This window comes from Pituophis catenifer, unplaced genomic scaffold (genome assembly GCF_029215685.1).
Source record: "Pituophis catenifer annectens isolate HBS135680 unplaced genomic scaffold, rPitCat1.0.hap2 SCAF_1, whole genome shotgun sequence".
In the NCBI taxonomy this organism is placed as follows: Eukaryota; Metazoa; Chordata; class Lepidosauria; order Squamata; family Colubridae; genus Pituophis; species Pituophis catenifer.
Window position 1 is genome coordinate 228,373,501 of NW_027256881.1, and position 144,179 is coordinate 228,517,679.

Genomic DNA, 144,179 nt, shown 5'->3' on the forward strand with positions numbered 1-144,179 from the left:
ATCATTAGAGCCATTTTGATTTAGTCGCAGGAGTGTCAAACTGGCAGTCCGCGGGCCAGATATGTCACATGCACGCCACGCCCACACCAGCTCCACAAATGGGAAAAACATCGCAAAAAGTCACTTGATGGCAACGTGATGCAGCAAGTTTGACACCCATGGTCTAGTGGTTAAGCCTACAAACCAGGAGGCCATGAGTCTTGATTTCCCGCTTTAGCCTTGAAAGCCAACTGGGTGACCTTGAGCCAGTCATCTATTTCAGCCGAACTCACCTCACATGGTTGCTGTTGTGGGAAAATAGGAGGAGAAAACAGTATTAGATATGTTCACAGCTCTGAGTTGTTTATTAAAAAAATAATAAAGATAGGATATAAAATAAATTAATAAATAAATAAACTAGTAGTTGTCTAAACCACTTCGGCCCAAGTGCAGTAGCTCTAATTTGGCCTCCTGGTCTTCCAACAGATCTTCTCTAGCTGGGAAGGATTTGTCAAGCTACCCAGAGATGTTTTAGAAGGCAGAGAAATTGGAAGGCAGGAAAATATTTCCTACTCTCTTCTTTCTTCATTTAGTCTACCCACAAAATAGGAAGCTTTATTTCTTTGACTTCTGGAACTTTTCTGTGCCTGGAGGAAAGTCTTTTGAAAGCAAAAATATTTTGTTTCATAGAAGCCAACGTGACGGCCCCATTTGCAATAACCTTTAAATGTGATTCTCCAAGACAGAATAACTAAGAGCACTAAAAGTTTGTCATTAAAGAAAGAAAATATGTCAGCCTGCTCATTGAAACTTCAACAGCCAATTCAGCGCTTTGCAAAGCTGGTGATATCTTTGCTGGTTCAAAGGGAAACCATTTCTATTATTTATTTAATGTTTAGTATCTTTTCATTTTCACAGCAATACAAAAGAGATTCACAGTAAAACTTTCAACCCATTTGAAGAATTCAATTCCCAAGATATAGAAATAGAGAAAATGGGAGAAGGGAAAGGAGCAAAGATGAGGTAAGCCATGAAAAGAACACAGAAATGTGAAGATTTATGAATGACGGTGCTGCAAAGTTCAAACTAGGTAGATACCATTTAGTGCTAGCATCACGCCCATTAAATGTTATTCATTCCAAAAAATGACTGCTTTTGAAGGGGAAAAAAAAGTTAAAATGGCTCATTCCTCTTATTATTTAAATACTCGTGTGGTTTATTGCTAGTGTAAATAGGTTTATAACCTTCCAAAATGAAGCATAGACATCTGCTCAAAGCAGTACTAAACATCTGGTTATTCCAGCAAAGCATATAATTATATTTAATGGCACAGAAATGTTTGATGGATTGCATCCAACTTTCCCAGTGAGACAGTTACACTGGGAAACTATTTATTGAATTAAGCCAATAAAATATCAGGATTGGGCATAGTATCCCTTCCCCCCTCTCGCCCAATAAGAAAGGAGTAGTTTGATATTTAGACAGATTAATTAATGTTTTTGATGAGATCTTTAAGTTTACATTTAAACCATTTTTAATTAGGAGTTTTTCAACAACAATCCTGGCTGATAAAATGTGTATCTTCTACCTTGTCATAAAATTTGAGACTTAGATTTAGACTGTGTCATTCAGTTTCATTCAAATTCCCAAAACTTGGGAGACTGGAAACTAAGACTAAAAACCTAACTACAAATGGTATTCCAGGACCCAGTTGTGGGGGCAATAAGCTGACTTTGTATAAATATACAAAAGGATGAAGGCTATTGCTGAGCACATTGTAAGCCGCCCTGAGTCTCCGGAGAAGGGCGGCATATAAATTAAAAAAAAAAAAAAAATTATCAGTGCTAATATTGAATTTCCTTATAAATTACTCCCAGTGTCCACAAATTTCCTGAATCTTTTAGCCCTCAATCTAAATAGGGAGGTTGAGCATCTAGGAACCAACTAAGAACTCATCCACAAGTCTCTCTAAATCAGTGGCGAAATCCAAATTCTTTTACTAACGGTTTTGTGGGTGTGGTGTGGCTTGATGGGCATGGCTTGGTGGGTATGGCAGGGGAAGGATACTGCAAAATCTCCATTCCCATCCCGCTCCAGGGGAAGGATATTGCAAAATCTCCCGTTTCCAGACTTCCTGAACTTCTGGGAGGCCCATTTTTCAACCTCCCCAGGCTCCAGAGGCTTTCCTCGAGTGCCTGGGAGGGCAAAAACGGCCTCCCCTGGGCTCCCTCAGGAGGCCAGAAACAAATCCATTTCCAGACTTCTGGAACTTCCGAGAGGCACATTTTTCACTCTCCCAGAGCCTCCGCACGGGCCCTGCACTTACCTGGCATCCAAAATGGGCCGCATGGACACTTCTGGGAGGGGAGGGGCGGGGTGGGAGGAGATGGGTTGGATGGGTGGAGCCAGCCAGTCCTTGCAACTACTGATTCAGCGAACCAGATGTAAAATTAGCATCCGGTTTGTCAAAACCGGTCCGAATAGGCTGAATCCCACCCCTGGTCTTGACATAATTATTCTATCCTCTTTCCTTTCATTTTAAGACAGAGACAATGCTTGATGAGATAACTGAAATATTCTTGTTTTCCAGTGTTTGTATATTCTGTACATACTCTTTTCTTTCTCATCGGCATGTGGTTATCTCCAATAAAGGAGAATATTTGTAGCTCAGATTTGTACTATGGAATCCTTGTGCTCTCTGAGCTTGGTTGTTTTCTTGCAGTTGTTTCATTACCCAAGCTAGGTAACCCCATCATTGCTACCTGATAATGATGATAGCACCTGATGATGTTACCTAATTAGGGTAATGAAAGGTCTGTAAGAAAACACCAAGCTCAGAAAGCACCAAGGATGCCTCATGTGTTTATCTCTCTGCATGAAATGGTATATGAGAATGACCTTGGGAGGCAAGAGGAACAGCTACAGCTTAGAAAAAGGTCTGCTAAATGAAATTTGTATCCAAAAGAGGAGACGTGGTAAAGGCATTTCATAAGGGTCCTTTCCTAGTTTTGGACAAAATAAAAGTAAGGGACAAAGAGGTACTTTGATACTCACAAGAGTGATATTAGCCTTATGAGCAGGGGTGAAATCCAGCAGGTTCTGACAGGTTCTGGAGAACCGGTAGCGGAAATTTTGAGTAGTTCGGAGAACCGGCAAATACCACCTCTGGCTGGCCCCAGAGTGGGATGGGAATGGAGATTTTGCAATATCTTTCCCCTGGAGTGGGGTGGGAATGGAGATTTTGCAGTATCCTTCCCCTGCCACGCTCACCATGCCATACCATGCCTACCAAGCCACGCCCACAGAACCGGTAGTAAAAAAATTTGGATTTCACCACTGCCTTATGAGGTAGTCCAGACAAGAAGCACAAGCAGGAGTACTAGTTCTTTATGGTTCTTATCTTTATGGTAAGATTACATTAAAAGGATCTTTCAAGTCTCCATGTGCCATTCCATTCCTCACTCTTTCTGTCCTGAAAATGAAGCGGGGGTCTCTTCTGAGACTCTTTCACATCCTTCGGGCTTTATTTTTATCAGACCATTGTCTGTGTTGGGGCTTTTTTCCTGCCTTGCAAGATCATTCCCACAAACCATTCCATTGCATAACTTTTACCAGAATTGAACCTGCCTATTCCACCTGTGGTACAACTCACCTTGTGAAATACACTCCTTAGGAAGTATGTGCAGTTTCCATTTACTGCAGTTCTTAATTTCAGCATGACTCTGGCCTCAGTTGATTGATTGTGGTCACCTATCTTGGGTTTTGATTTTTGATATTGATTAGGCTTTCATCACTAAGGATAATTGTTGTTTTGATGTTGTCCAGCAACTCAGATTCCTTTGTGATTAGAGGTAGGAGTGGGATTTATCTTGAGGTAAAGTTTTTTTCATTTTTAAAACATACATCAATATCACCAATATCCTTGCATGGACAGTGTAGCATCTGAGTGCCATTCATTTTGATACAAAACCAATATTAATACAAGTAAAAATTACTACATTGGTCAAACTTACATGGTCTAATGTTATTATACATATTTATATCAGCACATATTCCTTCATTTTTCAATTCTTCAATATTAGCTACATCCTTCTAATAGTCATAATATTATTCTTGAACATATATGATATCATTTTTCAAAATCTAATCTTAACCTCTAACATTCACTTTAAATGTGTTATGCAAAAATATGTATAACAATATTCCCTGTTTCTAATTTCTTAATCTATTCTAATTCTCAGTACAGCCAATCTTGTTTTTTTTTTAAAGGAGTGGGATTTATAACAACTTCAAGATAATAACAGAAAGTCTTATTTCTTGGCGACTCATCCATTGGGAGGTCACCATGCAATATTATGACTTGGGAATGAAAAAACTCAATTTCTATTGCATATTCAGTATTTTATTTTAATAATGACTTGTTCTGTTTTTTCCATTTATTCATAAATATTACATCCTTCCTTGACTATTTATGGTCCATCGACTTAAAATCAATAAGCCTGTATAATGTAAATAAAAATTAGCTGCAGGAAATGTAACAGTTACCTAAAATAAATTACATTTTAATTAACATAATAGCAACCAGGGAGCAAATAATTTTGGATGGCCTTGCTGATTTCATTGCGCTAACAATAGCTGGAACTTGTTCAGTGATTAAAATATTGGATCCTTTGAGAACAATGGCCAGTAAGACATTGACAAACAACCCAGAATAAAAGTCTTAAGAGGGATATATTAACATTTTCCTTATTAAAAAGTACAAGAAAAAGTAACACATCACTTTTCCAAACATTTTTTTTGTTTGTTTCTATCTTCTCATTAATATTTTATTCATTTTGTTATTTCATGTTATTTAACTACTTTTTTTCCCCTGTAGAGTAAATGATGGTAGGGTTAGGAGGATGTGTTGGGATTTGGATTGTGAGTTTCTCTCTCTCATATTACAGAGATGTAATCATCCATCTACCCACCCATGGATGAGTATGAAAATGTACTCATTTATATTCATTTGTTCCCTATGATTTTAATTTCAGAATAAAGAACAATTGAACCCATATTTAATTTGAAGGCAGCACATATCTCTGATTATATTGCATATTAACATCTTCTGTGGCAAACAATACCTGTTCAGAATGATAGCAATTCTGGATAGGTGGACATATTGCTCATATAGGGAGGAAAAACACAATTGGAATTTTTATTATTTTTGTAATTTCTGTTAAAAAAAGTAAGATAACACCTCAGTCTTAGCAAGGATATCCAATGAATAAGGATTAAGGATTAAGCATGCTTCTTAGGAGCATCCATTCTCTGTGGACAGCAGATCTATAAGTAACATCTTCTCAATGACATACCCTCACTCCTATTCCTTTCCACAGATGTTGGGTGATTATTGGTTCCTAGTGGCCAGTAAAACATACTTGTTTATTTTTTATTCTTTCCATTTGTATTCTGCCTCTGCACTCCTATGATGTTGCAGGATGTATAATAGGATTTTGTTTTAAAAATAGACAAGATTTTCCTCAATTCTAGCATGTTTATATATCCCTGTTGGTTGATCTTCAGAGCTGACCTACTGCATGGATTTTACTTCGATTTGCCATTCAACATTATTTCTGCTTTGTCTTTCAGTTCTTTATTTCCAGCTCTTAGTTTACCTCAGAACCTCAGAGAAAGTGACATTACGTTCTAGTTTTGCCAATGACACATTTTGCAGATAAATTGATTCAAATGTTTTTAATAGAATCAGAATCTTCTCGACTTAAATGTCTCACACATTTAGGTTCATAAACACTAGCATTCCCCATAGTCTAAGTAAATCATTTGTAGTTTCCTCACATTCTGTACACCTATCTTCTTTCTCACTGGCCTCAGTGAGAAAGAATCTATGAGATTGTAGATTTTTTTTTTTTTTTTTTTTTTGCTGTCCAAAGCAGTGGTGGGTTTCAAAATTTTTTTACTACTGGTTCTGTGGGCGTGGCTTGGTGGGTGTGGCTTGGTAGGCGTGGCAGGGGAAGGATACTGTAAAATCTCCATTCCCACCTGATTCCATGGGAAGGATACTGTAAAATCTCAATTCCGTCCCCAATCCAGGGGAAGGCTACTGCAAATTCCCCATTTCCTCCCAATCAGCTGGGACTTGAGAGGCAGAGAATAGATGGGAGCGGGGCCAGTCAGAATTTTTACTACCAGTTCTCCGAACTACTCAAAATTTCTGCTACTGGTTCTCCAGAACTGGTCAGAACCTGCTGAAACCCACCTCTGGTCCAAAGCCATAGGCAGCTGGCAATGCCAACTGGTGGTTGTTTGATTTTCATTTCAGCACTGAAACAAATATTAAGGCTCCAAAATCTTATAGGTTTTATAGTCTTTTATAAGTATTGTGAGAATCATCAGTACTACATTTGGAATATATCCGCTTCTAACTATAGAGGGAAAAAATGTCTAGAAAAGCATAAAAAACAGAATAGCATGTTGCTAGATGGAGACAGGGCTGTTTTCCAACTCTCAAGATTTCTAGATTCATCTGTGAAGCCTTCAGAGTCCATCTCTTAATGATTCCCAACCATCTGAGGATATTGCAGTAAGGTAAACTGGAGCTTATTAAGTTCATGGAAGTGAAATGCCACTTTTGTGAATTCTATGCATCTAATTAACCACAGCCCTCTGGCTCACAATAGTTACAAACTGGCCTATAATGTGGAACAGCCTGTCCACTCCCTGATCTATTCATTCACACCTTTGGCAAGTACCTACCCATCAGGGAACAAACAGGCAATTAAGCCAACATTTTCATTTTCTTGCCGCCAGGAATTTTCAGCAAAGGCAGATGGCAGTCAGGAATAAATGTTGATGTTGATGTTGGCCTCCTGTATGGGTATAGTATGGAAACAATGTGCCAAATAATTTGAGCACCTTCTGGCCATATACCTGCTCTATTCCAACAACTGTGCTACCCACAATGTTAATATTAGCAATGGCCCAATGCAAAATAGGGAAAAGTATGGCGCTCTTAAAAGTTGTCTATATTTTCAGGGATACTGATCTTGTCACATACTGTGGAAAGGCCAGACAGATGTCCGTGTTTGTTCTCTGCCTCATATTTTAGCAAATCTTTAAGGTTTTCAGAAGCTTAGATTTTAATGCAACCTGGAAAAGACATAAACCATTGAATGCTAAGTGATACATTTATCTGCCGTGTTTATCTTATACTAAGAATCATTCAAAGTGATCAAAGAAACAGGATTTTGTAGTTCTTTATCTAGAAATACTGTATGTGTTACAGAGCAGACGGGGAAAGTATCCTATGTGAAAAAATATCCTTGAATAAAGAAAATATACAGAAATATATCATGCATGCAATGATGGGTATTTGCAATATGACTATTAAATTAAAACCATTTGCTCAATCTCATCAAATTGTTGTGTGTAAGTAGATTTCCTCCCACATAGATATTTCTTCACATTTTCAGAGATGGGAGAAACTTGGATATATAATGGTGGGCAGACAGGTGGGTGAGCAAGCTAGCGAGCGAAGTTTCGTGTGAAACCATGCCCCTCCCCCAGTCCATGAAAGACAATTTTTCTTCCAAAACCAGTCCCTGGTGCCAGAAAAGTTGGGGAATACTGGTTTACAGAATTGGTATTCATCAGTTGCAGATGAGAATTAGGTCCTACAAGATGAAATTTTGTGCCTTTATATATGTCACCGTGGCCTACAATGAATCATTCTGCATGTTCACATATGAAGAGGTATCTCACATTGTTTATGGATTACCAAAATAAAAACTGTTCCCAAATATTTTATGCTTAATAAATAGCACAGAGAAAAATGTTAAATGGGGCTACCACTATTCATTCATGTCTCCTAAATCTTCCTCATACTATCTAGTAAAATAAGATTTCTGATTCAGTATCAATCATTCAGTATTTCTTTTCTTCTTTGTTGGCTGCCACTAGTAAAGGGACAGAAAATGGGGAATGCAATTATATCACAATCCCCTAAACACAAGACTCAGATTACTCGGATAATACATGAAGAAGGGAAGTCAAGCATAACCATAAGCTTATGCCTGAAACAAAACCTGGCACTGAATCAGTCACAACAGAAGATATTTTCATAGATTTAAGAATATTTAGAATCAAAATATTACCTACAGAAATTTGTATGCTGTAGCCTTGGGTCAATAAAACATCTGGGACTTTAAAATACTCTGGGAAAAAGAGAAGAGAGGTATTATCACTGCTGAATCTACCTCCACAACATAATAAAGATGTTTTAGGCTTAAAAGGTCCTCTAATGTTTTTGGAAAATGAATTATTGGAGATACTCAGTGTTCCAGGAAAATGAGTCACACTTCCATTTGCTCTTTCACTGTCTAGCACGCTCATTTACATTAAGGATCACAAGAGGAATGAGAGAACATTCTCAAGCACTGAGTTTTAAGAAAGATAATGTCGCAGTGTGGAAGTTCTTTATTCTCAGTGGAATTTGCTAACCTGAAATTGTATTTATGTTTGCATATCTTTTTAAGGATGCCTATATCTAGACTCTATATATCTTTTGCTGCTTTTGCTGCATACAAATCCTTTGGGGAACTGTTCTTTGCTTCATTCTTTATGAGAAGTGGTAAAGAAGCATTACATTTCCTCATGCAATATATCAGCTTTCTCCAGGGTAGAAGTAGGATATAACACATGATCCAAGATAACCATAGATATAGTTACAGCCTCCTTTGGTGTAATCTAATCTCATCACAATTGCAGGAATGTATTTCCCAGCAACTTTGGTCATTAAATGAATGCTGTTTCTGAGGGCAAAAGGAATGGCTGATAAAAAGGAAATCTTGTTGAGTTTAGTTTGATTTCTGGTGATTCAGCTCCAAGGAGAGCCGATTAAAGCCAATATGAGAAGCTAGTTTGTTAGATTGGAGCAGTCTTGTTGGTTCAACTTTGACTGCTTCTTTTTAACAATTCCTCTGCCTTTTCAACGGTCTTTTGTGCATACACAGCACATGTGCAGAAGCCCCTGCAATAAAGCAATCAGTAAAGCAGATATGGCTCATCTCAACACTTCATGAGACAAAAGATGTCACTTCTATGACAACTGCACAGAAAAGATTAGAGATATCTCTGCAATCTATGCCATCATCATCCGGCAAAATCCTCTTAATTTTAAGTAGCACAAATGCCAGTTTTTGTGCAAAAGACTTAATGGCTAGAAAATTAGCCTCAGGACTCATGAACAAAATAATATCAGAGTATTTCAGTGTCCGACAACACTGTGTTACAGGTCTCAAAGCAGCCATTTTGGATGGGGGGAAAAAAACCTCTTTAACAATGAAATTGAGTGAAAGGTTGCTGACCTACAGTACATCAAAGGATTTCACACTATCACAAAAGATTTCAAGAAATACAATGGGCTTTTATCTTATTACAACTATAAACTGACATAGTACTTGCAATCTGTCTCACATCTAACCCGCATCTGTGTAACCAATCTGGCCTTTTCCTCCCCTCCCTCATCCCAAATAAATCCTAAATCAGTTTAGCCACTCCACATGCATCTGACAAAGGGAACTGTAATTCATAAAAGCTTATGCTTATCTGAGGATCCCGGATCTGCGTACCTTCCGTCGTGCGCTCAAGACTTTCCTATTTCATCAAGCCGGCCTGACCTAAGTCTTTCCCCTTTTTAAATGGAAATTTTAAATCTGGTTTTAAATTATTGGGGTTTTAAATTTGTTCAGCCAAATTATTTAATTCGTTTTAATCTATTTTAAATTTTGTATTTATATGTTTTATTCTATGGCTGTTCACCGCCCTGAGTCCTTCGGGAGTAGGGCAGTATACAAATTCAATAAAAAAAATAAATAAATAAAATAAAATAAAATAAAATAAAATAAAATAAATAAACAAATAAATAAATAATTGTTAGTCTGAAACCATACAATCAGATTGCTTTTGATATTTAGGCAGAGAAGTGAATTCCATTCCTTCTATGTTCATATCAGAAGCACTAAGGTAATTCATTCTTGTTTTGTACATTTTCAGATGCCACATATTCACCCTCTTACTCCATAATGGGAATTATTCACTTTCAGCATGATGTGAGGAAGAGTTTGCATATCTGAACTGACCTTTTCCCATCTCTATAAATATTGTTGGACCTCATTGGAACTGCCTTAACAACCCAAACTCACTTTTGCATTTGAAATACTGATCATATTTGCAATATGCACAGAAGTTCAACCATGTGCAGGCGCTAATTAATGATGTTTAAATGCAAAGTATGATTCCAGCCTTTGCTGAGGGGATAACAGGTTGTTGAAGCTAGTAGTTTAAAGCATCTTAGGCAGGTCACATCACCGGATCCAAGGAAACCGTACCAGACATGCTGCATCTTATGCTTGCTCATTTAACAAAAAAAAAAAAAAAAAAAATCAATGTTGCTCTTTTTCATTATCACACACTAGAAAGCATGCTTCATTAACCGTATGGATTTTCATGCATTTATCCACAATTTGAGGAGTGATGTACATAACCAGAAGAACTGGCACATCATCTCCACCTTTTGCTTGAAAAGACAGCTCTGGAATTACTTTGCTTGGGTCAAAATGAAATCAGGGTTGGCTTCACTTTGTCTGAAATACACACCTTTGTAGAGGGCAAAAAGAAAAAGCTCCTGTGGCCAAAGGCTGGTGCTGCACCTGCAGGAGAACCATCAATTAATTGCATGCCAAACATATCCACCCCTTCAGGGAGCAACAAACATTCACAGGCACAGAAGTTTCCAAAATGTGAGCAATAGCTTTGGTGAGCAATAGCAATTCTCTTCTGTGATGTTGCCTCTTTCACTACTAGTTTCGTTGTGGTGATATGCAGCCGGGAATCCCGATGTATAAAAGAAGAGAGCCACAAGCAAAGAACAAGATAACAATACAGCATTAACCTTTATTTCTTTGGAAGTTTTCTGGCAGGGAGCAGCTAAACTCCACTAGGTTTTTAAGAGATCTCCTCACCGTGTTTCACTTACAAAAACAGTGCTCTTCTTGGTATGAACAGCTGTGTGCTCTCTCGCTCTCTCCTCAGTGGGTTTTAATTCTGTTCCAAACATTCAGAAACTAGAACAAAAGGTGTAGAATATCAAAGTTATGATGGCCACAAACTGGCTAAACAGATTCCATGGTCATTGTAAATGATAATGCCACTCCTCCCTTCCAGTCATGTATCGGGCAAGTTGGCTTTATGACCTGTCACGGTGTTTATATAACCACAACTTGCAATGTTTTTTGTCAATTTCCAACAAAGTCACCCATTCAAATGAATGGGTTTGCTTAACAACCGTGGAATTTGCTTAGCAACCATCCCATTCACTTAACAACTGTGGTGTTCATTTAATGACCACCACGAAAAAGGCCAGAAAATTATTTCCAATTTCATTGGTGCCCTGACTAACGACTCTAATAACTTATAACCATAATTCAGGACTCAATTCAGGGGTGGAATCCAGCAGGTTCTGACAGGTTCTGGAGAACCGGTAGCGGAAATTTTGAGTAGTTCAGAGTACCTGCAAATGCCACCTCTGGCTAGCACCAGAGTGGGTGGGAATGGAGATTCTGCAATATCCTTCTCCCAGGAGTGGGGAGGGAATGGGGATTTTGCAGTATCCTTCCCCTGGAGAGGGGTGGGAATGGAGATTTTGCAGTATCCTTTCCCCTGCCATGCCCACCAAGCCACACCCACCAAGCCACACCACGCCCACCAAGCCACACCCACAGAACCGGTAGTAAAAAAATTTGGATTTCACCACTGGCTCAATTACATTTGTAAGTCGAGGACCACAATGGAGCCCAAAATTTTGGCTGCAAAGTGAGACAGTTGTTAATTTTGCCCCATTTTATGACCTTTCTTGCCACACTTATTAAGTGAATCGCTGCAGTTCTTCAGTTAGTAATATAGTTATTAAGTGAATCTGGTTTCCCCCTTGACTTTACTTGTCAGAAGGTCACAAAAGGTGATCACATGACCCCTGCAATCATCATAAATACGAGCCAGTTGTCAAGCATCTGAATGTTGATCATGCAACCACGGGGATGCTGCAATAGTTGTAAGTGTGAAAAACATTCAAGTCACTTTTTTCAGTGCCGCTGTAACTTTGAATGGTCCCTAAATGAACTGTTGTAAGTCAAGGACTACCTGTACCTGTATCATAGCCCACTTTGTTGCAGAGGTCACATCAGGACTGTGCACTGTTAGAGACTCAAAGACAACAAAAGAATACAGAATGCAAATAGAGCCCCTGTCTACAAGACATTAAAGTAGTTACATCTTTGTTTGGAATCACATGGTTGCCTTTAATTTTATTTTATTTGTTAAATTTATTTGCTACCCATCTCGCTATGGGGCTACTCTAGGCACCTTACAACAATAAAAAGGAAGAAATGAAAAGAGTGTGAACAGAAGTAAGATAGTAGAACAATAAAATATATAATGAAAAAGAACACACGTACATGATTATCAAAACAAGAAAGACAGATGGGTGGAGAACAGAAAACGAGGGAAGCAGAATCTGCCATCAATTCAGCAGTGCAATGATGCATCATCCCATATATGAAAAGAGAAAAAATTGTTGTTGTTTTTTTAATAGGATAAGCACTCATTTTCATTCATTTGCCATTTGGGGGAACTCCTATACCTCAGCCTCACACCACATCAGTTTGACTTATCAGTTTTACTTCAGTTGCCAAATATGGAGAGCATTTAGACAGGGAGTTTGTCATTTCTAGAAATTGTGGTGCTTTGATGAACAGCGCTATGACACGCATAACGATCTTTCACCCCAATCTATCTGCCCTTTCAAATCATAACATTGCAAGGACAATTCATCTTAACCTTCAAAGGGCAGATCTGAGCGCTCTCTCTCTCTCTCTCTCTCTCTCTCTCTCTCTCTCTCTCTCTCTCTCTCTCTCTCTCTCTCTCTCTGTGTGTGTGTGTGTGTGTGAGAGAGAGAGAGAGAGAGAAACATGTTCACAACATTGAAACCTCCAAGTACAGTATAATTCAACTGCAATTCAAGATTTTCTTCATCGTGCTTGTATACAGTTACAAGATAAAATGAATATCCTTTTTGCTAAACATTTTTCATATTAACCTAGAAATGCAAATATTTATATATTTATTTTATAGAAAATAAAATAATAATATTTATCAAAGTCTTCCCTTGTCCTTCCCCATTCCCAAGTATTGTTGCTAAATGCTTGCTGCGGTACTGAAAAAAAAAAAGTGACCAATGGCTGTTTTTTACACTTATGACTATTCCCTCAGCATCCCCTATGGTCATGTGATCCAAATTCAGATGTTTGGCAACTGGCTCATATTTATGACATATGCAGTGTCTCGAGGTCATATTGTGACCTTTTGTAGCTTTCTGACAAACAAAGTCAATGAGGAAACCAGGTTCACTTCAAAACCATGTTACTAACTTAACAATTACAGGGATTCTCGTAACAACTGTGTCAAGAAAAGTCATAAAATGGGACAAAATTCACTTAACCAGTGTCTTGCTTAACAACAGAAATTTTGGGCTCAATTGTCATCGAGAAATCTATCCATCCATCCATCTATCTATCTACCCATCCATCCATCCATCTATCCATCCATTCATCCATCCATCCATCCATCTATCTATCCACCTATCCATCCATCTATCTATCCACCTATCCATCCATCCATCCATCCATCCATCCATCCATCTATCTAAATTCAATGTTCCATAATAAGGCCTATTTTCACATAATTATTTCCATCTACTGTTCCTTTCACTCCCTCTTTCTTTTATACTCATGTCCATACAACAGCATTCCAAAATTATTCCACTATATATTATTGTCACCTATTCCATTTAGAATTTTCCTAAATATACATAAAATAGACACTGATTTGGTTCACACATTGCACTAATCTATGAAATACTGTAAATTAGTCAAATAAGGTCTATTTACAAAACAGACCATAAATCATGATTTACAAGCTGCATTGATGGATTCTTAGTATACACTAGTCCAAATCCACCAAATCATATTCTGGCTCTAGAATGATGGGTCAAAATGATATGTTATGCTCCAAACAATTAATTATTCTATCTTAACCTTAAATTATCATTGATTTATTTCTCTTCTACAACTAGAATATCTTTATTTGTGCTTATCACCAAAGCAAACAAATTATTTGACAAAATATTGTAGTATTAATTAATGCAATGTTTAATGTTTCAAAAAAGGCTGAAAGCCTGAAGTGCACATTTCCTTTTAAATCATAGAATTATATTAAAACCTGGTCCCCATTTCTCAACCTTTCCCACCACACAGCTTTTTTTGCAGGATAAAAATGGGAAAAGGAGAATTATGCACTCCTTAGAACATTAAATTCCCAGCCAGTAGCTTAGTTAGGAATTAGAAGGAGTCCAATAATCTGAACAATACCAAACTGGAAATATTATTTTAGAGGAAAAATAAGATATAACAATAAGAGGTGCATATGAAAGCCAGCTGAATGACTTTGGGCCAGTCACTACCTCTCAGTTCAACCTTCCTCACAGGGTTGTTGTTCTGGAGAAAATAGGAGGAGGAAGGACTATTGTGTGTGTTCACTACCTTGAGTTATAAAAAAAATTAAGGTGGGATATAAATAAATAAGAAAAAATATCTGGCCCAACTTTATTTTGAGGAATTTTAACCTTTCTTCATAAAGTCTTATATATTTGAAGTACATCTCCTTCTTTAAAGAAGTTTTATCAAGCTTATTATTATGCAAATGTTTTCCTTTATATCAGATATAATTATCATGGCCAGGTCAGCTAATTAAATCATTTCACAGGATATGTACCCTCTCTCTTTAAATCAGTGCACTTCTGAGTGGCCTGATACGATGATTAGTGCTGCAATATGCATATTTGTAGATAATCTGTTAATCTGTACTATAAGGCCTTTGTGATTGCTGGGGTTACTGAGTCTGGGCTGCATCTCTGTGCTGTCATCTTAATTATATTAACTCTAGTAATGATACTGCAGTCCTATGATTTAAAAAGTTTCCTTGTTAACTAAGTGTATTTTCAGTCAAGGCATCCAGCTGGGCAGTTGACATACCTAATCAATTTTGGCTGATCTAAAACTTCTAAAAGTTCCTATTTTGTGAAAAGAAGAGCCTCTCTTAGAATTTCAAACAAAAACATGGGAGGTTCTGGGGATAAGGTCATGAGACTTGATTATTTGGTGGATTTTAATCAAAGAAATTCATGGGAGATGATTATCAACATCACACAAGATCATGCAGTTGTGCCTAATATCAGAAGACACTTTAGTTTTCTGTGGTGCCCCAAAATTAAACTCAGGGAAGCGGTGGCTCAGTGGCTAAGATGCTGAGCTTGTCAATCAGAAGGTTGGCAGTTCAGCGGTTTGAATCCCTAGCGCCGCGTAACAGAGTGAGCTCCCTTACTTGTCCCAGCTTCTGCCAACCTAGCAGTTCGAAAGCACATAAAAAATGCATGTAGAAAAAGAGGGACCACTTTGGTGGGCAGCGCTCAGTGTGCCTTCGGTGTTGAGTTATGCCGGCCACATGACCACGGAGATGTCTTCGGACAGAGCTGGCTCTTCGGCGTAGAAACGGAGATGAGCATCGCCCCTAGAGCCAGAAATGACTAGCACGCATGTGTGGGGGAACCTTTACCTTTACTTTTAAAACTAAACTTCTGTGGGATTGCACTGTAACTCCATAAGGATAAGGTTGTCACCAGGATTCATTCCAGGTGGAGCAGATTTATTACCTCATTGTTTGACCAAGGATAATAAAGTGGCCTACTTTGAACAATTTCTATGAACCAAGTCTTATAGGATAAAAGGCTACATACAAAAAGAATTAATAGATAATCCACCAGAGGTATTACTAGCAAAAGCAGGTAGCACTGAAAAGGATTGCTAGAAGAATTAACAGCTTTTTGCATGTTTTTGGCAAGGCAGATGAAGGAGAATGATAAACCTTCTCCAGTCATCCTTATTAGTGTAATATTACCTCATTATCACTAATATATAAGCTATTAGGGTAATTTAATTTAATTGTTGTCCTTGTCCAGTCCCTTTAATGAGATGTTCACTTCTACATAGGCTGCAGGATGTGAAAATTGAAATTCCAAAAGGCCAGTTACTGTGTAACAGCCGCAAATCTAAAAAGAAAAGAACAATATATATAACAGTAGTAGCAGCAGACATTCTCATTAATGTTAAAAACGATCTATTGAATGTGTAAGTATTTTCCCCATCTCTCTGAAGTTTCAGAAATGGTAAGAAGTGTACAATGTAAGAATATAAGAGAGTCCTGCTATATCGCATCAAAATCAACTGAACTCAGCATCTGGTTTCCAATAGAGGCCAGCTCAATGCCCGATGCCTCTCATGTGACCCCAAAGCAGGGGAAGACAACATTTTTCTGTTATATTTCATCCCATGTAAGGCTCACCATAATGAGTCTTGTATGTACCTTCCTTTCAGAAACTCTTGCACAATCTAATGGGTATTCTTCAAAATGCCAGAGGGAGTTTAATGTTACGATATGCCAACTTGAATTCTCACCCACCCACAAGGAGTACTTGCCAGTAAGATTCCTCTCAAGGAACCTCAGGGTGCTTTTTAGATAGCAAGCGGGAGACAAATGAAGAGATAATTGTTTCAGATCCTGGAAAGGAGCTGAACCTGTGAGTCATTCCAATGTTTCAAGTTAACTGGGTTGTTGACTTCAGTGGACAAAAGCAATTGAGGGAAAAAATGCCTTGCCAATGAATACAGTGAGAAGGTGCCCATAGGAGATGGACAGTTCAAATGGATATTTTGCCTGTGGAGCTTTTAGTCTTAAAAAGGCTCTTACAAACATGCAGTTCTGATCTTTGATTTCTCCTTTGTATGCTGCACTTAATATTTCCCCCTGATCTCTGACCTACATGGAGAGAGACATCTTTTCCAAGTTTTCTGTTGTTTTTCAATTTATTTTCCATTTAACTCACGTTGGGCAGAGGGGAAAAAAGGATAGGGTGGCTCTTTTCTGAAGGAGGCCAAAGGAAAGATTGCATGAGAGGGCCAGTGTGTGTCATACATTCCAGACAACTTGTCCAAGAGAGTCAGATTAAAAAAACATCTGCAACAACAATATATCCTTCCTCCATTTGTTTACTTCAATCTGCATGATTTCAGAGGGAGGGCAGCCCAGATTCCCTCAGGAAACAATCTTTACAATCTCTTATTTACAAGTCCTACTAAAGAGCGTAACAGATGGAGCAATGAAAAGGCCACATCTCTTCTTGCTTCCCAGTTACCTTTAGTGATAATCTAAGGAACACATTTCTGGCAGAAACTCCCCAAATTCTGAGAAGAGCTGAAACTCATCACATAAAGCAGGGGTGTCAAACTGGCGACCCGCAGGGCGGATGCGTCACCCAGAGACCACGCCCACCCCAGCTCCACAAATGGGAAAAACATCACAAAATGTCACGTGATAGCAATGTGACACTGCAAGTTTGACACCCGTGACATAAAGCAATTGGGTGGCAGACCTGCTGAAAACAAGGCAGTGTTTTGTCCTTATCTTTTTTTCCTCTCTCTTCCTAAATGCAGAAAACTCAGCTGCACCTATGAAATCCAATAACTGCTTTGAAAAAGCAGGGGAGACCTAATCTAAGCATATTGTGGAGGGATATGTTATAAACAGAGAGGATTTGTGAGAAGTGTATTCTTGCTTGTTTTCAGAGCAGCATTTTGCATTGAACATTCCTATGCTATGCATGATACAGAATTGCTAAACTTTAAATAACCATAGGAATTTCGCTTTATGGGCCAATTTCGCTCCCCCCCCCTTTACTTAGGACTATTTCACCTTCAGGATCCAAGGACAGTCCTTAAACTATGGCAAGAATGTTAAACATGCTTTGGAAGAGATTTTCTCTTCTTGCTAACCTCAAAAATGTGGCACAATTCACTCTAGCAAATGAGCCAAGTTAATATGCGAAGTCTTGTAGTCACATTGGTATCTCCTCTTCTGGGGCTCATGCTAGACAATGAACACACAGTCTTTCCCTGCAGGCTAAAAGCTACCCCCACATCTCTTTCCAATGCTGCTGATTCACAAAGTAAAAAAGAGTCACAGCAGGTTGCAGCATCCCGCCCGTCTCATTGATTTCTTGAAAGAAAATGAAATAGATTAGACCTGGTTAATGTTTGGTTGGGAGATCCATAGGAAGTCCCAGGGCTGCGAACTAAACTGGTAAAAAGTAACAGGAAACCACTTCTGAATTATCCCCCAAAATGACTGGTAGATGAATTCGTGTAGTTAACAAAGCATCAAGCTTTGGAGCCTCTGATAGCTCTGCAGACTAAGCACTGTAATTTAACACCAGCTGTCTGCAATTAAAGTAAGTTCAAATCTTGCCAGGCTCAAGGTTGACTCAGCCTTCCATCCTTTCTGAGGTAGGTAAATTGAGGACCCAGTTTGTGGGGGCAATAAACTGACTTTGTATAAAATATACAAAAGTATGAAGGCTATTGCTTAACACACTGTAAGCCACCCTGAGTCTCCGGAGAAGGGCGGCATATAAATCAAATTAAAAAAAAAAAAAAGCTTTGTTATGAAGGCTATTGCTTAACGCATTGTAAGCCGCCCTGAGTCTCCGGAGAAGGGCGGCATAAAAATCAAATTAAAAAAAAAAAAAGCTCAACTCAAGGGAATCTTCCTGTAATTCAGGGCAGTGATGGGATTCAAAAAATTTTACTACCGGTTCTGTGGGCATGGCTTGGTGGACATGGCAGGGGAAGGATACTGTAAAATCTCCATTCCCACCCCACTCCAGGGGAAAGTTACTGCAAAATCCCCATTTCCTCCAGATCAGCTGGGACTTGGGAGGCAGAGAATAGATGGGGGTGGGGCCAGTCAGAGGTGGTATTTACCGGTTCTCCGAACTACTCAAAATTTCCGCTACCAGTTCTCCAGAACTGGTCACAACCTGCTGAATACCACCTCTGATTCAGGGGTTCCTAAATGTTTTGCCATCACACACTCCTTTAATACTCTTAATTCCCCCCTCCCCAACAATTCAAACACCACAATGAACACAAATGGATAATTAAATCAATATGACGACTTTGGAAAAAGTGGATTTATTGTAACAAATAAAAGTTTCCTCACGCCTACGCTGGACTTTATCTGCTCCTCCCCAAGGGACGTACACTGACAGGTTGGGAAATGGGATAGAAGGGGGGAATGTTGAAGCATGTGGCAGGAATCCTACTGAATATATGTAATTTATTTATTTTACTGACATTTCCATTCCATTATGTTTTTGTCCTGGCCCCATTGACATTTTGGAATTGTAGCTCTTGGCATGCCTCCCCTGGACCAAAAAGGTTGCACAACCCTGTACTAAAATCATAAACAATATGCTCAATGTTTTAACAGGGTTTTCATTGACAACTGGAGTCAGCAACTCTTCATCCTATACCGGATGAAAAACAGGAAGTTCTCAGAATGAATGTCCTCCAAACATCCACGTCAAGAAAGGGGTTGACTAGTAAATATTATCTTGATGCCTCTAGGAGGCTGGTTTGTTTTAGGCAGTGGTTATAAACACTCTGGGCATAGTGCAAAATTTTTGTTCTTGGGCTCTTCCAAAGTTACCACGTCTTGAATGGAAGCCAATCTGATACAACTTGAATGCCTCTGAACAAAGAATGATCAGTATGCAATTTATTATTAGAAACAGCCCTGCTAACCCTTTACTCAAACCGCAATCAAAAGATGTTTGAGTGGGGTGGGGAGACTTCTGAACAGACTGAAAAATGATACCAACGTTGCTCATGTTAAAACTGCAGTACAGGTCATCCTCAACTTACAACAGTTCATTTAGTGACCATTCAGTTACAACAGCACTGAAAAAAGTGACTTATGACCATTTTTCACAGTTACAACTTTTGCAGCATCCCCATGGTCACAATTCAGATGCTTGGCAACTAGTTCATATTTATGACAGTTGCCGTGTTCTGGGGGTCATGTGATCACCTTTTACGATTTTCTGACAAGCAAAGTCAATGGGGAAACCAGATTCACTTAACAAGCAGGTTACTAACTTGACAACTGCAGAGATTCACTTAACTGTGGCAAGAAATGTCATAAAATGAGGCAAAACTCACTTAATAAAAGTCTCATTTAACAAGAGAAATGTTGGCTCAGTTGTGGTTGTAGGTTGAGGACTACCTATATAAAAAGTCACAAAAATTGTCAGACCTTAGCAAGCCGAAGCAGTTCCATTTTATGTTAGCTGTCATCCTTCTTCCTATAGATCTCAAAACAGTGCAATTTCTCTAGATGTCTATTAAAAATCAGTCATGCTAAGTTCTGTGGCAGGTAGATGATAGCAGTCAGTTAAGATGTTTCAAGGTGTCACAAGGTATCCTGCTATAGTTTCAAAATTACATATCATGAATGAAAAATAGACAAGACACAGTTGTTCATTCTCCTTCAATTAGTTCAACCTTGGTTTATCCATCTGAATATCTAAAAGCCCTTAATAGTTGGAATAGTTTCAAGAATTCTCATGCCTAGACCTTGATTTCCATAAACCTATCCTCAGACTGACTAGAATACACTGTATATAAGCAGTTCCACCAAATTATGGAAACACCCTCACCCCAGAGAAAGATATCTATTCGCATTATCATCCCTTTTTCTCTATCCCAATATGGATACTTATTTATTGGGAAATGTGATTAATATTCTAGCTAATGGTCATTTACAAATTCCCTCCCCATAAATAATATTTGCTATTTTATAGATTCTCCTGGGAAAGGGCAGTGCTCTTCAGGCAGAAGTTATTTGATAACCCTCTTAGTCATCTCTATTTTACTGCCCATAGCTTCTAACCGGAAAAATTCACACAAGGAGGAATTTAATAATTAAAGGGCATGACACAGTCCTTTTCTTGTTTCCTCATTGTCCATTTCTTGCCTACCCTCGGGGCAGTTGCAAAAAAGAAAAGAAGAGAATTAGGCTTTGCTTTGTTCCCAGTTCTCAACCCTCCTCCTGGCCTATTCTAGGTGAAGTGACACTGTGAATATGCCTCTTCTAACCTTCTCTGTAACAATTAAAGAAGATATTTGAATACTAGGAAGACTCTTGCTGAATGTTTTTAATTATAAATAAAAATTGTTTCCTGATTGCTTATTTGTAACCTATGACTATCATTAAGTGTTGTACCTTATGATTTTTGATGAACGTATCTTTTATTTTATGTACACTGAGAGCATATACACCAAGACAAATTCCTTGTGTGTCCAATCACACTTGGCCAATAAAAATTCTATTCTATAAAGGAGAGCCTTGATAACTTTAGAATGAGCAGAGGGACAATTGTAGCTGTACGTAATAAGGGAGTGTTTATGGCTTGTCATCTTTGGACAAAGTTGTGGATAGAGACATTCTACTCATTTTGTCCCACCATGCAATTTTTCTTCTCTACGGGTGAATGAAATATCCTATCTTCATTCATTTGCACAGGAAGTGGAATTGCACTCTCAATACCAACAACAAAGGCACAATTACATCATAGCTTTATGGCAGGAAGTACGCTTCACTCCCACCTGCCTGTTATTTCCCTTAAAGAAAATGAGTAGAATACAGTATGGCTTGCTTCTTTCATTTGCATTAGGAAAAGAAGGATTCACCGTCTATTGTGCTCACATGGCTTACCTTCTTTGTATCTCCATCTGAAAATCTGTACTGTTGCCTTGGCCATCTATGGCCCCAAATGTATGTCATCCTGCAGGATTAGTGGCTGATGAATTAAGACAAGACCCTACTTTTTCCCATGTACACTCTGCTCCCTTTCTCCCCATTTTTTAAATTGTAAATTAATATATTTATGAGTTTTTATTGTTCAATGTTTTAATGTTTGTAAGCTGCCCAGAGTTGCTTCTAGGTGAGACGGGCAGCAAACAAATTAAATAAATAAACAAATAGTAAATAAACAAATTAGTCCTGATATCCAGGCTGGGTTTCTGAATTTAACCTGGAATCCAGTAAGCTGGGCTTTGTAACACATCATGATCCCTGTTCACAGCGAAGATAATTTTCAACCATATCCCAAGGACTACAAAGTCCACTCTTCAGTTATAAGCAAAATGGAATAAAATTGTGTGTCCAATTTACATTTCTCTGAATATTATGACAGTAATATGAAGGAGAATAGTGTTTCAGGGTCTTAGTTAAATGTTTTGCTATGTTCAACATCATGACTATTATGGAGCTCATTTTGGAATATTTCAGTTCAAATGGTTACCCAAGCAGTTCAATTATATTCTTCCCATCTATGATATGTACTAAAGACTATAGACCTATTGGCCTCTTACCGCTTTGCATTTTTTCCTTCCATTTATAATCATGGGTGAGATGGACACATTTATGTCCTAGGCTAGTGGCCTCAAACAATTCTATTCATTCTCTCCCTTATAAGGAAGGTTCTCTGACAAATACCTCTTTGGTATGTTACGTTGTCTGAGCCCATGGCTTCTTCAAATGTTACAGAAATTAAAGGAGAATATTTGTAGCTCAGGGTTGAAATAAGGGGTGCCTGGTGCTCTCCGAACTTGATTGTGTTCTTGCAAATGTTTCATTACCCTAACTAGGTAAACACCAGTACTAGGACTAGCACTGATAATGTTACCTAGTTTGGGTAATGAAATATCTGCAAGAAAACAATGAAACTTACGAGATCACCAAGATCCCCTCATTATGGAAACTAGATTTGGGTTAAACGTTATAGGAACATTTCAGAAACAAAAAGTATCTGCAATGTGGAAGGAGTCAATGTTCTTCCTTTTGCTAGATGCATTTCAACAGAGGCCAGGCAGCCTTCTGTCACCGAGGTTGTAGCAGCTCCCTGCATTACAGACCCTGCATGGAAAGGCCAATTGGCACTAGATGACTCTAGAATCTCTTTCAATGTTATCTTTCTGGGTACTATTTATGCAGTGAATTGTGCTTGCCCTCCAACAATGCCTACTCTCAGAGACTTTGTGCTATCAGGCTGCACTGCATCCAAGCATTGTTGTGAGATTAGCATTTATTTGTTTGTTTTGCAACCTTTTAAAGCTGTTCCACTTTACCCAGATTCTGGTTGGCAAACAAGAAAATAATAACCACCCAATCAAAACAATGAATACAGTAAAGCTCCTACCGGGTGGAGGGCAGGGTGAGGTGAAGGAAGAAACGCATAATGGCAACTCTATTCAAAACCCAATGAAATAAAATAATCTTAACTGTTTTTATGAAAATTGTAGTGTGGGAGGCAGGGAAAAATATAATACTGAGGCCTAACAGATCCATCTCATAGCCCATGGGCCTCTGTAGGTAGAAGGACTCTCAGTAGGTGTTCTCACAATGATATGGTAAAACCACATTTGGAACACTTCAACCAGTTTTGGTCTCCATGATACAAAAAGGATACTGAGATTCTAGAAAGGGTTTCAGACAAAAGCAACAAAGATGATTAGGGGGCTGGAGGCTAAAACATACAATGAATGGTTGCAGGAACTGGGTGTGTCCAATCTAACAAAGAGAAAGAGTAGGGCTGACATGATAGCAGTGTTCCATTATCTCAGGGGCTGCCACAAAGAACAGGGAGTCGAGCTATTCTCCAAAGCACCTGAGGGCAGGATAAGAAGCAGTGGATGGGAACTAATCAAGGAGAGAAGCAACCTAAAACTAAGGAAAAATTTCCTGACAATGAGACAATTAATCAGTGGAATGGTTTGCCTCCAGAAGTTGTGAATTTACCTTGCTTTACCCACCTACCAGCAGGAAGACTGAACCAATCAGCATGCAGGGTGCACACCTCTCCACAATGCACAGTTGGAATTCAGGAGGTGTGAGCATGCAGCCTTCTGCAACCTCAACTTACCCATCAAGCTTTGCAGTGTAGGTATGTAGACGGCTAAAGGCAAGTGCAGGAGACTCTAAATCAGCTTTAAGACTGAAAGACTTAAATCTCCCATTAGGTTTTTGTGCAACATGTCTCAGTAACTATCTAGCAGCCTAATATAGAGGTTTGTAAACTATGAGTTGGGACACCAGGAAGAAGGGGGGCTTGCAAGCAACTTGGAGGGTGTTTGCAATTAGCTTTTAAACCTATTCAGGTTTGCATAAGTAAAGCGATTATGAAAACTCTCTCTTGGATTTGCTCTTCACTTGATCTGTACAGGCTGAGACTCCCTAAGTCTCAGCCTATACAGTAAATGTAAATGATGTCTGTCTGTCTCTTTCTCTTTCTTTCTTTCTTTCTTTCTTTCTTTCTTTCTTTCTTTCTTTCTTTCTTTCTTTCTTTCTTTCTTTCTCTTTCTTTCTTTCTTTCTTTCCTTCCTTTCCTTCCTTCCTTCCTTTCCTTCCTTCTTTCCTTCCTTTCCTTCCTTCCTTCCTTCCTTCCTTCCTTCCTTCCTTCCTTCCTTCCTTCCTTCCTTCCTTCCTTCCTTTCTCCTAATTCCAGAGAAATTTTTAATTTTATTTATGGTGTAAAAAGGGGAATTGCCCACATTCTTTTATTATTTTAGGAGGTGGTTGTACTGCAGCCTCTGACCTATCCAATCTCACAAGCCATTTATATAAATAAAATGGACGAGAGAAGATTTGTGTACCCTTTTTTGAAATCCTGGATTGTGTGAGAAGGAAGGATGCATTAAGCATGGAATGGATAAATGAATGACTAGAATAATATTCCTAACAGGAAATTACATCTTCCTAAATGCTAGAGGACATGACTCAGCATTATTAGCCACCTGAATTACTGACTGAGAACCAAGAACAAACAGAAATAAACAAAAGAATCTCTGATAGTGTTTACAGTATCAGAGCAAAGTAATGTATTCAAAATAAGTTCCTAAAAACATGAACACAAATATTTACTCTTGATAATAAACAATTTTAAAACTATCTTTATGGGAACTTGATCTTCTTTACGGTCATTGCTCATCATAATCATCTATTTATTATTTATTTATTTATTCAATTTATATACCGCCCTTCTCCTAGTGGACTCAGGGCGGTGCACAGCCAAAACTAAAATACATAACAATACAAAATTTAAAATTAATTAAAAGAATTATATACTTTGGCCCGAATTAAAACAGTGCGAATTAAAACCCATTAACAAATTAAAACTAAACAATTAATAACCATTAAAAACTAAAAAAGGGGGGCAGGGTTCACGCCAGCCCTGCTTGCTGGAAAAGAAGAGTTTTCAGGGCTCGGCGAAAGACCCGAAGATCCGATATCCTTCTTATCTCCGGGGGCAAATCGTTCCAGAGGGCGGGGGCTGCCACAGAGAAGGCCCTCCCCCTGGGGGTCGCCAGCCGACATTGCCTGGCCGACGGCACCCTGAGGAGTCCCTCTCTGTGGGAGCGTACTGGACGGTGGGAGGCTATCGGCGGCAGAAGGCGGTCCCGCAAGTACCCAGGTCCTATGCCATGGAGCGCTTTAAAGGTGGTAACCAACACCTTGAAGCGCACCCAGAAGACCACCGGGAGCCAGTGCAGCTCACGCAGGAGTGGTGTTACATGGGAGCGACCCCTCGCTCCCATAATCCCCCACGCGGCCGCATTCTGCACCAGTTGGAGCCTCCGGGTACTCCTCAAGGGGAGCCCCATGTAGAGAGCATTGCAGTAGTCCAGGCGGGAAATGACGAGTGCCTGAGTGACTGTGCGTAAGGAATCCCGATCCAGAAAGGGACGCAACTGGCGAATCAGGCGGACCTGATAAAAAGCCCCCCTGGCCACAGCCGTCATATGCTCTTCTAAAGACAGCCGTGCATCCAGGAGGACGCCCAAGTTGCGAGCCCTATCCGTGGGGGCCAATAACTCGCCCCCAATAGCCAGCGATGGTACCAGCTGGCTATATCGGGACGCCGGAAGCCACAGCCACTCAGTCTTGGAAGGGTTGAGTCGGAGCCTACACGATTTATTAGATTTTTCACCCTTTAACACCTTATTACACTCCAGGCAGCAAATGTACCTAATACTCCTTCCTGCTCTGATTTTTTCCAGAACAACAACCTTGCGAGGTGGGTTGCACTGAGAGAGAGAGACTGGCCCAAAGTCACCAGTCTGGCTTTCAGACTTAAGGTGGGGCTAGAGTTCATGCTTTGAAGTTGTCAAGATTTTAGACAATCACTATTACATCCCATAGTATTGTTGGAAGAAACATCCTTCTAGGTTCTGCTCCAAGTGGGGAAAAAGACACTGGAAACATGGAGACTGCTTGGAAAGATGGTTTAATGGTGGACAGGATCACATGGCTTGAGTTCCTGAACAGGAAAAGGGAGGAATACAGCGAGTCCACGGGTTTTTATGCTCTCTCTGGCTTTGAACTTCCAGGGGCCCAGAAAGAGTACTCTGATTGGTTGTCAGACTCCCAGGGGGTGGGGGTCTTAGCTAGCCTTGCTGGCTGATGGTCACATGTGCTTCCCAGGTCACATGTGGTGAGTTTCTGCTGCTATTGTGTAGAGGGCTAATCCTATCTTTGTTGGATCTTTGGCAACTCCTACTATGGCTCTGCCTGAAGGAGGTAGATCTTTGTTATGTAGAATAGACTGGCCCAAGCCTTAATGGCCCATTGACAAAGGGTGGGGGGCAGGAAGGTGGGAGCTGCTTTGTCTGTAAAATATGCTTCTCCAGTTCTTATCCAGGGAAATATAATATTCTGCCTTTTTCATATTTCCTAAAATATTTCACTCTTCCAGGAAAGGGGTGGGTGCTAACTTCCTACAGTATATAGTACGGGTTTACATAGTATATATAGCGTACATAGAATATTTCCCTTAAAATCTTGTAAGGGAAGTATTCTATGTATTATTATTGATTTATTATGGAGAACACGTAACATTTTAGCTGGCTTCAAGGCTATCTCAAGATTTTACAACAAGCTAGAAATTAAAAGAAGGGACTTCCCATTTTGTGCTTCATTTTTTAAGTTTTTCTACTGCTTCTCTAGTAAGTTTTTTTTTAAAGTTTTAGAAAGATTACAAAACTCTGCAAAACCTATTGATGTACAGGCAAAAAAACAATGAAAACCGTATCCCTTGCTAAAGATGGAAATGCCCCATAGTAAATACTGAAGAGGCAGAAGAGGAAGACGGCATGTAAAAAAAAAAAGAAGAAGAAGCTGTTGCTTATCTAAAAAAGCAAGGCCCCTCCCCTTTTCATGCGAGCTGAATGTGCTGTTTCCTTTTCCAGTGGTAAATGGTCAAGAACCATGCTGGAAGCATCTGAACAAGCGAAGCTTTCTCCCGTTTGCTTCCCCGGTCTTTGCTGCGGCTTTGCTTCATTCGTCTTTGGACGTGGATAGGAAAGCACACAGACAGTGCAAAAAAAAAAAAAAAAGCAAGAGGGGAGCATTTCTGAATGTTTACAGGATGAATTTCCCTAACCGTACAACAGTCTCTCCTCCGCGTGAGTACTCAAAACCCCTCCTTGTGCAAAATGACAAACCTACAACTCTTACGCTTGGTGTGTTTAAAAAAAGAAGGGGGGTGGGAGTCGCTGCCTTACTCTTTCTTTTCTCTTTCAAAAAACTTTCTAAAGTTAAGTTCTGGAAACTTTACTCCTCTCTTGCCTTGCATTTACGAGTGTTGGTGGGTGTGAAAAGCAAGCAGAAAAAAACAAAAACAAAAGTTGTGCATGCGTTCCTGGGACAAGGCAGGACTCCAACTACAACGCTCGTTTGCAAAGATCAACCTTTAATTATTTTTTTTCCCCCAACGGCGTCGTTGAAAGTGTCATTGAAAGGGGAGCTGAAAAGGAGCGGTTAAAGGGTTGATTTCCCTTTTCACCAAAAGGTGGGGGAAATGCAGTTGTTTAACTGCGTTCTGCTTCTTTCTCTGTGCCCTCTTTGAGGTGTTAGCACCTTGCTCAAATACAGACAGGGAACTGTCTCTCGGTAACATGAGAGCCAAGCCCCAAACTGACGGTCTATATTTAGCCACAATGCATTTTTGTTTCTCAGAACTGGTGTTAACAGCCACTGAATGACAGCCGATTGAGAGGGGGAAAGTGGGTGGGCGTGTTTCCTGTTTCCAGAATGTTATGTACTTCGGTGAAAAGTTATAGCAGGAACCGAGTTAGCCCAGGGAGATTCATGTGGGCAATGAACCAACACTTGATCCACAACCCGACCCTGAGAACTGAGAAGTTAGGCCGAGATCATATTGCAAGCTAGAGAGGGATGGGAACTTACCGGGAACTGGTTTCATCACGTTCAACGCCGTTGGTATTTTTACCCATAATATCAAGGGATGTGGCCCTGCCTCTCACTTTAAAACCAACAGAAAAAAAAAAAGATGTAGGGGAAAAGCAAATCCAGTACAGTGGAGACTGTCTGTATCTCTCGTTCGTGTCACGTGTTCAGACCACAGACGGTTATCAAAGGGTGTGAAGGTCTATGAGAGCAGACATATTAACATAAACTAATTGTTGTTGGTTTTTTTTTATTGAAAAAGTTTTCAAATACAAATTTTACCCCCTTTTTTTTTCTCCCCCCCCCCCCCGCTCCCTAACCCCCCTCACCACCCCTCCCCCCCTGTGACTTCTTCACAACAAAAACCTAATTCATAACAGATTGCATAATATTTTACCATCCCCTTACTCCCTCCTCTAAATACTGACCCTTACTTATTAAAAATATTATTAATATTGTTACTTCCCCCTTTTACCATACATTTCAAAAAAAAGCATTCTACTATAACATTGTATGATAGCTTCTAATTTAGCATAATATTATTATAACTCCCAATTTAGCAATAATCTGCCCTTTTTCTCCTCCCCCAAACTTATATCTGTATATTATTACAACATTTCAAAACAACCTTCCACTTTAAGACTATATAGTAATTGTTGTTGACTAAGTTTAGTTTGACTAAGTTTAGACCATCCAAAGTTGTCCGATTGCCAAATGATGGGATGGCATTGAGACCCATATCCTGCTTTAATGGAAATGTGTAAACATGTTTTCGGGTTGTTAGGTGGAGTTTCAAGGGAAAGAGGCAAGGTATTTTGCTGTCTTTCCTCCTCTTGTGATAAATATTTGCAAATGCACCACTTTTGCAGTTATGCCTTTGAGTTTTGGGATTTTTCACTCAACGGCTTTTATTTTGACTTACTAAAGTAAAATGCAAATAGTTGCAACTTTGTGATCCTATGGGCACATCCTAAATCATTTTGCCTATAAGTAATGGCATCAACTTGTCCTATTTCTAGAACTGTGTTGGATGAAAAAAAAAGGAGTAAAAGATACAGATAGGCAAAAAAGAAACGGGAAATGGGGGATTTAAGAGGTGTCAGACAAGGTGCACCAATAGCCTCCCCTTTGGCTTTAAGTGAGCTTCCCCACTGCTCACTTAAAGCCCCACCTAAGGTTTCCCCAAGAAATTCTTTCCAAAGGAATGTAGCCCACGAGAGAAAGCAATTGGTTCAGCTGTCTGCTGAAAATAGAGATTTTACTTGTTTTGGGGGAAAGAAGTTTTCTTTGTAAGGTGGGACTTTAATGGTAGCAGAGCTAATACAAAGTTACAGAGTCACCAGTGCTTAGGAGAGACCAGTGACCCAGTGACTTCTATTGGATTTTCTCTTATTTTGCAGTGTTTCATTATAGCTGATTGGAATCCAAAATAAATTGGATTGCACATTTATTGGAATCCAAAATAAATTGGATTGCACCTTTTCAATAATTGTCAATGTAGCTATCAAAAGGTTATAGTATGTGTGCAAAATAATTCCCTGGGGTTTGAATTGATTGAGAAAAAAGTACACAGTACACAGGCTTCCTTTTAATGTAAGAAGGCAGACAGCATCCCCCTTAACACTTGAATTTCAGAGCTTGCAGCTCTGCCTGACAGGATATCAGCTGATACCACCCTTCAGGCATAGCTTTTCTTGAAGCAGCTGTGTCAGCTCCAGGTTTGAAGAGAGCCAAGCCAAGCTGCCTTGCTTCCCCTTCTCCATGTTTTCCTGATTTATGTGGATTTCCTGAACTTTGAGTACAGAATAGGCCTAGCAGTGGAGATTTATGGAGGAGTGTTATGCAGCTACCACAAAGGAACTGCCATTTGCCTTCCCCAATTCCTAAATAACAAATTGCTCCAGCAGAGAATTGGAACTGCAGGTAGTCCTTGATTTAAGGCCAGTTACTTAGTGACCGAAGTTCTGCTGGATTCTGAAAAAGTTATGAAGATCCAACATCTGCCCCCTCTGCCTGCAGTCAAATGGCCACATTTTGGGCCCTCTGCCGTTTGCAGTGCCCCATGATCACATGAGATTTTTGCCAGAAACCGGTGTTTACTTGCAATGTTCGGCAAAAACCACCTCATAGCAAACAATGGATTCGCTTAATGGCCACCACATTCACTTTACAGCCAATGTGCTCGCTTAACAACTGCCCCCATTAGTTGTAAAATTGATTCTGGTCATGTGACCCACTTCATGGTCTTAACTGGGGCCTCAATTATGGTCCTAACTCGAGGACTGCCTGTCAGAAGATTTCTTCTTCAAGCTTTCTGATGGTTTGGGCAATTCTTGACAGGAAGTGGGGAGGATCCTTGGAGTTATAATAATTCTTTGACCCCCAAAAAACTCATTTCACTAGGACATATGGGCCCTTTCAAAATACTGTTTTCTCCCTACCCCCAACCCCTTCTGATACAAGCTTCAGTATCTATAGAAAATCAAGATGCATCCCTTTAATACAGTGCCTTCTCTGCCTGCATGGCATTAACATTCTTCTGCTGTTGTGCTAAATACGGAATATTGGGAGGGTCAGGCTCCTGGCTTCCTTGCAAAAATGTGCCACTGATAGTAGAAAATATGTCAAGGGTCCCTCCCATAGATTATTAGGTAAATCTGTCTGTGCCAATATATCAAATAAAAAGACGTTTCCCAGCATTTGTCAGGCCATGCCATGTTCTGATGCTGTTCATCTTTGGAGTAATTATTCCAGCATCCATATAATTAGGTGCATCATAAAACTGCAAGTACAGAAAAGAACAGCAGGTCATCTAATCCAACATTATCTAAAATCCAGCCCATTTTTTTTTTTTTAATTTGATTTATATGCCGCCCTTCTCCGAAGACTCAGGGCGGCTTACAATGTGCTCAGCAATTTCCATTTGAAGGTAACATTCACCCCAGAATACAGGTAGTCCTCGACTTACAACAGTTCATTTAGTGACTGTTTGAAGTTACAAAGGCACTGAAGTGCCTTGAAAGTGACTTGAATGTTTTTCACACAACTATTGAGCATTCCTGTGGTTGCATGATCAACATTCATACACTGGCTCATATTTATGACGGTTGCAGTGTTCTAGGGTCATGCGATCATTTGCGACCTTCTGACAATCAAAGTCAATGGGGAAGCCAGTTTCAGTTATCAGCTGTGTTACTTGGGCTCAGTTATGGTTGTAAGTCAAGGACTATCTGTAGTCTTTATAATCAAAGAGGGCCATGTACGTTCATTTTGTTTAGTGTCAGAAATCTCACCATAACCGAAGGACTGCATCTAGAAAACAAACACAGAATTGATGCTCTGCTGTTGTGAAAAGCATATTAGAAAAAACTTTTCTCTGCTGGTGTCCATTTCTTAATGTCCTTGAGAGATTTTATGTCTTATCTTGCATTAAGGGGAAAAAATAAAGAACAAACAAAAACATTGACCTGGAGGCAATAAAGCTATATTTTTATGAAGTTTTTCATATGTTGGCTATCCCCAAAAGCAATTCTTTAGGACATTTTTGTTCCAGTGGGTTTTAATATGCGTTTAGCTATTGGTTAGTTCTTTTTTAAAGCTCAAATATACAAAATTACTGCTGATAAAATTCTTTGGAAGGACCTCTTGCCTCACAATTTGGTCCCTAGCAGGGTGATAGCCTCCACCTCCCAACAGGGTACAAACAAAAGTTCAAATCAGCAATATGTTTTGTTGTGAATTGCTTTTTTTTTTTATTAAAAAAAAAATATTGTTGCAAGTTGCCTTGGAACTTTTATTTTGAAGCCAAAGACAATATAGACTTCTTTGAGAAATATATGAGAAATCATTAAGAATTGCCTTCTTGGATGGGACTACAGGCAGTGGTGAAATCCATTTTTTTTTTACTACCGGTTCTGTGGGCATGGCTTGGTGGGTGTGGTTTGGTGGGCGTGGTTTGGTGAGCGTGGCAGGGGAAGGATACTGCAAAATCCCATTCCTTCCCCACTCCTAGAGGAAGGATATTGCAAAACCTCCATTTCCACCCCACTCTGGGGCCAACGAGAGTGGCATTTGCTGGTTCTTCAAACTACTCAAATTTCCGCTACCGGTTCTCCAGAACCTGTAAGAACCTGCTGGATTTCACCCCTAACTACAGGCCTATCCAAAAGGCCACAGAGAGATGCACACATAGGAAACCATGCCTGTTGCTGCCCCTCATCTGGTAAAAATGAGGGGTGTTATGAGCCCCACTTAGTGGTAACGCTATGTTGGAGGCAGTCATTATGAAAAGATCACTGAATGATATCCTGCTGTCTCCTCTCACTTCCCATTACTTAAAGGGAGAAAAAAAAATCACTTCCTATCTCATGATAAAACAGGAGAAGTTTAGATTCCTTTTGCTTCCTTTCACAAAAAGAAGGAAGGGAAGATACATTTTCTCCCTGCCTGCCTGCTTATTTTCCTCCTTTTTATGAATGATTTGCTTGATCTTGTAGAAACAATGCCTGCCTTCTTGCCTGCCACCATTTCTTCAAATTTTCTGCAGGCACTACAGAGAAATGGAGCCTCCAATGGAGAAAACAAGCTGTTTCATAGGTTGTTTTTATAAGGAGGGAGGAAAAAAACAAGAGAGAGGAAGGGAGGGAGGGAGGAAGGAAGGAGAGAGAGAAAGAAAAAGAAAGAAAGAAAAAGAGAGAAGGAAAGAAAGAAAAGAGAAAGAAAGAAAAAGAAAAGAAAGCAATCTGATGCTGTACTGTTGTTTGGAAGCCTTCTGGCTGTGAGGACCTAATCCTGCAGTTTGTTATCTTGCCTCTGCAGTGCTATATTCTCATTCTCAGAAGAGCAGAGAAATACAAACCATTGTTAATAACAATGGAATATGAATGTGGGTGTTTTATAACAAACAAAACATTTGCAGTGTTATTGCAATGATGTTTCATTGTGATTAGGCAATGTCATATGTATGAAAATATCATGAATGTTTCATTTTAACTATGTTTACATTAAAAGATGAGTCTTCTCAGCTAGACTTTTGATTAGGCCATTTACTGAATGCGTAGAGTTCAAATGTATAAAGGTTACCTTAAAACAGCAAATCATTTCAAATCATTTTGTCATTCAACACAGATAAAATGTTGGATAATGTGATCTAGTACATGTGAGCCATAACTTCATTTTTTGAATAAATACAACATATCAACAGATAGAAGAATCTCTCTGCAGGCTTTCTAAAAGAAAGGTTTCTGTATCCGAGTAGTCTTTGTTTAGCAACCACAATTGGGAGTGGCAACTGATTTATTAAATGAGACAGTTGCTAAATGAGACCATGACTTACTTTAGCTTTCCTTTGACTTTACAGACCTGAGATGGTTGTACGTGAAAGGATTGGCCATAAAGTTACTTTCTCATCATGACTTATAACTGTGTATGGTCGTTAAACGAGTGTTCCAAGTAACACCCCCAACAGAATCAAAACTCAAAACTCTGAGGCAGGCATCTTCCTCAATGCATGAATTTACTAGAGATGTCATATTGACACATCTGGGGAAACCCAAATCTGAAAGCCCTGGATTTTCCCCACCCAAAGTAAAGTCAAAGATCCTTCCCCTCCATCCACATATGCATCACATGGTCCAATCAGGTCACTGTCCCAACTTTGGTTGACTTCCAGTCACGCCTTCTCAGGTGCAGGCTGAACATCCTTGAGTTCCAAGGGAAAAATGTTGTTGCGATTACATACCCCACACTATCTTCACCTCTCCCCTCCCATTCCCACAGATTGCCCATCCACCGCTATGGCAACCCTGAAGACTCCCATTAAAGACGGCCCCAGGGCTGACAACTACCTGTATAGATATCTTCAGTGAAATGTCCTAGTTCTCATCTCTGCAAATCAAATAAAGATCAACTCAAATGCATTCATTATTTACCAATGGCAGTTTTAATAAGCTAATTGGGATATTTCAAGTCTGTGATATGTACCAAGTAGCCTTTTAAGCTTCTGACTTTTCAAACACAATGGGAAAGAGAATTGGTGAATTGGTTGTTGGTGCACAGCACTTGTAGCTTCGTTGAGAGAGGTTTTCCGAAAAATCTGTATTTATTTATTTATTTATTTATTTATTTATTTATTTATTTATTTATTTAATCTAATTTTTATACCGCCCTTCTTGGCACAGCCAAAGATAAAACAAGTACCCATATAAAATTTAAAAACAATTTAAAAACACATTAAATAATTTGGCCCCGACGTCATTAAAACAAAAACAACCCATTAAAATTAATGTTTAGGCCAACCCAACTTGTTGGAACAATAACGTCTTGAGGGCACGGTGAAAAGTGCGCAAGTCAGGGATCATCCATATCTCCGGGGGCAATTCATTCAAGAGGGTAAGTGCCCCCACAGAGAAGGCTCTCCCCCTGGGTGTCGCCAGTCGACATTGTTTCACCGACGGTACCCTGAGGAGTCCCTCTCTGTGGGAGCGCACTGGCCGGTGGGAGGCTATCGGTAGCAAAAGGCGATATCGTAAGTACCCAGGTCCTAAGCCGTGGAGCGCTCTAAAGATGGTAACCAACACCTTGAATCGTACCCGGAAGACCACCGGGAGCCAGTGCAGCTCACGCAGGAGTGGTGTTACATGGGAGCGCCGTGTCGCTCCCATAATCACCCGTGCGGCCGCATTCCGGACCAGTTGGAGCCTCTGGGTGCTCTTCAAGGGGAGCCCCATTTGGAGTGTGCTACAGTAGTCCAGACGGGAAGTGACAAGGGCATGAGTGACCGTGCGCAAGGAGTCCCAATCCAGAAAGGGACACAACTGGTGAATCAGGCGAACCTAATAAAAAGCCCCCCTGGCCACAGCCGTCACATGATCTTCTAGAGACAGCCGCTCATCCAGGAGGACACCCAAGTTACAAGCCCTCTCTGAGGGGGCTAAGATCTCACCCCCAATAGTCAGCGATGGAACCAGCTGGCTATAACGGGACGCCGGAAACCACAGCCACTCAGTCTTGGAGGGGTTGAGTCTGAGCCTGTTTCTCCCCATCCAGATCCACACGGTCTCCAGGCACCGGGACATCACGTCAAGGGCATCATTGGGGTGGTCCGGGGTAGAGATGTACAGCTGAGTATCATCAGCGTACTGATGGAATTTCACCCCAAAACCACAGATGATCTCACCCAGCAGCTTCACATAAATGTTGAACAGGAGGGGCGAGAGGACCGACCCTTGCGGCACCCCACAAACAAGGCGCCTCGAAGTCATGCCCCCCTGCCAACACAGACGGTCAGAGAGGAAGAAAGCTACATCCCTCTATATCCCTAAGTCAAAGTGTTCCAAATCTAGTCTACTGCTTTTATTTAATTCTGTTTTCTGAAGATATAGAGCCAATCAGGAAGAGTACATAATACATTTTCACTTGCATAATTAGAATGCAATTATTTATGATTAACATAGAACAGATATGAGTGGTTGGACACCAATTGGCTATGATTTGATGAATGGGTCTTTTCCCCAGAGAAGAACAAAAACACATCATCTAATTTAGATGACCATCAGCATAATTTTTAAAATCCAGGGAAATGTACAGTATTGTCTGGTGAAGGAATAACAAAGGCTTTCTTGTAGATTAGGACTCCGTGAGGGTGATAAGAGCTACAGAAGCATCTTTTGAGAATGATTTATTTCCACCCCCAACCCAGATCATCTCTAGTGCCAACCACCTGGCGTATAAAACCAGCAGAAAACAGTATGAGGAATCCATATTAATAAGCTATCCCAAGACATTGCCATAATTACTGTCATTAAATCCATTTCTGAAACAATGACTGCTTGTTTGCTGAATGAAGGTACATGGACAGCCAGATAAGCCAGTTGACTTTGCAAAATCTCTAAAGCGGGGCAGCCTCTCATATAATTTGTTCTGCAACATATGTTTCGCCACAGGGATCTCTCCAAATTAAAATGACAAATTCTGCTGAAAATTACTGTCTGTAAAACTTTTCTGAAAAAAATACACCATTATTGCTGAAAAGTGGATTTCCACCATAAACATCATTTCCCATTTCTTTTTCGTGTTAAGCTTACTTAGAGAGAGACTCATTCCTTGTCCTCCATCCCTTGAGCCCTAAACATGTTTTTAAGTGTCCTTTATTTTTTATGTATTATTTAATTTTGTTTTTAGTTACATTTTAATTAATTTTTCTTTATCTTCAACTGACCACCTTGAATGTCCCTTTTGGATAAAAAGGTAGAATGTTAAGTATTTAAAGGGGGAATATATACTTAATCATTAGGGACGTGGTGGCTCAGTGGCTAAGACGCTGAGCTTGTCAATCGAAAGGTCAGCAGTTCAAATCCCTAGTGCCGTGTAATAGGGTGAGCTCCCGTTACTTGTCCCAGCTTCTGCCAACCTAGCAGTTCGAAAGCACATAAAAAATGCAAGTAGAAAAATAGGGACCACCTTTGGTGGAAAGGTAACAGTGTTCCATGAGCCTTTGGTGTTTAGTCATGCTGACCACATGACCACGGAGATGTCGTTGGACAGCGCTGGCTCTTCGGCTTTGAAATGGAGATGAGCACCACCCCTAGAGTCAGGAACAAGTAGTGCATATGTGCAAGGGGAACCTTTATCTTTACCTATATACTTAGTGTGTCGTAGTAACTTAATCTGGGAAACCTTTTTCTAATTGCTAATGTTTATTTACTCTTTCTACATTACTATTTCTTGCATTTCTACACATGCAATTGCAAGTACACACACTTTTAATAGATGCTTATACTGAATCCTCTAGAGATTATCTTGAAACAGAAATAGGTGAAATTATATTACGCACTAAAGTTCTGTTGGGATATCGCAACATGAGCGAGTAATATTTGTTTTTGCTAGAGTATACACTTCCTTTGGAAAGAAGGCTGGGTTAATGATGTGAAGTAGTTGGGGGCATGTCTTACTGAGCAGTATACGAGAAATAATAAAAATGCAAGGCAGGGAATTTCTCTTTTTTTCCTTTTTCCTCTGTTTGGGCGAACTGGGGATTTTCGGTTTTATTGCATTTATTTTGTATTGGCTTAATTTGTTTAAATTTCAACTCCAGTGTTCATGAGCTTCTCACTCCACAATGGGAGAAAACTGAAATTTGGCAGGTTAGTCTTTCCAAAGCTACTTTCACCAAAGGGCTGCAAGTTGCCCATCTTGGTTGAAGACAAACAGTACATATTGGTAAAATGAATGGCATTCAGTTCAGTGCTCTTGTATGAAATAGCACATGTCGCACATCCAAGACCCTAATTTCCTATCTAATTGACTTATTCTCGCCTGGCTTCAAATGTAGAGAGTTTTTCCAACTTGTGTATATGGCTGATCAGAATCATTGAGGAAACTGAAATAGAATATTAAGAGTCTATTCTTAATTTTTTGCTGAGAATAATCGATTGCCTGTTTCTGATATACAGTTAATGCCAGTAGATAAACAAAATCCTTTTCAAACCATGCTATCTCCAGTTTATGAAAGTACTTAAACCATATGCTGAACCACAGTTCTGAAAAATGACAATATTGGCCAGGAATAACAGGGCCTTGAAATAGCTAAGCAGGATTTGACCTGCTAGTAATTTAATGGAAGGTTCCTAGGAAATCCCAGGGCTTTGCTTTACACTGGATTTTTTTTTTTTTTTAAAATTCAGGAGAAAGTAAAAGTCACCACCACTTCCCACACTGTAATTCTGCATGGATGTAAATTATGTTACATCCATGCTGTCTCAAGACTTAAGGGAGATTTATTTTATTTTATTCCTACAAAATCTGAGGAACCAACACTGAGAACAGCTGAAATCTAATGCTGCAGGATCCAAACTGGCTCAGTCACTGGGACCAGAGGTTTTGTCTTCTGAACTTTCAGAGTCTCGTGCTGGAGCCCATCTTCAGGGAACTTTTTTTTGCTGGTGATCTACCCAGATTGGATCCTGCAACATTATCTTGGGACATTATCTGCAACATTATCTTGGAACAGGTATGTCTTCATTCATGAAATCTAATATTTCAACCATCTTCACAGCTTGAAGCAGACTTTTTCCCATTGCTTACTGATTATTTGGTTGGGATTTTTTAACGATCACAGCTCTTGAAACTGTTAAAGTCTGCAGCCACTCTTGTGGCTTCCCAGTCTCAAAGGCTCACATTTAACAAAGTTGGCATAAAGGTTGTGGTTCTCCTAACTTCCAAATAATGCCAAGGAGTTTTTCTCTTCCACTCACTTAACATTTTCAAAGATTGTCCAGACACACATCTTCAACATTGAGAGTCTGGGATTCTGTAAGGTTTTGAAATAGGAATATGCAACTTTTTATAGGCTGAGGTTTACTTTTGGCCTTTGAATGATATGCTGCAGGCTGGTTTCAGGGAACCAAATCCCTCACTTTTCAGCAGCTGTTGAAATTGCCCCTTCTTCCTTCAACTGAATTTGGGGGGAAAGAAGTGCTTCCAGGAAAGTATAGACAGTGTAGAAATATAAACAGTGTATTTTAATTCTGTCACATAATTGAAAGTAACATTTGAACTCCAAAATAGAACAATAAAAAATATGGAACTGCACTGAATTTTATTTAAGATTTTAATATGTTATAGAAAAACCAGAAAATAAGATTTTATGAACAGGTCATAATCATACATAGGTCATAATCTGTACAGGTAAAAGTACAACTTGATCCCTGAAGAGTGAATTACCAGTTCAGAACTCCTCATGAGGAAATTCATCTTGGACAGTTCAGATATCTTCCCTTAAGACCACCGAGTAAAGACTCTGTATGAAGCTGATCTTTGGCTTACTGAAAATATTGCGTGATTGAATGATTGTAGGCTGCCTAGAGTCGCCTTTGGTGAGATGGATGGCATATAACCTAATCAACTGTATTTAAAAATCCAACCCAAATGACTCCATATATGTGTAGGCAAAGGTATATTCATAAGACTACAAATGTTAACATCTCTAGCAGGGGTGGGTTCTACTTACCTTTACTACCGGTTCGCAATGGGAGCGCGCTTCTGCGCATGCGCAATTCGTCAATTATGACGTCCGGGTGGGTGGGCAGAGGCTCCCGCTACTTTTACTACCGGTTCTAAAAAACCGGACAGAACCAGGAGCAACCCACCACTGATCTCTAGCATGTTAACATCAGGGTAGAACTGGCTCTATTAAACATACATATATTTGCATATTTATTAAGCACTAGAAAAAACAGTAGAAAGCAGTAGGCAAACCTAAATCAAGAACCAAATGTTTAGATACTTCCCCAAATCACTAGGGTCTGCACTGCATAGAAGAATCTCAAAAAGCAATCTCCCCAGACATAATTATCAACAAAATAAATTAAATGACCATAAAATCCAAAGCATAAAATCAGATGAATATCTTCCATCCACATTAGATACTAAAACTGTCCAACATTTGGCTAAAAAGAAAAGTCAGTTTTCTGAAAGCCAGGAGCAAAGGGGTAAAGCACTAATGGTAAAGTTGTAAAACTGTGCAGAAAAGGAAGGAATATTGATTTTGCATGCTGCTTTGAGTTATTCATAAAAGTAATAAAAGTGGGATAAATATATAAAAAAGCATACTTTTGAGGGTAAAATATCCCATAATATAAGGTCTACTTCTGAGAAGGTCTGATTTCTAGTTCATATCCACATCGCTTCATGGGGAGGTAGGATCTGTCTACTTCATTTATTTCTGCCTGTGATAGGATAGGCAGAATCAGGACTTTTTTCTCCTTTGCTAAAACGGGTGTGGCCAGCACATGACGCATCCGGCCTCCGGGCCGGAAGTTGACAGCCCTGATCAAAGGCATCTTCAAAAATCTTCTCAGGTAGAATTTATTGCAGTAGGCCAACTGCATGATTTCATTTTGCTTATGTTAGCCTTATTCATTTCACTTGTACACCACTATAAGTCAACAATTCCCAGTGGCTGATGCTAATAAAATAAAAGCCAGAGTTAAAAATCCCTGTAGTCTTAAACTTAAAATCATCAGCATGTCAAACTTGGTTTAAAATGTGTATTTTTAGTTTTCTTTTGAAAGCCAGTTAAGAGATCTGGTTCATCAACTTAGCAAGTACATTCCTATAATTAAAATTGCTTATAGTTAATGGGGTTGTGCTTCAGAACCAGTTGGGAAAGATGCCTCAAGGCACCTGGAAGTGTGAACCTAACACCTGTCTGTATTCTTTTCCCAGAATTGCACAGCTGGCCTATGCTGCTGCCAAGTGATCCCAAGAGCAGACACGACTGCTCTAAAGAGTTGCAGGCAGTTTCTACATTCATGTCCTACATGTTCTGAAGCCCTTTTCAGACCCAAATCCAAAGCACTACACAACACTTAAAGCTAATGTAATTACTTTCTAGTTATATATCTGATTTCTTCGAATTCACATTTTTGAAAATGTATCACTTAGCAACAATATCTAGAAGTTTCTGGTTTGCATTTGAACCTTTTAAGAGATACAAAGGTCCCTAGACTTGTGCCATTTCCTTTTTAAAGATAACTTGTGGTTAAGCCATCCATCGTAAGTCAGGGTCATTACTGTTGTACAGCATTGTGATCTGTCTGGAGGAAAAAATAGAGTAGAACCCATTAAACATTCAAACTTTAGCCTGAGCTTTGTGGAGCTTTCTTTCCATATCTCTGGTTTTATTCCATCAAATCCCCATAGGATTTACTTTGAACATTGTATGCACTTTTTAAAACTGCTGCCTTTTCCTCCAAGGTACTCTAGAAGTAAACAGTAAACAATAAGAAAATTAAGGAAGGTATTGCCACTGAAGAGGAAGGCATAAATCTTCCCTTTTCAATTTAAGGCCTGAAGTGAGGGTTTGTTTGTTTGTTAGTTTGGATTTTTCTCAATCTGTTCAAAAGTTACTTGCTTTATCCAAGCATCTTTGCTGTAGATATTTATGATCTCTGACTTCTACTTTGTGCAAGTGCTAGATATGACATTTTTCCCTTTACATATCCTTGATTTACGACCACTTAGCAAAATTTCTGTTGCTAAGTGAGTTAGTAAATTTTACCCCATTTTTTTTTATAGAAACTTTATTGAGATTTTTTACAAACAAAGAAAAAGAAAGAAAAAAAAAGACAAACATTCAAACAAAAACATAAAACACATAAGTGTAATAACATTTTCAATTAGTATGGGATGTGCAGTGTTTTAACTATTTACATAAATAATACTTGGTGCTATTTCAAATCACTTTTAACTGATATTTAACACACCTTTAGGTCTTTCTTTAATTTTATCATGCATCCACTTGTACCACCTTTCCCACACAATATAATAAACTGACTTCTCATCATCATTTAATTCATGAGTTAATTTAGTCATCTCTGCACACTCGAATATTTTCTTAATTGTGAGCTCTTCTGGTGGTTGAGTTTTCTCTTTCCAGTACTGTGCGTATGCCAATCTGGCGGCTGTAATTATATAGATCATTAAATGTGTCATTTCCTTTCCATATGGCTTCTTTATTATTCCCAGGAGGAATATCTCTGGTGTTAGTTCAATATCTTCGCCAATTATTTCATATAACCACCTCCTGATTTTATTCCAGTATCCTTTCGCTTCCGGGCATGTCCACCACATGTGAAAGAAGGTGCCTTGACCATAGCCACATTTCCAACAATTGGGATGTATATTGGGATATATCTTTGCTAGTCTGGCCGGGGCTAAATACCATCTATGAAACATTTTATAATGGTTTTCCTTATATGTCACCGCTCTCGTCAATTTAAGATTCCTGTTCCATGCCTCCTTCCATTCCCCAAAATTTATATCACGCCCTATATTTTTCTCCCATGCATTTATTTGGTTCTTTGTGACATCTTCGAACTTATAGTCACCTAGTAAATAATTGTATAGTTTGGCCAGAATCTTTTTATTTGTTCCCATCAGGACTTTATCCAATCCATTTGATCCAAGTTCTAAACCGTATTGTTCTTTGTCTTTCTGATATCTGGATTTTATTTGTGAATAGGTCCACCAATCTAAGATTATTCCTTGCTCTCGTAAGGTGTCATTTGGTTTAAGCTTCCCTCCTTCGTCTAAAATATCTTTATATCTTCCCATTTTCTCCATCCCCCATCTATTGGGGTGGATCAGGGCCTCCATCGTTGAGAGCCAATTTGGGATTTTTTTGTAATATTTTTGCCTAATCTGGATCCATGTTTATATCAAAGAGTCTCTGATTTTATGTCTATGGAAATATGTCTTCTTTTTCTTCTCCGTGTCCCAAATGTGGGCGTGCCACCCTTTTTGCAAGTCATGGCCTTCTAGGGTAAGAATCCTCTCATTTTCCAGGGTGATCCAATCTCTTATCCAGACTAGCTTAGCTGCCCTGTAGTATGTTTCCCAATCAGGGAGTCCAAATCCACCTATATCTCTTTTGCCCCTTAAAGTTTTAATAGAAAATCTCAGTTTTTTCCCCTCCCATATAAATTCTCTGATGATTTTGTCTAGTTCTAGAAAGAACTTTTTATCTAAATTTATCGGTATATTTTGGAATAAGAATAATATTCTGGGGAGAATGTTCATCTTAATTGTGGCTATCTTGCCCAAAAGTGATAGTCTTATTTTTTTCCATCTGTCTAGGTCTTGTTTCATCTTTCTAATTAGGGGAGTATAATTGTCGTCTTTCAGGGTTGAGCATCTTGATGTAATCCAAATTCCTAGGTATTTAATTTTTTTGGCAACCTGTAATCCTAATACTTCTTCTATCTCGTTTTTCTGGCTCTCAGTTGTGTTCTTAATCAATACTTTGGTTTTAGTTTTATTCAATATAAAGCCTGCCACCTCTCCATATTTACTTAATTCCTCTAGCACTTTTGGTCCCAATTCTATGGGGTCTTCAAGGATTAGAGCTACGTCGTCAACAAATGCTTGCGTCTTGTAAGTCTCCTTCCTGATCTTCAATCCTTTTATTTCCTCATTAGTTCTAATTTTCCGCAGAAGAACTTCTAAGGCCAAAATAAACAATAATGGGGATAGGGGACAACCTTGCCTTACTCCCTTACTAATTTGGAATGTTTTGGTCCTACCCCCATTCACCAGAATACTCGCCTTTTGATTATTATAGATAGATTTAATCATCATTTCAAAATTTGTTCCGAATTTCATAATCTCAATTTGTTTAGTCATAAATTTCCAATTTAGATTGTCAAATGCCTTTTGAGCGTCGACAAAGATTAAGGCCATCTGTTTTCCGGGGTGTTCTTCATAGTACTCTAGGGTGTCTAGCACAATTCTCAAATTGTCCCTAATTTGCCTCCCCGGAAGGAATCCGTTCTGGTCTTTGTATATCCAATTATTTAGAATCTTTTTCATTCTTTCTGCCATTATGCCCATGAATAATTTATAGTCAGTATTTAGGAGCGAAATTGGTCTGTAATTTTGAATTTGTTTTGGGTCAGCACCTTCTTTCGGCACAAGTGTAACATGCGCCTCTTTCCATGACTCTGGAATTTTATAGTCTGTCAGTGCATCATTAAAGATTTCTACCAATTTCGGTTGGAGTGTTTCTTCTAATTTTTTGTATATTTCCCGTGGGAATCCATCGGGTCCTGGTGCTTTGTTATTTTTCAATTTGGAAAGGGCTATTTTTAGTTCTTCAATTGTAATCTTTCTGTTAAGCATTTCTTTCTCTTCATCAGTTATTTGTGGGAGCTCTGCTTTTGTCAAATATTGTTCTATTTTGTCATCCGGTACCTTCTCTTCTTTATATAGGGATTCGTAGTATTCTCTCACCCTATCCAGTTTTTCTTCCTCTTTAGTCAATAGCTTGCCCTTAAGAGTCTTCTAAAGTATGAATTATTCCCTTTTCATTTTCCTTTTTTAATTTATAGGCCAGCCACCTGCCCGATTTATTAGTATTCTCAAAAAGATATTGTTTCATTCTTTTCATTCTTTGTGCCAGCTCTTCTTGCTCCATGATATTTACTTTGTGCTTCCACATCATCCAATTTTCTTTGGCTGCTTCCAGTGCTGTGGAGTCGGAGTCGGAGTCGAGGAGTCGGAGTCGGAGGAAATTTTGGGTACCTGGAGTCGGAGTCGGAGTCGGCAAACAATGCACCGACTCCGACTCCGACTCCTACTAAATTTAGATTGGAATTTTAAAAAAAGCAAGTTTAAATGTCCCAATTCACAAAAAGTTATAATTAATGACTTCTCTACTGTAAGAATAAAGACCAATGCATGCAGTGCCTCACGTAACCGCAAAATGAACACGTTAAGTGACCGTGAAGAAGCATGCTTTTCATGTGCTTCACTATAAGGCACGCAACGCACAATTAGGAGTGGCAATACTTATACTTTCCATAGTGTTGTGTTCTGCTGTTACAGGGAACGCAGCGCCCATGGGTAACCTAGCCTCTCACTGATAAGGGATTAAGTAAATATGTTTTTTGCAGGACTAGAGACACTTGCATAAGTGAAGGGAATGGAGGGTCAATAGTTCAAGACTGAAGCTGTAAACCATTGGAAAAACTGCTGTCATTCAGCTAAGGCTATAAAAACTTGTAACTCTGATTGTTAGCTTAAACTTTAAACATGACTAAACACTGTTTAAATTTATGAACCGGCCAAATACTCTGTTCAAAGAAAATACATTGTATGTTTGTATGTGTGTTTCTAATTATTGTTATTTATTCATATTTGTTCTCTTTTATTCTTTAAAGTTTAACAATTCATTCTTTATCTTAATATCTTTATATTTGTTTGGGGTTGGCTTTCTTCCCTTTCATCTTTTTTATTGTACAGCAATCTTTCTCCTCAAACCTACCACCTCTCTCTTTTCTTTCCTTCTTACTTTCTCTTCCTCACCCTCTTCTTCTCCTCCCTACTTCCTCTTCCTTTCTCCTTCTCCTCCTCTCTTCCTCCCTCTCTTACCCTCACTCCTACTCTAATTTCCCTTCCCTTCCTTCATCCCTCTCTATTGCTGTATCCTTTTATGTATATGGACTACTCAGAGGGCTGAAAAAGTTATTTCTGACTGGTCCTCTCCCTTTTGACCAGTCCTCGAACTTACGACTGTCCTCACATTTTACGTTTTTGCCCTATCTTGTCACCATGGTGAAGAGAAGCAGTTGTGAAATGAGTGACATGGTTGTTAAAAATGCTGCACGGGCATAAATGTGAGGATGGTCATAAGTGTGAGGACCAGTCAAAAGTGCGAGGACCTGTCAGAAATGACTTTTTTCAGCCCTCTATACATATAGCCATGGCCACCCGGTCACATGACCAGCTAGCCACACCCACCCAGTCACATAACCTCCAAGCCATGCCCACAAAATAAGCCACGCCCACAGAACCGGTAGTAAAAAAATTTAGAACCCACCCCTGGTTGGGGGTCACCACAACATGAGGAACTGTATTAAAGGGTCGCGGCATTAGGAAGGTTGAGAACCACTGGCTTAGAAGAACTTGGTGGAACAGCTTCTTGGATTCAACTGTAAGTGTTTATATTGTATAGGACAAATCATGTCTAGGTTTAGTGCTGGGATATATAGCTTATTTGTTTGTATAAAGCCATGTACGTACAACTTACAAGACTGTGTATGTTGATATTAAAAATCTAATTATATGCCAGTTAGTATAACATATTTTATATTTTAGGGAAAGAGGCATCCTAAACAATGGCAAAAAGACTGCTAACAACAAACACAACAAAGTCTACTGTTTATGAGCACTTTGCATTATCAAGTGATGGAAAACATTACGTGTGCCAATGTATTAGAAAAGATGATGATGGTGAAAAACAATGTGATGCAAAAATTAGCAGTTTCAGTGGGCCTGATAAAAATGCACCTACAAGAGCATCAAATTTGAAAAGACACTTACAGCGTTTTCATCCCAAAGTGTTAGAAGCCGTGAATGAGAAAGATAGCAATGAAAACATTGCATCTACTTCTGTGACAAAAAACGTTCAGAAATCTACTGGAGAACAATCACAAATAAGAAAATTCTTTATATCTGACAAAGTTACCATAAGGATGACACCAGAAAAATTCAAACACCACATTATTGAAATGGTAGTAAAGAATAGTGTACCACTATCCTTCTTTTCACAGACAGCCTTTTTAGGCCTAAATGGAGAAATGGCAAAAAAACTTGGTGTTTCTCTGGAAAGAGAAAGTATAAGGAAACTTATAATTGAGGAGGCCAAATGTAAAAAGGAAGAACTACAGAAAGTTATGAAAGGACGTTTTGTCTTCCTTAAAATGGATGCATGCACACGTCACAGAGTCAATTATTTCGCTATTAATGTTAGATTTGTGGATGAAAATAACAAAACAATAACACGGACCCTCGGAGTAAAGGACACTCAGGCACATCACACCAGTGATTACCTTCAGAAGTTAGTGGAGGGTGTTCTAGAAGATTTTGAAATTAAAAAGGAACAGATTTTATGTGTTGTGACAGATAACGCTTCTAACATGTTGAGCACAATTGAGAAGATGAAGGCAGATGAAGAAGGTATCAAACAGATATTAGACTTAGAGGAAGACAGCTCTGCAAGTATTAGAGAAAGTTTAGAAACTGAAGAGAATGCTGACATTTTTTTAGACAACTTTGTTGAAGAAGCATTGAAGCTTGCTACTATTCATCATATGCGATGTGCTGTTCATACACTGCAACTTGCCATAAGAGATGGATTAAAAGATCGCCATGCAGCTACATTAATTGGCAAATTACGGCAAGTAACTGTTGCAGCCAGGGCCCCAAAAACAGATGCAATTTTGAAAAGACGTGCAGGAAAAGGAGCCATTTTGGATCAAACAACTCGCTGGGGAAGCACTTATTTAATGGTGAAGCGTTTGCTTGAACTTAAAGACTTCATAGAAGAAATGGACAATGAAAATCTTGCATTAACTGCAAGCCAGTGGACACAAACAAAAGAGCTGGAGAACCTTCTTTCTCACCCCTTCACTGTCACCAAGAGGTTGCAATGTGATGATCTAACCCCGGGTAAATTCCTCTTGGAATGGAAGAGCCTGTTATATCGCCTGAACAAAAATGGAGGGTTAATAGCTGAGGGCATTGCATCTTCAATGATGAAAAGAGAGAGTCTTTTGCTGGAAAATGAAATCTTGTTAGCGGCTATTTATGTCGACCCAATGAGCCGACTTTTATTGAACAGTAAACAGATTGCTACTGGGAAAAAGGCCCTCTATGATGTAGCAGTTCGCATGAAGGGATTACGACCTGAAATACCTCCACAGGAGGATGGAGTTCTTTTAAGCAATAGTGGTAACTCAGAATCATCTTCTTCAAACGAAGAATTAGACTTTGATTCCTTCTTAGACAAAATGGAAGTTGCTAAAGGAAAGCGACGTCGCATAAGCGTTACAGAACCAGTAAATGTCCAAATAAAAAAATTCCAACAGGAGTTTTATAAAGCACTAAAAGAAGTTGAAAAGTATGATCGCTCATCAAAACTTACTGTTGAAGAAGCCATCCTTGTTTATCCAGAGATCATTAGTGATGTGGCCAGAATAGTTACTGCAATGCCACCCACCCAAGTCAGTGTCGAAAGATTATTTTCAGCCCTAAAAATAATAAAGTCTGACTTAAGAGCCTCTATGAAAGAGGATCTGGCAGAGGCAATTCTCTTCCTTAGAACTCTACATTGAATTGATTTGCATTTGCTAAGCCTATAACTACATTTCAAGATTAATATAAACCATTTCTAGGTTTTACAGATTTTGTTTTTGGTTCATATAGATAAGCTTTGTTTTTGTTCTAAAACAACCAAATAATGTGGTTTGTATTTTTGAACTGGTAAAGTTCCTGTTCCTGATGTTTATGCCTGCTGCTACTATCCAGCAACTTGATTAATTAAATTAATAAAAAAAAATTAATAAAACTTTGTTGTTTTCATTGTGTTTGTCTTTTGCTTAAACTGTTCAATACAGTAGACTGTTGGCTTCCCAGCCAGTAGTCCTGTGGTAATGACATGTATGTTGCCTTTCTTTCCTTCAAGGAATGTATAAAATACATTCGCATATTAATACAGAGGAGTCGGAGTCGGGGAGTCGGAGTCGGAGTCGGAGTCGGAAGTACAAAAAACTGAGGAGTCGGAGTCGGAGTCGGAGTCGGAACATTTATCTCCCGACTCCACAGCTCTGGCTGCTTCATCTTCTGGGTTATCTTGGAGTTTTCTTTCTGATACTCCTATATGATTTAGATAATCTTCCAGGGTCTTCCTTTCTTCTTCATTTTTATGTACGGTGTATGAAATCACAACTCCTCTCAGATAAGCCTTCATTGTATCCCATACTATTGCGCGGGATGTGCCCTTGTTTTCATTTTCCTTGAAAAAGAAGTTTACTTCTTCTTTGAGTTTTTGTATACAATCTCTATCGCCCAGTAGTTTAGCATTAAACCTCCACCTCCGTTGGTATTTTCTCTGAACAGACTTCCATCTAATTTCTAGTGGATTATGGTCTGCCCAATCGTTTGGGTTAATTACAGCTGTTCCAATTTCTAATCCCAAATTCCTACTGACCCATGCCATGTCAATTCTAGACCACGACTTTTGTGCATTTGAAAAGAAGGTATATTGCCTATCGTTTGGGTGCAGGGTACGCCAAATATCAATTAGGTCTAATTCATCGACTAAATCGAAAAAAGCTCTCGGTAAATTTGTCCTTTTATTTTTTTTTACTTTATTGCTCTTGTGGTCCTTCTCCGAATCCACAATGCCATTAAAATCCCCTATCATACAGATTTCATTATATGCCATTTTTACTAATTGTTCATGAAGTTTCTTGAAAAATTCTCCCTGTTTTTTATTTGGGGCATAAATGCCCACTAATAATACCTTGGAATTCCCTCTCTTAATTTCAATCATGAGGATTCTACCCTTTGTATCTTTGAATTTTAGCTCTGCTTCAGTTCCTTTTTTTACATAGATTACCACCCCCCTCTTCTTTTTCTCTGCCAGCGAAACAAATGTTTAACCAAATTTTTTATATTCTAGACATTTACTCTCTTCTTTTTTTATGTGCACCTCTTGTAGACACATTATATCAACATTTTGTTTACCTAATTTTGTTAATATTCTTTTCCTCTTTTTGTAATCATTTAGTCCATTGACATTTACAGATATTAGTTTCAAGTCATTCATCTCTATACCCCTATCTGGTTATTGGTTCTTGTTTGTTCTTACGGCCCTTACTGGTCTTGCTTTCTTCTCTTTGGCTTCTTCTTCTTCTTCTGTCTTCTCCTCTACAGTTGCTTCGTTCGTGTTCTGTTGGTGTAGGGCTTCCTCCTCCACTGCTGCTGTCTCTAGTTCTTCCTTGCTACCCTGCTCTTCTTCCACACCTCTCAACTGGTCAAGGAAATCTTGTGCTGTACTCAAGCTTTCTATTTTGATTTTTCTTCCTTGCCAGGTTATTAGCATCCCTTCTGGGAGAAGCCACCTGAATAGTATCTTTCTTTTATTCAACTGTATGGCCAAAAATCTGTATCCCTTTCTCATCTCCCGAACTCTTCTTGGTATCTGTTTTAGAATTATTATTTCTTTTCCTCGATACGTTATCTGTTCGTCTCTTGCCATGTTATATAGAATATCTTCAACTTTTTTCCTTGCAAAGCAGATATGTACTTCTCTAGGAAGCTTATTCCTTCTTGCATAGTTAGTCTGGACCCTGTATACGTCATCCAACTCCCTAATTATCGCCTGTTTGTCTTGTTGAAGTGCATCAGCTATCAGCTCCGCCATCTTTTCGCCTAGGTCTTCCTCTTTGTCCTCGACAACAGTCTGAAATCGCAAGTAGAAGGAAGCCCGGTCCATCTCTAATTGGATTATTGAATCTTCTAACTCTTTATTTTGACTTGTTAATGTTTGGTCCACAATATCCAATTTCTTTTCGGTTTGGTCAATTCTTGTTTTGGCTTTTTGAATTTGTTGCTCATTATTAACTATTGATGTTTGGATTTCATTCATTTTCTGGTCCAATGCATGTATGTCTGATTTTAATTCGACATGGTTATTTAGCAGTTTTTCCTGCATTGCCATCATCGTTTCTTGAATCAGGGTTAACGACGCTTGCAGAGTTTGCATTGCCAGGCCTTCTGTTGATTTCTGTGTCGCCGGAGAGGTTGTCGCTATAGTGGGATTAGAGGGAAGTCTTTTTTCCTGTTTTCCCCACAAATTTTGCCCCATTTTATGACTTTTCTTGCCACAGTTATTAAGTGAATCTTGCACTTCTTAAGTTAGTAACACGGTTGTTAAGTGAATCTGGCTTCCCCATTGACTTTACTTGTCAGAAGACCACAAAAGTTGATCACATGATCCCAGGACATTGCAATCATAAATATAAGCCAGTTGCCAGGTGTAGAATTTTGATCACATGACCATAGGGACTTAAGATCATAAGTCACTTTTTTCAGTGCCATTTGTAACTTCAAACAGTCACTAAACAAATAGTAGTAAGTTGAGGACTACCCATATTTCCATTGTAGGACACTAATCTAAAATAATCTAAAATAATAAAATAAAATCTCTTGTCCTTGCAAGATCATCAGAATTTATCACTCTTCTTTTAATTTTTTCCAAATTGTCTTGGTGGATTCACTTCCTGAATTGTAAATGATGACAAGACACTTTAACTGGAGCTTTTCTCTGTATCCTCCGAGTAGGAACCAGACAATGAATAGCATTTCTACACTGCGACCAACATAACTACTTGTTGGGGAAAACCAGCTTGCAGTAGAAAGTGTCCTGATGTAGGAGCTGTGTGGAGTACAAATTAACACAAAGCCATCTGTTCTGAAAAACAGCCTACTTCCTAGTCTGTTTTGAGGTCAGTAATTGTACAGGTTCCTGAGTGTCAAATCAGATAGCAGAGAGAGATACAAGTGACATAATTTCCTCTAATACCACATGCATCTTCAATTTCCACATCAGTGGCGGTTCTTTTTTCCTGCTTGTGGTGAGATGAGTGTTCAGCTGAGTCCCACAATACATAAATATGTGCAGTCACTTATTCTTCACTGTCCTGGATGATTGCTTTTCGTTTTTCTTGGCTAGGAAATAACAACTAAATAGATGTAGAATCCTCTCAAAAGCCACCCACGTTCTGAAACTTCAGGTCTTTCAGCTAATGCAGAAATGTTGTAGTTCTTTGGGAATTCTTGAAGGCCTTTAGGCAGAAGTCTGTCTTCATGAGGAAGGTGACAAGAATGAAGATCTATTTTTGGGACAAGTATATTCTGGATGGCAGCACATCCCTGATTTTCAGAAGGAAATTACTTCTGAGAAAACACTCTTCTCCATAGCCACTTAATGTGTTACTTAGCCAGTGGACCCTGGCCAAAAAAACCCCAAACAAAACAAAAAAGTAAAAACAATATCTGTTATTTCTCTTGAAGCTTTACTTCTTTGCTTTGGTAACTTCAACTTTAAAATGTTGTGAAGATACTGAGGAGACGCAGTGCTGCCCGCTATAACAGAATGGAAAATAAGAGTTGTCTAAAAATGATTTCAGAATTAATGCAGATTATTTCTGTCATGTTGTGGCAACTCGGATCCAGACTTATTACTGCCCAATTGATTGTGCCTCTGTCTCTCAGTCAAGGATTAAAGGAGAACTAATGGTAGCTTCTGGTGGTCACGAGGACCAACAGAGAATCGGAATCAAATCAAATTTTCAGTCACTGATTAAAATAATATTTAGAGGAAAAGCATGTGCTCCATTCATGGCTAAGGAAGTATTTCTGATTCCTCATTTTCCAAAATAATTTTGAACTGTTTTTCTTAGTTTGGATGGGAGGGGTCTTTGTGAGTAGGGATGGAAATAGTGTGTATCTCAGAGTAGTCCTACTTCTATTCTGTCCCTTAAATCTGTTGCTTCTGCAGATAAAATGTATCATCTTTGTATTTTGGGGGGAGGGTGTTTACCCCGTGCCATCACCTCTGTTCCCTGCAAAGATTAACACTTTGAGACATGTGGGAGTTGGCACAAAAGTGATGAGTTGAGCCAGTTTTTCCTTTTAGCCTGAATGACCAGTCACAAGTGCAAGAGAAGAGTATGGGATGAGTTAAAAGAGAATGCCCTGATGTTCTTCATAAGCTCCCTACTATGGCTGTGACATGGCTTTGGGTTAATTATGAACACAGTTATACTGTTTTTCTGGAAGACCAGTAAACCCATCTCTAAAAATAGCTCAGCTAACAAGTTGGTAGGACTGAAAGATGTAGGTTCAAAAAAGGAGGAGGCTAACATGGTGCATTAAGAGACCTCTCTCCCACTTCATCCTTGGTACCTTGTTTCAGTGGCCTGTCAGCTGAGCTAGATACAGATCAGACCGTGAATCTGTGTCCAAAAATTGCCCAGCTAAGGAGTTAATAAGAAATACTAGGGTGCAAGACCTCCACACTGGTGACCTGTCATTCAGATAAGATTGTCAAAGACTGTTGAAGGGGCCATCCCCATACATGCCTATATCTACCTCACATTAGCTTAAAATGTTACCTATTAGATAGTAGGAGATACAGGTAGTCCTCGACTTACAACAGTTCATTCAGTGACCGTTTGAATTTACAACGGCACTGAAAAAAGTGGCTTATGTTTTTCACACTTATGACTGTTGTGGTATCTCCATGGTCACGTGATTAAAACTTGGGTGCTTGGCAACTGGTTCATATTTATGATGGTTGCAGGGATGGTTGTTCCAGGATCAGATGATCAACTTTTGTGACCTTTTGACAAGCAAAGTCAGTGGGGAAGCCAGATTCACTTAACAGCCACACTATTAACTTAACAGCTGCACTGATTCACTTAACAATTGTGGCAAGAAAATGTCATAAAATGGGGCAAAATTCAGTAATCCAATGTCTCACTTAGCAACATAAATGGTGGTCGTTATCTAGGATTACCTGTACTAGATAGTAGGAGAAGCAAAGACAAGGAAATCCACCAATCACTCCTATTAAAACATTCTTCATTACAGTAGTGGCCAACATTGTGGAAACCTTTTGGGAAAAGTGTATTTTTGAGGTTTAATGGCTAATAACACCACTTTTTTTTTTAGTAGTACCATAAAAGTATATATCAATGGAAAGATAATTTAATCAAGAATGTAATGCAACAAAGTTTGTTCAATTATCTGTATTCTATGAAAAGTTATAGCCAAATAACCAGAAAAAGGAAGCGCAACTTGCTTAGGTTGATATCAGGTAGCTTTCCTTCATCTGATTGTAGTCAATGAGCATGAGTGTTTAGAGAGCCAATCAGGTGTCATCTTGTTTTGGCAGTGAGCCAATCAGATCACAGTAGGATTCAGTTATTGATGTCATGTATTGAAGCTGAGAGAGGACATTTGTCATTGTGTTATGTGATCGCTATCAAGTTAGTTGGGTTTTTTTGTGTTCTTTCATTTAGTGAGCTTGTAAAACATAATAAAATTAAAGTAATGGTGCAAAGAGTTGACTGGTCACCCATAAAGTGATGTAAATTAGTATTATTAAGTGAACAAGGCTACAGTTATAAATAAATTAGAAGAACAATTGGTGGAAACTTAACCAAAGGTGGCATTTCTAAGTTTTTAAAGAGGTATAAGGAGACTCGGTCACTACAAAACCACACTGGTAAAGGCAGGAAAAGGTCCACAACAGCAGGTGATGATAGAAGAATTAAGAGACTGTGCCTATGTGACAAGAAAATCTGGGTGTATACAACATGAAATGGCACAATGCAATGTGAAGTTGAGTGCAAGGACTGTTAGGTGCAGACTGCCGGAATTTGGCCTAAAATCTAGAATTCCACAAAAAAAAAAAAAAACCCACTTTTATCTCTCAAACAAAGATTGAAAAGCATTACATTCTTGATTAACTTATCTTTCCATTAATATATAATTTTAAGGTACTACTCCAAAAAAAAAAGTGATGTTATTAGCCATCAAACCTCAAAAATACACTTTTCCCAAAGGATTTCCACAATTTTGGCCACTACTGTAAACCTGTAAGAAGTTGTTTTATTATTGAGGCAGATTAAAGTTTGGCATTTCAGGGCAATGAAAATTACACAACTTTACTTTTCTGCTGGCTCAGAGATCTGTGGAATGTGCATTAACATGACCTCGAGGAACAACCCTAAATTTATTTTAATTGCAGGTTCACTGTGCTCTCCAGGTATTTTTTTTTAAGGATACCTAAACATTCTCAAATACTTTCAGTCAGAAGTCAGCATTGCCAGGGTTGATTAGGAATAATCTCTCGGATAATCTAGTTGGCCTAACCAATTTACTTCTCCCAGAAAAAAAGCAGAAAGGGCAACAATTGCTAATTTTGTTGCTGAGGTTGGAGAATAGCTATTTCGACTTCAAAAATAAGTATTGATGATGTTTGGCTCTCTGTGTTTCTAGGTCTGGAGAATTATGTTAATTGATGGCAAAAGGGTATTGTAAAACTTACTGGAATTTGTTTTGTGATATTTTTTCCAATTAGCTTTATTGCACTTAATTGTCTTAGTCTGGAAAAAAAAAATCAGGAATTTGTCTTTAGCAATGTGGATTATATCAGGACTTCTTGCATTAGTTCGTCAGGAGAACCTATTAGTATTTCCCATGATGCCAAAGGGACTCCTTCTTCAGATATGATCTATACATCTCCACCTAATGTCCTTTTTGAAGAGTCACCCATCCTTAGCCTGCCTTAAAGTTCTCTGTCTTTCCAATTTCAATTCCTGCGCAGTTAGTCCTTGCGTAGTAACCACCATTAGAAATTAAGATGGCACTGAAAAAGGATACTTAAGACAGGTCCTCAAAATTGCAGCTGTTACAACCTCTGCATGTCACATGAGTACAGTTTGGGTCCTTGGCACATTTACAACTGTTGTGGGTCCCATAGTCATGTGGTTGCCATTTAGGATCCTTCACAAAGAGCTTCTGACAAGCAAAGTGAATGGGGAAGCTGACAGGAAGCTGCATGTCATGGTCACATGGTGTTGCACTTAATGACTGCAGCTGGAACTGATGTTAAGTCAGTGTGATCATGTGATGTTTTACTTTATGGCTGCATTGCTTAGCAATGGTCACTGCTCCCACTTGAAGTTGTGAAGATTACTTATACTTCTGTTCATGTGGCTGCAGGATACAGGATGAGGTAATAATGGAAGAATGGAAACCTTTACTGAAAACCTATTGGAAACATGGCTAGGACAAAATAGCACTAGAATCAGGTGTACAAGATATTAAAGTTGCACAACCCTTCAAAAGGCTGCTCTTTTTCATTGAGTTCCTCTTCAAAGGATGTTGCAAAGCAATGCCCTGCTTTTGAAAATAAGATGTGAAAGCTAGTTCGGGCAAGGTCAAGAGTAAACAGACTGAAACCAGACTAGAACATTATCGAAACAATGGATAGGTAGAAAATAGTCTTCCTTCCCACAGAAGAGAGTCACCTCACGGGCAGGAGAAAATGATGCAGGGATTTGAACCTTTATTTCACTATAAATGGGGATTGCACTTGGTTCATAACAGTCACTGGAATTCTCTTTTAGTACTTCCATTATTTTTTCTCACAATAAAGTCTACTTATCGAAGTTTTGCATCTTTGAATGCCTCCACCAAGTTTTGGTTCTGATGCTAACTAAAATAAGCCTGGCATTGGAATTCATTGACTAATCCATTTAACAATGAGACTGTAAGAATAGCTACTGTGTGGAATCCACTCTTATTGATCCAGGATGCTGATTAAGACAGTTCCCAAAAACAAATTGTATCAGTACCATGTGATGAAGTGTCATGTCCAGTTGGATTCAGTTGGATTAGTTGCAGAGTGAAGCATCTCCACACGAAAAAATAATTGAAAAATTTAAGAGATCTAGAAAATATATTTTAAGTTGCATAGAGTGCTGTTTATTCAGCTTAAAGATTGGAAAGCTAGGAACTTGGGCAGTAGACACATAGGTGCCTGTCTTTTATTAAATAAAAGTTGGTCTTCATCTTTGGAGGCCTTCTTCAAGCTGTCCTTGGCCATTTTAAGATAAGAAAAAATAGCTTCTAAGAGACAGATGAGAATCATAACTGGTTTTACATATATTCATGCCAGGGCTATCTGCAAAATGGTAGGCATGACCCGATGGGTAAAGCCCTTTTAAGAGTGTGTAGTGCATATGGCATGTATTAAAAAGAGGTAGGTATTTGATTACCCAATCATATTCCCTATTGGAAGCCAAAGTCCATCACTCTAGACAGCCCTGATTCAGGCTTAAATGGATTCAATCCATTCATGCTACATTACAATTAAGAAAAATAATCTCTCTAAATATGCAATTTTATGTATACACCTTTCTTTTTTGTATGCTTTTTATTTTGGGGAAAACTAAACTGCAAAACATTAGAAAAATAAATAGTCCAAATGATAACCATGTTCCAAAATGTGCATAAGTCCATGAAGTCAAAATTAGATTAGTAAGTTCTAAAACATGGCCCAGAGAAATGATTATTTTTAGCACTTCTTATTACTGATTTGTAATTGGCTTTAAATATCATTTTATTGTTCAGCTATATTGTAAAAACATGTCATGGTCCTTCATTTTATGTAATTTTAATTGACTTGAGTTCTCGTGGCATATTGAGCCACAAAATAGCCAAATATATTGAAACCTAGCATGTTGTATGAACTCAGCCTCTGTGATTATCATTTTGTGTATTCTGTGAACTTAGAAAAAGGGTTAATTGAGTAAAGCACAGTTAAATTACTAATGAAGAAGCATGTCAGGAAAACGCATTTCATGAAATCCTAGCGCTATACCGCTTTAATATTAAATGTGTACTTCCCAGATGTTTTATACTGAATCACAATGCTCAGCAGATTAAATCAACCTGGTGTGCACTGGGAATATTGAAACTGTAAGTACAGACCATTATATGACCATATAGTGGCCACTGTCCAAAAATCATAGTCCCAATAAATCCAAATGGTATAAGAATGAATAAAGGCTTGTGTGTAAATATAGAGCATGACAATGCATAAACTTGTAAATGATTATCAATATGTGTATGAATGAATAGTGGTCCCATTTTGTAGTACAATAATGGCTTTTTATTTTAGTTCCAGAATTTAATATCTGGACTAGGTTAACTGGTAGATCCATAGTTAGAAACAAACGACATCTGAATGTAGAGGGGGAAATGGTTATCAGGAAAGGGACATGTTATATAGGTCAGGACAGACATGGGCTGCACTTACTTTAACAAAAGGTTCACTAGTTGTGAGTGCACACATGTCCCTTTGGGAGAGAAATGGAGCTTCAAACATGCTCCTAATCAACGTAGGCAGCTCCGGTAAGTACAGCAGGAGCAGGACGGATCACAGCTGGCGCAGCCAATGAGCCAGAAAGTTAGTTATAAATGGAAAGCATAGCACAGGGGCAGGTGGGCGGGCCCAGCCAGCGATCAGAGCTAAGTGTTCGCCCGAACCCTTGCGACCATGCAGTAGCCCACCACTGGGTCAGGGGTATCAAACTCAAGACCCACGGGCCAGATTCAGCCCACGGGATACTTAGATCTGGCCCACAAAGCCAGCCAGGAAACAGCAAAGGACCAGCCCACAGTGCCTCTGCCAGCGAAAATGGAGCTCGGAGGGGCACGTGAGATGGCCTCCTGCAGGCCTCTGCCAGCAAAAACGAAGCGACGTGTTTCCTCTTTTGCATTTGAGCATGCAAGAAGGGACAGGAAAGGAGAAAGGGAAAGAGGAAAGACAAAGAGAATGAAGGAAAGATTGGAAGAGACCAAGGAAGGAAAAATAAGGAAAGAGGGGAAGGAAGAAGAAAAAATGAAGAGGGAAGGAAAAAGAAGGAGAGGAAGGGAGGGAGGGAGGAAAATTATGAGAGTGAAGGTAGGTCTGAGGGAAGTCCTGCCTTAACACTTGGCCACCATAGGTGCCCCCGATACGAATGATGTTGAGCTGGCTGTGCCCGCCACATATAAAACTGAACAAGAACACAGGTCAAGTCATAGTTTTTATGGCATTCATGTATATGGCATTTCTATTTTAAATTATATTAATAAATTAAAACTGCATTATATGCAAAAATTAGCACGTGCAACTATTTCTTTGGTTCTGTAAACTTGCTTTTCCCCATGCGCTGCATTTTTTTCTTCTTCCGTGACAGTTTCTTAATCTTTTCATTACAGAATTTGAGGATGGGTGTGTGTGCAAGATGGGGGTGTAGGATGAGTCTAAACTATTATACTAGTTAGAAACAAATCAAGCCTTAAGGCCTCAGAAGCGTCTGATTCATCTGGTCACAGACTTGTGATTGACCCAAGGGCTTATAATGATCTTGAATGAATGCTTGTTTGGTGTGCTTCCTGTCTGAATAAAGGCATGATGGATGAGACTTCAGCAAAGGAACCATCTAAGATCCGCCAGAGAAGGGATATGTGAGGATGGTTTAAATGAGAAGTAGCCTGAGGGGAACATTTTTCCTTTTTTCTTGGAGGCTTAGCCTTTCTAGAAAGAGAAGGGCAGTGTTTTCTATCTTGCACTCTTAACAGCATTATCCAGACAGGGATTCAACCCCTGTGTTATGTTTGCAGGCTCTCTGCTAACCAACAGTAGGCAGTAACTAAGTGAATGAAATTATGAATTCCTCATGTCTGCTTAACGGTATTGCTTTTCAGCAAAGCCTTCCTTTGAATCAGTGATGTAGTGTGCACTAAGCACATTATGCCCTTGCACCTCTTCTTTTTTTAAAAAAAACAAAAACAAAACAGTGCATAGACCAGTGCTGTGACTTACATATCCTGACAGCTGCCTGGAGGTGACCAATCGGCATATATAGAGGTGAAACAGTAGCTTGCTTGTCTGAAGCGTGACATGACTATTTTTGTCAGATGGGTAATTGTCGCTATCACCAGGGCGCATCTGCTGCACATGTCCTGTAATTAAAGATCATGCTGGTTATTAATTCCACCAGAGCTCTTCCACACACAAAAAAATTAACTTTTTGATTGTGCACGTTAAAAAAATAAATAAAACCAGCCATTGTTAAATTAGAACAAGGAGAGGGAAAATGGAAAGGCCATAGGAGTCTCTCAATAAATATGCCTGCTTTAAGTGAACAATATTTTCCAGCATATGCATTTCAGCAAAGTAATAGAATCTAATAAGAATGGTATTGACCAAGCATTGGTTTGCTGTGATGACACAGCTTCTCTCATTGTTTAGTATGAGGACATAAGGGTCAAGCAGAAAATCATACCTTAAATAGGTATGAGCTACTTTATTTGAACTGGCACAGTAGCACAATCACTGGCTTGTATTGCAACAAGCAGAAATATACCCTGGGCAATTTTTTTGGCCTTTTTTTTTGGGGGGGGGGTTATGGATTAAGGGTGGAGACTGGAAAAGAAAGTTTCCCAAAAGCAAACTTCTCCCCAGTTCTTTCCCTCCCTCTTTCCCCAAACCATTTTTCAGGCTGTTTGAAGCCTTGAGGGTGAATGGTGGTAATGAGAATAAGAGACTCCCTCAAAATCACCCCAGAAACCTGATCAGATGAGATGTATAAAAACCTAAGATGCAGGGGTGAAATCTACTTACCTTCCTTACCGGTTCGGAAGTGCACATACTATGCGTACACGCAAGTGAAGCGAGCACGCATCACATGCGCACGCAGACCCTCTGCACATGCACAAAACCTTCTGTGCATGCGCAGAGGATAAAAAAACACATTACTTCCTGGTTAAAACCAGGAAGTAATGACACCCGGGTGGGTGGGCGGAGCCTCGTCCCACTATCGCTACCAGTTCTCAGAACCACCTGCCACAATCGCTGTTGGATCGCCCGATCCAGTCTGAACCGGGAGCATTTCACCCCTGCTAAGAGGGTGACATTAGATTTAGTTCAGAATTGCACGTAGTTAGGAGGAGGCAGCCGGTCTGAAACATCCTTGAAAAGGCCTCCATTAGAATGTTTAATGTCCCTATCTCTTACCTTATCCCAAGCTTTGCTTGGTAGACAACCTGATGATTGATTATACACCAATGACAGCATTGGATGTGAGTTGTTCATGACATTGTTCCTTATCAGCGGGGAAGGCTTGGTGCATATATCAGGGTTCCTTGCCATAAAATAGTACAGAATTGGGAGGCTGCAATTTACAATTGTGCCATCAAAACATCAAGCAAAAAAGTCCATGGAGGAATCTTAATCACGAATGCCAACAAATAGAAAAAATAATAGGAAAGGGAATTTGAAAGATCTTTTTAAGATTCTCAGAGGGATCTCAGAAGAATTTATAGCTAACAATATAATAATAATCACGGAAGAGGCATGTGTTAGAGGTATTTGAAGTAAAAGGAAGAGGAAACTACTGAACTAAAATGGGATTATAGTATCACAGAAACCTCTATAGACAAAATGTATTCCGGAGTTGGATGCATTAGAAAATAATGGACAACAAGCAATAAATCAGTTGTGAAATAGGAAATAGTTCACCCGGTGCATTGAATTGTTTAAAGATGTAGGTGAAGATGCAACTACACATCAGCAGAAATCTGCATAAAAAAAACTTAAGATACAAATTACAGAATCACTGCACAAACTCTTTACACAAGCAAATTTTGTTTAAGAACTTTCAAAGAAGTTTGAAATCCTGACATAATACAGGCAGGTTTCAGAAAAGGCAGAAAAGGCAGAAGAATGCAGAGTTCAAATAGCTAATTTAAGATTGATAAGGGAGAGAATGTGAATATTTAAAAAGGAGGCTAACCTTTGTTTATTAACTATAGCAAGGTATGTTAATAGCTGATGCCAGAGTGTGTGGATATTTTAAGGCAAATCACTATGCTGATCATTATTCTTTGTGATAAACAAGAAATTTCTGTAAGAACTATAAGAATATTGAGAAACCAAGGGATTTTGAAGAGGAAAGGGAGTTAAACACAGATGTATGTTATCATTGTATCTGTTTGACTTATAAGAATGACAGGATTTATACGAGATGAGAGTGGAATCAAAATATGAGTTCAAAATATTAATACTTTGAGATAGGTGGATGACACTTTTATTAGCTGGAAGTAAAGAGGATTTAAAGAGTTTATTATGAAAGTAAAAGTAGGATAGGATACAGAAAAGGGTTAAAGTTAAATATGAAGAAGACAAACATAATATCAACCTGCATGATTATTGAACTTAAAACTGACAAAAAAGAAGTGAAAATTGTTAATAATTTGTGATGTGGGGCAAGAATAAATAGATATGGATAGGGCAATGGTATAGTAAAGAGAGTTAATCTAGGCAAGATAGCAATTACATTATTGAGAGAAGATAATTAATAATATTTTTATGATAAAAATAAAAACAGTAAAAAATAATGGTCTTCAGCTATAAAAAGCTGAATGAAAAGAAAAAACACCCATACTTTCAAATGTGTTTAGCATGGAATATAAGAAAAATCAATCCAGAATCAAATATAAATTCTCTGTTCCATGGAATAGGGAATAGAAACTCATGCATTCTGAGCATAAAACATGTGATGTGAGATGGAAAAGAGATCAAGTAGGTAAACATGATCAAAATGTGGTCTTAAGAGCTAGAAGCTATTGTGAGAGATGTCAAGATAGTAGGCATTAACATACATCCTTGTTTAACTCCCTTTCTTCTTCAAAATCCCTTGGTTTGTCAGTATTCTTACAGTTCTTACAGAAATACAATCCCTGATACTATTCAAACCCAATTTGATGCCTGTCGGTGGTTAAAAACACTGAACTTGTCAGCTGGAAAAGCTGACAGCCTGGATTCAAGACCCAAGTGTTGCGTGGCAGGGTGAGTTCCCATTACTTGCCCCAGCTCCTGCCTACATAGTAGTTCGAAAGCAGGCAAATGCAAATAGATAAATAGGTCCCATTTCAGTGGGAAGGTTGAATAGCATTCTGTGCACCTCGGTGTATAGTCTTGCTGGTCACATGATCATGGAAGGGTCTTTGGACAACTTTGGCTACCTCAGCTAAGAAATAGAGTTGAGCACTGCCTCCTAGAGTTGGACTTGACTGGATAGGAGAAACCTTTACCTTTAACACCAATATCAATACCAAGTATGGAAAAAAAAATCTGGAAAACAAAATCAGGCAGTGTCCTTTATCTGCCTATTTAACAAAAATCTAAAATTTATCAAGTTTAAGATGTGATTTGAAACACATTGAAATTTGCCCAATATTTTTCTGCTATTGCCCAATTCCAGAACTTTTATGGATGAACTGAGTTCTGAATATTTACAAAAACAAAACTCTAGAATTCTATCTATACAGCCATCTTGAAGAGGAAAATGATCATGATGATGATTTATTTTCCAAATCAAGTATCATTTTATTCTAATAATTAAAAAAATAACTTTAAAAACAATACAATTAATATACACTATCCTTTGCATAGGCACGTGTGAGCTTCTGTTACCCTTTTTTCTGCATTCAAATCCCTAAAGATTATGCTACCAACATTCAGTGCAAAATTAAAATGTCAGAGGCTTGATTATTTTTGCCTTCATGTAATGTTTGTGTCCTTAAAATAAACCACAAATCTTTACCAAATTAAATTCTATCCATCAGAGCTCATCATTAACTTAGTCCAGAAATAATGGACTGTTAAATTCTAAATTAGAAAAGAAACCTGTTCTAAAAATAGCAGCAGCATCTATTAGTTTCTAAAACATAGTTCATAACTTGTGTTTTATTTCATTTTCTGTTTTAAAGCAATAAGAACACACACAGAAATATACCCCAAAATAAAATATACCATGCCAAAGGCATTCAATATTATGCTCCAAATAAGAAAATCATATAACAGACTCTGTGAAAATGATTGATGAACAACTTTCCCTAACTCTAGGAAAGACAGAAAGAATATTTGCTTGTTAATGCCTATTCCATGAGCTTGGTACAATAGTAGCATAATCCAGAAGAAACCAATTTATGATCCAACCACACTAATTAAATTCAGTGGCCATTGTGGATTGTCCAGTACTGCAAATTCGTATCTCAGATTGAAACTCAATAGATCTTGCATTGTCTCCTCCAATATAATGGGGCATACTTTACTGGTAATGTGAAGCCTAATATGAATTTGCTTTCATTCTTGAATTGTGACTAGTGAACAATGAAAATATAAGAGAAATATGTAACAGCAGCATAAGGAAAATAGTAGGAGGTAGGTCACAGATGCTGAGGTAGACTTTAAACATTTAGGGTTTGTTGAACCCTTCTAGAATTTTTAAGAAGTAGTGCAGACTTGAAGATCCATTTCTACCCATCCATTACACTTGCTAACCATGGACTGGCTCATTTAGAACTATCCCTACTGCTTTGGCTTTCACTATTTTAGTTCCAAGTTGATATGTGTAGTAAAATAAACACACAATCTTTCAGCAAGAAGTTAGACCACATTAATTTTCATTGCTGCAGGTTTCAATCGTCTCATCTATTTCCACGTGCTTGTGTATATTCAAGAAGCCGCACACAAACAATATGTGGGTGATTGGTTACAAGTCTCCTTGGTAGTAGAGGAATTCTTGGAGGAGAGAAGCTTTGAAAATAGTAATTCAGGATAAATATCTTCTAATGCTAAGCTCTATTTCATCAACGAGGCAGGTATTCAATAGGATGAGGAATATACACATCTCTTATCTGTTAGTTATTTTAATTTTATTTGGTGGGGGGTTAGTTTGAGAATCAGCTATTTTTCCACAGTAACAATTTTTCCTGTTATATTGCACTCACGCTTGTAGATATCTTTGCAAAGGAAATCTACTTCACTAACACTGAGAAACACACCATACAATTTCAGTTTAAGTAGATATAGGAGATAGAGAGGCTAGGAGAGCACAATCTATTCTTCCAGAAGCCTGGAATGAAGATACAGCCTTGCTGTTTTCTTTTAAGATAATAAGGGTGTTTTTGTTTATACCTATCTTCAAAGGACAGGGAGACTACAGAAAGATAAAATACTTCCTATTCAGTGCAACATTTCTCAGGGGATGTAAACCTGCAAGCCTCCCCTGGATTGTAAGGTTTTGTTTTCAAGATGCAAATTATCCCAGAGGATTAAGCAAAAGTTTAAAACTTCCCTAAGTATTCTTATGGTATTGGATTGTAAATTGAGAAGGATGTGGTGCATTCCCCAGAGATTCCTGAGTTAAGGAGTGAGTACTTCAAGCAGTGCCAATTTTTAGAATATCATATTGTGTTTGTATCTGTTTGTTTATTTGTGTGTGTGTGTGTATGGTTGTGGCGACCAATCCAGTGACATTCTCCCATTATGATTTTTAATATTTTCCAGTTCTTTCTACGCTACTGCTCTACACCTAGTTTTTCTACTAATTATTTTGGTATCATAAAGTATCATTTGCGATTTGGTAATCATTTTTAACAAGGCGTAATTTACTTGTGGGAGATGAAGCCTGAGAGGCATCATCTCTTTGTATCTTCTATTCCACTGATTAGGAATAGAGATAATAAAGCAAATATCTGCACCACTTTTTTCTAATTGGAAGATTGATACTGTTCAAAAGAAAGAAAAGCGAGTATATTGCACAGATGTGCAGGCTTTGCAAGGGAGCATATAACCTGACTAACACATTTTACTAGTTGTTTTGGAAATCATTTCCTTCGATGTACATTATTTGGGCTTGGTTCTATCCACTTCTATGCGTCCTGCTAAATATAGTCCCCAGTGAATGAATGAAAGAATACCAAGTCAGGTTGCCTCAACATTTTCTCAACAAGACAGTAAGGTGGTTGCAATAGGATGCAAAATGTTACTTATAATTCATAATTTGTAAAGACTTGAATTAGAAATGAGTCAGATAGAGAAAAGAGTCCTAGCAATTGGGGAATCTTACATGAGAAGGATATACTGTTGCCCTGCCTATTTAACTTACATGCAGAGCATATCATGAGAAAGGTGGAGCTAGATGAATCAAAAGTGGGAATTAAGATTGCCAGGAGAAATATCAACAACCTCAGATATGCAGATGATACCACTCTAATGGCAGAAAGCGAAGAGGAACTAAAGAGCCTCTTGATGTGGGTGAAGAAGGAGAGTACAAAAGTTGTCTTGAAACTCAAAATTAAGAAAATTAAGATCATGGCATCTGGTCCTCTCAATTCCTGGCAAATAGATGGGGAAGAAATGCAGGTAGTGACAGATTTTATTTCCTGGGCTCCAAGATCATTGCAGATGGGGACTGCAGCCAAGAAATTAAAAGACGCTTGCTCCTGGGAAGGAAAGCTATGGCAAATCTAAACAGCATACTAAAAAGCAGAGACATCACCCTGTCAACAAAAGTGTGTATAGTCGGACTTCCGGTTTCTCTGCCTTCGGCGACGGCGGTGCCTTTCGGAGCTCCGCCAGCCCCGCCGCCCGTAGAGCCGCTTCGCTACTCAGAAGCGGCTTGAAAGCTTCAAAATCCCAAGGATTGAAGAAGTAGAGATCGCAGGGCACAGGTTGAGCCCCCGTTGTCCCCCAGGGAACTGTTTCTGGGGTGAGAACGGGCGAGGCTCCCTCCCAACCTGCGGAAACTCCGGGCGACGTGGGACGACTTTGCTCTCGCAAAACAAGCTGGCTGCAGGAAACGTAATTTGAAAAGAATAAGTTTTAACAAACAGCGAACCTATCGGAACCCTCAAATTTGGAGACGCAAGTATTAGCGCTTTGCTGATTTTTAAACTGAGACATTTGAGTGAGTGAAAGTGCTTTGGGAAAAAACATGGCGCTTAGCCTTAAAGTTAACGAGCCAATGAGTGTGGATTGGTGAAGTTATTCTGTGTTACAAGTCTTCAAGTTGTTGCAAAGTTGCCTTGTTTGTTAGAGAAGCAAGTGAAAAATTTCTCCCTTTCTAATATTGGACTTTGCTCTACCTCAGCTTTTAATTGAACAAATCTGGGGGACTTTTTTAGAAGTCTTTGTGCAGGAGGGAAAGGAAAAGGAACTTCTCTCTTTAGAAAAACTAGATCACGAGCCAGGATGGCTTCAAAGAAGCAGGAAGGGAAGGCATTAGGGGGGGGATCCCCCACACACAAACATGAAACGCAACTTCCCCCTGCTCAACAGTTACAAACTCAGAAAAAAGAATTTGATGTGGGAGATTTAAAAGAATTTATTTCTAAAACTTTGGATGATAAATTTCAAAAATCTCAACAGGAGATAGATGATAAACTTCAAAAATCACATCAGGAATTTATGCAGGAAATTAATGAAGTTAAAGACATGGTGAAACAGAATCAAAATAAGGTGACCAAAAAAATTTCAGAAGTGGCGTCTGGCCTGGCAAAATTTATTGGGACAGTTGATTTTAAAGTTGAAGAATTTAAATCAGAAGTTAATGTTAAAATGAAAGACAATGATTATAAAATTGATGAGGTTGACAATAAAATGCAGAGAATTGAAGATGAGATTGTTATGATACAATTCCGGGCGATGGAATTCGCCATACGGCTTCGGGGAATTCGAGAGGAGGAGAGACAGGATTTGAGACAAGTTTGCTCTGAAGCCTTGGCTAAGATTTTACAAGTTAATCCTGATTTGGTATTTCATAAAATAGATAAAATATACAGAGTGAACTCTTGGGTGGCCAGACAAAGACAACTGCCCAGAGATGTGGTCATATACTTTACTGATAGAGAAATTAGAAATGATATCCTGCAAAAATCTTTTCACACCTCTGTACAAGTGGGGGGTTCACGACTTGAAATTTTTAAAGAACTACCTCCCAAAATGCTGAAAGCTAGAAAAGAATTTGGTTTTCTTGTTAAGGAATTGAAAAATTTACAGATACCCTTCCGGTGGGACGCACCAGCTGGGATAATTTTTAGATATAAGGGAGAAGGATATCGATTGAATACCGTGGAGAAGGCACAACACTTTTATAGTACTATTCTTAAGGAAAGAACACCATCTCCACGTACATCTACAGTTTTGGAGATTAAGGAGAGTGAAGAGAGGCAATTGAAAGAACAGTCTAAGCAGGAATTAGAAATAGTGCAAGGTGCAGAAGGAGGTTTTCTGAGTGAGCCCTTGCTGGATTCTTCTCCAATTCTGGATTTGATTCAGTTGACTGAAGTTAAAGATCAACGTATAACTAGAGCTCAATCCAAGCTACTTAAACAAAAGCAACAACAACAACAGGAAAGACAAGACAAGAAGGCAGTTAAGAGTACCGTACAAGAGAGTGGCGCTATGGGAGGAGCGAGATCGAAGCTCTCGGATGAACTTCAAATATTTTGCTCTGCGTTACAGAAAGAGGCTGATGACCTTTAAATGTCTATCTTGGAATGTTAATGGGTTGAATTCAGCACAGAAAAGGAAGAAATTATTTACATATTTGAAACAATTTAATAATGATATAATATGTTTACAAGAAACGCATATCACAATTCAAGATCAAAAATATTTGATAAATCCAAAACTAGGAGTACATTATATATCTTCAACTTCGCAGAAAAAGAATGGTGTGGTTATTTATGTAAATAAAAAATTAACAGCGAAAGTTATAGAAGCAGATCAAGATGGTAGGTTTGTAGCAATTGAATTGCTTACAGCAAATGGACAAATTCTTTTGATTGGAATTTATGCTCCCAACCAACAACAGGACTATTTTTATAAGATGTTACATACTAAAATATTGCAATGGGACTATAGATCTATTTTAATTATGGGAGACTGGAATGGAGTAATTGATTCTAAACTAGATAAAAAGAGCTTGGCAAAGTCTAGAATTAGACTACCACAGACTTTTTTTGATATGAAAGAAGATATGGAACTAAAAGATGTTTGGAGAATACATAATCCAAATGAATTGGATTACACTTTCTTTTCTGATAGACATAGATCCTTTTCTAGGATTGATTTTATTCTGTTGTCAAATGATCTACTTGTTAAGACAAAAAGAACAAAGATTTTTCCAAGAACTTTGACTGACCATAGCCCTGTATGGATAGAAATTGAGATGGATAAGGTTGAGAGACGTTCTTGGAGATTAAATGAGAACTTGTTTAGATATGAAAAAAATACAATAGAACTTAAAAAGCATTTGAAAGAATTTTTTGAAATAAATTTGAATAAAGGTACCCCAATTGAAATTGTTTGGGACGCAAGTAAAGCCTATATGAGAGGGGTACTTATCTATATGAATTCTAAACATAGACTGCTCCGACAAAAGAAAAGATCTGAGTTGGAAATGGAAATAAAGAATAAAGAACAGTTACTTATTAAAAACCCATCAGATGAAAGAATACGAAGTGCTATAAAACTTTTGAAAGATCAATTTCAAATGCTTATGGCGGAACAAGTTGCAACAAGCCTACAATACGCGAAGCATAACACATTTTGCAACGCTAATAAACCGGGCAGATGGTTGGCTTACACATTGAGGAAAAAACAAAGTGCACGGATTATCGATCGTATTGATATTGGAGGGAAAGAAATCTTTCAACAAAAATTAATTAAAGAAGCTTTTGTGGACTATTATACTAAATTATATGCCAAAGAAGAGGTGCAGAATGGACTTATAGAAAAATATTTAAATGATAAGAGAGTTACAAAAATTACCGATCAACAAAAGGAAAGAATGAATTATCCTATAACAGAGGAGGAGATAACAGCAGCAATTAAACAGCTAAAAACAGCCAAAGCTCCTGGCACGGATGGTTTGACTGCAGTGTACTATAAAACTTTACAAGCTGAAATGGTGGGACAACTTAGAGATTTATTTTGCAATATTCAACAAGGGGGTAAAATACCCCCATCTTGGACAACTGCTTATATATCTTTGATACCAAAAGAACAAGTTGGTCCTAAAAAACCAGAGAATTATAGACCAATATCTCTTTTGAATACAGACTATAAAATTTATGCGAAGGTATTAGCCAACAGGTTGATGCCAGTAATCCAAAAGGTGATTCATGAGGACCAAGCGGGATTTATTGAGGGTAGATATATGAAGGACAATGTAAGGCAAGTAATAGACTTATTGGAATATCTTGATAAGAATAAACAGATTCCTGCAGTGCTGGTTTTCTTGGATGCAGAGAAGGCCTTTGATAGAGTGGATTGGAATTTTCTACTAAAGACTTTAAAAAAGATGAACTTTGGGGATCAATTTATACAGGCGATTGCAGCAATTTATCAAGAGCAAAAAGCACAGATTATTATTAATGGAAGTTTGACGACAGAGTTTAAAATTGAAAAAGGAACAAGACAGGGATGTCCGTTGTCCCCACTTTTATTTATTTTAACATTGGAAGTCTTGTTAAATACAATACGGGACTCTAAAATTTTGAAAGGCATAATGATAAGGCAAGAGGATTATAGAATAAAGGCATTTGCAGATGATCTGGTCGTTACCCTATCACAACCAATGGAATCAACAATCCTGATGAACGACATTATACAAGACTATGGTAGAGTTTCAGGTTTTAGACTGAATTCAAAAAAGACTAAAATGATAGTTAAAAATATGACACAAGATCGTAAACATGAGCTTGAAAGGAGGGCAGGTTTTGAAATTGTACCTAAGGTAAAATATCTTGGAGTTCAGGTTGCAGAATCAAACATGAAATTGTTTCAAAATAATTATGAGGTGTTGTGGCGAGAGGTTCAGAAGGACATGGAGACTTGGAAAAAGCTGCAACTGTCTCTACTTGGAAGAATAGCAGCAGTTAAGATGAACATTTTGCCAAGATTTCTGTTTTTGTTTCAAATGATTCCGGTGCTTAAAAGTGATAAACAACTGAAAGTCTGGCAGTCTGGTGTGAATAAGTTTGTCTGGAACGAGAAGAAGCCGAGAGTGAAATTGAAAATTATGCAAGATGTTCCAGAAAGAGGAGGTCTTAAACTCCCAAACCTACAGTTATATTATGATGCAGCAGCTTTAACTTTAACAAGTGATTGGTTTGGAAGTAAAAAGACTGGAATATTGAAAGCAGAAAGTTTTGACCTTGAATTTGGATGGCATGCCTACTTATTCTACGATGACAAAGTTGATAAAGTATTTAAAAGTCATATACTTAGAGACTCTTTGATGAGAGTTTGGAAGAAGCACCGACTCAAATGGGATTATAAAATACCGCTATGGCTGGATCTTGGTCATACTTTGTGGAATACAAATATAATGTCACTCGGGGGGTTTTTATACAAAGAGGTTCTTTTTACAGATGCGGGCAGATGGCAGCTGAAGACATTACAGACACTGTTGGATGAAGGGCTTAATCTAACTTGGTTACAATATAATCAATTACAACTGAGATGGAAAGAGGACCAAAAAACTGGTATTATGTTGCATGAGGAAGAATTGGTTAGACATATAAGAGAGAAAGGTCCAATGCATATTAAAAGGCTTTATAATGTTTTGCTAGAAAGAGATTCAGAAACTGAATTAGTTAAAGACTGTATGATTAAGTGGGCACAGAATTTTGAAGAACCAGTGATGCTGGAAACATGGGAAAAAATTTGGGTTCAGAATGTTAAATTTACACAGTCGCAAAACCTGAGAGAAAATTTTTATAAAATGTTTTATAGATGGCATTTAGATCCTAAAAAGTTGTCATGTATGTACCCTAATGTTCAGCCAAAATGTTGGAGATGCGAATGTTTGGATGCTACGTACTATCATGTTTGGTGGACCTGTAGGAAAGTTAAGGCTTTTTGGATAAAAATTTGGTGGGTCATGCAGAATGTTTTGAGGAAAAAAATTCAATTTTCTCCACAGTTGTTTTTATTGGGTATAGTTAAGGGTTTTACACGGGGTGAGATAAAACTGATATTGTATATGATAACAGCAGCAAGATTGTTGATAGGTAAATATTGGAAGAATGAAGCTTTACCCACTATCGAGGAATGGACTTTGAAGATGGCCAGTTTTGCTGAGATGGCGAAGATTTCAGCATATTTAAAAGACTGTTCACAAGAGACTTATGAATGGGAATGGAAAAGGTGGATAGAATATGTTCAGAACAAATACCAAACTAGAAAGTATCAAATAGCTTTTATTTGAAAATAATGTATTAGAAATATTTTAATGTATTAGAAATATTTTAATGTAAAGAGATAAAGAGGAAAAATTATACAGGGGGAGGGATGGGTTTAAGCTTGTTTACTAGTGTTATTAGTTATGAGTATATAATAGGGAAGTCTGGGGGGGGAGGGTTAGGGAGGGTTAGGGAGGGTTTGGGGAGGGAGGTGGGGGGGGTGAAAAAAGGGGTGAAAATCTAATTGTAAAACTTTTGCAATAAAAAAAAAAAGTGTGTATAGTCAAGGGTATGGTTTTCCCAGTTGCAATGTATGGCTGTGAAAGTTGGACCATAAGAAAGGCTGAGCGCCAAAGAATTGAGGCCTTTGAACTATGGTGCTGGAGAAGACTCCTGCGAGTCCCTTGGACTGCAAGACGATCAAACCAGTCAGTCCTAGAGGAGATCAACCCTAACTGCCCTTTAGAAGGCCAGATCCTGAAGATGAAATTCAAATACTTTGGCCACCTAATGAGAAGGAAGGACTCACTGGAGAAGAGCCTAATGCTGGGAAAGATTGTGGGCAGAAGAAGAAAGGGACGACAGAGAACGAGGTGGCTGGATGGAGTCACTGAAGCAGTCGGTGTGAGCTTAAATGGACTCTGGGGTATGGTAGAGGACAGGAAGGCCTGGAGGAACGTTGTCCATGGGGTTGCAATGGGTCGAGCACAATTTCCCAACTAACAACAACATGAGAAGGGTATGCAGCAGCAGTAACAAAATAGGAATAGATGGGAGAGAATGCTTCAAATGAATCTGATAAAATGGTTAATGGCCAAGATAGTTGGAAGAAGTTATAGCTGCTGGGGTTTCTATGTATACAGTAGATGCACCAAAATATTGTTAAGGAAACATGATAATTGCAAATAGTTTTTCATTCCCTAGGAGAAATTGGATTGATGCTGTCTGCTGTAATCTTAATCTGCATGTTTAAGTATTTCTCCCCCATACTTTAATCAATTAGTTATAACTTTGTCAAGATTTGCTTTTGTATTCTCAGATATCTAGGTTAGTAGCAGATGTGTAGGTTAGTAACTAGCAGGGTCTGCTTTTCGTAACTGCAGGTTCCAGAAAGAATGTTCAATTTGAAGCATTAGGCAGAATAACTCCTAAAAAAAAAAACCTAGAAGCCACTATCAAAGAGATCTTATTGTATCCAGAGGGAAAATTTCCATTTTTTTTATGCTGGTGGAGATAAATTGATCCTACATTTTAGCTGAATAAAGTGAAAGGTCATGTGAGTGCGCCCATTTTGCACTTACAACACATTTTCCATTAATGTCAAACAAATTTGTTTCTCTGATCTCCCAACAGAAAGCTAAAGCCATGTGGTTGGCACCAAAAGGCATCATTTGAAAATCCATGGTATACTGAAATCATGGTATTTCAAAAGAAGAGAAAATAAAATAAATGCAAGATATCCACATTTCCTCTTTGCATTCTGTTGCATAGTTCAAGGATATAGAAAGTATGATGTGATATAAAAGAAACTAAGTGAATTGCAGTCAAAGGAACAATTACATTTTTGCCTTATAAGTTTTACTAAGTCATCAGAATACATCTAGAAATGAAATTAAGAGGAAAAAGGTAAGGAAGGTGTTAGAAGTCAAATATGCAGCCCATATTTCCAGGGCTTTTTTGCTTACAGAAAATATTTTATCACTACATACATCAATATTATTTACTGCAAGATAACAATCAAAAAGAAGTCTTTGGCAATATATCAGAAGTCTTTTTTCCTGGATTTTTTTTTTTAAGGAATAAATTTCCCTCTATAGTCTTCTACTCCTCTCTTTCCTCATACCTACCAGTGTCTCCTGTTGCTGCTTTCATTTTATCCAAAGCAACTTCTCCCATTTATATACCACTGCCTTGCTGATTTGATTTAGAACTTGCAACATCTGAAAGAAGGGGTTCACAATGAGAATTGCATTTGAATTTAGCCGTTTACACCTGGGGTCTCCAACCGTGGCAACTTTAAGACCTGTGGACTTCAACTCCCAAAATTCCTCAGCCAGCAAAACTGACAGTGTCTTCCAAATCTTGGATTTGAATGCTTCACTTGGGTACTCATGGAAGAACACATCCTTGGACCCGTTTATGATGCTTTATAGCATGCTAAGGCCAATCAAACAAGGAAGAGTATTGAAAGTCACTGGGTTTCATCAGGGTTGGTATGTATAAGTATGAGATGTAAACAAGAAACTACTGTTTTGATGTTGTTTTCCTGACCTCAATATTTTTCCCTATTGTCATCTAAACAAAAGAGCTTCTGTGCTCTTGAACTATGTACCAAAGTGCATCCTCTCGCCTGGATCAGTAAGTAATGGTATTGCATGGATAACAGTGCCACTGCAGAAAGCAAATACTGTTTTTTTTTTCCTTTGATTTTAGAATGCATTAAGAAAACTCTTAATCCCTAGGTTAATTAACCTCCTCTTTTATTTTTAGACAAACCCATTGTTGTATTGCAGGCAGCAGGAATAAACTTGGGGCAATTTCAGTGTATTTTAATGCCAAAGGTAGGTTGCTTAGATTGTAGGGAGTGCATTAACATAATGAATTTAATTCATTAAACTTCTCACAGTTTAACTCTGTTGCTTTTATGGAGAAACAGTCCACAAATATCCAGGATCTATAATTTTACTTGGTACAAATGCAATTAAATATTTGCATCTGAATGCAATTTGAGATCTAATCTAAATGATGAATGCCAGGCCTTTAATGTTTTGATTATAGGGCAGCTAGGATGTTTCACAGCTTTTTCCTCATCCCCTTTAATTTCATCTTTTTAAGAAAACATCGTTAAAGTCACCTAAATTATTGGTGTGTTTCAGTTGCCCCCTCTAAACTTCTCCTTATCATAATAATTGTAATAATTATAATTATTCCTATTATTTGGCATACATACAAACATTGTATTGTTCTGTCTACTATTCCAACTGACAGATAAGTATGTTTCTTAAAGAACCATACAGGTAATCTTCAATTTACGGCCATAGTTGGGACCCAAATTTCCAATCAACATGTGACCAGACCTGATTATAACAACCATTTTTACCTCAGCCATGATGCAAGTCACACAGTCGCAGGTCTGAATCCAACTTCCCCAATAGCATTTTTTGAAAGCAAAAACACATTGCAAATCATGACTGTGATATGACATAACCGGTCATAAATGTAAACTGGTTGCCAAGCATCTGCGTTGTGATCATATGATTGGAGATAATGTAATAGTTCTAAGTTCTAATTTAGATTGTAGGTATGTTCCTCCCCCACCCCCCAGACAATTGGTAATTCAAACCATTGTTAAGGAAATGTTTGTAATCAAGGACTATTGTTAAGTATTAGTTTTGGAATCCCTAGGGCAGTGCTGGCTAACCTTTTCTGGACCGAGTGCCCAGTGAGCGTGTGCGAATAAGCACACGTGGATATGCACACATGTCCCCAAACCCCCAAAATGAAATGCGTGCACACCAGTGGTGGGTTGTCCCCGGTTCGCACCGGTTCTATAGAACTGGTAGTAAAACCGGCGGGAGGCTCTGCCCACTGACCTCGATGTCGCGTGAGCTTTGCTCACGTGCGCACACAGCCCCGTTGCGAACCGGTAGTAAAGGTAAGAACCCACCCCTGGTGCACACCCCCTGCGCATGCACTCTGCACATGCACGCGTGCCCCCCCGGATGCGCCCTGCCCCACATGTGCACGACCTGCATGCCCCCCACATGCACGGCAGAGACCCGACCAGCTGGCCCGTGGGATGCATGCTGTCATGCGCGGCGGAGCTAAACTGGGGCGATGGCGCTGCTTGCTACCTGTGGCATGTGTGCCATAGGTTCACCATCACAGCCCTAGAGCAATGGGCTCTTCTAGGAGAATTGTGAAGTTGCTGGTATTGCTCCAATTATTAATGTGGGGATCAAATTCAGTACAAGTGTTCAAACAAGTACCGGTAATTGATGAAGGGTTAACCTATTGAGCTTAACAGGTAGTTTCAACAAATATCTGTAATATTGGGTGAAAATATTACATAAATGTGTAATAGAGGGTTTTCAGGCTTTCTCCTCTAAATAAACTTCCCTTAGGTCATTTCACACAAGATGCCAAATCTAATCTGAGTTTGCCATTGAGTGTGCAGCCAATCGTGTCTTCTAGCATCACAAAACCAAATACCTCATGGTCATTATGTTTGTGAAGTATGCTTTTACCTCTTCATTCAAAACATCTTTGCTATGCTCCTGGAATATAATTAGGAAAAGTGGTCCTTGGTAATCTCTTTGTCACTATAAGTGTATAGTTTGAGAATTAAAACTGTACAATGGAATTAAATTAGTGTTTTCTAATGAAGGTCAGGTATTGAAAGAACAAAACCATACAAAAAAGTGAAAGCAGATTCCAACAGTGTAAGAAATGTATTTTATCACTTAAGCTTACATTTTCCAAATACCGACATACTACATTTACTTTAAGAAACGGGGGTTTTGTTTTGCTTCCCACCGTCCTCTTTTTGTTGTGTAGATTGGGCAGCTGTTATTGTAAAGGTAGCTGTGTTGCCAGAATTCAAAATCTTAAGCAATCAATAGGTTGGAGCAAAAGCTGGCCGTTTGTTACACAAAACAAGTCAGTAGTTGGAAAACATACTTTCCGTTATGATATTACATGCAAAGCATAATTGATGGGCCAAATTCCATGCATGTTTTTATATGGACACATGTTACATAAACACCGGCCTCTACTTAGGGGAGGGAGAGAATGAAGTGTTCTGCTATAATTCTCATAAAAATAATCTCCCTGGACTCCTTTTCATCTCTCATAAAGCAGCCAATTTAGCTGTCCAATAGGAGAGCCCATCATTCGGTAATTTAAGTTCATCTATTCCATTTTCTAATAGCTCATAAGAACCTTTCAACCTTTAGCAGAAAACCACCTCTCTGTTATTTCCATTTGTTGGATTTAGTTCTTTAGGCAACTACCAACTAGGAAGCTGCTTCCCGTGTTAATCAGGGAGAACAGAATAATAGGAGAAAAAGAGTCCTTCTTTGAGGGAGATGAGCAATTCAAAAATGTACCTTTTTAAAATTTTATTTATTTTTTTACATCAACAACTGCAGAAGAAATAGCTGCTTTATTTATTTAATGTATTTATTTATATCCTGCCTTTATTATTTTTATAAATAACTCAAGGCAGTGAACCTAATTAAATACTCCTTCCTCCTTTTTTTCACCATAACAATAACCTTGTGAGATGGGTTGGGTTGAGAGGGAGTGATTCGCCCAAAGTCACCCAGCCGGCTTTCAGGACTAAGGTGGGACTAGAACTCACAGTCTTCTGGTTTCTAGGCCAGCATCTTAACCTGTCATGGACCCGTCGGAGTCTGAATCTACGGAGGAGGATGAGCTGGCGCTGGAGCCGGCTTTGTTGGCTTCAGAGGAATGTGGGGAGGAGCAGGACAAGGCAGCCTAGGGCCCCTCAGGATAGGGATGGCTTGTTAGCAGGGAGGAACCGGGGCAGGATGAGGGTAAGCAGTGGAAATGAGGAGAGACGTAGCTCAAGCAATGAGCAAGGACTGCCCCTTCCTGATCTCTGAGCACAGAGAGTAGAGAGAAGGTGAGAACAGTGCAGGCCGACCCAATGACTCGGGAAGAGAGCACCCTGTCCTGCTTCACAAGGCACACATGGGGACTGAGATTTAAGGAGACGCTGTGGGGAGGGGCATTTGTCAGGAAGAAACACTGAATTTATAGAGTTTGAAGACATTTGGAGTTTGCAGGACTGCTTGCTTCTTCCTTGCTTTGTGGACTCAGTGCTTTGTTCCTGACTTCATGGACTCATTGTTTGTTCCTTGTTTCATGGACTCATTTCCCTGTTCTTTTGAATTGCTGGACTGGGCGCAGCCAGAGGCTGCCATGTGTATGTGTGTGTGCTTTGCTCTGGGATTTGGGAAGAACGTGGGAGTGTTTGGGGGAAAATTTGGAGCATTTAAGGGGACTTTGACTTCTCAGCTGGCTGTGTGACCTTAGTGCCTTGTCCTGGGTCATCACATAACCATTAGACTGAAACTGACTTTCTATTCAGACAGAATCCCAAGAAGATCTAAGGATTAATGCTTCGGTTTGCTTTTTCCCCTCCTCTCCAGTATCAATATCAATATCTCCAGAAAGTTAGCTTTCTAATAAATGGACATTTTGTGATACTCAACATGACATCTGTTTTTGAACAGTGACCCCCAATGACAGTCTTTTGTGAGTGCGCCAATGAGAGGCCTCTGGCCCTAGCAGATTGCTTGCCCCTGTTGCACAGGATTCAAGAAGCTTTCATCAAAAGGTATCTGTAGTTCTAGTTGCAACCGTGGCAGTGATCCCATTTTTCAAATACAGCTTTCTTCAAGTAAAGGAATTTTAATTGCGGCTATCACAGCAAAAAGAAAAAGGGAGGTCTAAAGGAATGAAAGACTCTCAATTTACTGATGCATTAAGTATCCTATTACTGTGTGAGATAGGAAAGAAAAAGGGGATTGTCTGAAATTTTCTCCCCTCCTTTGCTGCAAAGGCTTTTTGCTTTTCATTAGTTTGGGTTTTCCCCTTCCCCGTGAAAACTATAATTAAGGTTGAGATTTCATGCTTTATTTTTTTTAGGCACTAATAACTCTCTGAAACCAATTTCTTATCACAGATTCTTAAAAGGTCCATACTTGGATTTTTCATATGCTTTGAAAATTGTGAAATTATCTACTCTGGCATTATTATTATAATCCAGTAGAGAGTATAATTGGGGTTCTGAGAGCCAAATGCTCCTCTGGTGTAAAATGAAGACAAAGAAGAAGCTGAGCCTCTGGAGCTGCTTGTATCAAATGACCCAGATATGCATCTTCTTCATTGCTTTTCCACAATCAATTGAGGGAGGATTGTTCAATTGAAGACGGCATATCTGTAGTTGGACGGTTTCATTTCAAACTGAGGGGATCTCACAAGTGCGAGTGCTCTGCTAATAAGCAAAACTTGAATAGGGAATTGGAAAGCTGTGGTGAAGGAAAGGTCTCAAGAGGCTTCCTTAACATATGCCCAATTTAGAAGTTCACCTTCGCTCCAAGTGCCTAGAAGTATGCACAAGGCAATACAGAATGAATTCCCATTCAACCCTACTTTCTCTGCCACTTCCTTCTTGCCAGTCTTCACAGCCCTTCAGGAATTGTGCATTGTGGAAGCTGCCTCTATTCTCTGTATTCAACATTCCTGTCATTATGTCATTATGTGAGAAATAAAGCTAGCAATTCGATTGCTGTTAGAAATACCTTCAAGAATTTGGGGTGTGGGGCATGCTTTCTTCTTTCTCAGATAAGTGCCTTCTTCTCCTTTAGTGTATAGAATCTATAGATACTATAAATCAGTGATGACGAACTGATTCTCAGTGCTGAAAAGGTCACATGGAAATGTTGCACGCACATGCCCTCATCAAGGCTGCGCTCTGGAAAAGCTGAACTTCCAGGTTCTGGCACATATGCAAACCTGACAATCAGCTGGCTGGCGTGCATGCACATGCCAGTTTTCGGCACTGCTTCATGTGCAAAGGACAGCTGATTGTCACATGTGCATGTGCGCCAGAAACCCAGAAGACAAACAGGCAAGGCCGCGTGTGCTGGGCGACATGGCTTTGTGTGCCACTTTGGGCACGTGTGCCACTTTGGGCACGCATGCCACAGGTTCGCCATTATGGCTATAAATCATAGGTCAGCAACACAGAGACTAAGGGCCATATACCATTTCCCCACCACTGTGTTTCAGTCCTCCAAAATTACAATAGAGGGGTGGAGGGGACTCAAAATGCCAAAAACTAAAGTTACCAGGAAAATATTGGTATTAAAATGCTGTCTCTCTTAGATTGTCTTCCTTTTCAGACATAATTGCCTGCACATTCCCCCCCCCCAGCAAAGTTTTGTAATATTTCATAGGAGTCTTCTTGAGTTGCAAAGTGATTGTTCAAAAAATTGTTTTCTTGGGTTGCAGGGTTACTGCTTAAATATAGTAGTATTTTTTTCCTCTCCATATGATATAATATTGTACAACTTCAATGTTTTTAATAAAGTTCACAGGAAAAACCTGAAAGAAAGGGGTAAAAGAAATCCTTGCTCTATTCTGTGTAGAGTAGCTGTGATTATTTATTACTTGAAATCTCCTGTCTAATTAAATTTTGTGTATTTTATTTCTAGGTGCAAATATTGGAAGCTCTCCAACAGGCACAGATATTGCAGTCATTGGAGGTAAGAATACAATATTACTCGAACAAAGACTATATTTCATCAAACAGATTTTTGGAAGAAGTGAAACATGATTTTCGATCCTTAACCAAAATAAAAAGTATTCTCCACTGAATGAGAGTTTTTTTCCCTAAGAAAAATTAATAGTGTATTGCTATGTAGTTCTATCAATAGAGTGGGGTATGAGTGCAGTCGCATGCCCCTGTCTATAACCTTATCACCGAACCCTGCTACTGTCCCCACATTATAGGAAAAAGGGTAAAATAGACACCTGGTTCCACAAAACTATCTCCTTGTATGATATTGGGAGCTTCCACATAAAGCAGAAAGCAGGTATGGAGGTGAAAGATAAATTCTCTAGTTTTCTGTTACATCTATATGAACATTTCCAGTGGTGAAATCCAAATTTTTTTACTACCAGTTCTGTGGGCGTGGCTTGGTGGGCATGGTGTGGCATGGTGGGCGTGGCAGGGGAAGGATACTGCAAAATCTCCATTCCCTCCCCACTCCTGGGGGAAGGATATTGCAAAATCTTCATTCCCACCCCACTCTGGGGCCAGCCAGAGGTGGTATTTACTGCTTCTCTGAACTACTCAAAATTTCCACCACCAGTTCTCCAAACTGCTCAAAATTTCGCTACCGGTTCTCCAGAACCTGTCAGAACCTGCTGGATTTTACCCCTGAACATTTCCCAATGTACAGGCCATAGTTAAATTCATGAAGACATGAAAAAGAGAGAGGAGCAATAATTAGAGTTTCAGACTACTACAGAGCAAATTGAGAAATGCCACTGTAATAAAGAAGCTCACTAAGACCCCATGATACATTTTATATCCCAAAATTTTGCCAAACTACCCCCTTGAAAAATGGAATGTTTTGGATGCCATATCTATCTGTCTGTCTGTCTCTTTGTTTGTCGGCCTGTCTGCCTGCCTGTCTATCATCTATCCGTAGAGATATTAGGAAACAAAGATCCTTTGAAATTACTTGTTGCAAGTAATGGAATGAACAAGAGAGAAAACATTGTTGGAAACATAATCAGAATGCTATATTCAGCCCTTCTTCTCTTAAGCTCTCTGAAAGATACAGGTATTATGTCATGCTCTGTGTACGGAGCTTTGCAGGACTTCCACAGGATATTTATTTTTACACAGTGTATATCCTGTGTGCTACTTTCCGTTACATTCACAACCAGGAGGCACAGTATAGAATAACATTTGGCTACCAGTGTTTGAAGAGTCCCTGTAAGGATGAAGATGATCACATGATGAGTATCTTGTGATCAATGTAACCAAATGGTTGTTTGAATGTAGATGTAAGAGATCCTCAATGCACGCCATTTATTATAGGAAGGAACAATATGGGTCTTAATCAGGGGTGAAATCTAAAATTTGTTACTACCAGTTCTGTGGGCGTGGTTTGGTGTGTGTGGGGGGGTAATGTGACGGTGGGCGTGGCCAACTTTTTTTTTTTTTTTAGTTTTAAAAGCATTGTTTCTACAACCTTAAGAGGTTGCAGAAAAAAATGCTTTTAGAAGCCTCTGACGATCAGGCAAGACGATCGCCAGAGGCTTTTCAAGGCATTTTTTTCCTACAACCTCTTCGGCTGAAGGGGTTGCAGAAAAAAATGCTTTGAAAAGCCTCTGACGATCCCAGCTGAGCCGCGCGATCATCAGAGGCTTTTTTTTTTTTTACTTTTAAAAGCATTTTTTCAGCCGAAGAGGTTGTAGAGAAAATGCATTTAAAAGTAAAAAAAAAAAACATCCTCTGATGATCACGCGGCTCAGCTGGGCATGGGGCGGGAGGGCGCAGGGATTTTTGCTACCGGTTCTCCGAACCACCCATGTCCGTCGCTACCGGATCGAGCGATCCAGGCCAACCGGGAGCATTTCACCCCTGGTCTTAATATACATGCTTCTGCCCTCACCAAGAGAATGAACAGCTACAAAGAGATTTGGAAAAGATTTTGATTATTACATCCCTGAATCTCACTAAGAAACACAGGTTATGTGAAAAAGGCATTTAATCAAGACAAGGGAGCTGGAGAAAACCAGCCAGTAGTGTAAAATAAATTAAGATTGCTGATTTTTTTTTAAAAAAATGCTTGTAGCTGAAAAGCAAAGCCAATAAAAGAAGGACAAGGCAATGTAGACAAACAATTGGCTGGAGAAAAAGTTTTTTTTAAAAAAAGGCAAAATGGTCTAGAGAAGATGGAGGTGGCAATGAAAAAAAGCAATCATTTTGCTGAAAAGCATTCAGTCTAGTTTTATGAAAACCTCCGTGGTTCAGGAACAGGATCTTCTAATATCATCCAGTGTTTTCTTCCCCTCCCCTGAAATGTACCAATCCAGCCACTGTAGAATTGATTAACTTTTTTTCTGGAAGTGCTTCTTTGAGAAAAGGAAGTGGTTTGTCTTGTTCTGGTTGTTTTCTGGCTCTCATATCCTCAGTGGTAATGAAGCTTCAGGGAAATGAAAGAAGAAAAAGCAAATAAAAATAGAGGACCGAAAAAGATTCCTATTTTTTTAATCCTAAAATAGTGGAAATCCAAGCATTTTAAAAAAAAAGATAGAAGAAACCTGTTTATACTTGTACCTTATATAAGGTAAAGTTTCCCCTTGCACATATGTGCTAGTTGTTCCCGACTCTAGGGGGTGGTGCTCATCTCCGTTTCAAAGCCGAAGAGCCAGCGCTGTCCAAAGACGTCTCCATGGTCATGTGGCTGGCATGACTAAATGCCAAAGATGTACGGAACGCTGTTACCTGCCCACCAAAGGTGGTCCCTATTTTTCTACTTGCATTTTTTACGTGTTTTTGAACTGGTAGGTTGGCAGAAGCTGGGACAAGTAACAGGAGCTCACCCCATTGCACGGCACTAGGGATTCAAACTGCTGAACTGCCAACCTTTCGATCAACAAGCTCAGGATTTTAGCCACTGAGCCACTGCGTCCCTTTTTGTACCTTATATAATAATCTCAAAAAAGAAAGAGAACTGTTAATGGAAGAGTATTTTGTTTTTTTGGTGTTTGTTTGTTTTTTTAATTTGATTTATATGCCACCCTTCTCCGAAGACTCAGGGCGGCTTACAATGCGTTAAGCAATAGTCTTCATACTTTTGTATATTTATACAAAGTCAGCTTATTGCCCCCACAATCTGGGTCCTCATTTTACCTATCTTAGAAAGGATGGAAGGCTGAGTCAACCTTGAGCCTGGTGAGATTTGAACTTACAGTAATTGCAGACAGCTTGATGTTAATTACAGTGCTTTAGTCTGCTGCGCCACCAGGGCTCCTATTCATTTTGGTTAGAATGTGACTAAAGAGTTGATTAGCCACTTTTCCTTTAAGGGTTATAAAAGCTATAAAACCAAGGAAACGAAGGGAGGAGTTAAGAAGAAAGATAAATAAAGTTGAATATAGAAAAAAGAAAGGGAAAAAAGAAAAGGAAATTACAATATATGTCAAACAAAAGAAAAAAAACACATCTCTGATAACCCCTTCCAGCAGGATCAATATTCATCCTGTTATTAGGCAGAAGGAATTTTTCTGATGTGCCTCTTTAATAGTAACAGTGAAATTGTTAAAAATATTTTTGTCGCAGTCAGTTTTTCGTCTCAACAGTCAAGAGACAGAATACAACATGCACCACATCTCAGACAGCTAAGCTGCCAAGGAAGAGAAACAAGAGAGAGGCAACAGTGTCATAATAATATGTAAACTTCTAGCTTATTTATGTTGAGGTGCTTGCAGCAGTATTTTAAAGGATATTTATCTCTACCACAAATAAACTAGGAATAAATTTTCTCTCCAAATCAAACCTGGCATAAATAATTACTTCTATGGCTGTATGGTCCTATGCAGGTTACTTTGGGGCAGACATGCAGTAGATTATGTTTAAGAAAATTGGAATTGGAGATCAATAATTCAATAGTTTGTTGAGCCCATCTGATGAACAGAAAAGTAGCATGTAATCATTTCTTCCAGTCTTCCCCAATCCTTAAAACTTCCTACCTATTTTTTGACAAGCTCTCCTGCTGCTGTTGAGTTGCTAAAAAGGGATGCATCAGTCAATTTCTGGTCTATTTTGTTTCTGGTTTTACAGGATCCCAGATGTTATTATCCCAAAGCTCTACAATGTTAAGCCTCCTCTTCTTCTTCCTCCAGCTATATCCTTCTCCCCTACAAGTCACAGGAGACAAAGATGAACAACTGTCTATAATTAAAAAAAAATGTTCCCTGGTGAAAACTGCCAAGGCAGAAATATGTTACAGCAATTGAGTTCTAATGCCATTAGCACCTTGTCATGATAACTGAAGTTGATTGCTCAAATTATTCCCAAAAGGAGTATTTGATGTGTTAATGTGAATGATTTGACTCTTTTGGTTTCAAATGCATATGCGGATATTTATTTATTTAATTAATTAATTAATTTATATACCCCCCTACTCCCAAGGACTCAGGGCGGTGAACAGCCAAAAGATAAAATACACATAGTACAAACGTTAAAAAACCATTTAAAAATACATTAAATATTTTGGCCCAAAACAAATTTAAAACACCCCAATTTATAAAACAAATTTAAAAGCAATTTAAAAGAGGTTAGGCCAGACCAGCCTGCTGGAATAAGAATGTTTTGAGGGCGTGCGGAAAGTGCGCAAATCCGGGATCCTCCGTATCTCCGGGGAGAGCTCGTTCCAGATGGCAGGTGCCCCCACAGAGAAAGCTCTCCCCCTGGGGGCCGCCAGTCGACATTGTTTGACCGACGGCACCCTGAGAAGACCCTCTCTATGGGAGTGTACTGGTCGGTGAGAGGCTACTGGTGGCAGAAGGCGGTCTCGTAGGTACCCCGGTCCTAAGCCATGGTAACCAAAACCTTGAAGCGCACCCGGAAGACCACTGGGAGCCAGTGCAGCTCGCGCAGGAGGGGAGTCACATGGGAGTGCCACGTCGCTCCCGTAACCACCCGCGCGGCCACATTCTGGACCAGCTGGAGCCTCCGGGTGCTCCTCAAGGGGAGCCCTATGTAGAGAGCATTGCAGTAGTCCAGGCGGGAAGTGACGAGGGCATGAGTGACCGTACATAACGAGTCCCGATCCAGAAAGGGATGCAACTGGCAGATCAGGCGAACCTGATAAAAAGTCCTCCCGGCCACAGCCGTCAAATGCTCTTCTAAAGACAGCCGTGAGTCCAGGAGATCACCCAAGTTGCGAGCCCTCTCCGTGGGGGCCAACGACTCGCCCCCAATAGTCAGTGATGGCACCAATTGACTATATCAGGACGTCGGAAACCACAGCCACTCGGTCTTGGATGGGTTGAGCCTGAGTCTGTTTCTCCCCATCCAGATCCATACAGCCTCCAGGCACCGGGACATCACTTCAAGGGCATCATTGGAGTGATCCGGGGTGGATGCTTGTTGTTTGCAGCAATTAATTGCTCAGGGTAGTTCAATTTAATGTAGTTCTATGTACAGGTAGTCTTTGACTTACAATAATTCATTTAGTGGCCATTCGAAGTTACAATGGCACTGGCCATTTTTCACGCTTATGACCATTGCAGCATCCCCATGGTCACATGATTTACACTCAGATGCTTGACCACTGGTTCATATTTATGATGGTTGCACTGTCCTGGGGTCACATGCCCTTTTGTGACCATCTGACAAGCAAAGCCAAAGGGGAAGCCAGATTCACTTAACAACTGTGTTAATAATTTAACAACTGCAGTGATTGACTTGACTAAGATAGCAAGAAAAGTCATAAAATGGGGCAAAACTCACTTAACAAATTTCTCACTTAGCAACATAAATTCTGGGGTCAATTGTGGTTGTAAGTTGAGGCATATAAATCGAACCAATAAATAAGTCGAGGAATACCGGTATTTCCCTTTCGTTCTATCCTCTGAAATATTAATTTCAACATTCTACAAGTCACTCGGGGGAAAAAACTGAGTTGTTCTACATTCCTGTGCAGGATCTAATGAGCATTGCAACCTATTGTGTTTGAGGAGTCCACTGTAAACCTTAAGAAAAACGATGAATTCTATGTGAATTGAACAACATTACTTTAATATAGTCAATATCTATATTATTATATTATATTATATTATATTATATTATATTATATTATATTATATTATATTATATTATATTATATTAATTATATTATATTATATTATATTATATTATATTATATTATATTATATTATATTATATTATATTATATTATATTATTATATTTATTATATTATTATTTCTTAATAGAGGTTCTAATGTTAATTATTGTGAGCTTGTTTTGAGATCTCAGGAAAAAGAGATTGTCTTAGAACCCAACATTTATGCTGTGCAATCCTTTTGAAAGCATGTTTCACTCCAGTGATGCTTTGAGCAAAGCACACTTCAAAGCACACTGCAAAGCAATGTGTCCCCTGCTTCTAAAAAGTGAAGTGAAGCTGCCATGGTGCTTAGATTCACATTGCTTCTGTGGGTTGAATGTGCCAGAAGAGATTTCAAAACAATACAGTGTTAAGCAATGAAGCACATTGCATAATTGCTGCACCTTATGAAGAAGAAACATGGCCACTTCGCACAGGCCTATTATTTCTAGCCTGATACTACACTTGCTTCAAAAATTGAACTGCCCACATGTGGGAACCACATCACAGCCAGTGAACCAAATAAAAAGTGCTAGATCAATTTGGATGCAGGTTAGTTGGATAGGCAGAAGTAAAATAACTTGGTTGCTGAGCAGCATCTGAGGGGGAAGACCATCTTTGCCTTTTGTGCCACGGTGCGGTGGCACAGTGGTTAGACTGTAGTACTGCAGGCTACTTCTGCTGCCTGCCGGCTGCCTGCAGTTTAGCAGATCGAATCTCACCAGGCTCAAGGTTGACTCAGTCTTCCTTCCGGGATGGGTAAAATGAGGACCCAGATTGTTGGGAGCAATATGCTGACTCTGAAAAACGGTTAGAGAGAGCTGTAAAGCATTATGAAGCGGTATATAAGTTTAAGTGCTATTGCTATTGTAACATGGCTTATTTCACTAAGTGTTTCTTAAGTTCTCAACCAGCCTCTGATTTCCCACCAGGATTTTTTAAAGATACTTTGATTCACTCCATAAGCTGTCAAGTATTTAGTCAGAGTTATGAAATGAGCCATTGGCAGGAATGGTGAAGAAATAAAATTGTATCAAATGCTCACTGCATCAGTGGCAAAATTCACGAGGCCCTCCTGCTCATCTTCTACAAGCTGAACTGGGTTTAGCTTGTAGGAGATGAGTCTCAGTTAAAACTTGCATTGATCAGCTTTAACAATTTATGAATTTATTTCTTGAAATGAGTCTAAATTTTGGCTAGACAATGCTTGGATTTGTTCATACAACAAAGTAGTTGGAACTTGCATCGGATTATATAATCCTTACACAAATCTAGAGCCAGATCTCATTTTGATTTTTTTTAAGGCTCAATATTATACTGTAGCCTTCCTCAAGCTGGATGTCTATAGAGATTCTCAGTCATCCAGGTCATGGCTGTCCCAAAGATGCTTTTTTTTAAGAGGCAACTGGACTTTCCGGTTTTTCTTTGAAGACGTTTCGCTTCTTGGATGAGAAGAGAAATGTCTTCAAAGAAAAACTTGAAAGTCCAATTGCTTCTTGAAAAAAGCACCTTTAGGACTTCCCCAAACTGGTCTTCTCTTGATGTCTTGGATAAAACAGTTAGAAAATATCACCATGTTGGCCCAAATAAGGATCAATAAGTTAACTAGAATGAAAACTAGGGCATCTTTGTGCTCCCTTGTTTTGTTTTGTTTTGTTTTTCTTTTGCAAGCACTCTTTCTCTCAACCCATCCTTATCATTACAATTTCAGGGCCCTTTGTTGATGTGGGGTTGTTATCTTTCTTTGAAAGTCCTAACAGAAGGCTTCCATGTGGAATAAATCAAAACCAGGGCCAGTGTGTGTGTGTGTGTGTGGGGGGGGTGTTACCTAGCATACTTGAAATCATTAATGTAAAAAAAATCAAATGTTTCTCCCTCCCTGTAGGTGTCATTGCAGCTGTGGTCTTAGTCTTGATTTGCCTCTTGGTGTTGATGCTGAGATACATGTACCGGCACAAGGGCACCTACCATACCAATGAAGCAAAGGGAACTGAATTTGCCGAAAGCGCAGATGCTGCTCTGAAAAATGACCCTACCCTTCAAGATGCCATGGATGAGAACCGAAAAGAATATTTCATCTGAAAGCAAAAGCAGCACCCTTGAGACACCCCTTTGTTTTTCTCTCCTTCGCAAGGGGCAGTGCATTAAAAAAAGTAAAGAAAAAGCCAGCAGGATATGGAGATTACACAAAAGAGAACAAGGCGACTAATTGAAATATTGCTGTTTAACAACAGCAAGGACTGGATGCCAGATCTATAGCTGTTTATTTGATTAACCACACCACTGGGTTCAATATCAGATGAACGGAAAGAAAAGTCTCGGGATGAACGATTTAACTGATAGCAGATAAAAGCATCAAATGTCAAATCCTGACATTTGGCAAAAAAAATATCTGGGTTGATGGAAAGCTCCTTCATGGATACACTGATTCATCCGTATTGATATAATACCTTGAAGTGAATTTATAGCAGCAAAAAAAAAAAAAAAAAAAAAAATCCCATAAAAAAGGAAGCTGGCCCAAGAATGTTGGTCATCATTCATGTATCTAGGTTTTTCTTAACATACATCAGCTTATCAATGTGAATATGCATATTTTCTTGATCGTTCTTTCTTTTTTTTTTTTTTTTTTTTTTTAAGAATACCCTGAAGTTGTTTCTGCTTTCTTATGTTTTTTAGAACAATGACCTAGCAACCCGCTTCTCACGGGGGGGAAAAAACTGCAGGAAAAGACAGAGAAAAGTTTTTAATATGAAAGAATGCCATTTCTGGATATTTCTTGCAGTGGGCATATATAAGAGATGGGTTTATTGACTTCTCAGCTTTTAATGCCATATCAATTATTTTGAGCTCCCTACCTCCATTGGGTACTACTTGCTTAATTTTGAGAGTGATCTCAGATTTATAGTAGCAGTTTAAATTGATTGAGGTAGTTCTATCTCAGCTGAGGGTAAGAATTGTAGAAGCAGATGCAGAAGCAATCATTTAAGTTCACATAGGGGAGTCTTTTCTTCTATGTTGGCTGAAAATGGAATGAGATGCAGGAAAAAAGTGCTTGGTTAGTCTTGGCACCAGCAAACCCAAACTATATCTCTCTTTCTCTCCCCCTTGTTCCAGCAAACTATGTCCTATTTCTGTGACTAATATAATGTACTAGTCATGTTAGCTGTTTAACATTTTCCCTCCGATTACATTTTGGCTGGAGCTGCAGTTATAATACTAGAGGGGATTAGCAATGTAATTTTTGTAGGAACAATAGTACAATGGCAGTAATATTAGTACAGTGTTTTACTTCACTGCTCAAATTATAAGAAAGTCAGAGAGCTTTTATCCGTGAATTTACTGATTGCCTCCTTACTGTTGTTCTTCAAGAGTACAGGAGAATCATATATTAGCAAAACAATGAAAGAACTTTGGAGTTGGGACCCCCTCTGGAGGGGATTGTGCATTTCATTAAATTTCTTTCTATATTTTGCCTCTGCTAACCCATCAAGTACAGTCAGGACTTGACTGCTGTAGAAATTACTTTGGCAGGCTAATCCCCTCCCCGCAACAAACCCCAACAAAAAGGTCTAATTTTCACATCATGGACCAGCCTAATCTCATTTTTAAAATCCTGTACTAAATTATTATCTTCAGAAATATTTAGGTGCAAGTGGACAAATATGCTGTGTGACCAGGAAACTGTCTCACAAGCAAATTAGATACTTCTCTTCAAATTCATTTGAATTCAGTGAGTCACGTGGTAACAGATTTCGAATAGCATTGAAGTGTGGATGGAGTTTAGGTGTACATACAGAACCCTTGTGAGCTACAGTATTGCTTTGACAGAGAAGTGAGAGAAAAAAAGGACACGGTGGCTCAGTGGCTAAGACGCTGAGCTTGTTGATCGAAAGGTCGGCAGTTCAGCAGTTCGAATCCCTAGTGCCACGTAATGGGGTGAGCTCCCATTACTTGTCCTAGCTTCTGCCAACCTAGCAGTTCGAAAGCACTTAAAAAATGCAAGTAGAAAAATAGGGACCACCTTTGGTGGGAAGGTAACAGCGTTCCATGCGCCTTTGGCATTTAGTCATGCCGGCCACATGACCATGGAGACGTCTTCAGACAACGCTGGCTCTTCGGCTTTGAAACGGAGATGAGCACCACCCCCTAGAATCAGGAACGACTAGCACATATGTCTTTACCTTTACCTTTTTATAGTGAGAAAACCATCCAACAAGCTCAATTCCTGGTAATGTCAAGGTCATATCCATGTAACTTTCCTGGCAAACAACTACTCTTCCTCCTTCTGAAGTCTATTTTAATCTTCCTGACCTAATCCCATGTTGGGATTTCATATTTTCTCCCATCTTTTTCTAGGCTTATATATAACCATAGGAAAATCAGTTTCTGAATGTGTATGATTTTTCAGTATCCAACATTATTAATTTTTTTTTTTAATCATAGCCTCATCATTTATAACACATTGCTGTTTTGTTGACAACTCTAACCCAGGGTCTGCATCTTTCTGTTGATTGGAATCATATTTAATTCCTGGGATTGGTGGGAGTAATTAAGTACCATAGTGGATATAAGCTGAGATGGAAAACAGGCAAAATGATGTTATTCACTTCAGGAAGCTGTCATTTTCCAGATTTATTGTTCTACTTCCCTCCTGATTTTGGTTGGTTTCTTTGTTTTTTTGTAGCAGCTACTCCTAAAGAAAAATTAAGCTTATTCTAAGGTTATACAATGTTTTTATTGTGTTTTCTGCCTTAATATAATGAGAAGCTATGTTGGCAATTTTAATAATGGTGCCATCAAATTATAACAGGGCAGTTCAAGGAATTTCAAGTCTGCCAAAAAGTGCCTTAGGTAGCCTACCTCTGCTTTAACCAAAGAAAAATTTCAAATGGCTTCACTCTCCTGTCTCTCTCTTTGGGAATATTAAAATATAGGTAAATAATTTAATTTCCATTGCTTTCTTTCAGAAATGTTTTCAAAAACTTTTTGTGCCAGTGTTTGTTTCCATTCATGGTGAACAATAGTTTGGGAGAGGAATTTTTCTCACTCCTTATTTTCAGGACTAAACCACAAAAGACTAACCTCTAAGGACACATAAGAAATATCAAAACACAGAATTGAAATATGCCCATATAATAATCATATTTACTTATTAGCCAACAGGAAAATCACAAGAACATTTTTTTTTCTTTTTTGGCATTTGATAGAACATGGTTAAAACTCCAGGCAATTGGTTCAAGAACTTCACTTGTGCATCACTTTCTTCATCACTTGTTTTATTTTTAAAATAGTTACATGCACTGTTTTAAGCATCCTCCTCAATGGGTTAAGCCAATTCTGGTTGGATCCTGCAGGTATCTACATACCACGACATGAAGGATTTTATAGGTCGAAATCATAGCAATAGCACTTAAACTTATATACCGCTTCACAGTGCTTTACAGCCCTCTCTAAGCGGTTTACAGAGTCAGCATATTTTCCCCAACAATTTCGGTCCTCATTTTACCCACCTCGGAAGGATGGAAGGCTGAGTCAACCTTGAGCCTGGTGAGATTCGAACTGCCAAGTTGCAGGCAGCCGGCAGGCAGCAGAAGTAGCCTGCAGTAATGCACTCTAACCATTGCGCCACCGCAGCTCTTACTTTAAAAGCCCTTGCAAACCAACTGAAAGCACTTGTAAGAACTATAGCCTAAGTACAACATACTCTCAGCATTAAATGCTGTAGCACAGAAGGTACAATGTTTTGGACTAATCTTTAAAGAAAACCTTATACAGGTAGTCTTAACAACAGTTCATTTAGTGACCATTGAAAGTTACAACAGCACTGACAAAAGTTACCTTTATGGCCGCTTTTCACAGTTACAACCTTCACAGCATCCCCACGATCATGTGATCAAAATTCAGATGCTTGGCAACTGGTTCATATTTATGTCTATTGCTGTGTCCCAAGTGATCATGTGATCACCTTTTGCGACCTTCTGACAAGCAAAATCAATGAAGCTAGATTCACTTAACAACTGGGTTACTAACTTATCAACTACAGTGATTCACTTAATAACTGAGGCATGAAAGATCATAAAACAGGGCAAAACTCACTTAACGGTCTCAGTTAACAACAGAAATCTTGGGCTCAATTGTGCTTGTAAGTCTAGGACTACCTGTATAGTAGTCCAGCAGGATGGTAATAAGGGCATGGGACAAAGTCTTGCACCAGATAAGGTCACAAATGTGAAATTTAACAGATTTGGAAGGGACCTTGGAGGTCTTCTAGTCCAACACCCCACCCCACCCTTGTCTGGCCTTTGTTGCTTGACCCCCTTCTCTCTGGCAGCCCCTCAAATATTGGAACACTGCTATCATGTCTCCTCTGGTCCTTCTCTTCACTAGACTAGCCATGCCGAGTACTTGCAACTGTTCATTGTACATTCTAGCCTACTCAAGCAGAGCTATAAGTTCAGAAGGACCCTCAAATTGTGAGCCTATTTCTGGATGGATGCCTACCCATCCAGAAATAATACTGATTACAAGAAAGAGTTCCAAAGTGCAAGCAAGATCAAGGTCTTGCTTCGGTTCAACATCAGGATAGGAATTTGAAGGAGCTCCCATACAATCGGCAGTAGCTTTGTTAGACTGGGTAATGTGGAGTATATGATACCGCTCCAAATTTTGGGATGACTTCTCCTAGTAGTGTTGTATAGAATTGCTGGGAGTTGGACAGCAGATACAGTGTTGTTGCTATTTGGAGGAATAGAAGACAAAGGGCTGATCGCTGTAGTATTCAACAAGATAGATGCCACCAAGCTAACTTATCTTCCCACACCAATTGAAACTGCCTATTGAGGAAAGTAGTACAATTGCTTAACTCATTGTAAGCCGCCCTGAGTCTCTGGAGAAGGGCGGCATATAAATCAAATTAAAAGAGAGAGAGAGAAAACAGTTCCTCCAGTTTCCCTCCCTGTAGGCAATCCAGGAAGATAGCATTGAGCACCACAGAAAACAGCATGAGAAGCACACTACCTATCTAGCTCCTGATAAAGGTAATCGATTACAGCAGCCAATGCCATCTCAGTCCCACACTAAGGGTTGAACCCTGCCTGAATGTGTCCAAGGCAATCCACAAACTCTAGAGTGCTCTTTTGCAACCACTTCCCTACAAGACAGTCCTTTCCGATGCTGATTCTGGGACATACTCCTACATTTTAACTTGGAGAACAGTGTAAACACGTCATAAACCACCTACACCATTGTGAAAAGGCAAGGGATGAGACTGCATCTTGAAGTGCATCTATGCAAGATTTTTTTTAAAAAAAAAAATACCAATCTTGCAATGATTCACAGCTGCGTACTTAGCAAAGATGCACATTAAAAATGCTTTAGAAAAAATCAACCTATTTGAGTTCCTTATAAATCCCTTTCCACAAGCTGAGGCCAAAGAAATAGGGGGGAGGGGAAACATGTAAAATACATGATACAGTTTTAAAAGCTTTTTTATCATTGGATTAGAAAAACTAGCTCTTCGTTACAACGCAGCTGCAAAATCTGAAAAAGCATAATATAATAGGAGGAAAGGGTATTAAGTTCACTGCCTTGAATTGTTTATTAAAAAATTGAATAAAGTTGGGATATAAATAGAATAGGAGAAGATGGAATATAGAAGGTGAAATGGTGCCTGGAGAATAACTGAGGAGTGTATCGAGTGGGTATGAAGTCCCATTTCCAAATAAAATGGTATTTATAAAATGCATGCCCATTGATAAAATGCATACCTATTCTTGGAGAAGTTAAGAGACAGTTTGAGTAACTCATTCTTTACCTTGAAAGGGGGGCAGGACTGGACAACCTTCAGTTGGACAGCTGGTTAATATGGATTGTCCTTTTTCAGTCCTTCAGATATCTCCTATAAAGCAAGAGACATGGCCAGCCTAAAACAGGTTAGCTGTGGTTTCTCTACCCATTAATCTGGTTCCATCTGAAAGCCAAAGATTCTATTTTTCTTCATAGAATTCGTGCCCTGCTTGGTTAAAAAGTATGTCATTTGAAATATGATTGGATTATGCTCTACAGTGAATCCTTGGCTTGAAGTCATTTGAGCCATGTGGGTCATATATTTTTGAGGTTCCGTTTATCTTCATTTCCTCTTCCCGTTATAGTGAACTGACATGTTTGAGGGCTGTGAGACTCAACAGAAGATACCTAATTGGTTTTTAAGAAGGTAAGAAGTCCCCTGGTGGTTAAGCTCTTCCATTATTCTGCAGCTGCTCGATGAAGGAGGAAGATATACAACCCAGTGCCAAGGGCATTTCTGGTCCAGATGTTCCCAACCTGAGGGAATATTAGAATTGAATATTTAGGTATAAGTTCAGGACTAATGTGTATACAGAAAGCAATCTGGCTGGATTTTTGTTCCAATGGTTTGTTTTCCCAATGTTCACTTTCAGTGAACTAAAGGGGGTGGGGGGAATCTGGTATCAGAGGCTCAAGATTCCTCTGAAATTGAATGTCAGAAAAAAAAAATTAGACCTATTGGGATTTTAGTTCAATATGGCCAAGCATTTTTAGACCTTCAGCTAATCGGAGATCATTGTTAACTGAATCATGGAAGTCTGTGATTATTTCTTATGATTCTTTTTATGTTGCTTTCTTTTAATCCAAAGTAACCAAATAGGCTGTGGAACTGAAGTTTGCTCTACGATAATTAGGGGTAAAATAGAAGCTAATATTGTGAATACCAGGCAATGATAAAATTCCTGTAGATTTTTCTAAACCAGAAATTCCTGCAAATAGAAAACAAAGGGAAAAAACTGGGCAGTACTACTCTCTGATGCACTCACTTTTTTACTTGCAGAGAAATATTTGAACAAGGAAAATATTTAAATATGGTATCTACCACCTAGAGAATGAAGTAATCTTACCTATCTTGTCACCTTGTGATCCTGTCACTCAGAATAAAACAATGCAATCTCTGAGGAAAGAAGCCTGACATTTCCCCTTTTGGTTAAAACGTTGTTGTTTTTTTACTTCAAAAGACCTCTGTCAAAGAAAACAAAGATTTTAAAGTTAATAGTAACTCTAAAGTTGCTTTAAAGTTCCCTTGTAAATATTTTTCTTCCATATAACCAAGGATTGTAATTGACTACTGTATAAATGGCTAACACAGACATTTGAAAATACAACAGGGTGCTGAATATTTATATCAAGCAGCTCTGAAAAATGTCTCATATTTGCAGAAAACTAGAATTAAGGGCTAAATGCCGTCTAAAATGAACAGTCTGCTATCCACCTACCCAGCAATCTCTTTTCCCACTGCTGAGATGAAGTGCTAACCTGTTGTAAAAATCATTGCCATCGTGAGCTTTATTTATTTACTCTATTTGTGCATGGTCAAATCAATAAAGAATCGTAACATTTTACAGCAATCCAGTAAAAACGTGCAACCAGTTAAAACATTTGCAGTAAGCATTGCTAAAATCAAAATTGTAACCAGTAGAAAATGATGATGTTTGTCCATCGTGTTCAAAGAGGAGCTTGACATCTAACATGTTGTGGACTGTCCACGATGTGTCCGCAGGTAGCTGGTAAGGTCTATACAGGCACACATGTCGGGCAGATGTGGGCACCGTTGTTGCAGCATTTGCAACTCTGGCTTTGCAGAGTGGTCGCTTCTCTTGTGCTATAGTTTTTTTTTTTTTTTTTAATTTGATTTATATGCCGCCCTTCTCCGAAGACTCAGGGCGGCTTACAATGTGCTCAGCAATTGTTGTTCTTCTGTCCTCAGATGTCTGGGAGACTTGGTGGATCAGCGTGCGCCATGTCAATCGATCTTGTGCCAAGGTTTCCCAGGAGGTGGTGTCAATATTTTGTCTGAAGTGGTGTAGGGTTTCCTGCCTGGGCAGAGGGTTGTACTAGAAGCTCTCCAAGGTGCCTTCCAACTCTGTTATTCTATTTCTATTTCTAAACTGATATCCAGGATACATGTGTTTGTATCGCTTCCTTTGTCCCCCATGTGATCTCTTTCCTTGAGACAGCTCATCATGGAGGAGCTGTTTAGGGATGCGATGGTTTGGCATCCTTGCAACATGGCCTGCCCAGGGTGTCTGGGCTTTCATCAGCAGGGTGTGAACTGATGGCAAGCTTGCTCTGGAGAAGACTTCTGTGTCTGGCATCTTGTCCTGCCACCGGATCCTCAGAATTCTATGGAGGCAGGTCATGTGGAAGTGGTTTAGTTGCCTAGTGTGCTTCCTGTATACAATCCAAGTCTCACTGGCATACATCAGGTTAGTTAGCACTTCTGCTCGATAGACTTTGAGCTTTGTAGCAAGGCTTATTCCACAGTGGTCCCACACATTGGTTAGTAGTCTGCCAAATGCAGAGCTTGCCTTGGCGATTCTGCAGTTGACCTCAATGTCAATTGTCTCTGCACAAGAGAGGGTGCTGCCAAGGTATGTAAATTGGTCCACTGCTTGCAGCTTTTGTCCCTTCACTGGGATGGTGGCCTCTTGGTGTTGGGCTTTTGGAGCTGGTTGATGCATCACTTCGGTCTTCTTTATGTTGATGAGGAGGCCGAAGTTGTCACATGCTGCTGCGAATTTGTCCACACTGGCTTGCATTTCCTGCTCTGATCCAGCATTCAGGGCAGTCGTCAGCAAAGAGGAGGTCATGTAGCACAGTCTCCTTTATCTTGCTGACAGTCTGGAATCTTCACAGGTTGAACAGTTTCCCATCGGTCCTGTATCTCAAGCTAACTCCCAAGGAATTGTTCTGGAAGGCGTCTGACAGCATGGCTGAAAACATTATGCTGAACAAGGTCGGTGCCAACACACATTCTTGCTTGATGCTGTTTGTAACAGGAAAGGCCTTTGAAGCTTCTCCGTCATCCAGAACACGAGCTATCATACCATCATGGAACTGACATACCATCAGGATGAATCAATCAGGGCACCCAAACTTTGACATGATGTGCCACAGACTTTGCGACTGACAGTGTCAAAAGCCTTACTGAGATCCACAAAGGTGATGTACAATTCACGAATCTGGTCTTGACACTTCTCTTGGAGCTGTCGGGCTGAGAAGATCATGTCCACAGTGCCACGCTCTTTGCGGAAACCACACTGTGTCTTGGGTAATAAACCCTGTTCTAGGTGCTCAGTTAGGTGGTTCAGCAACACTCGTACAAGGATCTTGCCTGCGATGGAAAACAGTGACATTCCTCTATGATTATCACAGACTTGTCGATTCCCTTTCCTCTTGTAGAGGTGTATGATGGACGCATCTTCAATTCCTGAGGAATGGATCCTTGATTCCAGAAAGACTGGAACAGCTGAGTGAGTTTGTCGACAAGCATTGCACCGCCATCCTTATAGACCTCGGCTGGAATTGCATCAGATCCTGGGACCTTTCTACTGGACAGCTGACTGATGGCCTGTAAGGTTTCAGTCTTTGATGGTGGGTGTCCAGGCTGTGGTTGATATCCACCTGGGGCATTCTGTCGATCACTTCATTGTTGATAGAAGATGGGTGGTTCAATATGGATTGGAAGTGCTCATAACAGCAGCAAATAACACATCTGAATTACAAAATCCAAGTGAACCCCAACTGTTAAGGGGAAATTTTAAAATGGCAGCAATTCGCGGTCTGCAGAAAAGGCCTATATTAAACAGCTGTTGGAACGTAGCATAGTGTGAGTTTTAAGTCCAAGGGGAAGCTAATTATTTAAATTTATTGACTACCCGACTCCAATGGACTCTATTCTATCAATCTGAAAAAGCAATTGAGAAACAGCACCCCTTGCCTTGTAAAAGTTTAGGCAGATGTTTAGCCCAGAAAGGGCTGGTTTAGCGGAGAATTTATGCAGAGACTACAATAGGAATAGAAAAAAAAGCAGATATAAACAATAAAGAGACAAGAGGAGATCAATTTGAAGCTTGCGTCATAAATAGCGATGCAGCTCAGTTGGCAAGAAACCTGGGGGAAAATCTTATAAATTAATTTAATTAGATGCCACTATAATGAATGCATTAAGCAAGGAATTTCTCTGTTCTAATCCCAGACTAGCATGAAAGATACTTTCCTGAAATCAGGGTCCTGCTTCCTTGATCTGGCCCAGATGGGTGAATTGCCAGTCTAACTTGTTCTTATGGATTTTGCCAAACTAACTTGTTCTTATGGATTTTGCCTCCAAATGCTGCCAGTTACTTGACTTCTGACCAAACAAAGGAGTGATAAAGCATTAGGAACCTTACATCCAATTGCATTACACTGAGCTGCAAGGGAAATAACTACTGTAACCCCTTTACAGCCATGGATGACTTAAAGTTGACCCACCTATGGATTGGGGATGAGACAAAAACGCTGTCATGACACCAAGGCAGAAAATATTACCAGGGTATGTTAGTGCCATGATCAGAAAAGCCCTTTATACATTTGGTGATTTGTCTGAAGGAACACCCAAGATACAAAAATTTATCCTATTGTGGGACAAGAAAAGTTAACTCGTAGGTCCTCAGAACAGAATGGGACAACTTGCCGCAGCCAACTCACCATGGATAACTCGCTGCAGGACAATTCAACAATCCAATTTAATTATTTAAAACAATTAAAACATTATTTTAATGTTGGTCATTCACATTTCATTTTGTCCCTCCTTTGGCATCCTTTCTTTAATTATTCTATTCCACTAGTTTTTCAATATTAACACTTGTCCCACGGCAACTTGTCCCATAACAAATTGGCAGCAGCAAGTTGTATAGAAGATTACTATTAGGTGAGCAGTAATAGTAAGCAACTATATTTAATGATTAAGGTTTGATTGCATCAGCACTCAAAATTTTCCTGAGGCAAAGAACAACTTGTTGGCCAAATGACAAGGCAATTGCTTCTATGTGTGAAGCTTTTGAAAAGTCCTGCAGCAAAGCCTTGATTAGAAGTCAAAAACCGTTTTTTCTTCTTTTCTTCCTGTTATAATTGTTGTCGGCCATCAGAAAACAATACAAAAAGAGGGATTATGCTTTGCAAATGGCTCCACCCATTTCCTTCATTATTTCAGCTGCTTTCATGGAATGATTTATTATGCTCAGCAGGAATTAAAGCCATGTTTCTTGATTTTTAAAATCTCTAAGGAGATTTTTAAATAGTTAATTGAATTGGAGGTGTTGGGTGAGAAATAGTATAAATAAACTGCGGCACCTAATTGGCAGAGTGCAATTCAGAGATATTAAAGCATTAAATAACCCCCTCCCTGCTTCAATTGGAAGGAACCGCTTGGCATGAAATCAGAGTTATCTGAAGCATTATTTGTTCCCTGACTTTGAAATTCTGGCAGGCATCCTGCCCTGTTTCCCCAAGACTGCTTCTGAAATCACTCTCTTTATGTTTCTCCACAGGAGACAACCATGAATCACTATTCAAAGCTGCTTCGTGGTATTTATCACATTATGTACATCTGTAATTTCATCAGGGCATTATGAATGCCATAAGGCTGCCAAAAGCAGAGAGAGGGACACACCTTAAATGCCATCCTGTCACTCACATTAGAGCAAAACGACAGCCAACACTTTAATTCTATCATCTTTGATTGCCGAATCTGGATTTGATTTACATCATTGTAGGCACTTTCATTCTGTTTACTAACAGTTCATTTCCAAGCATCAACCAGGCCACTCCAACACCCTGCCATCTAAGATTAGTGTATTCAGCTCTGTGTTGATATGCAGAAACAACAGGCTGGATTATATTCTCAATCCACAGGCTGGGTTGCAAATGTTAAATATTGTGCCTCTGTGGAAAGAGTTATCAAGAAAGAACGTTTTGTTGGAGAGAGAAAAATAAGTGCACCCTTGATATTAGTCATTTCTGATCTACTCAACCTAGACCTTGTTACATGGTGCAGTCTGCTATGTCTAGCAGAAGATAGTGATAATCTCATCTTCAAGACAAATGGCATTAAATGCTGACAAAGGTGAATTGGTGTTGGGCTGGGTAACTTATGCCATGTCAAATGTTGCTGAACATCTCCCAGGAGAGCTAGGAGGCATAGCAATAGTGAGGGATTGTGGGAGCTGTAATGGAACAACATAATGTAAACACCTGTCAGTTTAACAAATAAATGTTTAGACAAAAGGAAATTGGGTATAAGGAGGGAAACAGAGTTGCTCTCTCTACAGCAACAAAGAGCCAGATATGTATCTTTGCAGGAGGAGCATATGGAAGCTGGTACCTGGTTGGCAGAGAGTGGCCAGTGGAGGGAAGGCTGGGCAATGGGCAGGATAGCATTTGGCTGAATGGCTGGGATCACAGCAAAACAAGCAGCAGGCACAGTGAGAGGAAGAGCAGGGTTTGTGTGTAAAATCCATTTCATATGTGTGTGACATGAAGTAAAGTTGAAAAGCTGGTTTTTGTGGATTTGCTCACAGATAAAGAGATGAATACAGGATGAAGAGATATCTCTTTAATCTTATAGGACAGTGATGGTGAACACTGTCAAGGCCGCACTCCAGAAAAGCCGAACTTCCGGGTTCTAGCGCACCTTGTGCCTGACGATCAGCTGGCTGGTACGCATGCGCAGGCCAGTTTTTGGCACTGCCACGTGTGCGAAGGGATCATGCTCCAGAAAAGCCGAACTTCCAGTTTCTGGCATGGATGCCGGAAACTGACAATCAGCTGGCCGGCTTGCATGTGCGCACCAGTTTTCAGCACTGCCGTGCATGCAAAGGACAGCTGATCATCGTGTGCGCATGCACGCCAGAAACCCGGAAGACAAACAGGCAAGGGCGCACATGCCAGGTGACATGGCTGTGTGCCACAAGTTCACCATCACGGTTATAGGAGTTGAAGAGTTATTAAATTTGTGTTTATGTTTGTGGGGATGAAGGTTTGAAGTCTCTTCTTTATATTTTTCTTTTCTTTTTCTTTTATATTCTCTCTTTTCCTTTTGCCTTTCTTTTTCTTCCTTCACTTATTCTTTTTTTCCTATCCATTTCTCTGTCCTTAAAGTTGAGCTTATATTAGTTTCTACTATTGTAACTAAAATTCTTAATACAAATAGTATTTTTTTTTTTAAATAAAAATGAAATAATTGTAAGCCCTGTTTCGGTTCTGGATGTAGCCTGGTAAATTTCCTCTGGGTTTTTTTATATAAATATAAACCATGGAAATTTGGTCTAAAGTGGACAGATAAATGGAATGGATGTAATAAGACCTATTTATTCCATCAACCTACTTCCTAAAGACTGTTCAGAAAGATCCTAAGCAAGACACAGGACCATTAATGCCCTCCTAATCATACTCCATTAATAACAGCGTTCCATGCGCCTTTGGCGTTTAGTCATGCCAGCCACATGACCACCGAGACATCTTCGGACTATGCTGGCTCTTCAGCTTTGAAACGGAGATGAGCACCACCCCCTAGAGTCGGGAACGACTAGCACATATGTGCAAGGGGAACCTTTACTTTTTAAATCATACTCCTCAATCAGTAGCCTTTAGAAGCATGAAGCCTCTGGTCCTTAAAATGCTAATAGCTTTATGATCCAGGACAGTATACAATTCTGTTTTGTGTTGTGGCTGGTTTTGTTAAAGCTATCTCTCTTGGAGGCGCTCATCACCTCATGTGGCAATGACTTAATACCATAATAAAAATAGGTTTAAATCAATAGCAAGAAACCATATTGCATATAACAGTATGTCAATTAAAACATCAGAAGCAGTGCAGGGAATAGCAGCAGTTAGAATTTTTCAGTAGCCTCTCATGCTGAGATATTTTCTGCTCTGATTATTATGTTCTCAGTGGTAAGTGCTGTAGCATATATCCCAAAATGCTAGGATTAGCCACGAGGAGGTCCGAGAAAGCAGTGAGCAATGAAGCCATTCCTTACCATATTGGAAAAGTTGCTTTTGTTTGTAGGTTTGATTTGTTAAACTCCCCTTCCGCCAAATGAACTTGTCAGTTCTGGAAAAGAATTCAAAAAGCGTAATTTGCCAATCTCTCCCAAATTCAACTGTCATTCATGCTGCTACACCATGATAAGTGCCCTCGTCAGTGCATGTGTTAAAGGGTACCATCTGTTTCTGAAGTGCTGATAAACAATTCTTCTGAAACCCTCAATAAATGGCATATGTTGCACACACACACAAACACACAGAGAGACATAACAGAATGCAGCAGGAGACTGGGTTTAAGGGTTTCCCATTAGTTGATAAATTTTATGAAAGGAACTATTGATAATGAAGATTTTAAAAAGTAATAACGGGAAGCTAGAGGTTCAATATCACATATTCACAGACACAGACACAGACACAGACACAGACACACACACACACACACACACACACACACACACTGATCCCTGAATTACTTCTTCCCAGGTTGAAAAAAAATTGCTTTATTATTTCTCCAACATGAATAGCCAAAAAAAGAAAAAGCTTTGGGGAAGGGAAGGAGGGAGGGAGGAGTTTGATCCTGACTAGCTCAAGGATGCCTCCACATTCCATCCTTCCGAGGTCTGTTAAATGAAGACCCAGATTGTTGGGGGGGGGCAATATGCTGACACTGTAAACCACCCAGAGAGTGCTATACAGCACTATGGGGCTGCATATAAATCTAAGTGCTATTGCTATCCTCCAATATTTTGTTGCTGAGAGAACCTCTGTGGCATAGAGGTTCTAGACTAGGATCAGAGAAATCAAAATTCAAGTTCACCCCTCAGCTCCAGTTCTCACTGGATGAATTTGAGTCAGCCACTGTTTTTTAGCTCAATGTATCTTTGCTATGAGAGAAAAACGGAAAAGAGAGTTCTCTATATAATACCTTGGGCTCCTGAAAGAAAGGTACATAGCCTGCTGCTCATTCATTAATTTGCCTGATGATAAACAATCTACATTGCAATCAATCTTGCAAAGCCTCTGTACAATAGCATCCTCTGTACACAACACATAATCAGAGCACAGAATGGGACAACTCGTCATAGCAGGGGTGAAATCTAAAAATTTTCACTACCGGTTCTGTGGGCGTGGCTTAATTAGTGGGTGAGGCTTGGTGGTCAGGTGACTGGGTGGGCATGGCTTGTTGGTCAGGTGGGCGTGGCCAAGTCGACGTCACTTCTTTGCCCTTTTTTAACCTACAAAACACAACACAACACAACAGGCTCACCCACAATGTAAAAGCAGTTGTGCTAGACCCAAAATGGCCCCTGCAACAAGCAGGAACCTCACACAGCCACAAAAAGCCCAAAAAACCAACTTTCACACTTTACACACACACAACACAACACAACACAACACAACACAACACAACACAACTGGCTCACCCACAATGTAAAAGCAGCTGTGCTAGACCCAAAATGGCCCCTGCAACAAGCAGGAACCTCACACAGCCACAAAAAGTCCAAAAAACCAACTTTCACACTTTACACACACAAAATTCCAAATACAGGTTTGTGAGATTTTGTGTGTTTGTGTAGTTAGAGTGAAACACTACAGAAACACATAAAATCTCAGAAGGCTGCACAAATATTATTTTATTTTATTTTTATTTTTATATAAAAGCAGCTAAATTTAAAACTTCTTAAACTTTAAATGGCTAGGTCTAAAAAAAGAACAACTAAAAAAATCCCCAATTAACTATTTTTTTTAAAGCTCCCAAAGGGGAAAAAAACTTACAGACAGGCAGGCAGGCAGGCAGATAGAGCTGCTCACCGATGAGCTTGATTGCAGGCAGGGAGATTCAGTTGCTTGCTGATGCAATGGATTGCAGGTATTACAGCAAGTGAAGCAAGGCAGGCGTTTCAACCAGCGGCTCAAGATTCAGTCTGAAGTGCGAAGGTAAGCAAGCTGGAGGCTGGGGGGAGGAAGGGATTTTTGCTACCGGTTCTCCTAACTGCCCGCCGCCATCGCTACCTACTCGCCCGAGCTGGTCCGAACTAGGAGCATTTCACTCCTGCATCATGGCCAACTCACTATGGCCAATTCACTACAGGCAACTTGCAGGCAACTTGCCATAGCCAATTTGCCACAGGACAACTTGTCCCAGGCATTTCATCATTGGACAACTCACTGCAGGACAGATTAAATACGAAAGTTAAATTAATTTCAATGGAACATGGTCAATAATAAGAAAAAAAGTAAGTCAATCCAGAAATACAAAATTTACAATAATTTTGACAAAAATGTGGTAATCAATAACAAAAGTAAATGAATGAAATAATACAATGTTGAATTGTCCTGCAGCGAGTTGTCCTGCAGTGAGTTGACAATGGCGAGTCAGCTGTGATGAGTTGGCGGCAACGAGTTGGCCGTGTCAAGTTGTCCTATTAGAGCAATGTATATACAATGTCTATTGAAATGCTTCTCCTGAGATGACTGTCATTCTCTTTGCCTGGAAATACTTTGGCAAGTTAGATAAAGGTAACTGAATAAGCCTCCCCATAGTTCAAGTCCAAGCAACAAATAAGTCATATTGTTTAGTGAGATACCAACTCAAGAAGATAGGAATGGACTCTGGTGCTGGCCCCATCCCTGGGCTGAGTATCTGCTGCTTAAGATGATACAAGTTAATGGGTCCAATTTGCATCATAGGATACATTTTTGAGATGGAAAAAAAAAATCAGCAAAGCTCTTTTGTATGTCTGGCAGCTGAAAACAATGCATGAACTTACCCTCTAGAGATAATTGGTTAAATCTACACAACTTGAAGACAACTATTCATGTTTCTCAAATCATAAGAAAATAAAACTTGTATTCTCAGTAGACCTAATTAGTGATAACAAAAGGATGCAGAATCCATGCAAATAAGTTATATGTAGAATGGGGCATGTATGTATGCACGCATGCAATGTCACCCTGGTAATCTTTTTCTAAACAGAGCAAATCCTCATGCAAACATAAAGGCAAATCACCTTTTTTTCACTGAGCAATGTTGAAACATGAATTTAAATTTTATCTGCCCTTGGTAGTTAATTTAAATGGATTCCTCCTCTCCTTTATGCTGATACACAAAGAAAATCTTGCTTCTAAGGACCCCATGTTGTTTCTCAAGTTGCCATAATACCACAGCTGTTTGGATGAAGGTAAGAAGATGGCTGCTGATGAAGAAGATCATCATTTTTGTGTTATGAATATATTGCCATGAAGAATACAGAAGTATATACATTAGGCCTGCTTCATCCACATCCACATAAAGAAACAAAAGTTATTTGCTAAACAAGAACCAGGCAAGTGGATATGTTCCACTGTGGGAAAGTTGCTATACTTCAGTATGAATAGTTATGAAGAAAGGTACTGTGATTGCAGAGTCTCTGTTATGATTGTCTTCCATTAATCAAATAATCTTGTTTATTAAAAGTTGTTTCTCACAGGAATAGGAATACTGAATATATATATACACACACACACACACACACACACACACACACACACAGTTGTTATACTGTTTCATGTTCATTATTACATGAATAATACCCTTTGAAAGATTATGGTTTTCTCTAAGATATGACAAGCAGACTACTGTCTTTCTGGAAAGTGTTTCTTAAAATCTTGGCTCAGAAAAGAACTGATTTTTTTTTTAACTCCCGGAAAAGACTTGCTAATAAACAAACAAACAAACAAACACTCAAGCAGACTACAGCAATTGAGGCTCAGGTTTCTCATCCCCATTGGTTTCCTGAAGTAATAAATGTCGCACTGTCGGGCATTAATCTGACAATTACTGCACCTGCAGGATTATCTTTGAGACATCTGTGAATTACACAGAATTACCGCAACTCTTCCTCCCACCTTCAACATAAGGGTTAAAGCCTATACTTTGTTTTTAACTAAGAATAACGCTCCTATTTCTCCTTTGTCATCTGGAAATTGACCTTCTAGAATCACCCAGCTTTTTTCCCCTTCGCATTACTCTTTCCACTTTTTGTCACGCAAAACTAGGACTACAACCAAATGGAAATATATTTCTTTGATTCATTTCATATTCATGATTTTCCATGACTAGGGCAGCCAGTTTTTACCCTTGAATCATTTTTCCCTACACAGTACCCAGAAATAATATAAGGGAACTACTGAAATCTTTTGTATTTATTTGCTCATTCATTTATAAGCCTTTATGCTATGTTCTTCAGCCTGAAATTTGGCAGAGTGCCAAAAGAATAATGCAAACAAGATTCTGCCTTCAGGTCTATAGTCTAAAAATAAAGGGCATGGAAGGCAAGAGGAGGATTGAAAAAGAAAAGGCTAGCTCTAAGTGGCATCCTAGGAAAACCCCAGAGCAAAGCTGTTCTTCTGCTATATGCATATGTATGTGTATCTATATATTCAAAACCTTGATTAGGAGTTACTTGATATCCACCTTCCAGTGAAGGTTCTGCACCAACAAAACCAAATCCAAATCCAATACCTGTAGTTCTGGAGCTGCTTTTCACATTAGTGCAGAATGTATTGGATTTGGTTTTGTTCAGGTTAAACTGGTGCTTTGAAAGTGGAGGAATACACATGATTTTTCTGTTTATCATAGACAGATCACTTCTTGGTCCATGTAGACCAGGGGTGGCAAATCAAACTCAATTTCATTGAAGGCCACATCAGAGTTGTGTTTGACCTCTGTGGGGCAGGGGAGGTGGCCAGGGGGGTGGGTGGCCAGCTTGACATCACTCGTTTCAGGCGTCTGTGGTGGCCTGAGTGCTATGCCAGTGAAAATGGCCTCCTGAGCTCCATTTTCAGCTGTGATGGCCTCTTGCCATCCTCTGCCACTGAAAACGGAGCTTGGAGAGGGTGTGTCCAACCCCCCGAGCACTGTTTTCACTGGCAGAGGGAGGTAGGAGGCTGTTGCAGTTGAAAACAAAGCCTGGGAGGGCCGCACATGGCCCTCCCAAGCTCCGTTTTTGCTGGCAGAAGTATCATGGGCTGATCCTTTGCTGTTTCTAGGGTGACCCTGTGGGCCAGATCTAAGCACCCGGTAGGCCGGATCCAGCACCCAGGCCTTGAGTTTGACACCCTGATGTAGACTAAAAGCTGGTGTAAACCATTTGGAACATTTACAATTGTCCAAACCAGGCACCCGAGGAATCTGACAGAGTTCTGAATGTCCTTGGGAATGTTTGATCTGTGTAATACAGAGAGAGCCCAGGAAGTTAACACTAAGCCTTATGTCTTCTTCTACAGCCATATCAGCTCCTTAGTTTACTATAAACTGAAGGTGATAAAATGGATGGGATATCAGTGGGAATATAAGTACAGAGTGAAGCAGACGAAGGCTCGTCTGAACTGTCACTCTTCAGAAGTAGCCAAAAATCTTTACTTTTTCATCTCCATTATGTTTGTGCAGAAGAGGCTAGCACTCTTTTTCCAAGCAGTGTAGTATCTACCTTCATGGGTGTCAAACTCGTGACATCACATTGCTGTCACATGACATTTCACAATGTTTTTCCCATTCATGGAGCTGGGGTGGGTGTGGCCTGTGTGTGACACATCCAACCTGTGGACTGCCAGTTTGACACCCCTACTTCATTAAGACATTGGAGGGGAGGGGGGAACCAAAATAGTTAATGGCATGTTGTAAGCAAATTGCATCATTCTTTGTGGACAAAGTTGGTCAGATCCATATCAGGTTGAACTCAGGAGTTGTGGCTGATCACAGGACTGTAATCTTAGGAGTTGCCTGTCCTGTTATCTTGAATTCTTTTTAGCATGTAGATGTTAAGGTGATGAGAGCTACCACTTCTTTGCTGTTACCCTTTACAGCTGATTAAATTAGCAAGATTATTAAAGCATTGGTTCCACAATTGAGGGAAATAATGCCATCTTTAGAAAGATTTACAGAATGGAAGTGCTCTTTGACTTTCATCCATTAGGGTTTTCCAAGTAACATTTGTAATGCAGTCCTTGTATTTTGTCCTGACCTAACCTACTTGGATTTGAAAATGGCTATGTATCTTGATTACTATTGCAATACACTTGGCACAAGCTACCATGGAAAAAGAGAAAATGTAACTGATGCAACAGCAGGAAGGCTGTTAAGTAAATCAAATCAATTTGGGGTTTTTTTTCCCCAGTCATTTGAGATTTTGTAGGGTTTAACATATTTTCCTTGGGACATCCGTAGACCCCTACTCACTATGCCTATTATGCAAGATAGATAATCCAATTCTGTCGTACCAAAGAAAAAGGGGCAAATAGAAACTCTTGCAAGTTTCACCCCCTGATCATTTCATCTAAGGCGACTGTAAATAACCTGAGAGAATGGCCAGGATCCACAAAGAAACTAGCAGGAAAGGATCCACTGTCTGTTGTCTCCCTCATCCTGCTGCATCCACCACAAAATATCAATCATAAGTAAAACCATTATGTGTAGTACCTGATTCCAAAAATGCTGACAAATTGCTATCCCTTTTGCTTCCTAATTTACAGAACAGAATAGCATATTTTATTGAAGAGAAACCAAAGTAATGACTTTTCCCCCCAAAAGCCAAACATATACAAATGACATGCACTAAAAACAGGGGGCAGGGACAGGGAATGCTAACAGTTTATTTCCTTTTTCTGTGAAGCTAGCTAGGAATGATGCTGTAGCTAGTTAGCTACCCCCTACCAGGACACTCAGAGAACATATGTTCTGCCTGGGGGAAAGGCAGGAGGAAATGAGGTGAGATTAACAATCTCTTAGACAAAGAAAAGGAAGATGAACCAAGTACAGAGAATAAATCCTTAAGTATTCCAATATACCCTACTTCCTCTTGTGGTTAAATGGGTCATAAGATCCTGAGAAGTTGGAGCCATTGGATTTTGACCTCCAAAGGAGGGTAAGAAGAATGATTGTGGATCAGGGAAAGTGAGATGGGAGGAATCAGAAAGAAGACCTTAGAAATATCAGTAGGTTAATAGGCAAACATCTGGAATGATAATAGCACCACACTCGACATACTGTACACTTTGGTAATCTGGAGACATTTACAGTGAACCAAGTTAGAGCATATGTGTAGCTTTGTTGGTATAGTCATGCCAGAGTTTGGAAGTTAATACTGGTGTTGCTGCTTCTCAACTAATGTTTTGTACTTTGTGAATTCCTCGGGCTTTTTATAATACTTACATGTCAGCTTTAGATAAGGCATAGAATCATAGATGGAAACTCTGTATGGCCCTCCAGGGACTGTGGTACTATAACTCCCAGCTACCTCAGCTGGAGTAATGAATGGTATGAGCTGTTTATTGTACTTCCTCAAATTACAGACTAGATAAGAATAATAGAGCAATTGGCTGGGTTTTGCTGCTACTATAGAGTGATTATGGATGGAATCAATTTTGTGCAAGACTTCCATCTGTTTTGGATTACAGAATAAAATTTACATAATAACAGAGTTGGAAGGGACTTTGTGGGTCATCTAGTCCAACCCTATATCAGGGGTGCCAAACTGGCGGCCCGCAAGCCGGATGTGCCACATGCAGGCCACGCCCACCTCAGCTCTGCATAGGGAAAAAATGTTGCACTACGTCACGTGATGGCAACATGACGTGGCGAATTTGACACCCATGCCCTATACCATTTCTGGCTGTCCAATTTCTTCTTGAAAGCCTCCAGTGATGAAGCACCCACAACTTCTGAAGGCAAGCTGTTCCATTGGTTGATTGTTCTCACTGTCAGAAAATTTCACTTTATTTCTAAGTTGAATCTCTCCTTGATCAGTCTCTATCCATTGTTCCTTGTTTGGCCTTTGAAGGCTTTGGAAAATCGGTGGTCTCCCTCCTCTCTGCGACAGCGTCTTAAATATTGGAACACTGCTATCATGTCACCCTTAGTCCTTCTCTTCACTAGACGAGCCATGCCAAGTTCTTGCAACCGTTTTTTATATGTTTTAGCCTCCAGGCCCCTAATCATCTTTGTGTTGTGATCAAAACTAAGTGCAGTATTCTAGGTGTGGCCTTACTAAGGCTTTATAGAGTTTTTGTACTAGTATCTCATATGATCTTGATTCCATCCCTCTGTTAATGCAATTTAGGATTGCATTGGCTTTTTTGCCTGCTGCTGCACACTACTGGCTCATATTTAGTTGATTGTCCACTAGGACTCCAAGATCCCTCTCACAGTTACTGCTATTAAGGCAGGTTTCACCTAATCTGTATATGTACGTTTGGTTTTTCTTTTGGTTTTTCTTGTCTACATGTAAGACTTGACTTTTCTCTACGTTGAATTTCATTTTGTTAGATAGCTCCCAGTGTTCATGTCTGTCAAGATCCATCTGGAATTTGAGCCTATCATCTAGAGCAGGCCTGTCAAACTGGTGGCCCATTGGCCGGATACAGCCACCCTGGCTCCACAAAGGCAAAAAACCATCCCGATACATCCTGATATGGCCCGTGATGCAATCGGGTTTGACACCCCTGATCTAGGGTGTTGGCCAGGGGTGAAATCCATTTTTTCCCCCTACTGGTTCTGGGGGCGTGGCTTGGTGGGCATGGCAGGGGAAGGATATTGCAAAATCTCCATTTCCACCCTACTCCAAGGGAAGGATATTGCAAAATCTCCATTCCCACCCTTCCTGGGGGAAGGATATTGCAAAATCTCCATTCCCACCCCACTCTGGGGCCTGCCGGAGGTGGTGTTCGCTTGTTCTCCGAACTACTCAAAATTTCCACTTCTCCAGAACCTGTTAGAACCTGCTGGATTTCATCCCTGGTGTTGGCTATTCCTGCCAGCTTAGTATCAACTTCAAATTTAATAAGTTCCCCTTCTATTTCCTCATCTGAGTTATTTATGAAGATATTGAAGAGTACTGGGCCTAAAATGGAAGTAACCCACTGCTTACTTCCTTCCATGTAGATGTAGTAGCATTAAGGAGTACTCATTCAGTACAGTTTATCAGCCAGTTACAAATCCATTTGGTGGTGATGCTATCTATTCCACTTTTTTCTAGCTTACCAAGAAGTAGGTTGTGGACTACTTTGTTGAATGTCTTATGGGATCTAACCCTAAGGGCTACTTGTTAGGCATGGGACGCCCTAACTCCCTCTCCCCATTGAATCATTTGTGAGATTGTCTTGATATTCCTCCTGCTTCCCAGCTATATCCAATTCTCTCTTTGCAATCATACACATGGTTATACAAATGCACTTCCATGGATTGGAACCTCTCTTTCTCTCATGGAAAACAGCAATCCTTTTAAGCTGTTCTTAATGTTGGGAAGGATATATATATGCCAAGAACATTGCTTATTGCACCATTTTAAGTAATGAAGCTGAAAAGATTTATACATAAATGTACCTTTTAGATAGATGCTAATTGTTTTCCTCATGTTTACTATGCATTCGCTTGCCAAGCATTATGCTTGTAATTATATTTTGGATGCCTCATTTTGGATGAATTAAGCCATATAATGGCACCATAATAATTAACTTGAATAGAATCAGTAGTTACCTTCTGAAAGCACTGGGAACATTCTTTGTTTGACCCATTGAATCTGACTGAGGGTTCTCAGGTGTGTGCTAAGGAATGCTTCAAACATGGGGCCTTGTGGGTACTAACTTAAGTTAAAGTCAGAACACTTGAGGAGGATCTATAGCAAAAATAAAAAAACAAAAATAAAGTTTTTTAAAGTAATATATATTAGTATCTCAATGCTGATCTAAGGCAATGATTTGCAAGTCCATCTGTATTTTGACCCTCTTAACCCTTTAAACTAATTTAAATCATTCCTTCTGAAGACCCTTAGGTCTGTGAATTGATTGATGAATCTATAATGTTCAGAAATCCCTCTTCAGTTTGTACAAAATGGCAAAGGCAAGGATTTTGACAGCAAAGAAAAAATACTGACAGTAAACTGTGATGCAAACTCTCAAAGTTTAGAAATGGGAAATCAAATTCTTCTGACCTTTTCTCCTGTAACTTAGAGGCTTCGGGACAAAAGCTTCATCCTTTATTTTGGTTTTATTTTTAGAATCTATTTTATTAGCATTCTCTGCCTTTGTTCACCCTTATCATTTCACAGTCTGTATTTAAGCAATGAAAGCCTACGCATTTACATATGTTGTCGGATTCATTTTCCATTGTTTGATTTGTTGTTGAGGTTCTGGTGCTACTGATGTTTTTACATGAACACTCATATTGAGTAAGTTGATAGGCAGCAGAAATAGGCTGCCTCCTTCCCTAGAGGACCTAAAGTTCAAATACAACTGAATATAAGATGTCTTTCTTTTCTTTCTCAGGCATTGTGCTTGCTGCCTGATTGATCACGGCAGTAACCAAGTCGAGAGAAATCAGTGCCAGTTTTGAAGACAAGTTAATATTTTGCAAGGATGCTATCCCGGAATTGGATCTAATATAGCAAAATGCATCAGTTGAGGATCATTGCTTTATTGTTGGCATTGTTATTGTTATATTCATTGCATTTTTTTTTCTGAGTTAAATTGCACGAATGCTTTTCAATGTGGCATCTGGCTATAATTCAAATTGTTTAACTTTGAGGGTAAAACCTAATGTTACTAATGCTACGGTCTATTTTTTTTTTATTTAAAGAGCAAAACTTTTGAAAATCAGTTTCAAAATTTTTGTCATTCTAGCTCTTTTTCACGTAAAAATCTTTTTTTTCCCCCAAGATTGTCTTTGTGATGTTTCTATTTCTATCTTAAGGGTAAAAGTGGGTGCAGCTTCCTTTTTGGTTTTGTTTTTTCCCCTCTACAATCCTTCATTGCTCTGCAGCTTCCTGTCTGCCTATTTCCTGAGTTGAAAAAGCTCTGTGAGCAGAATTCTCTCATACATCTTCCCTTGGGATTGATCAGAAGTGTGGAGAAACTAGAGAAATTCAAGAGCACAACAATAACTGGTTGCACAACAAAAATAGGACACATTATCATGCCGTAATAAATGTTTTATGCTTCTTTGTAAGAAGATTCTTTGTTACTCATGGAAATTTCACCTAATGTTTCTCATCTTTTGAAAGCAGACTGAACACCATTATTTTCCCCCCCCATAAGATTTAACAAAAGTGTCAGTGTATAAGAATTTATGAACTGGAATAGCCATAACAAGTCAGACAATGGGAACTGTTTGGTGACTGAGACACAGGATTTGTTGTGAGCCATGTGAGACGAATCGGAGCCTGGGCGTGGCTTAGCTTAACTGTTCTGTGTATATAAGAGTTTTTTGTCTTTGCTTGAGTGTCCTTGCTTCTACTTCTTGTCCTTGTCCTTGCTACTACTTCTTCTCTCTACCACATTGCAAGAGCTGCATGGGTATTGTATACATGCATCATGTTTCATATTATTGTATATAAAGAAGTTTCTTCTATAAATGAGTCCTGCTGAATTATTTACTGGTGTGCTGGCTGGATAGCTACAGACTCTGACAAAAAACACAAGTGTCTTTACAACATTCCAAAAGTTCTCAGCTTGGGGTTTTCTATAGAGCTTTCTCTAAGTTTTTGATGGTGTGCCAATCTTCAGAGACCACCTGGCCTATACTTCAGAATCTGAAGTCCCGTGGTCTGGCACTGAGGTAGAAAATGAAACAAAGACAACCCCAGTCGTATATGTTTGTATAGCAGTGCATACTTTCAAGTATACTTAGATTTCAGTAAAGCATTTGACAAAGTAGACCACAACCTACTTCTTGGTAAGGTAGGGTTAGTGTTACGGTTAGGGTTTATTTATTTATTTATTTATTTATTTATTTATTGGTTCGATTTATATGCCGCCCTTCTCCGGAGACTCAGGGCGGCTTACAATGCGTTAAGCAATACCTTCATACTTTTGTATATACCTGCTTAGTAGGGCTTTTGCCCCCCCCCCAAGCGGTGTTCTTTTTTATACAAAGCTTATTGCCCCCACAAACCAAGTTCTCATTTTACCTACCTCGAAAGGATGGAAGGCTGAGTCAATCTTGAGCCTGGTGAGATTTGAACTTGCAGTAATTGTAGGCAGCTGGTGTTACTTAACAGCACTTTAGTCTGCTGCGCCTTTAATAAGGCTCTTATGGTGCCATAACCATAGGGTTATGGTTAGGGTTAGTTAAAATGAATTTCAATGTGGAGAAAAGCAATGTTTTACATGTAGGCAGGAAAAATCAAAGTTATAAGTACAGATTAGGAGAGACCTGGCTCAAAAAAGTAAGTGTGAGAGGGACTTTGAAGTCCTAGTGGATGATCACTTGAATATGAGCCAGCAATGTGCAGCAGCAGCCAAAAAAGTTAATACAATCCTGGATTGTACAGTATAAATAGAGGCATAGAATCAAGATCACTTGAAGTACTAGTACCACTTTATAAAACCCTAGAAACACCACGCCTGGAATACTGCAGCCAATTTAAGTCACCATACTTCAGAAAAGATGTTGAGACTTTGGAAAAAGTTCAGAGAAGAGCAAGTCAGATGATTAAAGGCTTGAAGACTAAGCCATATGAAGAACTGCTGCAGGATTTGGGTTTGGCTAGTTTAAAGAAAAAAAGAATTAGGGGTGGCATGATAGCAGTATTCCAGTATTTGAGGGGCTGCCACAAAGAAGAGGGAGTCAAATTATTCTCCAAAGCACCAGAGGGCAGGACAAGAAACAATGGTTAGAAACTAATCAAAGAGAGAAGCAACCTGGAATTAAGGAGAAACTTCCTAACAGTGAGGACAATTAATCAGCGGAACAGCTTGCCTGCAAAATTGTGAGTGTTCCATCACTAGATGTTTTTAATAAGAGTCTAGACAGTCACTTACCTAAAATGGTATAGGTTCTCCTGCTTGAGCAGGGGGCTGGACTAGAAGACCTCCAAGGTCCCTTCCAGCTCGTTCTGTTCTGTTCTGTTCTGTTCTGTTCTACTCTACTCTACTCTACTCTACTCTACTCTACTCTACTCTACTCTACTCTACTCTACTCTACTCTACTCTACTCTACTCTACTCTACTCTACTCCACTCCACTCCACTCCACTCCACTCCACTCCACTCCACTCTATTCCATTCTAATACAGGCTTTATGTAGTATGTCAAGAGATGCACTCCAAAGATAGATGGAACCAGGGCCCATTTTTCAAGAGGTGAGAGGTGTTAAAGGGAGAAATAAATTGAACAAGTAATTAAATAAACAGCTGGACAAATTTGCCTGGGCTTCCTATAGTCTAATACTAGCTGAACTAAGAAAGTTACTAACATAGTATTATGGCCAATGCTGGCTTTAGTTAAGGCCAAGTAGCATCAATTTGAGGTACCAAAGCTTAGAAGGTCCCAGTGTTCTCTCTCATTCATAGAAATGCCATTTTTTAAATCAGTGGAAGATGGTGCCATCAGTCAATCTGGCCTAGAGACACCATATATAATTAAGAATGAAAATGAATCTCTCTCTCTCTCCCTCTCCTTCTCTCTCTCTCTCTCTCTCTCTCTCTCTCTCTCTCTCTCTCTCTCACACACACACACACACACACACACACACACACACACACACCTATGTACATATTGATATATTGATGAAATTCAGATATTAAATGCTACCTTTCAAAATAAACTTTCCTAAGACAAGTTATAGTCAGTATCTTTAAAAAGTGTAATGCTTCAGTAAGGGCCTTGCCACACAGGTCTTTGATGCTGATCCCGTATTTGGATCTCCCACCACTTTTGCTATCAGGCAGCTAAGCTGATTTAACTTCAAGTTAAGTTGCAGGTTCACAAAAATGGCAAAATCTGGGTTTCAGTGTGTTGCTCTGGAGCTTTATAGAGCTTGGTTGCAGAGCACTGTCTGATTTGTAAGATCTCTCATTTCAGAATTCCTGAATACTATGTCTCTACCACTTTCTCTACCAGCACCATGTTATACTGAAGAAGGCCAAGAGATAGTGCCATGGTGTATTCTTAGCCCACTCCTACCCTAAGAGCCCTCATGGCAGTTTCTTCACAGATCTGCTAACCAATGTAGCACGGCTCCCATATGAGATTCTGAATATTGCTGAGTTTGATACAGTTAGATTGCTTGTGAGTCATTTTATTATTTATTTATTTATTATTTATTATTTATTTATTAATTCAATTTGTATGCCGCCCCTCTCCGAAGACTCAGGGCGGCTAAGTTATTTATAAATAAATAAATAATAAATAAATAAATATTGCTGAGTTTGATACAGTTAGATTGCTTGTGAGTCATTTTAAATTGTTCAATAGTTAGGGGGAGGGGTTCAAAGCAGTGATAACGTGGAAGTGCTCTAAGAGTAACAGCATAAACCAATCTGAATATAGATTAGCATATCTAAAGAAATTACAATCCAAGAAATATGATAAATCAATGTTAGATTAGAGAAGCTAAAATAGCAAAGGTTTTATTAATTAAAAGATGAAGTCACATAAAACAATAAGATCAATTATCTTCCTGTAATTAAAGACTCTTGCTTTTTTAACATATTTTAAAAACCATTGTACTTTTTAATTATTTATATCTCACCTTTACTGCTTTTATAAATAGCTTAAGGTGGTGAACATACCTAATACTTCTTCCTCTTCCTATTTTCCCCATAAAAATCATCCTGTGAGGTGGGTTGGTGGGTTGGTCTGGGGCAGTGGTGGGTTTCTACTGGTTCAGTCCAGTTCGGGAAAACCGGTAGTGGCGGTGGCAGGAGGCTCTGTCCACCTGCCCGGATGTCATCATGGATGCTCTGTGCATGCGCCAAACCTTCTGCGCATGGCAGTTTCAAACAATTCACAAAGTAATTCAGCTTAGGTTCTGCAAAATAATCTTGCTAAATGATACACTCTGAAATTAACCAGAAGTTGAATTCTATGATATTAGTAGAGAGGCAGAAAAATGTAGTTTAATATAAAGGAATTAAGCTGTGAAAATCACAAGCAATCATAGAAGGAGGGATGCAGTCATTATAAGCAGCATGCTAAGTGTGACAGTTATCCTGGTGAGAAGAGCACTCTAAAGAGAGAAATAGACATAAAGATATGTTTGATGTATTAATCACAACAATACATCAATAAATACAGTGCAAATAGTTGCAACATTCAAAGCGTTATTTGGTATGGAAAGCTAAATTGTCTCGAAACACAAGGATGTTCATGGAAGAAAAATTGCATTAATTTATGCTGGTAGAAAAGTCTCTCAGATGGAATCACTTGATACAGAATTCATTTTCCCAGAGCTGTCTTCCATGTTCCCATATTATAGTATTCAGAAAAGTTTTGGACCGTTACAAAGGTTTTTCAGGGAGGCCAACAGATGCTGGGGTAGAAAAGAGAGAAGCATTCCTTCCAGAGATGCTATTCAGCAGGTTCTGACAGGTTCTGGAGAATCGGTAGCAGAAATTTTGAGTAGTTTGGAGAACCGGCAAATGCCACCTCTGGCTGGCCCCAGAGTGGGGTGGGAATGGAGATTTTGCAATATCCTTCCCCCAGGAGTGGGGAGGGAATGGGTATTTTGCAGTATCCTTCCCCTGGAGCGGGAAGGGAATGGGTATTTTGCAGTATCCTTCCCCTGCCACGCCCACCAAGCCATGCCCACAGAACCGGTAGTAAAAAAAATAATTGAATTCCACCACTGATTTCTTCCCACAAATGTCCCCGATTCCAGAGTTTGCAGAATCTATTAAGAAAGGAATAATTTGGACATAAAATTTGCAAAGGTTTCCACTAGCATGTAAGCGTTTCCTGAAAAGGCAACAACCAGGGAAGCAATCATGATACTGAAAAATATGTATTATCTGTAATACACTTGAAGGACTTTTGGGGGGGGAGGGTCCTTTTTCCCCATAAAGGAAACCAGGTTTAGATTTCCTAGCAATTTTGGATCTTTAGAAACATTGTGCAATCATGTATAAAATGAGAGCTAAACACAGCACTTTCCCTTTGCACACAAAAAGCTTGGTCAAGGACAGTTCAGTATCTTTTCATATATTATTCACGGCTTACCAAAGATTTGGAGAAAGAGATGAATCGCTTTTTCATTGCAACCAGCCTTTTTGAACAGATGGATCCTGGCCAGGCACAGTGAGAAGTACCTTGGAGCCCATCTTTATCCTGAAACACAATGCTATTGGTATTTAAATCAATGTTGAAGATAAAAGAGGTAACTTCTACTCATAGAACAACAGTCTGAAATCAACTTTCTTACTACTCTGTTGGAAGCACTCCATGCGATGGGCATAGCCTAAATGAAAGAAGAGCAATGCTCAAAAAGAGGAAGAAAGGGCAATATTGGAAAACCACAAATGGAATCTCTTGTGATCAACAATGTGGGAAAGAGTGAACATCACTTTCATCCAGACTATCACAAGTCACCATAGACTGAGTTTCTAAACCAAACATTGCCAGCTTGGACATCTTCCTGATGTATGAAGTTGAACTCTCAGATTTCCTCAGCCATCTTAGCCATTATTGACGATTCTGGGAGCTGAAATTGACACATCCATCCAGAAGATGCCCAGTTTGAGAAGGACATACAAATCTTGCCAAATTGTTCTACTGGTCCCAGCACCATATCAGGTCAACAGTGGAACAGAAAAAGGGAGTTAAATTATTTCTGGGTAGTCACCAGCAAACCTAATTATTATCAGTACCATTCTTGGTCTTTGTATTTTTTTTATTTTATTTTTTTTGTCCATAAAGCACAAAAGTATTTAATGTATTTTTCCATGCCTTTTGCACGTTTACCTGAGCCTTGGAGACCCTTGTAAAAGGGTAGTATCTACCTCTTTCTCACTAAGGCTATTAATCACCTGTAGCCACCTCCATCCAGAGGTGCTAGAAGGTGAGATGTGACACTGCAGGCATTAAAAAGGGATCTTACTTGGTTCAGGGGGGAAAGGAGCTCCTTCTGTACATTGGAGAAGAGGCTGAAGGGGAAAAAAACAGAAGAAGACCAGAAGTACTGAAGCTTGAGGAAGTTAAGCATTTAAAAGGCTCAAAAGACATTATGAAGAGGAAGAGGATAAAGCATTGCAACAAGGCAAGGAGATTGCTTTTGGAATGTGTGAGTGTGAGCATGAGTGCATGAGACAGAAGCCAAGAAGCTGTGATAAGCAAATCAACAGATTACTAGCATTAAAACATCCAGAAAAGCTAACCTGCAAAATGGAAGAGACCTGGAAGGAGAAGAAGGGAGGCAATCATTTTGTTATGCAGAGTTGAGGATATGACAGCTGCTGCAAGCCAGAGAAGGGAGCTGAAAACAGATGAGCAGAATCCACAAGAGCAGCAAGAAAACATCACAGTCTGCTCCAGGACTAGAGACAGACAAAAAGAATTCCTACAAAGGCTTTCAAGAGAAATGGTGAGGCTATTATATTTTTAAAGAGTCAAGCAAACACGACTCTTCAGAGAAGCATTTGGAGATATTTGAAGATTCTATTGCCCAAATGGTGACACATTAGGGCTTTATTGTTGTTTATGTTATTGAGTTATGCTTTAATTTCATGTTCTTATTTGTAAGCCACTCAAGAGTCTTCCAAAATGAAGTGCCCTGCAAGCTGAAGCAATAAACAAACAAACATAAATGGAAGGAAGATATGACATTGCTTAAGAGAAGGAAGCAAGTAATCAAACATTAAGCGGCTTCCAAGTGAAGTTGGCAGGAGTTGATGGTTATGGACCCCTGATGCTTGTTTGAAAGACAATGAAGAGAGAAGGAAGAAAGTAACTCTGGGGAAGGAGAAGAGAAAGAGATCATTATGTTATTATCTCTGAGTCTATGTTAAGCAATAAAAGAACAAGAAAATGATAATAAATACATTAAAGATTATATTATAGATGATAAAACTAATATGAAGTATACAAAATAAGAAAACAAAAAAAAGAAAAAGTACAAAGTTATAAAGAAAGAAAAGAAGTAACTTCCTCCTTTGTCACAGCAAGTATAAACAGCTTTAGCAACTTATCACCGTCTCTTAAAATACAACACAAAGTCTCTTCATCCCATATTTCACCTCATTCACTATGTTCTGTCCCTGTTACACATTAGTCTGTGTGCAGCTCGACATGCAACTAAACCCACCTATCCTCCAATAAACAGACCGTGTGCGTAGATCTGAATGCTTTATTGAAAGAACAGGATATGGTGAAACTGAGGGAAATAGGGATACATACAATAAGAACCAAATACAAGAAAGTCAGTATTAAGTTACTGCTGAACATAACAATTAATAAATACAAGCAATTTAAATCTCACCAGCAATGCTCTGTGTGTGGGATGTGGGTTTGTCCTTGGATGACCATGTGCCACAGATTAAGAAGGATTCTTCTTGTACTTCTGCCTTCTCCAAATGCTAAAGGAAATAGAGTCTGATTTCCCAGTCTGCACCTGGTTTGAGAGTGCAGGCTGATGGGTAAAATGGGTTGGGTCAGCTTCAAACAATATACTTGGTATTTAGTCTCTCTGGCAACTAAAAAGGGCTAGAGCACAACAACAGTATATAAAGATTATATGTTGGAGTATCTTTGTCCCGCTGGCCACTAGATGGGGCTAGAGAGCAACAACAGTATATAAAAGTCATATGCTGGGGCATGACACTCTATAAACAAATCTTTAAAATCTTGGCATCCAGTTCATTAAGTTCATTAAGGGCTATCAGAAATAACAACTTACCTATTATAAACTTGATCAAATGAACCCACTTGAATCCTTTCTTTTACATTTATATCTTATTTTCTATCATACAAACCTCACCTTTCAACTCTAGTTAGTAAAAATCCAATAAAAGTTACCAGGGATAATAATATAAATATTTTAAACATAATCAGATAAATCTAATATATAGCAAATGAACTCATTCTCATTTAATTCCTATTTATAAACAAAACCTTAAGGCATCATCATGAAAAAAAAAATATTACTGGTCACAAAAAAAGTCCATTAAAATGTCAAAAAATAGCAACCCTGTCTATTTTAACCTTGATCAAATAAATCAAATTTATATTCCTTCACCTTGCTCTCAACAATCTTGGTCTTTGGTCCCTTTGGTCCCTGTCTAAAAACTTGTTTTCTTTTTATTGTCTCTTTGTCTCTTTCCATAACATTTCTGACATTAACAAATCCCTTTGTAAATCTAATACAGAAAGATTATCCCAAACACTCATCTGATTTATTATTCATATCTCCTTTTTAGGACATATGATTTTTTTAAAAAAAAAATCTTTAAACTCATATTTAAAACTTTCATAAAGAATTGAAAGAAATTTACATAGTGAATACCATGAAACTTGCTCTTCTCAAAGTTCCCAATATTTCAAGGGCAATAAAATTCCAACGTGATTAAGAAATAAAGATTGGCCAAATCTTTTATCTTTAAAGCCTACATTATGACTATGAACTTGGATGTAATCTTTTGACTCCCAGCCACTTAACTGACAAGCAGATTGCAAAAAGTTGGTTTCTGCCCTCTACACATGAGCAGTCACTGTACTGAATATGTGCGGGCTACCTCTCAATCTCTCTTTTCTCTGGAGAGATTTAGCCAGCTCAGATTCCATATCCAGATTTCAGTTATAATGCTATCCCAATTTCTTCAGGGACATCTTCAGTTTACCATGTCCTGCCAGAAATCAGAAGCCCTTTAATCACTGAGCAATAAACTTAAGCGTATTATATAAATTCCATCAAGAAATTCGCAGCCTGGCCTTTTGATTTGTGCTCCTCTATACTATTCTACATGAGCCCAGGAAGGTCTTACTTTCATTTTCAATTGATTTTGTTCAGCATCTTGCTGTTTGCAGGATGTTTTGATTGTCTCCTTAATATATTCACACACAAAACAGCCTCTTGTAAAGCTACCATCTGTGCTTTAAATACACACCAAAGTTTTCTCCCCAGGAGATCTGATGGTCTTGAAGAAAGAGGGAATCAGATGCATGCTATCTTTCAAAGCAGAAATAGGGGCAAGGGAATTATAATCTGTTTTATAGCTCAGGTAACATGAAAATATAAACAGTTACTGGGATGGCTTCCTCATCACCTGACTGCAGGAACAGCTGCTTCAGAAGACTGCTGGCAGAATCACCTTCAGGTATTTTATTTCGTGCTACCTCCCAAAGCTGTCTTGGCACTCACCCAGGACATCCAGAGCAGGCTGCTAAATGTCACAGAGTCCTCCGAGTTCAAGCTGGCCTACCTATAACAGCTGACAATAGTTTAACTTAGTTAAGCAAAATCAGATAAATATTTAGTTAACCATTCCACTTTTATCAGTGCCTAGACTGAGTAAATTGTATAAGCAGTAGGTACACTAACTTGGTTTATTTGGACTCGGCTTGAAAGTACAAGCAGACCACTCCACCCTCTTCTGCACCATCTTCAATGACACATTAGACTTAGAAGACTTAGACTTAGAATAACTTTAGTGTCACTTTGAACGTACACTAATCGGCATACATTAAAATGAAATTTCATTGCATACAGCTTTCAAAGGGTCTCCACCTCTAATATACACTACATAAACATGACTAAGTAAATAAAGAAATACAAAATTATGCATATACCCACCAGTCGTGGGTTTCAATTTAGTTTGCTACTGGTTTGCTGGCGTGCGCACACGCAACGCTTCTGCGCATTCGGATACTTGACAATTGGTTCATATTTATGACGGTTGCCATGTCCCAGGGGTCACATGAAGCCCTTTTATGACCTCCTGACAAGCAAAGCCAATGAGGAAGCCAGATTCACTTAACAATGGTATTACTAATTTAACACAGTGATTCACTTAAATGCAGAAAGAAAAGTTGTAAAATGGAGCAAAACTCACTTAACAAATTTCTCACTTAGCAACATAAATTCTTGGCTCAATCATGGTCATAAGTCGAGGACTACCTGTATGTCTCAAAAGAAGGCAGTGTATTCCATCTGAAAGTACCGATACATCATGAATGCACATTCTGCTAATCGTTTTACAAGGGGGAGAAGTAAAAAGTAAGTGTAAAATATTTTCAAATGCATAGAATGTAGCAATGTCATGAAAAATGGGGCAAGATTTGTAAAGGGAAGAAGTCCCCAAATTAATAATAGGAACTTGCCATACTCATAATGCATCTCCTAGCGAAATATATGGATGTTCCAGAAACAAATATTAACATTATAGTCACGGCAAAACAATTTTTCAGTAACTGTTTTGAAGACAGTGGGGAAAACAAATTAACCCACCAATAAGATGTCTAATGGAACACATGAATGGGTTGTTTGGGTATTATATATTAAAAAATGCTCCTTCTGGTGGTAATTCATGAACAAAATCATAAAAAAGTAGATGGACTATTCAGGCAAAATTGCCCAACATAGGCTAAACCCTTGATGACTATTCTAAAGCCCATTTCTGTGGCTTTGTGTGCTGAGTAATAGCTGTTTTATTGCTGTTGAAGTTTGAAAGGAACTCAGTGGAACCTTGAAAAAAGTCCTTGGCAATAATAGCACATAAGCCCTAAAAAATGAAATGAAACAAGCATTGTTTCCCGTTCATGTTCTTGCTTATGCTCTCCATATTAGTTCCTAGATCTGTCCTTAACTGCTGAAGAAGATGAGTTGGCATGGGTACCCAGAAATCATCCATCATCCACAAACTATTATAAATTTCAGAGCAAAGGATGATTCAGTGAAGAAATATAGGTTTCCTGCTACTATTTCAAAGAAAGCCATATCAGTGAGCTAATGGACTTCACTTAACCATCTGGCTTTAGAGATAACTGAAACAGTAATTTAATAGCAGTGGCTATGTCTACTGGCATATTTTCCCCTTTTTGAAGTAATTTATTCAAAATTAGAAACAATTTGGGAAATGAAAAAGCTGGAAAGCTTAGCCCCCAGATCATAAATAATAAGAAAGACATAGATAAAGACTCAATTTACGATCTAGCTATTATTTTAGGTTTTGTGTGCTTGGCTTGTCTGATGTTACCTATTTCTATTTAATAAATTTAATAAAAACAATGTATTTAAATACCATAATTAATTTTTAAAATACTTTGTTTTCTTTATTGTAACAATATTTTTTATTATTTATTGAACTAATTTAATTAGAATAAGCAAGACTATGGGTACAACTTAGAATCTATCTACTCTCCAAGTATATCCTGAAACTTTTCCTCACAGCATCCACTGTACTTCATTGATTTGGAGTAGCTACAGCTCTTAATGACTTTATTTATCTGCTTGATTTGATTAGTATTCTGATCATAATTCCATTTTTAATTAAAATTTAGGGAAAAATCTAATTAAATATTTTTTTTACTTGTTAGGCATCTACTTAAAAATGGTCTACCTTTCTCTCTCAGTCAGTCTTTCTGCCTGCTTTTATTTTCTTATTTTATTTTATTTTATTTTATTCATTTATTTATTTATTTTATTTTATTTCATTATTTCACAAGATCAATTCATACTGTGTGACCAGATCATAATTCACAAGAATAGACTATATTCTTTTACATCTCCATTAAACGAAATGTGAGGTCAACTCTTTCAAATACATTTTTTGGTGGCTCCAATAAACTCATTTTTGATGAATCAGTTTTAATCAAGTCGTAATACATTTCTTAATGAATCTGTTTTAATCGCAAATCTGTTGTTATCAATAATTTGCATTACGAAATCATAATGCAAAGTTCCTTCATTTTGGCATCATTGGGGATAGGACCGGATGTCTATTGACAGGTAAATTATGCACCTTTAGGAGATGCTTTTTTTTTTTTTTTTTGGTCTGTTTTGAATTACCTTCCATCTCACTTTGCTGGTTGTTCTCTTATTCTCTAATTTTGACAGAGACGTTATAATCTGAAGATATATTAAGGTTATATCAAGCAACCTAAACATATTTTTACTAGAAATTATGATTATAAAATCTTCCTGGCTAATGAATAAATCAAATATTTAAAAGATTAAACTGAGACTTCCTAGGTAATGATTTAAATTATGACTTAAATCAGATCTATTCTGTTATTCAGCCTTTGGCTGATTTTATAAGAAAATGTAATTTCTCTGTATGTGAGGAGAACTGAACTCATAAACAAAACAAAATAATATCTCCAATTTTATCCAGCTATAAAATGGAATCATTAATTATGATCCATCTATCTTAACTATCTTCTGTTATCTGCCTGCTTCCATTCTAAAGCTCAGACACAACAATCTAGTGATTAACTTGGGCATAAAATCATTATTTGCTTCCAAAAATCCTGATTTTGTTTACTGACACAACAGCTTGCTAAAACCTCTCTAAACATAAGAAATAAGTCCCAGGTCCTGCTAGATGACAGTACTTAATCAATGAGACCCAAGCATGTTTGCTCTGCCTGATCTTACCAGATGGGCAGAAACCACTGGAGATAGGCACTGCTTCAATAACCAGGCCCTATACCATGAAAAACTTTATAAGTGATAACCAGCACCTTGAAGCATACTCTGAAGCCAATCGGTGTAGCTCGCAGAACAGCAGGGCTCACATGAGACAACCACTACTGCCCATGCCACTGCATTTGGGCCAGCTGAGGCTTTTAAGTGGTCTTCAGGAGTAGCCCCATATAGAACATGTTACAGTAATCCATTTTTGAAGTGATTAAGGTATGAGTGACTGCCTTCAGGAAAAGTGATGCACTAGATGTACTGATGTACTAGATGTACCTGTGGGTACTGGTACTAGATGTACCTGTGGGAAACTGATGTACTAGATGTATCTTTGGGAAAACCTTCTTTTTAAGCAGGAGCTTTGAGTCCAAGATTGCACACCAGCCTTGAATGGGAAAACGCAGCTCCATCCAAGATCAAAAACGGAAGATTCCCGAGATACTGGGGCCCAAAATATCCACAGCCATCCGGTCTTGGATGGCTATGGATTGTGCCTGAGTCTGCTCTTCTGCTTCCAGACTCCCATACTTCCAGACAGGTCCTTGATGGCAGCATTTAGTTGACCAAGGACTGAGATGTATAATTGTGTATCATTTGTATACTGATGGTACCGGACCAGAGGTGGGTTTCAGCAGGTTCTGACCAGTTCTGGAGAACTGGTAGTGGAAATTTTGAGTAGTTCAGAGAACTGGTAGTAAAAATTCTGATTGGCCCAACCCCCATCTATTCTCTGCCTCTCAAGTCCCAGCTGATTAGGAGGAAATGGGGATTTTGCGGTAACCTTCCCCTGGATTGGGAGGGAATGGAGATTTTACAGTATCCTTCCCCTGGAATGGTCTGGGAATGGAGATTTTACAGTATCCTTCCCCTGCCACACCCACCAAGCCACACCCACCAAGGCATGCTACGCCCACCAAACCACACCCACAGAACCGGTAGTAAAAAAATTTGAAACTCACTACTGTACCGGACCCTAAACCAGGCAACCTTATTTAGCCAATTATCTGCATTCATGGCAACCCTATACTTTAGGTTATTTATTTTCATTACAAATGGAAATGTGGTGCTGAAATACAGCCATTTGCTCTGAGCTCCTAATGAATCAACAAAAGGAAATACCCTGAAATTTACAACCTCACACACACAGAACAGGCAAGACAATAATACTCTTAATGTACACTCCAGTGGGTATGTGGTCAATGCTTTGTGAGTTTCTGAAGAGCCTCTGCAGGTGAAATCAGATGTTCAGCTGATCCTCTTCTACTGGCCATTTGCCAAAATGCCCTGCTACCTTCTTGATTTTCTTTTAAATCAAGAGGGAAAATTGTTCTATTTAAAAATTAAAAATCTGAACTAATAGGCATAATATGAAGTAGCAACATGGACTAGGGGAGTCATAGTATTGGTCGTGTGCCAATTTGGGTGTTCTCTCATTAATCATCCATCGATTCCTGTGGTGGTCTACTTCTGTTGAGATAAGCAGCAAGGTGACAAATCTTGAACTGGTTTAAAACAAGTGCAATCAATTTGAGGAACGAAAACAGCAGCATGAGAGAGCTCTGTATTGAGTGGTAGAAATTTGGTTTGGAAACAGTCAGTAAATTTTGTGATTTTGTAGAAATTTTAATTCTAGCTTCTTCAAATTGTAACACTGAAAAAGGGATGGGCAACATGCAGAGAGATGATCAGTTTGTGTGAGGAAATATAGCTCAGTCCGGATGCCAAGATCTGGAAAAAAGTGTTTGAAAGAAACTGTGCCTTAATTAACTCACAATAATGCCTGTTGAGAAATTATCACAGTTTTCAAGATTGTTGTCAAGTCCTGTGTAGCCAGCAAACCAACAAAGAATCACATGGATTTTGTGAAGTTTAATGCTATCTTGAGTAAAAAACAGAACCTTGAAAACCATAAGAGAAAATTCCCAGTTATAGTTCTCATGAGTTAATTAAGGCACAATCTCTTTGCAACATTTTTCCCCCACCCAATGTCCCGACACCCAGACTTACCTCTTCTCATATAAACCAAATTCCTCATCCTTCACTTTCTTTCCACAGTCTTTCACAAGATCTGAAGATGCTGAACTCAAAATCCCAATCGATTGTGATGTTTTACAGGTAGTCCTCAACTTATTAGTTTAGTTTAGTTTAGTTTATTTGATTTGTATACCGCCCTACTCCCGAAGGACTCAGGGTGGTAAACAGCCAACAATAAAATACATAAATACACAAAATTTAAAAACCCGATAAAATCAAATTAAACTTTTTGGCCCAGACAAATTAAAATACCCCAATAATTTAAAAACAGATTAAAATTTACATATTTAAAAAGGGAAGAGATCAGGCCAAGCCCGCTTGATGGAATAAAAAGGTCTTCACAGCACGGCGGAAGGAGCGCAGATCCGGGATCCTCCGTATCTCCGGGGGGAGCTCATTCCAGATGGTAGGTGCCCCCACAGAGAAGGCTCTCCCCCTAGGGGCCGCCAGTCGACACTGTTTGGCTGACGGCACCCGGAGGAGTCCCTCTCTATGAGAGCGTACTGGCCGGTGGGAGGCTATTGGTGGTAGTAGGCAGTCCCGTAAATAACCAGGCCCTAAGCCATGGAGCGCTTTAAAGGTGGTAACCAAAACCTTGAAGCGCACCCGGAAGACCACCGGGAGCCAGTGCAGCTCGCGCAGGAGAGGTGTTACATGGGAGCGCCATGTCGCTCCCATTACCACCCGCGCGGCCGCACTCTGCGCCAGTTGGAGCCTCCGGGTGCTCCTCAAGGGGAGCCCCATGTAGAGAGCATTACAATAGTCCAGGCGGGAGGTGACGAGGGCATGAGTGACCGTGCGTAACGAGTTCCGATCCAGAAAGGGACGCAACTGGCGAATCAGGCGGACCTGATAAAAAATCCTCCCGGTCACGGCCGTCAAGTGCTCTTCTAAAGATAGCCGTGAATCCAGGAGGACGCCCAAGTTGCGAGCCCTCTCCGTGGGGGCCAATGATTCGCCCCCAATAGTCAATGATGGCGTCAACTGGCTATATCGGGACGTCGGAAACCACAGCCACTCGGTCTTGGATGGGTTGAGCCTGAGCCTGTTCCTCCCCATCCAGATCTGTACGGCCTCCAGGCACCGGGACATCACTTCAAGGGCATCGTTGGGGTGATCCGGGGTGGAGATGTACAGCTGGGTGTCATCAGCGTACTGATGGTACTCCACCCCGAAACCACGGATGATCTCGCCCAGCGGCTTCACATAAATGTTGAACAGGAGAGGTGAGAGGACTGACCCTTGTGGCACCCCACATATGAGGGGCCTCGGGGTCGACCTCTGTCCCCCTGTCAACACAGACTGCGACCGGTCAGAGAGAAAGGAGGAGAACCACCGCAACACAGTGCCTCCCACCCCTAACTCTTCCAACCGGTGCAGCATGATACCATGGTCGATGGTATCAAAAGCCGCTGAGAGATCTAACAGGACCAGGACAGAGGAGCACCCCCTGTCCCGAGCCCTCCAGAGATCATCAACCAACGCGACCAATGCCGTTTCCGTGCTGTACCCGGGCCTGAAGCCCGACTGGAACGGATCGAGATACATCGTTTCATCCAGGTGCTGGGGAAGCTGTTGCGCAACCACACTCTCAACAACCTTCGCCACAAAACGAAGTTTGGAGACCGGACGATAATTTACCAACATTGCCGGGTCCAGGGAAGGCTTCTTGAGGAGAGGCCTCACCACCGCCTCTTTCAAGGCGGCAGGAAAGACACCCTCACTTATGATCACAATTGAGTCCAAAATTTCTACTGCTGAGTGAGACACCTGTTAAGTGAGTTTTGCCCCATTCTACAATCGTTCTTGCCATAGTTGTTAAATGAATCACTATCCTTATTAAGTTAGTAACATGGTTGTTAAGTGAATCTGGTTTCCCCTTTGACTTTGCTTATCAGAAGGTCACAAAAAGTGATCACATTATCCCAGGACCCTGCAATCATCATATATCTGAGCCAGTTGCCAAGCATCTGCATTTTGATGATGTGTCCACGGGGAGGCTGCAATGGTAGTAAGTGTGAAAAATGATCATAAGTCACTTTTTTCAGTGCCGTTGTAATTTTAAACAGTGACTAAACAAATGGTTGTAAGTCAAGGACTACCTGATTTGTAACATCCATAGAGGCAGCTATTAGCACTCTCTCATCTATCCATCCCAACCTACCTTCATTAGTAATGGACGTGTCTTGTAATAATGTTAAGAGCCTCATTGGGGTACCCCATGAGGGTCCTAGCATTATTACAAGACACTTTTGATAAGTGTTTTACTACAGACCACTTCCAGTTGTGGCAGGCATCAATCCATCTGCCGCTCATCCATTTTTAAGGATGCCATGGCATTAGCTAATGTGTTTCTGATTACAGATTTATTTAGGCAAATGATCTCATGAAAAGTTTTTAAATGCAATGGAAACAACTAATTAAGTGCTATTTTTATGCTCCTAATGGAAAAGAATGGGGGAGATAATGGGGTTTATCTTGGTCTGCAGCGGTGCTTGCTGATTTTCTACTAATTATTTGCCATTTAATATGGGAGATTCGATGTCTCAATAAAAGCTGATGGGGAACAAATTAACTCCAACAATGTAACACTGGCCACTGCTGCTTTTCAGATGAATTTAGATTGGTTGTATAGCACAGAACTCAAGTATCAGACCAACAATGTAATCCTGTAATACCGTTTAATTTCCATTATATCCTGATATATATTTTTTGTAGACGTGGATTATAATTAAAAATAACTTCAGTTTACACAGTATAGCCTTCTCCACATACTTTCTCTTAAGACACTTCAGGTTATGGAAAACCACTGATTAATATTTGAACAATTCCAAGATCCCACTGAGGGAGTAGGAAAATTCCTATTCTCCTAATAGGAGAATTTTCAGATTTTTAGCTCCAAAGGGCATACACTACAAAGCCCACATTTTAATTTTTTTTATTTAAAAAATAGAATTGCTATATTAAAAACTAATACAAAATAAAATAAAAGAAGAAAAAGAAGAAAAAATAGAAGATTCAGGAAAGAAAATATAGAAAGAAAAAAGAAAAGAAAGAAAAAAGAATGCAGTAAAGAAAAAAAAGAAATATATAAAGAAATGGCTTCCCCCTTCATTACAACAAATAGAAACAATTTTAGTAACTTGTTACCTTGTCTTAAAATACCACCATCTCTTTTTCCTATATATCATCTCTTACGTGTAAACAAATCCTTAAAGCCTCATCATTTCAATCTGGGTCAGCAAAAGCCCAGAAAGGGTTACCAGAGATAACAGCATATCTATTTTAATCTTAATCATTTACCATAAATCAACTTTATATTCCTTCCATTCCTTTACTTTTGACAATCTTAATCTTTAGTCCCTTCAAGTAATATCCTACAACTTGATTTCTTTCTGTTGTCCCATCTCATAATTTTTTCAAAAATTTACCAAGCCTCTTTTATAAACACAATACATTATCCAGGTAACTTTCTTGATTTGTTATTTGTTTATCTCTTTTAATTATTAACATTTTACCTGATTTCTTTTGAATATCCCGAGTAACATCTTTTTGCACATCAGTCTTGCAGCCTTTAATCCCACTTTCAGTTCATTCTCAATCTGTGTTCCTCTAAACATAGTTGGTCTATAGAGCCTTTTAAAATTAGCTTCTGAGTTCATTGTTCAAAAGTATTGTTTTAAAGATTCAATGTCAAAATAGTTTGTTTCATTCTGTATTTGTAAGTCAACTTTTCTCCTTCAAGTGTAATCTTTAGTTCTTTCTAGCTCCCTCTAGTATTCAACCTTCACTGTCCCTTCTTATCATTTCTTTAAAAAAAGAAAAGAAAAGAAATCATACCAAAAGCATTTTCCCATGGGAAGGATTCTTATAATTAATTCCAAAATCTGTTTCAAATTTATCTGGAAATTCCCAGGGACTTCTGAAGTACAAATAAATTTTCAGGTTCTCCTGATGCTTGGTCAAAAAAACAAAAAAGAGCTCACAGAATGCTAAAGTTAACAGTGCTAAGATTAACATTTCTTTCTATGACTTATATTGAGATACAAGTCTACTTATTTTAATAGTCCTATTGTCAAGTAAGTAGCTTTAGAGGCAGAAAAATTATTGCAACTTTGTATACTCAGCGCATCCTTCATTTTATAACTTTTAGAGTTATTTACAATTTGTTAAGGGACAAAATTTCTATTTCTATACAGCAATTGAATATTGAAGTTAATATATTATTACATACTACCGTGTTTCCCCAAAAATAAGACCCTGTCTTACATTTTTTTGAACCCTGATATAAGCGCTTGGCCTTATTGCCATGTGCTCAAAAGCCCGATTGGGCTTATTATCAGGGGATGTATTATTTTAGGGAAAACAGGGTATACTATATACGAGAGTATTAATGTTATATTACTATACTGGGAAAAATATCACTGGCGTATTTGCTATGATTCCAGATGGAAGTAACGAATCAAATACATCGCTAAATTAATCCTACTCCAGCTTCACATGAACTCATACAGGTTTTGTATCATTCCATCCCTTGACTTATGAAAACCTGTTCACCAATTATAATTCATCTTAATCCTCTTAAGGCATTCAAAAGAAATGTGTGGAAGGTATGTGGTCACACAAATTAATGCTGTGCCAACATGGACAGTTTGCAAAAAAATAATAATGATAATTTGGTGAAATATTCTGAAAAATTCCTGAACCTTCCTCAGACCATCACCCTCTGAAATCATGGCAGATGGATGTGTAAAATTAGTTTCACGTTCTTCCAATTCTTTGCAGTTTCCAAGATCTCTGTTGAATGGTACGAATACATTAACTCCAATATATCATTCTCTCATTTCACATTTTTCTGACAATATCTTATATGCAGAGCTGCACTTCAGCTCTATTCCTCTTTTGTGCTACAGTATAATACCTGACCTTCAACATATTTCCTTCACAAATCTTATGGTTGCCCTTGTGGAACCTAAGCATTTACCATATTGTGGAGTTTAAGATCACGACACTTGGTGTCACTTTAGAAACATAGAAATGAGTGACTTTAGGAATAAATGTTTGCTTGATCAAGTCTTCTGAAATATTTTGGTACTTCAATCACATCTTCCCCAAGGTTAAATTCCTTTAGTGCTGTCTTTGAAACTCAACAGGATCCTTTAATATTAATAGAACATTACATATTACTTGGAGTTTATGGGACTGAGTTTAAAAATAAAAAAGAGGAAAAAGTTGCATAATTTGAAAAAAAATCCCTTCAGGGATTGTCCTGATCCAAATAATAGAATCTTCCATATAACGTTTAATCAATCAACAGAAGCAGAAATATCTTCATCCAATGTCTATTCTCCTTCCATTTAGCAATTCAGTTATGATAACCTTGCAACAGAAAGTTACTATGTTGTAGTCATTAAGATATCAGGCTAGAAACCAGGGGACTGTAAATTCTAGACCAGCCTTAGGCATGAGCCAGCTGAATGACCTTGGGCCAGTCTATCATACTCTTAGCCATAGGAAGAAGGAACAACAAAACACTTCTGAAAATCTTTGCCAAGAAGAATGCACGGTCTCATCCAGGAGTCAAGACAGACTTGAAGGCATCTAAACAAATACACAAACATCATACAACAGCCATGTGCACACACATGTCCTTGGATTCTCCTGGATGCTTTTATTTTATATGTTCTTTGTCTAGCTTCTTTTCAGCAGCTGTAGAAGACATTAAAGTACTTGTGCAATCTTCTTAACATAAGGTCTGCCTATAAACATAGTCCTCATCTTGGATGCCTCCTAGAAACGTACTGTATTAGAGTAGGTAATTGTTTAGAAACAGAAATTCTGTACACCAATTTTGCTTCCTTCTATATTGCTGGAGCTGATTCATTGATTTATCCTTCAGCAGAACTCCAGGCTCTTAACCAATAGATTATATGCCAATAGCATGCAGTGGAATGAATCAACTATAACAAATGTCACAATAAAACTCACAGTCAAATGTGAAATACTAATACATACATACATACATACGTGTGTGTGTGTGTGTGTGTGTGTGTGTGTGTGTTCAAAAAGAATGTTCATGCTGTTATATATTTCCCCAACCTTTTCTATGAACTGGAGGGGCTTACTTTAGGTAATTCTTTTTATAAGTCACAAGGACCCAAATCTTTTCTTTATAAAAATACATTTCAAGCTGTACACCTTATTCCAACAGATCATTGTGCAGTCTCCCCATACAGCATCTCCTCTTTCCCCCAAACTATTTATTTAACTGTGTTCATGAAAATGGTATCTTGCTATGAATGCTTGCTTGCTTGCTTTGAAAATGTGAAGGAATGCCGCCTGCCTCTCTAATATAGCTATAGAAACTCCCCAAATGCTAGAGATAATCACAAAAGCTACATGATGTTGGCACTTCTTGTGGCCTCTTTTCAGGCTCTAACACATCCCATCAACAGAGAATAACAATTCGGTTCACTCAAGCAATTGTTTGCAAGGGCTTTTCACTGCCTATGGTTCAGGGAAAAAGGAAACATTTTCAGTTTATCATCCAGCTGAATAAACAAAAAGAAGCAAAGCTGTCAATTCTAAATACAAAGCCCATGGGCCAAGAGAGGACAAAAGGCTGAGAATGCATTCAAAAGTCTCATTTAAGGAAGCTTCTGCTCCTCTTACTACCTGGACTTGGAAAATATATTTCTGACAACAAAAAAGTCCCTTTTTTTCCCATGAGCACTATAAGCTATCTGCTTTTTCTTGCTGACTTGTAATGTGAGTTGACCTTGTCCCCACTTGAACTTTGTCAGGGCAGAATTAACCTCTGACAGTATCTGTCTTGCCTTCCTCTCATTCCCAGGGCATGAATGAGATTACCATGAAAATACAGCTTTTATCGTGAGTTTAGGTAAAGATGGTGCTTCCCCATTGGCAGGTGGGAAAATGACTTTCTCAACTGTAAAATGACTGTCTGAACCTATGTCTTTGTCTACATGACCCTTGCAAATGTAGATACCAACCAAGATGCAAGGTGTACATTTTTAGCCGGGTGATGGCTAAGACTTTTAATTCCCACAATAGCCAATAAGCTCATTAAAGGGCCAGACTGATAAGAATGTAATACAAAGGCCAATAGCTGCAATCTTGACTCATCACCATAAAAACTCCATGGAAACTGCAGGTAGATGGTATGCAACATAGAATCAAATTTATCTGCACTTCAGGAAAGATCTGAGCACATTGCCTGCATCCTTTTATTTTACTTTAGCCTTGGGGCTTTCCTATTGATGAGGCTGGGGGGAGTAATCAACTTTCCTAGTGTTTTTATTTACCCCTGTCAAGATAGTTTCTCTGTTTAGCACTCTTTCCTTTGTACCTTTCCTGTGCTAAATAATTGACCTGCCATCCCATTCAAGGTCCTAATGCCTTTTATATTCATTCGGTATGTTAGGATTTTACATGAGCCTCCCTATTTTCTCCCAATAATTACCAAAAGTCAGCACTATATAAATTAGCTTTCTTCAAATAGACATTCGGACAACTCCAAAGACTTTAATCTCTGGTTTTGGATCTCCATAAATTTGAAAGATTCATGGAGCTGGTTTTATACCATGGCTGTATTTTAAAGAAGGGGAGTTCCTTAAAAAAAGTTTGAAAGAGAGTTGAAAAACTCTCAAGTTCTCCAATCTTGATTCCTAACTATGGTTAGCATGTGAATAGCATATTGCATGGCCTCATTTTATATTCATACTTTTTCTAATGCATCTGAGGCTGTAAACTGACTTCCTTTTAAATCCAGAAAAAAGCCCTAATAAATAGGCACAAGAGTCAACAGAATCACTTGCAGAGATGGGTGGCTACAGAAATCAAATAAATAAATAAAAGGTGTAAAACCTCTCTTGCCCCACCCATCTTTGTATGTACAACATGGGAGGCGATATGATTTTATAGGGTGCAACTATGCACTTTCCTGGACAAACCTGTGCATTTTGTCTACATCATCACAAGGATACCCCTCTTACAGTTTTGGTGGGGACAAGGGTCAATGTTGTTATTTCCAACTCAGAAGACAAGGTTGTTGTTGTGGGGAAAAATAGGAAGCAGGAATATTCAATATGTTCACCACTTTGAGATGACCAAAATATAAAGATAGGATAAAAATGTGATAACAATAATAATAACCCACATCTGTTTTTTTTTTCTTTTCTTTTCTGGCTACACATTGAAAATTGAGTTTTTCTCCCTCTATTAGCATCAGCTTATTTGCTTGCTGTAATTCATTCCATCGTACACAATTGTCTCCCTTCCAATTGGCTGGGGTCTGCTCTGGCAGACCTGTCCTCCCCACTTCCCGTTCCCATTACCTTTGACAGTCATTTCTTAATTGGCTGCACAGATGGCCTCTCTGAAAGGCTGGGTCTTTGGAGGAAGGCATGTTTTTCAGGTACCATGTTGATGCTTGTCCTTTCTTTCCTTTACAGCAGTTTCCCAATCTTAGGAACTTTAAGATATGTGGACTTCAACTCTCAGAATTGGCTAATGAATTCTGGGAGTTGAAGTCCATGTATCTTAAAGATCCCAAGGTTGAGAACCTTGAAGTCCACATATCTTAAAGTTCCCAAGGTTGGGAAAACTGCTTTACAGGTTCTGCAGAGGAATGGTCTCCCCACCATTCCCCTCACCACCACTTTTAACTGAACAAATGACAAAAACTTTTATAGGTTTTGCCTTCTAGCCTAAGAGATTGGATAGTCAAATGTTGCCCTTTACCTTCCACCCATCTCAACTAAACACACTCACAGAGGTGGAAAGCCAACGGCATTGGCTTCCCTGGCTTAGCTGGAAGGGAAACAGAAGCAGGGGAATCCATTAATCAAGGGCCTCTCTGAGCAGAACATCTGGCCATGATTGTGACCAAAGTGGACAAAATAATTGGAACCTGGGAAAGGATTTTTAAACCAGCTTCATTTCCAGTTGGTGATGTACAGGAGAAAAGCAGTTGAAGGCCACAGTGTAGAAAAGATCTTAGTCTTTGCTAATCATAGCTATAAGATGCCAGGCAGAGACAACCCATACAAATCCATTTGCATAAACTGTCCCTGCCTTGGAATTTAAGTAAGTACCCAAATAGATTTTCCACAAAGTAATGGTGATTAGCAAAGACACCAATGTTTAAAACTAATATTGAAGAAAGAAAGAAACATAATGGCTTTTGATATACAGTACTGAGCCCAAGCTCCATAATAAGTGAATATTGGCTTGTAAAAGCATGCCATCATTCCTTGTTATTACAGTATTGTCTTGGATTTTTTTTCAACATTATTAGAATACTTAATAAAATAAAGGAAATTGGAGCAATTCTAGCATTTGGACTGCAAAAAAAATCCAAATGGTCTAATTCACAAATAATTAGAGTTGAACTGCTTGTCTTCACTACCATCCAAGGGTTTTGCAGCCCAGCAGGTATGTTAGCTCTCAGACATGTTTGAAAGGAGGAACGTGAGAAAATGTGTTACAAGGTTTGGGGGAAGAACTGTAGGCAAAAGAGACACTGGTACAGTGCAAGGACATCTCTCAAGTGACTGTAGAATTGCAGACACGTCTCAGTACATTGATGAACAGTGTCATATTTCATCAGTTTACATATGACCCAGGAACTAAAATCAAGGCATGTTTTAAGCATCAAAATAACCTGCAAATATAATACATCTTGTCAGTAAACATCTGATTATGAACTGTGCAGGGAACTTGACAGGGACTTGATGGGAAAGTGTTTAGAAAAACAGGCTTGTTTGCTTCAAATTTAGCAGATATGCTCATCTGTAATTGGCAGGGTTGCTGCCTGAATAAACATAACTTCCAGTATTGCTGTCTTCAAGCAGATTAGCTACAAGTCTCCTCTTTTTGGAACAAGCTCTTGTCCTGCTCTGTAAGTTTACTGCGGTTGAAGCAAGGAACATAGCTGGGAAACTCATTCAGGTTGGGAAGTAGATGTAGCCAAGGCAATACTTTGTTCACCATCTTCAGTACAAGGTTCTTGTTCTTTTAAACAGGCAAGGCTGGTGTGCTGTACTCAGGTGTTCAGTTTGAAGAGATTTCAAAGCACTCATTCACAATCTGCTGAAAAAAACGGCTAGCAGCCATTGTTCAAAGGCAACATTGTTCCCAAAGTAGATAGACACAAACACAGATTAAGTCTCAGACTAATTTTGAAACACTACCGAATAGAGAACCAAATTCAGCTGCTTTAATTACACACTTTACAACATGTTAACAGTATCAGCAATAAAAATAACCAAAGTACTAAGAGCGATGATGGAATTTGACCAGAAAGCCCTCATCCTACACCTGAGCTACAGATATTTGCCACTATTGCAAATATCAGCCCTCTCTGTCCCAAGAAAATCAGTCAGCGGCTCCCTGGAAAACCAAAGAAGATGGGAACATAGTTATGTCTTTCTCTTTATACTGCCTCTTTTGCAGACAATAAACTCCAGCTCTCATTTCTGATGCACAGCAGTCAATAGCTATATTCTCACTGTCTAATTCTTTAAAGACATCTAATTTATTGGTTACATCTTGTACTTTGAATTCTACAGGTCTAGCAATGCAATGTATGGGGAAGCACTGCCTTCTGTCTGCCCTGAAGTTTCTATCATTAACATTTACTGGATGGTCCTAATTCTAGTATTTTCTCCACACATTGCATACCTTTCCACAACTTTATGTGCACACATACACTTAATCATTTTTTATAATTAGAAAAAAAGGTAGGTGTTCTAGCATTTTCCAAGAGGGTTGCTCTTTATCATTCTGGAAATACTTTTATTCATGTTCCCCACTCTTCAAAGCAGATGAAATGACCAAATCTGTATAATTATTTTCCCAAAAATAAGACCCAACCAGAAAATAAGCCCTAGCATGATTTTTCAGGATGCTTGTAATATAAGCCCTACTCCCAAAATAAGCCCCAGTTAAGATTTATTTATTTTATTTTATTTATTTTCAAATATTTGTATGCCGCCCTTCTCCCTAAGGACTCAGGGCGGCTAACACAGGTTAAAAAACATACAGTAATAAAAGAAAGCCAAATTAAAACCAATTAACAGAGACAAATAAATAATAAAACCCCATTTGTTGAAACAGCCAAGTCTTTAGGCCTCAATGGAAGGAGCGGAGATCAGGTACCGTCTGAAGCTCGGTGGGTAACTCATTCCAGAGGGTAGGAGCACCCACAGAGAACACTCTACCCATGGACGTCGCCAGCCAACATTGTCTGGTCGACGGTACCCTGAGGAGGGCAGCCCTGTGTGAGTGGACAGGATGGTGAGGGGCGGGTAGGAGATGGTCCTGCAAATACCCTGGACCTAAGCCATGTAGGGCTTTAAAGTTGAGTACCAGCACCTTGAAACAGATCCGGAGGACCAGTGGTAACCAGTGCAGCTCACGTGGGAGAGGTGTTACACGGGAGTAACAGGGAGCTCCCGTAACAACCCGTGCAGCCACATTCTGGACCAGCTGGAGCCTCCGGGTGCACCTCAAGGGTTGTGCAGTAATCGAAGCGAGAAGTAACCAGGGCATGAGTGATCGTGTGAAGGGCATCTCGGTCTAGGAAAGGGCGCAACTGGCACACCAGGCGAACCTGCACAACCCCCCCCCCTTGGTCACAGCCGTCAGATGGTCTTCCAGAGACAGTCGGGAATCCAGGAGGACACCTAAGTTGCGGGCTCTTTCAACGGGAGCGAGCACCTCCCCCCCATCAAAAGTGATGGGACCTCTAGAACAAGAGGTGCCAGCATCCACAGCCACTCGGTCTTGGAGGGTTTGAGTCTGAGCCTGTTCCTACCCATCTAGGCCTGTACCGCCTCCAGGCATTGGGACATCATGGAAAGGGCATCCCCGGGGTGGTCCGGTGTGGAGATGTATAGCTGAGTGTCATCAGCATATTGATGATACCTCACGCTGAAACCACGAATGATCTCACCCAGTGGCTTCATATAGATGTTAAAGAGTAGGGGGGAGAGAACCAACCCCTGAGGCACCCCAGGTTAGGAGCCTCGGGGTGGACCTCTGCCCCCCCGCCCATACAAACTGCAAGCAACCTGAGAGGTAGGAGGAGAACCACTGTAAAACAGTGCATCCTACTCCCAACCCCCCCAAGTTGCTGCAGTAAGATACCATGGTCGATGGTATCAAAAGCCACTGAACAGCCTCCAACCCAGGCCCGCCAGAAATCATTCACCAGAACAACCAATGCCGTTTCCGTGCTGTGCCCATGCTGGAACCCCGATTGGTACGGGTCTAGGAAGATCACAGTCTGACAGATGCATTTACTACCATATTTCTCCAAAATAAGACCTGACTGGAAAATAAGCCCTAGTGCATCTTTTGGAGCTAAAATTAATATAGGACCCGGTCTTATTTTCAGGGAAACACAGGTATATAGTATTCTAAGAATGGCCACAACATAATTTTGCATAAAAGAAATATGGTAGTAATAGGGAATGCTGATTCCTTTCTTATTGATCCCCAGCCTGGGATTTGCTTCTTTCAGAACAGCAACATATAGAGATTATATTCAGGCTCTAACTACAAATACAGATTATTTACGGTATTTGTTTGAATAAGTATCTATTTCTATTTATGTATACTGAACTTCATTTGCTGCTCCTCGCATTTAGAGAGACATTTTTAAATTCTGTGCAGTCTCAAATGTCCTTAGCAACTGATTGTGTACCCTTAATTCCAAATAATTTGTCAACAAGTTCAAAAGGGTCTATCCTTCACAAATCATTGAGAACCCCAAAATTTCTGTTGCTTTTGTGAAACAGCTGACAATGTGATTCTTCTGTTGAAGGATCAGCAGTTTCTTTAATCAAACTGCTAATCCATAAGAAGACCTTTCTTCTTAGCCCATATATTAAGGCTACTATATATGGCTGCCAGACAACTACAAGATATCAGTAAGAAGGAAATACTTTTGCTTCCTCTGAAACAGCGTTTCTCAACTTCAGCAACTTTAAGATATATAGACTTCAACTCCCAGAATTCCCCAGCCAGCATCTTAAAATCACTGTTCTGGGTTTTTTCTCCTGCCTAGATTTTTGCAACTCAGAATGGCAGTTCTACATAAATGCTAAGATTGATCTAAATTTGGTGAGAGGCAGTGTCAAAAATCTGCCTCAAATCTAAATGAATAATGTCTCCTACACTACTTTAATTCACATTTTTGTTGACATGCTCAAAGAACCTTAAAAACATTAGTATACATTCTATTTATAAACATTACTCAGAGCAGACATTAAGCATACTAAGTCATATTTTCCTTCAGCTTCTTTTCTTTAAAAAAGTGGTGGAAAAATGGGTAAAGTTAATGGAAAAATCTAGAAAGCAAACAGAAGTTGTGTGAGCCAATTACATAAATTGGAGAATCTATATCTGGCCTATAAGTCAATTTCTTCCACTGCCAGACTAATACTTCTCCAATATTAGGAGAGCCAGTTTGGTCTAATGGTTAAGGCACCAGTCTAGAAACCAGAAGGTTATGAGTTCTAGTCTCACTTTAGGCATAAAAACCAGCCGGATGACTTCGGGCCAGTCACTCTCTTTCAATCAACTCACCTCACAGGATTGTTGTTGTGGGGAAAATAGGATGATAAAAGAATATTAGGTGTGTTTGCTGTCTACAGTTATTAATAAAAATAATAAAGGTGGAATATAAATAAATATTATGAAAACAAATGGATGTTGGGGTGAAAAGAGAACAGTATTATTAGGATCTGATTGTAAGTATGCTCCCTCATTCTTTTTTAAATATACCTTTCCACATAAGTACTGCATATGAAGTGCTATATTATTTTAGATAGCTGTTAAGATTCAAAAGTTAAGAAATCCTATTTCAGAATGCCATACATGGGTAGAAGGAGAATTAAAGTTATTGTGAAATAGTCAATATCTCCCATGGCTCCTCTGGATCAAGCAGATGTGATAATTTTGGAGCACACAAGGCATCTTCATATCTGCAGAATAACAAACTTACAAACTGCCATCTATTGGCTGAATATTTATGTAGTTGTTGCAATACAAAATACATTCCAACATGTATTCCAACCCCTACCATCTCAGACAAATGGTTGTCCATTCTCTTCTTAAAAACTTCAAGTTGTGGAGCATCCGAGAAACATATCTTAAATCCAAAAGAAGCAGAAAGCAGTGATTCAGACACCTCCCTAATTCACATGGGCATAAGGAGGAGGAGAAAGTACAGCACATTCAGACTTTCCAAAGGTGCTTTTTCAGGATGCAACTAGACTTTCTGTTTTTTTCTTTTTTAAGACATTTTGCACATCATCCAAGAAGCTTCTTCAGGTCTGACTGGATGATGGGAATGTAAGGATTTATACTCCTTGCAGAAAGCTGGTTATTTGTATTCTTTTAGTGAGTTGTTAAAGTCACCTGGAGCTTTATCTGTGTCATCACAGATACCTTAACAACTCGCTAAAAGAATGCAAATGACCAGCTGTCTGCAAGGAGTATAAATCCTGCCATTCTCCACCATCCAGTCAGAGCTGAAGAAGCTTCTTGGATGAGAAGCAAAATGTTTTTAAAGAAAAAACAGAAAGTCCAGTTGCCTCTTGAAAAAGCACCTTTGGGTCAACCATGACCTGAATGGCTGAGAATCTCCATAGACACATTCAGACTTGTAACACTCTGTTCCTATGACTGCTCTCAATAAAAGTAGTCTTAGTCTTCCTGTGGAATTTATTCCTCCTCTGATCTACATGGTGGGGCAACATAGCGACAGGAATCTCCTTAGGAAGGGATTAGCAAGAAGAGTGATTTCTTTGGAGCAGGGGATTCAGAATATGGTATGAAAAGTGAGGTACCAAATGAAATGGATTCTAACAAAGTGGAGCCTAGTCAGAAACTTTCAATGTATCTTCCCATTTGAAAATTAAAAATGGACCTGATAAATTTTCCGTAAGTGGAAGAAAATCATTTCCCCCCCCCCCGAAAAAAAAATGGTGGGGAGGGCATTTTCTGATTAATCTCTCACAAGTGGATTTGGATTATACTGCCCTTGCACAGTGGGAACAGTCTTAAACTCACAGCATGCCTGCACATATTTGACAAGTTATTATGCAAACAGCTATAAGAGGCAGCAGGTGTCCAGTAACAGTTAATTTAAACAATGTTAGTTTCAAGAGATTGTATGTTCTGCACATAATAACTGTTTGTCACCCAACTCCGTTACTCAAGAATAAATAAACAGACACTAAATAAGCAGCATTAGCACGGCTTTATTTTGCCATTTGTTGAGACAATGTAGTGCAGCTGATTCTTATCTAATCAGAGATTTCAGGAACGCTCTATTGGAGAAAGCAGATGCAGCCTGCGCAGTTTCTTCTGTGTGCAATAATGATGCACTTCAGCACACAATGGATAATTATTTACTTACTTTGAGATGCATAACTATGTGCGTGTATGTGATTGTTTCCTCCAAAATTATAATGTGTGGGAAAGCAAGGATTGAAAAATTCAAGGAGGGACATACTTGCATGGAAAAAAGTATCTCAAGACAATGTCTTTTTTTTTTCTCCACAGATTAAACAGGCGGATCTGTGAAGTTTTCTGATGCTCCTTAAGGACAAGTCAGGATGAGGTATCGCCCAAAAGAGACTAACAAAATTTTGAATCTGTAATTTTAACCTTTAAAATTCAAACTTTAAGGACCTCAGTGTGGAAATATAATTTAAAGTGCTGGACTTAGATCTGAAGAGACTCAGGTTTAAATTTACTTTCTGCTATGGTAATTCAGAAAGTGACTTTGGTAGTCCCTCTCAGTACACTCTAATACACAGGGATATTATTGTGTGGGGAAAAAATGAAGAAAGAAAGACTAGCTATACTGTCTAGTTCAGTGTTTGATCAACCTTGATCATTTTAAGATGTGTGGACTTCAACTCCCAGAATTCCCCAGCAAACTTGACTGGATAGGGAATTCTGGGAGTTGAAGTCCATACATCTTAAAATGGCCAAGGCTAAGAAACTCTGGTCTAGAGTTCATGAAGAAAAGCGAATGTAATATTATTATTAAAGTGTTGGGAGAAATAAGGAAACCTAGGTTGCTGCCTATCATGGTAGCTCACTGCGTGATTTTGGACTAAACATTCTTTCCTGGGCAAACATTCCAGTTAGGGTTATTATTTGGGGGAAAATAGATCTAATAAATACAACAAATAATTAAAGTGCTTAAGAAGCAGCATGATATTCAATGCCCATCCTTGATATCCACACACATATACTGTATACACAATCATATGATAGATGACTTTTGAGAACAGCTGGAAAATGAATTTCTGGGGGAACTCATGATGGAGAAAGGGTGTTTTACTTCTTCAGGAGAAATAATCCCATACATTGAAGTTGTTCCTGTGTTGTAGGAACCAGGTGAATACTATCATATGTGGGCTGTGAATTTGCGAACAATATTAGGCAGTAGAAGGAAATTCTAACTCCTTGCTACTATCATGTGACATTAAACTTTGCAATACAAACATAAGATTAGTAATAAAATGAGAAAGCAACAGAAAATATAAAGTATATTTAAATTGAAATGACCAGGAGAATTCTCATCTATCTATCCATTATAATTTCTTCACTTTTTAATGAGCAGGATTAAGATTAGAGAATTCTGATTTTTTTTTCCTCACACCCACACATGTAAATAAACATGCATATTTGCATGTCTATCCAGAAACAAATTAAAATCCCAAATTATATAAATAAACTTGAAAAAAAGAAAAAAGAAAATAGGCAATTAATGCTTTTATGTTGAGACTATTCCATTCTTAATGCATACATAATTAAGAAGAATACAGAAGATTAATTAACAACAGTTAAGCTATTTATTCAAAATGACATTTGTGCTGATGGGGGTTATTTATCAGGGGGAAAAACTCACATTAATATAATTAATAAAGGGTGTCCAGATTAGACTAAATCTTTTCTTCATTATGGGATTTTAAAATAACTTTGTGAGTATTACTGAGGGTTTTTTTTCTTTTTTACTAATGATAATGAAGTTTAAAATATCACTGATCCAATGACAATCAAAGTTTTGTTTCCCAGTGTTTTATAATAGCAAGATTGGC

At 39.1% G+C, this 144,179-nt stretch overlaps 1 protein-coding gene across 1 annotated transcript; it reads left to right on the top strand.

Annotated features, from left to right (window-relative positions):
• The first annotated feature begins 27,303 nt into the window (after positions 1-27,303).
• GYPC (glycophorin C (Gerbich blood group)) lies at positions 27,304-90,685 on the top strand. Its single transcript, XM_070951713.1, has 3 exons — positions 27,304-27,506; positions 79,548-79,598; positions 87,629-90,685. The coding sequence occupies exons 1-3, from the start codon at positions 27,470-27,472 to the stop codon at positions 87,823-87,825; spliced, it is 285 nt and encodes a 94-aa protein (XP_070807814.1). The 5' UTR covers positions 27,304-27,469; the 3' UTR covers positions 87,826-90,685.
• Positions 90,686-144,179: the final 53,494 nt, after the last annotated feature.

Coding starts and splice junctions, on each gene's coding strand:
- GYPC (XM_070951713.1), top strand. CDS start 27,470: ATGAATTTCCCTAACCGTACAACAGTCTCTCCTCCGC. Junction 27,507..79,547: donor TACAACAGTCTCTCCTCCGC/GTGAGTACTCAA, acceptor TTTTATTTCTAG/GTGCAAATATTGGAAGCTCT. Junction 79,599..87,628: donor AGATATTGCAGTCATTGGAG/GTAAGAATACAA, acceptor CCCTCCCTGTAG/GTGTCATTGCAGCTGTGGTC.